Source organism: Chelonia mydas, chromosome 2, assembly GCF_015237465.2.
Source record: "Chelonia mydas isolate rCheMyd1 chromosome 2, rCheMyd1.pri.v2, whole genome shotgun sequence".
Taxonomy (NCBI): domain Eukaryota; kingdom Metazoa; phylum Chordata; order Testudines; family Cheloniidae; genus Chelonia; species Chelonia mydas.
The window spans coordinates 45,599,324-45,743,502 of record NC_057850.1 but is presented as its reverse complement, the minus strand read 5'-3'; the positions used below and the strand labels follow the sequence as shown (position 1 = coordinate 45,743,502).

The 144,179-nt window shown below is 42.0% G+C and overlaps 2 protein-coding genes and 2 long non-coding RNA genes across 10 annotated transcripts; 2 read left to right on the top strand and 2 right to left on the bottom strand.

Moving 5' to 3' along the window:
• Nucleotides 1-43,356: 43,356 nt before the first annotated feature.
• LOC114018554 lies at nt 43,357-52,059 on the bottom strand. The gene is made up of 3 exons (XR_006288447.1): nt 52,023-52,059; nt 51,605-51,661; nt 43,357-44,439 (listed from the first exon to the last, which is right to left on the bottom strand). It is a non-coding gene; the product is annotated as an uncharacterized LOC114018554 (long non-coding RNA).
• RIPK2 (receptor interacting serine/threonine kinase 2) lies at nt 51,933-95,896 on the top strand. 3 transcript variants are annotated; one of them, XM_043539385.1, is made up of 12 exons: nt 51,959-52,071; nt 52,964-53,083; nt 58,442-58,595; nt 69,060-69,215; nt 73,723-73,880; nt 81,479-81,528; nt 81,728-81,889; nt 86,779-86,864; nt 87,023-87,118; nt 87,843-87,948; nt 90,094-90,273; nt 91,384-95,896. In XM_043539385.1, the coding sequence occupies exons 3-12, from the start codon at nt 58,560-58,562 to the stop codon at nt 91,734-91,736; spliced, it is 1,383 nt and encodes a 460-aa protein (XP_043395320.1). In that variant the 5' UTR covers nt 51,959-52,071; nt 52,964-53,083; nt 58,442-58,559; the 3' UTR covers nt 91,737-95,896. The 3 variants fall into 3 exon arrangements, with proteins under 3 accessions (XP_037748260.1, XP_043395320.1, XP_007052976.3); XM_037892332.2 differs by lacking the exon at nt 52,964-53,083 and having other exon boundaries at nt 51,933-52,071; XM_007052914.4 differs by lacking the exon at nt 51,959-52,071 and having other exon boundaries at nt 52,669-53,083.
• Nucleotides 95,897-102,867: 6,971 nt separating this feature from the next.
• On the top strand, nt 102,868-143,231 carry LOC102929811 (Y+L amino acid transporter 2). Of its 5 annotated transcripts, none has more exons than XM_037892331.2 (12): nt 102,900-102,988; nt 103,668-103,747; nt 104,554-104,643; nt 109,360-109,867; nt 114,927-115,052; nt 120,795-120,939; nt 121,843-121,966; nt 122,787-122,890; nt 132,167-132,263; nt 137,884-138,033; nt 140,646-140,829; nt 142,017-143,231. In XM_037892331.2, exons 4-12 carry the CDS (start codon nt 109,363-109,365, stop codon nt 142,106-142,108), a joined length of 1,527 nt encoding a protein of 508 aa, XP_037748259.1. In that variant the 5' UTR covers nt 102,900-102,988; nt 103,668-103,747; nt 104,554-104,643; nt 109,360-109,362; the 3' UTR covers nt 142,109-143,231. The 5 variants fall into 5 exon arrangements, with proteins under 5 accessions (XP_043395318.1, XP_037748259.1, XP_043395316.1 ...); XM_043539382.1 differs by having other exon boundaries at nt 102,903-102,988; nt 103,644-103,747; XM_043539381.1 differs by lacking the exon at nt 104,554-104,643.
• On the bottom strand, nt 128,044-129,411 carry LOC119565569. The gene is made up of 3 exons (XR_005224280.2): nt 129,223-129,411; nt 128,819-128,906; nt 128,044-128,075 (listed from the first exon to the last, which is right to left on the bottom strand). It is a non-coding gene; the product is annotated as an uncharacterized LOC119565569 (long non-coding RNA).
• Nucleotides 143,232-144,179: the final 948 nt, after the last annotated feature.

Sequence of the window (144,179 nt, the reverse complement as noted above, 5' to 3'; positions counted from 1 at the left end):
TATTTTATTAGCCAAACAATTTTATTTCTATTGAAAGGCTTTAGTGTACTTTCTCTTGACTGCAGTGACATCTACTGCTGTTTGGGAGATTTTATGAAACTGCAATAAAAATAAATGTGCCAAAATGACACTAGAAATTCATGCATGCACTATAAGAATTCAATTAGCTTTTGGAATTTTGGTTTCCGATGGTAGAGGGTACCTCCAAAATAGCCAAAATTCAATGATATATTCTCCAAATGAGTGAAGACCTCTCTCTTCTGGGGAATTCCTGCTAATTATGACTCTCAAAGGAGCAAACTGAGGGAGGATTCAGTGGAATCAAGGCTGGAAAGAGGGTTGAACTTGGGATCTTCTCCTTCTACTGTCAACTGTGAGTAACAAAAGGAGAACACTAACATTAGAGACAGCTGATGGATGTGCTGGCAGTGTACAACACAAGGTTTTAGGCTTATGGAGCATTGAAACGAGACCTGGGTGTCACTTTTATAATGAAACCAGCCTGGGGGTAGTTAAACACCTGAAAGCCAGCCAAGAGCACAAAGCCTGAGTTTTTCTTTGATGTCTTCAGAGGGAGCTGACTATTTTTTTCCCCCTTTTTCAGCTCTGTTTGGCCCTCTCCCTATCTCCTGGGATTCTATTCCCAGCTCTTCTACTGACCAGTTTTGTGACCTTAGACAAGTTCACCTGTCAGAGTTTGTTTCCGCTTGTGTAAAATAGGGGAAATATTTACCTTCCTCAGTGAAGAGCTATGAGAGCTTCAAAAGCACAATGTAAGAGCTACGTATTATTATAAAATAACCCTACAGATCTTTCATTTTAAATTCTGATTCCATGATACATTGACATTATATTTACCTATAAACCTGTAGGTAAAAGTGTATTAAACAAACTGTGTACTGATAACATGCACATGTAAAATAACACAGAGCATCTCTTTGAACCAGTACAAATTTGAGAGTAGTGCTGTGAACTGGGGGCAAAATTGTTCCTATTTCATTGAAGGGTGATAGCAGATCTGTCATTCCTTAAGCATCAGGGTTTACTCATTTTCTATTCAATTAAACAGGGAATGGTTACAATTCTGTTAATGTTGTTCAGTCTATTTAATAACATGCACAATTAGAAAAGTTTAACAAAATGATGCCTTGGCTCAGGCCCCTACACAGACAATTCAAGGAAATAGTGTAGAAATACTCTCAAAATTAGTAAGTGAGCATGTTCGGGTATCAAAGGCTTGACAGGTCCTTCTGTGAGGAATGAGAAATTCATCAAGAACTATTGTCCAACAACAATCAAATGGTAATCTAAGTCAGAAAGCTGCATTGTATAATACATTTATTTTGCTCCCATGTGCCTTTCAGTTAAAATCAAGAAGATGTACACTAATAAGAATGTGAGCCATCTCCCTGGACTTTATAACAATCCACATTACACATGAATATACCCTGCAGCCATTTGCAGATGCACTGGGAGCAAATGAGTGATGAGTCGTGGGAAGAAGAAGAGACATCTTTCAAATACTGGAATTAAATACAAAGGGAAATGACAAATGCTGAAAGTATGAACGGCTGAACAAGCGACAGTCAAATAAGGCAAATACTGGAAATGGCAAATAATGAAAGACAAATATGTGGGGACCCAATAAAGTAAGAGAGGCATGGAGAATAAAAACAGATATAGAAATAATGGTACCGTTGATACTAAGAAACGTTGAAGGAATAAGACAAATAGTGGAACAAGTGAAACTCTGGGGAAAATACTTAACTAGGGTGTACTACAAAAGCCTGGAAAAAATGGGAGTAGGAAAATCTTAGTGATTAGAGCAGGAGACTCAAATTCACCATCCATGGGTTCTGTCTGCCTCTGCCAGTGATGTTTTTCTGTGACCTTGAATAAGTCATTACCTACCTGTGCATTGGTCTACCTATCTGTAAAATGAATATAGATCTACTTTTCTATCTTGTGGTTGTTTATCCCTAGTTCAGGTTTGTTTTGGAAATGTATTAATATATATAATAATGTATAATTTGAATTAATATTTGTTTTATGATTAGATAAATATTAAAATATTAAGGGCTGCATTGTGGCTGAAAGCTACAGTCCTCTGAAAGAGTTGTGCAGATATGCCAACACCAGTTCTAAGAGACATTGTGTGCCACATTACAGCTGATACTAGAATACTCTTTCTGTAATTGATTACTTGTGCAACTCCAGCAGCATACTAGGGGCTTGATCCTCCTGCACTAACTAGCGAAATACATGAACAGGAGAGAAAACCCAAAACATTTATAATTCTTTTTCTTTGTTTTCTTTTTCCATTAAAACAAGCCTTTCCGCTTTGGTGTCTGCATTATGTTTCCGGCCCCTACTCTGCAAACTACTCTGTACAGACATCCCCTAGCACCACCAAGAGCCTGTTTGAAGGGATGCCCAGGTGAAGCAGCTTGTAGGATGGGGACCTCAGGCCCTGATGCTGCAAGCACACATGTGAGTAACTTTATGTATGTACCTAAAGTTAAACACATGCACAAGTGTCTGCAGACTCAGGGGCCTTAGACAGAAAATTTAGAGCATAATCTTACGTACACTGAGGACCTTACACGCTGCTCTGGCAGCATGAAGGGGCCTTAAAGTGTCTGTAAGTATAACATATTCCCATTGTAATGCCCCTTCATGCTGCCAGAGCCATTTTAAAGGGCCTTAATGTAAATAAGAATCAGGCCCTTAGTAACTTAAGTAGTTTTTTATTTCTAAAATAGAAAATGCTTGTCAAGGACAAATTGTTTTGTTTCAAAGGGAAATTTTGTTTCTTGTCAGCATGGTTTCTCAATTGAAAATGTAGTTGGTTCTTGCCAGGGTTTGGGGTCCCCCCCCTGTTTTCTGTGTTTTTAAATTGGAAAAGGTCCAGCTTGACAACACAAGTAGGATTTTCTTTGTTTTTTTAAGGTAAAATATTTCAGTTCAACACTGACTTCTAATTCAAAAAAATTACAGTTTGGTTTATTCTAACCAGGGGTTTCACGCACTCGCTCTCTCTCTCTTTTTTTTTTAGGAGAAATATTGTCGATGAATACTATAGTAATAGTAATTAGCAATTATTTCTTGTTCAAAATATTAGATATCCTGGAATTCAGAGTATTTGCCTAAAATAAAATTTGTTTATGGACATCTAAAAAACAAAATATTGCTAATAAGCGCATATTACACCTTAGGATTGTTTAATAGGACATTGCAATATGGTAGGAAACATAGAAATTGAAGTTCTTTAAATTAGTTCAACCAAATATTTCTATGATTTAATGAATAATGAACTACTTTTAGGGGAGTACTAGAAACAATAGAATGAAAAATCATTAAAAGCCATAAAAAGTTGACTGTCTTTTTATAATGTATCCAAAATAAAAAGGATAGGTTCTTTGTCAATATTTTCTCCTTTTATAATGTCATTCACTATCTGTCCAAATATTCCAAATATGTCCTCCCCAAGTTCTTAATTACCAGACACTCAGACCATTCCCCTCTGCTTCTTCATCCCCGAAGGTATGAAGCCAGCCCCCCAATTATCGGCTCAGTTTGGCATAAACACATCACATAGTTTGCATGCCAGAGACTTGATTGGAATAAGAATAAATAAAAAGTGTATTTAATAGAAAAACCACAGATTCAAAGATGAAATGGTGAGGGAAAGCAAACATACAAGTTACGCAGAAAATAAACATATAGCCACAAACTCAGGCTTTACACTTTCACATTAGATAAAACCCCCTTTTCTTCTTAGGATTACCTATTGCCTTAAAACAGTTTCCTAGTGTACAATCTAACTATAGGAGGGATCCAGGATTCACAGACAGCATTCTACCCCAGACTGTCCCTCAAATTCTGAATGCTCTTTCTATTTTAAAAGGGTTTTCCATTTTTTAATTCAATCACTATAGATATTCAGAGACTCTCTCTACATTAGCACTTTTGTCAGTATAACTTATGTTGCATAGGGGTATGTAAAGAATTCCCCCCTGAGCGACATAAGTTACACCAACAGATGCGCCAGTGTGGACAGCTCTAGGTCATTGAGGATGTGGCTACACGGAAAATCTTACAGCAGCACAGCTGCACCGGTACATCTGTGCCACTGTAAGGTCTCTAGTGTAGACATGGCCTTAGTTGCCAAAGGCTGGAGAAACATAGATAGCTGGGTTTGTGATGACCAGAAGAACCGTATGGTGACTTGCCTGCCTGGTGCGAAAGTTGTGGATCTCTCAAGACATCTAGTTAGACTTATGTGTAGTGCTGGGGAGGAGACAGTAGTCATTGTACATGTAGGTACCAATGACATAGGGAAGGATAAGAGAGAGGTCCTGGAAGCCAAACTGAGGTAAGAAATGCTAGGTAAGAGATTGAAGTTCAGGACCTCCATGGTAGTATTCTCTGAAATGCTTCCAGTTCCACATGCAGGGCCAGTTAGACAGGCAGAACTGCAGGGTCTCAATGCTTGGATGAGACAAGGGTGTAGGGAGGTGGGGTTTAGATTTATTAGGAACTGGGGAAACTTTTGGGAAAGGGGGAGCCTATACAGGAAGGATGGGCTCCCCCTAAACCAAAATGGAACCAGTTTGCTGGCACTTAACATTAAAAAGGTTGTAGAACAGTTTTTAAACGAAGGGCTCGAGGAAAGCCGACAGGTGCGGAGGATCATGTGGTTCAGAGAGAGACATCCCTGAGGGATCTATTAATGGAAATTCTCTATGTCCTAGTAAGGAGGAGAGGATGGAAGATGATAAAATACAGGTCGGAACTTATGAAAAACAGTCAAATGACAAAGAGTCTCATTCAATTACATCATGTAATGGCAAACAGCTAAAAAGTGACAAGTTTTTAAAATGATATATACAAATGGTAGAGTCTAAATAATAAGATGGGTGCCTCAGTACCGGACAAACTGGTTGAAACCATAGTAAAGAACAAAATTGTCAGACACCTAGATGAACATAATTTGTTGGGGAAGAGTTAACATGGTTTTTATAAAGGGAAATCATGCCTCACCAATCTACTAGAATTCTTTGAGAGGGTCAACAAGCATGTGGACAAGGGGGATCCAGTGGATATAGCATACTTAGATTTTCAGAAAGCCTTTGACAAGGTCCATCACTAAAGGCTCTTAAGCATGGGATAAGAGGGAAGGTCTCATGGATCAGTAACTGGTTAAAAGAGAGGAAACAAAGGGTAGGAATAAATGGACAGTTTTCAGAATGGAGAGAGGTAAATAGTAGTGTCCCCAAGGGGTCTGTACTGGGACCAGCCCTATTCATCATATTCATAAATGACCTGGAAAAAGGGGTAAACAGTGAAATGGCAAAATTTGCAGATGATACAAAACTACACAAGATAGTTAAATCCCAGGCAGACTGTGAAGAGCTACAAAAGGATCTCACAAAACTGGATGACTGGGCAACAAAATGGCAGATGAAATTTAATGTTGATAAATGCAAAGTAATGCACATTGGAAATCATAATCCCAACTGTATATATAAAATGATGGGGTCTAAATTAGCTGTAACCACTCAAGAAAGAGATCTTGGAGTCATTGTGGATAGTTTTCTGAAAACATCCACTCAATGTGCAGCAGCTGTCAAAAAAACGAACAGAATGCTGGGAATCATTAAGAAAGGGATAGATAATAGGACGGAAAATATCATGTTGCCTCTATATAAATCCATGGTATGCCCACATCTTGAATACTGGGTGCGGATGTGGTGGCCCCATCTCAAAAAAGATATATTGGAATTGGAAAAGGTTCAGAAAAGGACAACAAAAATGATTGGGCGTATGGAATGGCTTCCATCTGAGGAGAGATTAATAAGACTCGGACTTTTCAGCTTGGAAAAGAGACAGCTAAGGGGAGATATGATTGAGGTCTATAAAATCATGATTGGTGTAGAGAAAGTAGATAAGGAAGTGTTGTTTACTCCTCATAACACAAGAACTAGGGGTCACCAAATAAAATTAATAGGCAGCAAGTTTAAAACAAACAAAAGGAAGTATTTCTTCACACAACTCAGTCTGTAGAACTCCTTGCCAGAGGAGAGGATCTTGTGAAAGCCACGACTATAACAGGGTTCAAAAAAGAACCGTAAGATAAGTTCATGGAGGATAGGTCCATCAATGGCTATTAGCCAGGATGGGCAGGGATGCAGGGCCGGCTCCAGGCACCAGCGTTCCAAGCAGGTGCTTGGGGTGGCAGTTAGAAAGGGGCAGCAGAGTTTCTGCAAAGGCGGCAATTCAGCGGTAGCCCCTCTGTCCCACCAGCCGCAGCAGCAATTCGGCGGCAGCTTCTCTGTTCTGCTGCCCGCCGCAGCATATCATCAGCAGCTTCTCCCTTTTGCCGTCCGTGACAGCAGTTTTTTTCACTGCTTGGGGGGGTGGCAAAAACTGTAGAGCCGGCCCTGCAGGGATGCAAAGCCATGCTCTGAAGTGTCCCTAGCCTCTGTGTGCCAGAAGCTGGGAATGGGCGACAGGGGGTGGATCACTTGATGATTACCTGTTCTGTTCATTCCCTCTGGGGCACCTGGCATTGGCCACTGTCAGAAGACCGAATACTGGGCTAGATGGACATTTGGTCTGACCCAGTATGGCCGTTTTTATGTTATGTTAAAGAATTTCTAACAACTCCCCCCCCCATCCTTGGAAGTGTTTCTTAGTTAATATATTTATTTAAAGAGAGTACCACAGACAGTCACTATTCCTAAGGGGCAGGGGAAAAGAATAAAGGATGTGTTAATGTGTGTTTGGATGACTGCAGTAGTATACTAAAGCAAACCTCAATCCACCATGTTATCCTAACACAACTTTCAGTCAACTTATGACACACGTGAGCAAGTAACGTGTCCAGCTGAAAAAGGTTTTGGGTGCATGTCACCTGTGCTGACCTTTGGCAAATGAAATGTTACATCTACAAATGAAAAATACACATTGGACAAAATAATTAAGAACAAACTAATGGATTTAAACTAAAGTGCAAAGACTTTGAAAAGGACACAAATAATTAAAGGAAACATGACCTACTCTTAAACTATGGCTACATGTCAGAGAAACGAATGAAAGAGCTGACTTAAACACAGAATACAAAACTAAGCCCACAGAATATAAATCAGAGGTGCAATAATAAAACTCTGTAATTAATTGTAGCATTTAAAAAGGCATGGAGAAGATCAGCAGGGTTAACGTTAAAACTGTGGTATGAAGTATTATACTAAGCCAAAACAAATTAAAATTTATAAAGGCTAGGAAAATTATATTTGTGATGGGATTCAAAATATTGTATATAAAATCTGAAAGAATATGCATAAAGTCAACCTTAGTCAATATTTTAGGTTAGTATAGAAGATGTTCGTATTTTAAATCAGTGTTGAAGACAGTGTAATCTAAGAAAGCAAGTTAAAACGAAAACAAAACCAGAACAGGCAGCATGAGGCATTTTTCCATTTTAATAAACCATAGATTTCTCAAGTGGCTATTAAAATCCCAATCCTGTGCTGAATCTGCTTGCTTGGAGCCCTGCAACTGTGGAGTCTTATTGAAGCCATTGGGGCTCCATGTGGGTGCAGAAGTCAGCACTAGCAGTCCTATTGCAAGACTGTGGCCTAAAGAAATAATTATCTGCTCTCTTGCCTGGTACCTGTTAATTCTGATGAGGGTTAGGCCCTTCAGTAATTCCACCTGAAATCCTTTCCTCGGACTTGTATGTGTGCATATATTGAAATGTCGATTAAGAACATACCATCTTCCATAAGGATTTTTGAGTTTATATATTGGTATTGCTTTATCTTCTAATAATAAATATATCGATCTATCTATCTATATTTAGAGTGTATTATGCTACCGTAGGTAATCTATTTTAACTCATATTTTAGTTGTTCTTTTTTTCAATTTTACAGTAGAATATTTTACCAAATGATAATGTAAAAATATTTTAATATAATTGTACATAAAACATCTTAATAGTTTTATTTTTATAAGTGATATATAAAGAGGTATATCTAATGTATGTATACAATAGTCCTATACAGCAGGAAGCATTTGGTATAAAGTTCATTAAAAATGTAAGGCCATCTATGAAGCATACACTGCTAGCATGTGGAGAAACCTATGCAGTTTCTACTCATCCTGTAAGTTTCCCTTTGAAATTTAACAGGGCTTACCTAAAATCCCATAAAATCCCAACTTAATCCCTGCAACCTCTCTGCTTCCATTTTTGCATGGATGTCACTGAACATCTGTTTAATAATTCTGGATGGGGCTTGACCAAATATGTGACTCTGTACTCCAGAGACTAACTCCACTACTTTTCATTATGCCAGGTTACTATGGACAATTTAGCTGAGTGATTTCTTTAGAAAGAATTTAACAGCAAAAAATGTAGCAGGTAGTAAAATGGAACCATTTCATAGTGCTGGGTGGAAGAGCTTTCCAAAGAAAGTCTATTCATGTCAATGCTATTAAATTTGCCATTAGCATATGGCTATATAGCAGTTAAAGGATGCAGAAAATCTGTAGTCTACCTGATCCTTATTAGTGCCACTTGGCCTATGTGATCAGCCCATACATTGTAATAAAGACTATTTCAAGGGTTGGGTTGCTTGCAGGGTAAACATACAATCCAGATAAACAAGCAGGTCCCTCCAGTTATCCATCCACGTAGAAAGGTGCCATTTGCACTCTGTGTTAAACTCAAGGCTGAGCTCACAAGGATGGAAACAATGCAAATAATAAAAAAAATTGAGGCACCAACAGAATGGGCGAGCGCCTTAGTCATTGTGGAGAAAAGTAAAAGCCAGGTACACATATATGCTTAGATTTGAAAGACCACGACAAGGCTATAAAAAGAGAACATGTCAAATTGCCAACTAGAGAAGAGATTATGACCAATTTGTAAATGCACAATAGTTCAGTAAACTGGATGTCTCTTCAGGATTTTGGAAGCTAAAATTAACTGAAGAAAGCTCAAAACTATGCACATTTAATACCCCATTTTTAAGATACAGATACTTATGCCTACCCTTCGGCATAGCTTCAGCACCAGCAGTGAACCACAAAACCATACTTATTGTCTATGAACATATTAACTATGTCGACACCTCAATGGATGATATCATCATCTGGGGCTCAACAAAAGAGGAGCATAATTGTAGACTTTAGGAAGTTTGGGATTCAATTAAAGCTGCAACTAAATCAGGAGGAACATGTTTTAGAGGTTATGAAACTGATTTTTGTTGGAGATATTGTTTCCAGTGAAGATGTAAAATGATAAGAATAAGGTTTCAGCCATTGAAATGATGCTCCATTCCCAGCCAAAGAAAGTTTGAAAGTTTTCCAATGGTTCCTGGAAATGTTAATTATCTTGGAAAATTCATGCCTAATCTATTTACAAAAGCACTAGCTTTGAGGAAACTCCTAGAAAATAGAAACAGGAGGAATCATGGGAAGGTTTGAAACAACTGATACAAGAGCCAGTGTTGAAATTCTATACATCAGACAGGCATATGAAAATTTCAGGTGATGCTTCACAATCTCATTTAGTTGCAGTGATTTTACGGAAACACAATGATTGTTAGCAACTAGTGGAGTATGCATCCAGCTCACTGACTGGTGCAGAAACCAGATATGCACCGATTGAGAAGGAGCTTTTAGGAATACTGTTTGCATGTGACTGATTCAATCAGCATATTTACGGTCAGAAAATGGATGTTGAAATGGACCACAAGCCCCTGAGAGCATTATCTGGCAAATTGCTAAATGACTGTATCTTAAGGATTCAAAGAATGATGATAAAGCCTCAAAAATAAGATTTGGTTGTGACCTACTTGCCTGGTAAATTCACATTTACTGAGTGAGGATGCACTTTCCCGAGTGGTGACTCCTAGTATGAAACCAGAAAAGACCTCAGAGATAGAGATGCAAGCATATGTAAATCTGATTGTAAAATCAGTTGCCCTCACTAACTAAAAACTTCAACAAATAAGATGGGAAACGGAGAATGATGAATCACTGGGGATCCTTAAAGAAGTGATAATTAAAAGGTGGCTGAAGAAATAAGCAGTTGCTATCCAAGTCTAAGAGACTATTGGAATTGCAGACATGAACTTACTGTGATAGATGGGGTTATTTTCAAGGGTAGCAAGGTTGTAATACCAATGAGCCTCTGGAAAGAAATGCTACAGAAGATCCACAAGGGTCATTTAGGAATTGAGAAGTGCAAACAACAAGCATGAGAGGTGATGTATTGACCACAGATCAATCATGACATTACTAATGTGGTAGGAAACTGCTTCTCGGCCTTGAAATACAAGCCATTCCAACAGTCAGCCACTGAGATCTCACCCAGGTCCACACAGGATTTATGAGAAGGTAGGAACTGACATTTACCTGGCAATCAAGGGTTTATTTAATAGTCACAGATTATTATTCTCTGCACCAGAAATGTGCACAGTTCACAGTACTAGTAGTAAGTCAGTGACAGCTGGCATTAAGGGAATATTTTCAAGACATGGAATTTGAGATCAAGTCTTTAGCAATAATGAGTCGCAATTTTCCAGCACAGATTAAGCAATTTGCCATAATCGGGATTTTTGTCACAAAATATCAAGTCCAAATTAACCCCAATCGAATGGACATGTGTAAAGGTCTATAAAGACACTAAAGAACTTTATGAAAAAAACTTTAAACAGTGGGGGTGTTCTGCATAAAGCTTCATTAGTTTATCAAAGTACAAACCTCTGGAAAATAGCTTTTCTCCAGCTAAGCTGTTAATGGGAAGAAGGATCAGATCTAATTTACTAAACACTGGTAGCTTGCTGAAATCTCATGACAATAGAGCCACACAGAAGATGAAAAACTTAGAAGTGGAAATATTATTTTAGCAAAAGGACCCACGATTTCCCATCTCTTCACCCAGGTGATAGAATGTGCCTGATGGATCACACTGCTAATACGTCAGCCAAAGGAATACACCTCTACCCCTATATAATGCGGTCCGATATAACGTGAATTCGGATATAACACGGTAAAGCAGTGTCCAGGGAGCAGGGCTACTTTACCTCGTTATATCTGAATTCGTGTTACCGCAAGCAGTTCCTCTGTGCCCCCCCTTTACTTGCTGTGGCCCCTCCGCTCCAGCTCACCTCCGCTCCGCCTCCTTCCACGAGCGAGCCTCAGCTCCGCTTCTCCTCCCTCCCAAGCTTGGCCACAGCAAGTAAAGGGGAGGGGGCGCAGAGGAACTGCTCCCCGCCCCAGCTCACCTCCGGTCCGCTTCCTCCCCTGAGCGCACCGCTGCCCCTCCACTTCCCCCCCCCACCTTCCTTCCAGGCTTCCCATGCCAAACAGCTGATTGGTGTGGCAAGCCCGGAAGGGCGGGAGGGAGGGAGGAAGAAGCGGAGTGGCGGTGGCGCACTCAGGGGAGGAGGTGGAGGCAGAGTGGAGGTGAGCTGGGGTGGGGAGCGGTTCCTCTCCCTACCCCGATATAACGCGCTTTCACCTATAAGACAGTAAGATTTTTTGGTTCCTGAGGACCACGTTAAATTGGGGTAGAGGTGTACCATTAAAGAACTGCTGTATCCAAGACATTGTGTAGCCCAGGCAGACCAAGAGGACACATTTTGGTGTAATTCAAGGGATCCCAGAGTAATCCCATAAATGTCAAAACATTGATAGTGAATGTGGACTCTGGCATTTATCAACCAACTGATCATTTATCATCAATAGGCAAAGGAGAAACTGGCAAGGAACAAGAGAGCAATTCAGACTCTAATGAAAGGCTGTGACTGAGAAGTTCATAAAGGGAGATCAAACAGCCTGATAAACTAATAGTGACTTGCTAATCTGCCTAGAGAAGGGGTACTTAGACGAAGTGAGTGATAAAGACTCACTCCAGAATGATGTTCTGGTAACCTCTCCTTCCTAGGTAGTTGACATGTTGGGTATATGGATTCTAGTTCATGGAAACTTACTAGTTGGGTTGCGAATTTAATATATATGTTATTAGATAGTTATTACATGATCTTTTTTTAGGAGAGAAGAAGTAGAGAAATGTTTGTGAAAGATTACAATGTAGAAAGGCTCCCTCATAAGAGATAGTCTTATGAAATTAGGAATTCTCAGATATGCCCTGGAAGCAGGGGAGTGGATAACAAAAGATAGCTGTGTACAGAAGTTTACCACGGATATGTTCTGTTTTTTAATAAAAATGTATTTCTTTCTCATTCAGGGGTTTGTTATTTAATAAACCTCAAGATCGTTAGAGGTACTAGTCAATATTTTCATTAATGATTTGGATAATGGAGTGGAGAGTATGCTTATAAAATTTGCATATGGCACCAAGCTGGGAGTGGTTGCAAGCACTATCAAAGACAGGATTAGTATTCAAAATGACCTTGAGCAATTGGAGAATTGACCTGAATTCAAAAAGATGAAATTCAATAAAGAGCAGTGCAAGGTACTTCACTTAGGGAAGAAAAATCAAACGCACAACTACAAAATAGGGAATAACTGGCTAGGCAGTAGTACTGCTGAAAAGAATCTGGTTGGATGACGAAGTGAATGAGTCAACAATGTGATGCAGTTGCAAAAAAGGCTAATGGCATTTTTGGGTGTATTAACAGGAGTGTCATCTGCAACATATGGGAAGTAATTGTCCCACTCTACTTGGCACAGGCGAGGCCTCAGGTGGAGTACTGTGTCCAATTCTGGGTGCCACACTTTAGGAAAGATGTGGACAAATTAGAGGAGAGCAACAAAAATGATAAAAAGTTGAGAGAACCTGGGCATGTTTAGTCTTGAGAAAAGAAGACTGAAAGGGGACCTGATAAGTCTTCAAATATGTTCATGGCTATTATAAAAAAGACAGTGGTAGATTGTTCTCCATGTCCACTGAAGGTAGGACAAGAAGTAAAGGGCTTAATCTGCAGCAAGGGACATTTAGGTTAGATATTAGGAAAAACTTTCTAACTGTGGGTAGCTAAGCTCTGGAATAGGCTTCCAAGGGAAGGTTGTGGAATCTCCATCACACCTACCTGGGTGGGGCTGGACACAGGAACTCAGAGCAGAGAGACTGTGTTCTTAATGACCTCCCTGCTGGCACTCAGGCAGCATGGAGGAGGGAATGCCTAACTCAAATGCAGAGGGGGTATTAGCTGACTGAGGTGACGGAAAGGACTAAATTGGGAAATGGAATATAGAGGAGAAGAAAGAAACTGGGACTAGGAGCCAGATGAGACTGGGGCTAGTTGGGCAAGGAGCCATGGACTGGGAATTCTGTGGGAAAAATATTATATGATGATGTAATTGGGGATGAATCATGGTTGCACAGTGAATGAGACTACTGTCTATAGGGCCCTTGCCTCATTTATTGCAGAACTTAAAAGGTGTGTACTATTTGCAGATCTTGTAGAGGCAGGACTAAGACTGCCCAAAACCAAACGCTGGGGCCCTCAACTAAAGGGGGAAGAACAACTAAGCCCAGGCTACAAGTGAGTGCATGGGACAATGAAGGAAAAAGCAGGGAGAGAAGTGAGGGGAAAAATTGAAAATTGGGGATCCAGAGGAAGACACTGAGCAGAGAACCATGAACAGTGCCCACTGCTCCTCAGCGGTGCCTATGGAATCAGTGGACACCATCCAGAAGAACTCTGCCTGGAGATGTGAGAAGACTAGGGACCAGAAATAGGCTCCACAGTTGCAGGGTACCCCACACCAGCCCAGCTTTCTCCTCCAGGAGTGATGGATGGCCATAGACAGGAGGTTGATGAAGAGATCAGAAGGTGTGGGGAAAAGTGCAGCCAGACCTCAGTAAGAGGTCCTAGAGGAGCCAGCAGAGAGGCTGCAAGCTGATGCACCCTACAGGGATTTGCCCCAGGGTCTCCCTCTCAGCGCAAAAGGGACAGGTGTTGGAAGAGTTCATGAACAACGGCAGGTACACACCTGTGCTCATGACTCCATGGAGGAGACACCAACTAACATCCCCGGCAGGCTGTGGAACAAGAGTTAAAAAACCTTTGGAGCTGGTATGCACTGATTTCTTGTCTTTAGAAGTGGGCAGGAGGAATGTTGGGAACATTTTAGGAGTGACTGACCATTTTACACAGTATGCACAGGCATATCCCACATGCGACTAGAAGGCCACCACTGTTGCTCAAGTGTTGGGGGAGAAATGTTTTTCAGTGTATGAATTCCCAGTTCTGACACACTCCAACCAGGAATGGTACTTTGAGAGTGACCTTCTGAAGGAGGTGCTGAGGATGGCAGAAACTAGAAAGTCCAGTACAATGCCTTATGAGCCACAAGGTGACCCTCAGCCAGAGCAGTTTAATCCAACTCTGTAGAATAAGATCAGGACTTTACATCCAGAACAGAAGGCAATCTGGAGCCAGCACGGTGTAGTTCTGATGCATGACTACAATGCCATGAAGAACGATGCTATGAGAGTCACCCCAGATCTCCTGATGTTTGAACAAGAACCTGGATTACCCCTAGACTTGTGCTTTGGTGTATCAGAGGGTCGAGATAGCTATGAGATGCATCAGCAATATATCTCCCAATTAAGAGAAAATCAGGGGGATGCTTATCACTTAGCTATGGCTGCAGCCCACAAGAACTCCGATAGTCATCATCTTCTTTCGTATGGCTTGGGTAGGTAGCAACAATTACAAATTTATATCTAGATTTGATAGCCAGCACATTGCCGCAGCGGTGAGCTGGTGAATGTCCTTCAGGCCTCCAGTGAAAGAATGAAAGGGATACTCAGATATGATGTGCTCCATCGTTTGTTCCTGGTGCCCACTGTCACATACAGTGCTTGCTTCATTTTCCATTTAAGAAGGGTTTGTCCACATCTCCCATGAGATGTCCTAATGCAGTTCAATCTGAACCAGTCTTTCTGACATAAAATCAAAACGTGGTGGTTCCTGGGCAGGGTCAATGATGATCTGTTTGTTTTGAGCAGTCAGAATGCTCCATGTGGCTCTCCATTGAGCCTCGGTATTGAAGTTGAGTGTAAGGGTCTTGACGCAGTTCCATAGAGGGTTGCGGGATTCTGATCTTGTCTTTGGTGGATTCTGCAGGTCATGCACTGGGATCCTCGTGTTTGAGAAAGTGAAATGTCTGGGCAGCTCTTCTGATCTGAGGAGGCTGAATGTGTGATAGGACTGGTAGCCACTCGAATAGAGTCAATTTGAGCATCCCTGACATTATGTATATGGCGTTATTGAGTATCAAGGAGTTTAGTGTGACTGCTGTGAGACCACACTGGTGCACAGTCTTCAGCCTCAGAATATAGGAAGGCAATTGCTGTGGTTCATAAGGTCCATGGATTAGAGCCCCATGATGTTCTGGCCAATTTCCTGATAAGCGCAACATGAGACATGACCTTATCGTGGGTGTTCTCGAGGTGTTTCCCAAATGTCAAACTCTGGTCCAGTGTAATATTTTGGATTAGCCTGATGGCTGATGCTCTCACCACAGAACTGTGCATCAAGTTTGGTATTAGCCATTTTATTGTTCAGATGAAAAGCAGTCACCATGGGTTTTTTTGGGTTAGGCCTAAGTTTCCAGAGTTGGAAATAGTCAGCCATTGTGCTAAGATCTCAAGTTAGGGTGCAGCTGATGGTATGGAGGCTTGTGTGCTGAAAAGCTAGGGCAACTCAGATAGTAACAAGCACTGGTATGATGCTAGAGTTCGTTCGCAGGAGCTCCAGCCCAGGGACAGAGTTCTGTTGTGAAATGTGGGTGTTGCTGCAAACACAAGATAACCAACAGATGGAAGGCAATAACTACCTGGTGGTGGAAGAGCTGGAAGATCTGCTGGGCTACAAGATTAAACATGAAATGGGGCCAGGGAAAAATAAAAACAATATATAGAAACCTCTTACTACCTGTGGGGGAATTAGTTGGCGCCCCTTATGAAATGGACTATGACATGGTACACCTAAGTGGCAAAAGGGTGCAGACTTGGGGCTAATCTACCCCCTACTCAGCAAATCTAAGAGTCAGTGTGAAGAGGAGGACACTCCCACAATGTATCTTAGAATGGAGGTCAGATTCTGGCCTCGATCAGTGGGACATAGTGAGAGCACCACTTCTTTGACCCTAAACCCCATGGTGGAAGCATCTAGGCCCATTGCTGGCACATCTACAAAACCAGCTTGGGACAATGAGTCTGTCCCACCAGCATTCCCAGGCCTCTTTGAAGAAGACAAACCTGTGATGACACACTTAGGTTGTTGGATAGTGGTGACATACAGGTGGAAGGTGTCCCTGGTGCCTGAGACACTCCAGTACTAGAACAAGAGATATGGCGGCCTATGAAAATAGCTGAGGGACCCTCAAGGAAAAACCCTCACCATCCCTAGCCTAAGAAGTTCCCCCTTCCCCTGCAATGCCCACTTTCAATCAGCATGACAGGGTTATAAGGCCAGTAAGCAGGTTAACTTATGATTTACCTGAGGTGTCAGTGAAGAACCAATACACTTAGATCACAGACTTGTGGCCAGAGTAGGCTTCCTCAGACCCTTTGGAGACAACTAGTGGACTTGGTATAACGTGGTGTGTGATTTGCCAGAACAACAAATTCTCAGCAGGGGGGAGGATGTAAGCAAGGTCTGAATGAGTTCTCCCCTGACACCTAGTGATGAGCTGGGGGAAAAGACTTCAGGCACAGACTGTGTTTGCATAGACTACTCTGCCTAGGTGCACAGCATTATAGAGCTGCTTTGCCAAAATGATCACTTTTGGCAGATGTTGAGTTACAAATCACTTTAGTGTTGAGTGCAGAGGTAATTAAAAGTTTTTATCCTTATTGTATGAGTAAAGGGCAGCAGAACTATACTTAGCCAGCCCTGCTTGAAAGGCTGACCCTAAACTGAACCTCACTCGCTAAGCAGGGAGGTAGGGATGCCAAATCCCAGTAAAAGAGAGAGTGGATATGAGAGTGCACAGGCGTTCCTACCTCGTTGTGGTTGCTCTGCCTAAAGAGTCTTAGGCTATGTCTACACTGCAGCGTATATCGGCATAACTTATGTCATTCAGGGATGTGAATAAACTATCCCCCTGAGTGACATAAGTTATACCGACATAAGCGCTGCTGCTCTGGCCGACATAGCTACCGCCGCTCACAGAGGTGGTTTTATTATGCCAAGAGAGCTCTTCCCATTGGCACAGAGTATCTTCACCAGATGTGCTGCAGCACCACAGCTGCAGTGCTGTATGTGTAGACAAGCCACTACACCAGGGGTGGGCAAACTTTTTGGCCAGAGGGCCACATCTGGGTGGGGAAATTGCATGCAGGACCATGAATGCAGGGCTGGGGCAGGAGGTTGGGGTGTGGGAGGGAGAGATGGGTGTGTGTGTGGGGGGGTGTGCCGAAGGGGCTCAGGGCAAGGGGTTGGGGTGGAGGAGAGGTGAAGGGTATATGAGGGGGCTCAGGGCAGGGGGTTGGGGTGCAGAAAGTGGTGTGGAGTGCGGCAGGGGGCTCAGGGAAGGGAGCTGGGGTGCAGAAAGGGTGCAGCGGCGGGCTGGGGTGCAGGAGGGATTTGGCAGGGGGTTGGGGGGCAGGGGGCGTTGGGGGTGCGGACTCCGGCCCAGCACCGCTTATCTGGAGCAGGTCCAGGATAGCAGCGGCGCACACCGGGGCCAGGGAAGGCTCCCTGCCTGCCTGCCATGGCTCCGCTCCACTCCTGGAAGTGGATGGCACCACATCCCTGTGGCCCCTGGGGGAGGGGGGCAGAGGGCTCCACACGCTGCCCTCCCGTTTGGGTACCTCCCCCAAATCTCCCATCTAGGAGACTAGGCCTTAGACCTGCTATAGGGACAGTGGTGAAATGAAAGACAATGTAAAGGCTGTATAGGTAGTGAGGTTCCCAGCTACCCGGTGAAATCATTAAGAATATTAGGAAAGGATATTAGGAAACAGTATTTCACTAGGAGGGTGGTGAAGCCCTGGAATGGGTTACCTACGGAGGCGGTGGAATCTCCTTCCTTGGAGGTTTTTAAGGCCCAGCTTGACAAAGCCTTGGCTGGGATGATTTAGTTGGGGTTGGTCCTGCTTTTGGACTAGATGAGCTCCTGAGGCCTCTTCCAACCCTAACCTTCTATGATTCTATGAACCGAAATCTCTAACAACCTGGCTGGAACCTCTCCACACGGCATTGCAGAAGTGGCAGTGAGAATCCAACAGCAGCAGTGGAGTAAAGCAGCGGCAGCAAGCAACCAGCAGTAACCGAGAAAAGCAGAGGAGGAATCAGCAAATATCCAGCTGCAGAGACCCACAGTAACCAAGGAGACATTGCTTCACACCTCCCCACATCCTGTTCTTTCTGTGATGGGAAGTGAACCCCTGTGAATGCACCTCTGAACTCTGGGTCTTCACTAACGAAGAGCAGCCAACTGTGAGTGAGGTGCAACAGAGGGAGACGGGAGTGATGTGTTAAAGGGAGATTCGTTTGCTGGATTTTCCCGCCACAAAGGGCACTGCCCAACACACTGTGGGGTCAGGTTAGCTTATGGTCACATGCTTTTGAATGCGGTTGTGGTGATCTCCCAAACTAATGCGTGGTTCCCTTTCTTTTTAATAAAAGTTCTTTTGCTATGCACAGACTCTGTGCTTGCCAGTAGGGAAGAATTGCCTCTTAAGGGCACCTAGGGGTGATGTTAAGTTTTCCCAGATTACTGGGTGAGGGCTTGAGCCAATTCTGTTTTGTATTATTCAGAGGAACCCCTAGATATTGAACCCAGATCTCGTTGCTGCCGGCTCCCTCTGGCAGAAGAGTGACACTCACAACATAATTTAAAATGGCAGTGCCCTCTACAGACGGGTAATTATAACAACAAAACCCTCTCACCTGTGTTACTATGTATTGCCTGGCATTGTCAAGACTGGTTTATGACACCCAAAATGTTAAGTGGATATTCATCATATTACTAATTCCTAGGCTGGCATTCAGGAAACACTGCTGTTTTGTTGACACACTATGTGCAGAAAAATTGGAAATTTTGTTTAAAAATTGGCCTCCAAACAGATATTCTGGTGCTCATCCAGTAGTAACATTGCATAATTTAAACAACTTTTACACACATATAAAACATCACAGTGCAGAAAAATGTAATGCCATAATAAATAATTTAGAAACAGTTCCTTGCATGAGCATTCTGTCAGTAATTTAGTTCTGTCTCTTCTGCCTGACAGATGTGGAATATTGTGTGCATGATACTAACAGCTAAAAGACATTGATACAAACAAAGCCCATTCAGCATTTTTACAGTGGTGAGATGCATTAATAATGTAGTTGTCACAAGGTAGTCTGATAACAGGAATATATGTTAATATGTATTGTCAGGCCCTCAGGCCATGGGAACAATGGCTTACATATATAGTGTGGTTCTATTCTGCAAAGCGAATATGTAAACTTGGTGCCTTCTTTCTCAACAGGGTTGAAATAGATTTCAACCTACATCTTGTGGATTCAGTCATATCTCCTTACTTTAGTGCTGAAAGTCAGTTTTTAACTGCATTTTGCTACTGCCAGCACTGCACAGCCAACACAGCTAAGGGAGAGCTGCCAAAGCGTTTTGCTAGCTGCCTGTAACACATGTTGGAAGTGCCATTTGGGGGATTTAAAGGTTTTGTTCTGTTAAGTTATAGTACATGCATATTATTTTGTACTGCATCGGTGAGCTCAATATTAACTGAAGTTTTCAAATAAAAAAATAATTTCAAGATTTTATTTTTTTTAAAAAAAAGAAGACAGGAAAGGGAAGTGTTACACCTGCAGAAATTAGACTGCAGAATCAGGGCTTAAACTTCCTTCCCTAAAAAGAAAAGGAGTACTTGTGGCATCTTAGAGACTAACCAATTTATTTGAGCATAAGCTTTCGTGAGCTACAGCTCACTTCATTGGATGCATACTGTGGAAAATACAGAAGATGTTTGTTTTTATACACACAAATCATGAAAAAAATGGGTGTTTATCACTACAAAAGGTTTTCTCTCCCCCCAGCCCACTCTCCTGCTGGTAATAGCTTATGTAAAGTGATCACTCTCCTTACAATGTGTATGATAATCAAGGTGGGCCACTTCCAGCACAAATCCAGGGTTTAACAAGAACGTCTGGGGGGGCGGGTAGGAAAACAAGGGGAAATAGGTTACCTTGCATAATGACTTAGCCACTCCCAGTCTCTATTCAAGCCTAAGTTAATTGTATCCAATTTGCAAATGAATTCCAATTCAGCAGTCTCTCGCTGGAGTCTGGATTTGAAGTTTTTCTGTTGTAATATCGCAACTTTCATGTCTGTAATCGCGTGACCAGAGAGATTGAAGTGTTCTCAGACTGGTTTATGAATGTTATAATTCTTGACATCTGATTTGTGTCCATTTATTCTTTTACATAGAGACTGTCCAGTTTGACCAATGTACCTGGCAGAGGGGCATTGCTGGCACATGATGGCATATATCACATTGGTAGATGTGCAGGTGAACGAGACTCTGATAGTGTGGCTGATGTTATTAGGCCCTGTGATGGTGTCCCCTGAATAGATATGTGGGCACAGTTGGCAACGGGCTTTGTTGCAAGGATAGGTTCCTGGGTTAGTGGTTCTGTTGTGTGGTATGTGGTTGCTGGTGAGTATTCGCTTCAGGTTGGGGGGCTGTCTGTAGGCAAGGACTGGCCTGTCTCCCAAGATTTGTGAGAGTGTTGGGTCATCCTTCAGGATAGGTTGTAGATCCTTAATAATGTGTTGGAGGGGTTTTAGTTGGGGGCTGAAGGTGACGGCTAGTGGCGTTCTGTTATTTTCTTTGTTAGGCCTGTCCTGTAGTAGGTGACTTCTGGGAACTCTTCTGGCTCTATCAATCTGTTTGTTCACTTCTGCAGGTGGGTATTGTAGTTGTAAGAATGCTTGATAGAGATCTTGTAGGTGTTTGTCTCTGTCTGAGGGGTTGGAGCAAATGCGGTTGTATAGCAGAGCTTGGCTGTAGACAATGGATCGTGTGGTGTGGTCAGGGTGAAAGCTGGAGGCCTAGCGGTCAGTAGGTTTCCGGTATAGGGTGGTGTTTATGTGACCATTGTTTATTAGTACTGTAGTGTCCAGGAAGTGGATCTCTTGTGCGGACTGGACCAGGCTGAGGTTGATGGTGGGATGGAAATTGTTGAAATCATGGTGGAATTCCTCAAGAGCTTCTTTTCCATGGGTCCCGATGAGGAAGATGTCATCAATATAGCGCAAGTAGAGTAGGGGCGTTAGGGGACGAGAGCTGAGGAAGCGTTGTTCTAAGTCAGCCATAAAAATGTTGGCATACTGTGGGGCCATGCAGGTACCCATAGCAGTGCCGCTGATTTGAAGGTATACATTGTCCCCAAATGTGAAATAGTTATGGGTAAGGACAAAGTCACAAAGTTCAGCCACCAGGTTAGCCGTGACATTATCGGGGATAGTGTTCTTGACGGCTCGTAGTCCATCTTTGTGTGGAATGTTGGTGTAGAGGGCTTCTACATCCATAGTGGCCAGGATGGTGTTATCAGGAAGATCACCGATGGATTGTAGTTTCCTCAGGAAGTCAGTGGTGTCTCGAAGGTAGCTGGGAGTGCTGGTAGCGTAGGGCCTGAGGAGGGAGTCTACATAGCCAGACAATCCTGTTGTCAGGGTGCCAATGCCTGAGATGATGGGGCGCCCAGGATTTCCAGGTTTATGGATCTTGGGTAGTAGATAGAATATCCCAGGTCAAGGTTCCAGGGGTATGACTGTGCGGATTTGATCTTGTGTTTTTTTCAGGGAGTTTCTTGAGCAAATGCTGTAGTTTCTTTTGGTAACTCTCAGTGGGATCAGAGGGTAATGGCTTGTAGAAAGTGGTGTTGGAGAGCTGCCGAGCAGCCTCTTGTTCATATTCCGACCTATTCATGATGACAACAGCACCTCCTTTGTCAGCCTTTTTGATTATGATGTCAGAGTTGTTTCTGAGGCTGTGGATGGCATTGTGTTCTGCACGGCTGAGGTTGTGGGGCAAGTGATGCTGCTTTTCCACAATTTCAGCCCGTGCACGTCGGCGGAAGCACTCTATGTAGAAGTCCAGTCTGCTGTCTCGACCTTCAGGAGGAGTCCACCTAGAATCCTTCTTTTTGTAGTGTTGGTAGGGAGGTCTCTGTGGATTAGTATGTTGTTCAGAGGTGTGTTGGAAATATTCCTTGAGTCGGAGACGTCAAAAATAGGATTCTAGGTCACCACAAAACTGTATCATGTTTGTGGGGGTGGAGGGGCAGAAGGAGAGGCCCCGAGATAGGACAGCTGCTTCTGCTGGGCTAAGAGTATAGTTGGATAGGTTAACAATATTGCTGGGTGGGTTGAGGGAACCATTGCTGTGGCCCCTTGTGGCATGTAGTAGTTTAGAAAGTTTAGTGTCCTTTTTCTTTTGTAGAGAAGCAAAGTGTGTGTTGTAAATGGCTTGTCTAGTTTTAGTAAAGTCCAGCCACGAGGAAGTTTGTGTGGAAGGTTGGTTTTTTTATGAGAGTATCCATTTTTGAGAGCTCATTCTTTATCTTTCCCTGTTTGCTGTAGAGGATGTTGATCAGGTGGTTCTGCAGTTTCTCTGAGAGCGTGTGGCACAAGCTGTCAGCATAGTCTGTGAATAGAGACTGGGAGTGGCTAAGTCATTATGCAAGGTAACCTATTTCCCCTTGTCTTCCTAACCCCCCCCCCACCCTCCCCCTCCTCAGACTTTCTTGTTAAACCCTGGATTTGTGCTGGAAATGGCCCACCTTGATTATCATACACATTGTAAGGAGAGTGATCACTTTAGATAAGCTATTACCAACAGGAGAGTGGGTTTGTTGGGGATGGGGAGGAGAAAACCTGGATTTGTGCTGGAAATGGCCCACCTTGATTATCATACACATTGTAAGGAGAGTGATCACTTTACATAAGCTATTACCAGCAGGAGAGTGGGGTGGGGGGAGAGAAAACCTTTTGTAGTGATAAACACCCATTTTTTCATGATTTGTGTGTATAAAAACAAACATCTTCTGTATTTTCCACAGCATGCATCCAATGAAGTGAGCTGTAGCTCACGAAAGCTTATGCTCAAATAAATTGGTTAGTCTCTAAAGGTGCCACAAGGACTCCTTTTCTTTTTGCGAATACAGACTAACATGGCTGTTACTCTGAAACCTGTCATTATGCAAGGCACTTCATTTAGCCGTATGGAGTGGAAATCTATCAACTGCATGAAAAAACTTGTACAGATACAGACAGACATCATCTTCCTTTCCAAATGCAAACAGATGGACATCGTACCAAAAGGACTGAAGGTAAAAAATCCATTACAATCTACATACCACACAGACTATGCTGACAGGTTTTTCTAAGTAATCTGGCCATTCCCCTGTATAAAAACTAGTCTGTTCTGTAGCTACCATTCATGCTCTTCTATGCCTTGCATGACATCAGAACAGCACCCTACCTCCTCATAGGTTGAAACTTACTAAGAAACATTTATTTGAAAATAAAACAAAAAAAGTATAATTTGCTGCTCTAAAATGTAGAAAAGAATCACTTTTATATAATAAATGTGTGTGAGAACTGTACTCCTATGGGTATCACATCCCTGACTTATGCTGGTATAACTGCGTTGCTCAGGGGTGTGCACCTAACTCCCAGTATAGACAGAACTATGTTGACAAGAGGGTTGGGGGGCGGGGAGAGGGTTTCTGGCTTTTCCCATCAACATAGGCAGCATCTTCACTAAGCACTACAGCATTTTAGAAAGGTTTTGAACTATCAAATTGCACATATAGCTAGCACATGATGTTGCTGTTCTCTTTATCTTCCGTTCCTCCTTTTGCTCCTATTCTTTGTCACTCTCACTTGTCTTAAATTAGATTGAGAGCACTTTAGGGAAGGGAGCATATCTTTCTCTGAGTTTTTTGTACTGTGTTGAGTACATTGGTCCGTAAGTCCAACTGGAGCCTTTGAATACTACAAATAATAAGTGTTTAGAAACATTTCAAAACTAGTAGCTGTAGAGAAAGATCAAAACAAACATGGAATCTGAAGTCCCATCACCCCAAGATTTCAGGGTGGAGGTTAGCTTCAAATGTCTGATCTGAATCCACCTCCTAAGGTTTTGGTCAAAATGCTAACTGTTTTCTGGATCTAGTTCAGAAAAGGTCCCAGGTTGCCAAAAAAAAGTCTCATGAGAATTTCTGATCTTATAAGATTTAAAGCATTCCAAGATGAATGATGACATCAGCATTCTTTCAAGATCAATCATTTGGAGTGAACATCTCATGACACCAGCTCACAGAATTTAAGTGTCACTGAATCAAAGCCATTGACCTTGAACCTGAACAATGGATTTAATTCTATTACAGATCTAACAGGTCCTAGGGAATTTTTTGTTGTGTTTTTTTAATTTGGAGGGATTTATACCTGCAGATTTTATCTGCTACTCCTTTCATGTTTTGCCTTTCTTTAACAGCACAAAGATTGCTATAGCATATCTTGTATCATGAGAATAGATTGCAGGTCTAAACTAATCCTGATTTGATATGGAAAACATCTAAGGTTTTAAGAACCTTGCTGGAATCTGACCATGCTTAAGTTTTTCACGTTTCATACGTCCCTAGATGTAATTTTTATTGCATAATCTTTCCTGTATGTCGAGTCTGATAAATGGAATATGCCTCATTTTAGTTAATAACCACAAGGTGGCATGCAATACGTATAGAAATACTTACCAGGAAGAACACAGTACAAATAGTCGATGGTACGTACTTCCTCTACAGTGACTGGAAGTTTAAAGAATTTTGTAATATTAAGTCTAAATACGTCAAGCTAAGTATCTTGGGAGTGTCAGCCTATTCCAGTCCTACTTTCTCAAATAAGACAAGGAATAAAATGGACTGTATACCTCTTAGCATGGTTTTATATTCTCACTCACTTAATCACCACAGTCAGATCAGAAGTTTTAAAAAAACTTTTAAAAGTTTTAAAATACACAGAGAAACTGTTTCAAACAGAAACCAAGCTTCTACAGCAGCTCTTTGTATGTAGTGGAAATCCCTGTGGCAAACTTAGAACTTTTAAAAGCTTCCTTTTAATAAAAAATGGTTCTTTGTGTATTCTAACCCAGCCACAGGGATTTGTTCTACTCAGATAGATGGAGTTCAGAACAGTCAATGGAAACCTCAGAAAATTTCTCCTGTATGGCCCACTGAACTACAACAATTTTAGCTGCCTTGCTCTGCATCATATATGCACCTGTGATGGGTGACCCTCCAATTTAGTTTAAACTACTAATCTCCATTGCAAACTTTTTAAATTAAACCTAAAGCATTCCCCTTTTTCATACAAATGTAGGTGATATGACAGGTGTGTACTGTTGTTGCCTAGCATCTGAGGCCTGAGTCCATTCATGCTGAAAACCACAACACATGGAGAAAGCGAGTTTGAATATTTCTGCATTTTTTCAGTTGAAGGTGGTTACAGGAAAGCTTAACTTAAAGCCGATCTCTATTCTTATGAAGTATTCAATGACCCTATTACAGGAGGTTCGGGGTGTTGGTGGCCTAGTGGTTAACACACACAACTTCCAGGCCTTTGCCTCTCTGTCAGGGTTGTAGAGGCTTTCGCTTTCTACTTGCATATAGGCCTTGGCCATCAAGGGGGTATTGTTGGGTACCTGGGCCTTCCCTCTCCATCAGGTCCCAGCCCAGGGACCTGTGGGAAGGAACACAGGCAGGGTCTTTCCTGCAGCAAATCTAAGTTTGTTTCTCTGGGCTACTTCCTACCTTTTCTGTTTGGGGCATGGTCCATATAGTCCAAACACTCAGTCACTCAACAACAACAAAGGGAGTCCAAAGGAGGTTCTCAGTGGGGGGATGGTGGCTAGAGAAGGTACTGCCCAAGAGTCTTACTCACCCTGTAATCCCCTCTCAGGCATTAGCCTCCTGTCTGACTTCCTGAAGAAGGCTTCCTCTTTGCTGCAACCTGTCCACCACCCTTTTCCTGGACTTCTGAGCCCCCGCTTTAATCAGCTCCTCCAGTCAGAGCATACTTGGCAGGCCCAGACAGGTGGAGCTATCTGGGCCTAGTATTGCCCCCTTACCGCCTGGGGCACCATGGGGTTTGTATACCCATCACAGACCTTACGACATCTCACCACTTAGTTGTGCGACAGGTATGGGATCATAGTAGAAAATGTGTGGCCAGTGGTTTTAAATCTCTGAATGCAGCATTCTTCAGATTTTCTGAATCTGGGACCAGTTGGGGTCCACTTGTCCAAAAAATATCTAACTTCATATAGATAGTGACCTAGACTTATGTTTATTTCCTGCAATACTATTCACCAAAAAATATTCCTATTTCTACTTGTTTTTTCTCAGGATCTTTTATTGAATGTACCCTAATCAAAACAGTTATACTGTAAATGCTGAAAACATCATCTACAGATGACAAGGCATTAATTATACTTGCATATGACAAGAAGAGATAACTATGCTTGTCTTTTGAAAACCAAAGAAACAATTAACATGGTTGCTTAATGTCGGTTGACTGAAAATTCCTTAACATTAAGGAGAAGTGCTAATTGCTAAAATTCTTAGATGTATTACATATTATTAAAGTCCAAAATGACCTACATCTAAATTAATGAGGATGAACTACAATAAAAAGATAAAATTGCTAATGAGATTGTGAAAGGCAGGGTTATCAAAATATATGTTAATGCATAGGGTTGACAGCAAACACCTGTATAGTTGTCATGTTTAAAAAAGTAACTTTTGACACACAAACCTTATTATATATAGCACAGCAACAGAGTAAATGATGTCCCACTATATAAGAAGGTTTCTATGGAGATGGCCCTGAGTCACAAAGTTTGGACCAGATCTGAACTTCCTTGAAGTTTGAAGGGGTACAAATCCAAAGTTCCAGTGTGAGACCCACAGTCTCATCAGGGGCTCAGTCCTGCAAGGTGCTAAGTACCCCCAACTCCCACAGAAGCAAACAGGCATTGAGGGTATTGAGTGCCTCACAGGATCAGTTCCGAGTAGTCTTACCCCTGCAGTTCATACTTGTTAATTTAGATGTAGGCCATATTGGAGTTTAACATCATGGCACATAGACCTATAGGTTTTGGTAACTAAACTCTAGTTTCTGATGACATTATAAATTATAAAATGAAGAATGAATAGTTTGTACATGTCTCTAGATTCCAGCTTCCAATGATAAAAATATAGCGAGAGTTTGGTCGTGCTTTATTTTTTAAATAATTAAGTGCCAATATAAAACATGGAAAGCAAATATGAATGCTTATTAACATTTTTGTCCCATACCTCACCTTTTGTCTTAATGTACTTGTTTTATTATCTAGACATTTTCCCACTAGACTTGTGATAATATGGCAAAAAATAATGTTTTACATCACATCCACAACAATTCTGCTCCACTGGGGTAACAAATTGAGAGAGAGAGATTGGACTGAAAAGATGTTTTAGCACATCCCTAACAGGAAATTTTCTGTCCAGGCTAATACTAGCTTAAATTAAAATCAAGTTATCAGCCTCCTCGGATGTGGTGTTATAAAAGCAATGGCATTTTAGAGATTTAAAATATACAGGGTCACATTACCCACCCCAGGTTGAACACTGTGGGGGGCGGGGGGGGGGGAGGCAGGAGACGACATTCCCCCAATGTCTTCCATTGAGGGAATGTAGAAATTGTCCCAAGCAGAAAAGGGGGTGGGGCCTGACCCCAAACCTAGCAGACCACTGGGCCATCTCTGGGTAGGCCATGTGTCCTCACAGGTTCCCTGGCAGCAGATTGAGGAAAAGGAGGTAACGCAGCATACATATGTGTTGTCTTTTCCAAGTCAGGCTTTCCAACACCTGCTCCCTAACCCCTCCACACCTTTTTCCATCCTATCCTGTCCAGTCCCTGCCCCCTACACTAGTTCAGTGGAGATGGCTCCATTGGGTCCTTGTTGTGGGGGGTTGGAAAAGAATTGGCACCACACAGGTGTATGACGCCTGTGTGCAAAACGAGGAGAGATCCGTGCACGGAGGACACCTCTGTGCACAGATCTAATGGGGGGCCAATCTGGTCCATAGATATCAAAATGATTAAAATGCAGGATGGCTTTGTTATGAACTATCACAACTGATAAGACACAATTATTGGAGTTTCAGAGAGCCACCAACTAGCCATGGTACCTTACCCTGATACTCTATTGTGATATTTGTATTATGATATATCATCAGAACTTAGCATCATCAAAGTGCAAAACAATGTAACCGAAAGTTAGGATGTAGTACTGAGAATATTATGTGACTCAGAGTCTGCTAAACACATTACCTTCTCCTTTTCTCCTCTCCTCCTCTCACTTCATCACTGCCGGATAGGAGCCTGGCAACTTTGGCCTGTTTATTCAGTGCTTTCTGTGGTGCTGTTGTGTTGCAATAGTTGAATACATATATATTCACTCATGTCTGCTAACAATGTTTCAAATGTAAAAAAACACTCACCAAAACATTATGAAGACTTCAGGTAATTCCTAAAAGATCTTAGGTCTTTAAAAACCATGTAGTGATTTGGGACAAGTATAGTCTTGCTCCTATGTACCTCATGCTAATTAAAAAAGAAGCTGTACCAAGGAGTACTTAGGCATACAGGCTAATGAGGCAGCCTCTTAGGGTTCCAATTTTCACCAAATTCCACTGTTGTAGCTGCCATTGTCCAAACAAACCAGATTTGTGTGTGTGTTTCCTCACGATACAACTGCTGAAGTAGACAGAACCAGGGTTTAAGCCAGGGGATGCATGGGGCAAGCATGGAGAGGTTACTCACCTTGTATAGTAACTTGAGATCTTCAAGATGTGTCCCTCTGTAGGTGCTCTACCTGAGCAGGATATGCACTCACCTGAGCAATCTTAATCAAAAATTTTTGTCAGCAGTGCACGTGGATCCGCACCTGCACCCTAGACACCCTCGTAACCTTCATATCAGGTATATAGACAGGGACGGACCCACCAGCACTCCAGTTCCTTCTCAACCTCGAAAGTCCCATGAAAGAGACTCTGAGGCAGAGGGAAGGAAGGTGAGTAATGGAGGACCCATAGGGATACACACCTTGAAGAACTCCAGTTACTGTCCTTCTTTGAGTAGCGTCCCTATGGGCACTCCATGTCAGGAGATGCCCAAGCAGTACCTCTATCATGGAGGAAGGTGTCAAGGAGGCGGATTCTGTACAGATTGTAGGATAGCATCTCCGAAGGCCACATCAGTCCTGGAAGCGGGCATGCCGGTAAAACATGTGCAGCAAAACCAGGTGCCTACCCTGCAGATGTTTGAGATGGGTACATTTTTGAGAAGGGTTACTGAGATAGATTGAGCCCTGGTGGAATAAGCAATAACTCTTGAAGGGGAAAGAACCCCTGCCCTGAGGCTTCAAAGTATGGCAGGACACAACCTGCAATCCATTTGGACAGTCTGTGGGTGGAGATTGGATTTGTTCACTTCATTTGTTCTGCAATAGAGAAGAAGAGTCTAAGGGAAACCCAAAAGGGCCTACACTCCTGTTGAGGTAAAAATCAAGAGCTCTTTTAATATCCAGTGCATGGAGGCTTGCTGTCAGGTTCTGTGTTCTAGACGGTCAGGCCTGGTGGTTGGATCAGTGGTCAAAGCCAGAGGTAGGGTTGGAGCGGGCCGAGGTGGGGGCAGTGCTGAAACCAGGCTATGTTTCAGAACCAGGGTTAGACTCCATGGACAAGCCAAATCAGGATTGAATTCAGAATCAGGTAGAAGACAGGTTGGCATAAGTCCAAGGGTGCGGGGGTCAAGAGTTGGGTGCAAAATTGGAGAGGGTCAGGAACAGGGCTGGAGCAGGAGCAGGATAGGGCAAAGATAAGGCTGAAGTGGGCTGGAACCAATCTTGGCCAAGGCTGGGGCAGGCACAGGAAATGGATCTAGGGCAGGCTGGAAGCCTAGGGAGTCAGACACTGTGAGGCAGAAGCAATATTTCTGGCCAAGCAGTGCTGTTGCTCAGACTAACTTGCAACTCTTGAAGGGTCAGTGAAAGACTTGTACCTCAGGGTAATCTGATGCAGGCCCTGCTCAGTGATAGGCTGCTGCAGCATGACCGAGGACTGAGTCACTCAGGCTCTGCTGGAGAGATGAGTCATGGCAGCTGAGTGAGCAGCCCTGGTCTAGCTGTGGGTTTGCCTCACACTTCTTCTCTAGAAAAGGGAGGCGTGGGGTAAAATACTGGTAGGTGACTCTCCTGATTAATGTGGAATTCAGAAGATACTTTAGGAAGGAGGAAAGGATGTGGATGTAGAGTCTCAGAATCTCAGACTTTAAGGCCAGAAGGGAACATCGTGATCATCTAGTCTGACTTCCTGCACATCACAGACCACAGAACCTTACCCACGCTCTCCTGTAACAGACCCATAACCTCTGGCTGAGTAACTGAAGACCTCAAATCATGATTTAAAGACTTCAGGTTACAGAGACTCCACCATTTACACTAGTTTAAACCTGCAAGTGACCCAGGGTGCACATTACAGAGGAAGGTGAAAAATCCCCCAAAACAGGTTATCTGCCAATCTGACCTGGAGGAAAACTCCTTTCTGAACCCAAATATGGTAGCCGGCTGAACCTTGAGTATGTCAGCAAGAACCACCAGCCAGACACCTGGGAAATAATTCTCTGTGGTAACTCTCAGCCCTCCCTATCTAGTTCCCCATCTACAGCCGTTGGGGATTTTTGCTACTAGCAGTCACAGATGGGCCACATGCCATGGTAGGCAGTCTCCTCATACCATCCTCTCCATAAACTTATCAAGCTCAGTCTTGAAACAAGTAAGGTTTTTTGCCCCCACTGCACCTCTTGGAAGGTTCTTCCAGAACTTCACTCTTCTGATGGTTAGAAATCTTCATCTAATTTCATGCCTAAACTTGTTGATGGCCAGTTTATATCCATTTGTTCCCATGTCAACATTGGCACTTAACTTAAATAACTGTCCCTCCCTGGTATTTATCCCTCTTATGTATTTACAGAGAGCAATCATATCTCCCCTGAGCCTTCTTCTGGTTAAGCTAAACAAGCCAAACTCTCTGAGTCTCCTCTCAAAAGGTAGGTTTTCTATTCCTCAGATCATCCTAGTAGCCCTTCTCAGCACCTGTTTCAGTTTGAATTCGTCTTTCTTAAACATGGGAGACCAGATCTGCATACAGTATTCCAGATGAGGTCTCACCAGTGCCTTGTATAATGGCAATAACAATTCCCTATTTTTACTGGAAATACCTCGCCTGATTCATCCGAGGATTGCATTAGCCTTTTTCATAGCCACATCACAGTGGCGGCTCATAGTCATCCTGAGATCAGTTGATACACCAAGGTCTTTCTCCTCCTCTGTTGCTTCCAACTGATACATCCCCAGCTTATACCAAATATTCTTTTTGATAATCCCTAAGTGAATGACCTTGCACTGTGCACTTGTAAGGTTCCTTCCCCGCTCTGAACTCTAGGGTACAGATGTGGGGACCCGCATGAAAGACCCCCTAAGCTTATTCTTACCAGCTTAGGTTAAAAACTTCCCCAAGGTACAAACTTTGCCTTGGCCTTGAACAGTATGCTGCCACCACCAACCGTTTTAAACAAAGAACAGGGAAAGAGACCACTTGGAGACGTCTTTCCGCAAAATATCCCCCCCAAGCCCTACACACCCCCTTTCCTGGAGAGGCTTGAGAATAATCCTCACTACTTTGTACAGGTGAACACAGACCCAAAGCCTTGGATCTTAAGAACAATGAAAAATCAATCAGGTTCTTAAAAGAAGAATTTTAATTACAGAAAAGGTAAAAGAATCGCCTTTGTAAAATCAGGATGAAAAATACTTTACAAGGTATTCAGATTCAAAACACAGAGGATCCCCCTCTGGGCAAAACCTTAAAGTTACAAAAAAAAACAGGAATAAACCTCCCTCTTAACACAGGGAAAATTCACATAAAACAAAAGATAAACTAATCCGCCTGGCCTGGCTTACCTATACTGGTTGCAATATTGGAGACTTGGATTAGGATGGGTTGGAGAAGATGGATTTCAGTCTGGCCTCTCTCAGTCCCAAGAGAGAACAAAAATATAAACAAAGAGCACAAACAAAAGCCTTTACCCCCCAAGATTTGAAAGTATCTTGTTCCCTTATTGGTCCTTTGGGTCAGGTGCCAGCCAGGTTAGCTGAGCTTCTTAACCTTTTACAGGTAACAGGATGTTGCCTCTGGCCAGGAGGGATTTTATAGCACTGTATACAGAAAGGTGGTTACCCTTCTCTTTATATTTATGATAGCACTATTAAATTTCATCCCATTTCTACTACTTCAGTTTTCAAGGTTTACCAGATCTTTTTCTATGATATTCCGGTCCTCCTCTGCATTGGTAATATATCCCAACTTTGTCGCATCTGCAGATTTTATAAGCACACTCCCACTTTTTGTGCCAAGGTCACCTTATCTTGGTAGAACATGGTGTATGGTGGGTCCGCCCTCAATGGTGCAAGCTCCCTTACTCTTCTGACTGAAGTAATGGCTACAAGGAATGATGTTTTGAGTGACAAATGAAGGAGGGAACAACATCCTATAAGTTTAAATGGGGGATTCCTCAGAGCACTGTGAACTAATGTGAGGTCCCATGGTGGGGTTCATTCCTTGATAGGAGGGAAGAGCTTGAATAAGCCTTTGGTAAATCTTGCAATAGTGTGGTGGGAAATGACTGACCCCCTCTGTGGAAGGGTGAAAATCTGTGATGGCAGCTAGTTGAACTTTGATGGAGCTCAGCAATAAGCCGAATTCAGCAGATAATTGAGGATGTGACCCAAAGAGGATTTGAGAGGAAACATAGCTTGATGGTTGCCCCAAGCTGGGAAGCATTTCCGCTTCTGCAGGTAAGTTTTCTTTCTTGTTGTCTTTCTGCTATTGAGTAGCCACCTTTGAACTTCTGGAGAACAGACCTGTTCTACACCACAGAGCCTTTGAGTAGCCATGCCTTGAAATGAAACACTGCGAGAGTGGGGTGGATGACCAATCCTGATACCTGGGTAAGTAGAGTCAGGGATCAGAGGAAGGTGGAAAGGAGGCTGCAGGGACGTGCAAATCAGCTCTGGGAACCATGCCTATTTTAGCCGCAATGGTGCTATGAGAATAGCTATTAGCTCATCTTGTCTCAAGTTGATTAGAAACTTGAGCAGAAGCAGCACTGGGGGATAAGCATATACCAGGACTTAAGGCCATGTAATGATTAGGGGATCTCCCAAGGAGCTGAGGCCATATTTTCCCCTTGAACAGAATCATCTGCACTTTGCACTGGATGGAGTTGTAAAGAGATCTACTTGTGCATGGCCCCAGGTAAGATGTATCTCTTACAACACTTTGTTGTTCAATTCTCACTCATGGTCAATGCTGAAATGTCTGCTGGGGGAATCCGCCATTGTGTTCTGTAGTCCCAGTAGATAAAACCACTGAGATCTATATGTGATATGATATGCACCAGTTCCACAGTTTCATGGCTTCAGCACATAAGGACCAGGATCTTGCTCCTCCTTGTGGATTGATCTAATACATTGTTGCTCTGTTGTCCAGAATTATTTTGATTGAGTGGTTCTGTTACCCGCACAAAATTCTCTGTTACTCACACACTCAGGGGCACCCACCTTTACCCAGTTCTTAGGGGTCAAGGCGTAACCCTCTTAATTTAGGCACCCCCACCCTTTCCCAGTTCCTAGGGCTGCAGGCGAAAAGCACCTAACTTTACCCCTCCGTGGGCTACGGGCTCTACTCCTCCGTGGGATCCAGGAAAATACCCTTTCCCTGTGGACTCAGGGCTTAATCTTTTGCAGGTTTACTGGGTCATTTCCCAGTGAAAGAGCCTTACACAGTAATATACTACATAACCACTACTTATTAACATCACCAACCACAGAATGCACATGCTACACATACAGTGCTCACCACTCTCAATAAGACAGATAAACTTTTCTTGATGGCCAGTCAGGATCAGGTCCATCTGGGGCACTCCAGGTTCTGCACGGTGTCATTGGCAGAGTGTTGAGGTCTGGCAGCTCTGATCTTTGGGGCTGTGTCCTGGAGTTGTTTCCCAAAGAACTTCCTTTTGGACCCCAGTTTATATAGTGAAATTTGAGTCCTTTTTAACTATACCTTAACCAATCATTATACTAAAATTTTACTAACCAATCCTACGCTAGTGTAACAAAATTCTTTAACCAATCCTACCCCACCACCTTAATTAATTTACACCTAGCAAAGTTAATTATGTAACAGACAGAAACAATTAAAGAACCAGAGACCACACAGATAAACAATTGGGAAATAGGGACCATAATGACAAAATAATGAAGAAATGAGGATTTCACATTATGATAAGTGATTTCTTGACAGACAGAATGCTATCAAACTAAGTTTTCTTTAACCATCTTAAGATCTGTTTCTTTATCTGGTGATAGTGGGTGCCATTAGGATGGGGTCTCCTTCTTAACAGCCTGATATTACATTGTTTTAACGTAATTTAGATGGAATGTGAGGATGTGACTTCCTGCTTCTCATAATGGCTACTGGTTGGTTGCTCTTTTAATCTGGCTGCAGACGAAGGCCTTATCCTTACAGTTCTTGATGTGTGATAGGAAGTGTGAACAAGTGTAGTTGGCTGTTCTGAGCTCCAATATGTTGATATAAAGATTGTCTCCTGAAGGGTCCATTTTCCCTGAGCTATGAAGTTTTGGAAGCATGCACTCCAACCTATTAGAAAGGCATCTGTAATCCTTGTGGGAAGAGGTTGTACAAATGGAACTCCCATGCACTTTGGGGGTCCTTCCACCAGTTCAGAAAGAATCGAGGCTGCTAAGAGGTACGGTTACCTGCTTGGATAGATTGCGTCTGTTAGGCGTGTAGAACTGTAGACTGTTCTCAACCATGTTTGAAGACTTCCAAGAGTGAAGTCTTGCTAGGGAAGTCACAAACATACAGGCTGCCATATGGCCGATATGCCATATGGTTGTAGGCAAGCCCTTGCAGTTGCTTGTGGACTCTGTTGGTTGTTGAAACAGCGCTTGACATTGTGGTGAACCTATCCCTGTGCTGTGGCAGAAGAGGAATACCAGAGTGGCACCAATGAAGTCTATACATTGTGTGCATTTTAGGGTAGACTTCTCCACATTGATGTGGAGACCCAGAGAATGAAACAAAGACAAGGCCTTGTTGGTTGCTGGCTGTGCTTCAGAAGTGAGCAGCCTTGCAGGAGCAACTCATCCAAGTAGGGAAAGATGATAATGCCAGTCTGGCAAAGATAAGCTGCTGCGGTTGACCAAACTTTGATAAAGACCCTTGGGGCAATGGAAATGGCTCTACTTGGCTTCTTGATGCACAACATGGTCTTCTTAGTTGGTACCATGGTTATGGTACCAAAAGGAATGGGAGCCTCAGCAGTACCCATATTAGGACATGAGGTCTCCTGAGACTCAGATCAAGGAGATGACTTTCCCTATTTCTTTTCTCATTCCAGCGAATGGGGTCTCTTCTTCTTGTAGGGGCTCGAGAGTACCCCAGAGCCTCCAGGTCGTTGCTTACCATGGAAGCAGAGGTGGTCAGCAGAACCAAAGGGCCTCAGAGTGCACTCCACAAGTAGGAGTTCAACTTATATTTTTAGATCTTCTTTTAAATCCTAAGTAGATCTTACATCTAGAAGGAGTATGGGTTTCTTCTAAGCAGCAGAGGCAGTGTGAATGTCTGTTGCTGAGAGGAAAGGACCTGTGGCAGGTCTGGCAGGGTTTGAAGCCCAGGGTCTTGGCCATAACCTGCACTCGATGCTGCCACCACCCAAGTGCAAAAGCCCTTTGAGAGCCCAGGAAGGCACACTTGGGAATTCCTTCCTGTGGGGTACCCTCAAGCCCTTTCACTCCCACCCCTCCAGGGAAGAGCTGAGAAAGGGGAAAAAAGGAAATTAGCTGTTGCCACCAGCTAATTAAACAACATGTGCACAACCCTTTTAAGACAAAAATCCAATTCTGTTCTTAAAAAAGGTCAATTTTATTAAAAAAAAGAAAAGAAAATACATCTGGGAACTCAGGCTATTGCTAGATTTTAAAAGAGCAACTACAAGGATTAAGCACCAAGAATAGCTTTCTTGAGGTCCAGCTTAAAGGTTACAAGCAAAACAAAAGCACCTGGGGTTAGCACAGCGGAATCCACAAGCCAAGAAGAAATAAAAGGGATAAACCTAATCACATCTTCCTAGACATTTCCTGATTTACTTATATATCTGGGGTTTTAAATGAGTAGTTTCTAGGTATGATACTGATGATATTTTTTTCATACCTGGCCCAAGCTTCTTACAGCATAGCTGCTGCCCTGTCTGCCTCTCCCTGGGAGAAGAACAGACAGATAGACAAAAGGGAGTCTTTTCTCAATTTTAAAAAGTTGTGGCCTTCCCACTGGCTTTTTTGGCAGGTGCCCACTCCCTTCCTTTTACCTATGCATAGCAATGAGACTTTTTAACCCTTTTCAGGTAGAACAATTAGAGAACAGCTATTAAGAGGGATTTTATAGCTACTGGCTGGCTGGGTGTCCATAAAAGGGAACTACCCCCCCTTCATTTATCATAGTGTACATTTAGGGTGGGGCATAATGATTTCCCAAATATTCTTCCTTCAATTTAACAGAAAAAAACAACTTTCATACTTTTAACAGAAAAAGAAGTCTTACCTCTAGAAAATTCAATATATGAAGCTAAACAGTCTTGCAAATCAAAATGCATCATTCAGATGTAGCTTGATAATATCCAGGTGAGTATGCCAATATGTACATTTCACCAAACCAGTTTGGCTACTTCATCTGATCTGAGGTTTGTACAAATCTGAAACACATGCGTAGGCTGTTCCCTGGGAATTCCCTACACCAGCACAAGTGGTATAAAAACTAGACGAAATATATGCACATACAAACTCTTGTCTTTCACTTGCTGTATAATCCCAACTGCACCCCATACAGGTAAGTAACTGAATAGCAAACAAAAAGCCACATGGTCCTCTTTGTAATAAAAAAAAAGTACAGCAAGGGCAAAGAGCCCCAAAATTATATTGCAGAGAACAGCTGCATCTGTATCATATGATACAGTCATGAGAACAAAATGTAGCAAACAATGGGTGTGACTAAAAACACCCACTGAAGAAATTTTAAAGAAAACCTTTTAGGCTATGTGTTGGAGAAGATACAGAGAACTGCTCTGGAACTGAGCATATAGTTCATAACATGACAAATAACTGGTTCAATTTCATATCTTTTTGTGTTCCCTTAACAGGCAGATTGTGAAATTCTTCAATTTCATTAACATTTTTCCCTATATGATAGTCTAGCAAAACAGTTCATTGCAAATATTTAAACCCTGAAGAAATTTATGCTGTGTTAATTAGCTATATAAAGTATGTTCTATGATTGGATTATTATCTAACAGACATGAATTTTGATTATAACTGAAAATACAAATTGAAATTTGCTTACCATGAATTTTTGAACACTTAAACTTAACATTCTCTTTCCATTGATATGTGTTAGTTAAGCTCAAAAGTTCATGGAGAGCAAACACAAAAGAATTGCAGTCATGGTCAAACTTAACATATTTTCAGATTTAATAGATAAGAGTCAGGTCAGTCTTCCATCTACCAGTAAAATTGGTGTTATAAGCATCAGCAGCTTAATACAGAAGAGGGCTGTGTTCTGAGTGCTTGACATACTTTGGTGTTGCCTCATATGCTCTTGTAAATAGTCTTATCTAGGTGAGCTAGATTAGCTGCATTTAAGATTAACATTTGTTTATTCTTATGTTAGTCATAAGTTGTAAATCGTGATAAAGATTACTTGAGTTTACATATTTAATATAAAGTTTATTTAGCAGTAAATTATTTTGACAAAATACAACCACCTTTACCACTTGATTTTAATCACTGAGTCATGAAGTTCCTGAGTGATATGCCAAAACTGTAGCAGTTTACTATACGGTCTGCCACAAAATTCTACACACAAGCTAAAAATTCTCAGTTATTGTACTGTCATACCAAAGTCCAGCACAAAAATGATTCCACTCAGAATACTTCCAAAACATCTGCAAACTCCACAAAAGAAGGTGTGGTTCAAAGAAATGTGGGAGGAGTCAGGACAAAGCCAAAGTACTGAGAGCCTGATTCTGCTCATTATTTTGATAATTATAGTTTAGTTTTAATTATTTATAATATCTTTGTAGATTCATAGATTTTAAGGTCAGAAGGGACCTTTATGATCATCTGCTTTGACCTCTTGCATAACGTAGGCCACAGAATTTCAGTAAGTGATTACTTCATCAAGCTCACACCTTCTGGTGAAACTAGAGCATATTTTATAGAAAAACATCCAATCTTGTGTGCTGTAAAATTAATAAAATCTTGTCTGTGACGTCCTTAAGTTTGCAGTTACTAAATTTTTGTGGAGAGGAGGAGCAAGGTTGTCAGTTCTGTGGGCTTATTAGTAAAGTATGGATCAGCAAAGTTTCTACCATGAATTATTAAAGGAAAGTGACAGCCTTGCTATCAGCAGAAATATGTATGTCAGAGTGCCAAAATGTAAGTGTCAGTAGATGCCTAAGCATACAGATGACACCAGTGGACTGAAAGCATGTGTGTAATCAGTCTCCGACTTCAGGGTACTCAGAAAAGGACATTACACATTTCCATATTGTGTGCCCTCTTTCTACCATATGAGTAGTTACTTAATTAAATGGGAAACCTAACAGGTCTTTGAAGTTCACATTGCTCATAGGGAAGGATGTCAGGAGTGACACTGACCTGAATTCTTACTTATGTGACTGCAGTAATGGGAAACTTCTGAAAACCTTACTTGTTATTATATTTATTAATGATCATGTAGAGAGAGATATAACGTGTGCACTCCATTTTGAATATTGACTTCATGACATACTGAGAATATAATAGCTGTCCTGCATGACCTCACAAGCTTAAGGCATGCGTAGGAACAGTGCTATATATTATTTATAATATGAACAACTGCCAGGTAACCAATCACAGAAGAGGCGGGTAGTCAGCATAGGTGAAAGTGCTTCTCAGAATAGTTCGTTTCTGTGATGGTTTGGGGAAACTGCCCAATTTATTAATTCTGGGTGGTGTTTATGAAGTTATGAAATAGTGTATATTTAATGCTTCTATGTGAATGCGGAATCCATGATTTGCAGACAAGACCTGTAGCATGTACCCATCAGACTAGGGACAACAGAGAGTGATTAAAATTGGCAACTGCGCTCTCCACCAAACAATGGGTATGCTAAGGAGGGTAACTGAGTTGGGAAACCAATGTGACCAAGTGTCTCTGCAGGGGGCTGTTAGAGTGAAGGGAGTAGAAAATTCTCACACAGGACATAGTCAGAAATAACAAAGCAGGTATTTAAAAAGGACTCATTGGAAAGGCTTTAGGAGAAACAGGAAGCTTTGGACAAGAGAGGGAAGAGATGACCTTGCTTTCATAGCTAGGGGGAGAGGGCTAGTTTAGCTGTGCGACTAACCAAGTTAAAAACCAGCTAACCTAGTTCAGAAGACAAGCCATGAGCTGCAGGAGATGGGTCCTGGATGCCCCTAGAGGACTCTGATCCCAGTCGAAAGAATGCTCTGAAGCGGTGAGAAAACTGAGGCAGATAAATGCATGTAAGGTTTTATTATTTTTGTCTAGAGCTGGGTATTTCTCAAGATCAATGCTGTTCTAGAATCCTGTGCAAAGTTTGTGTGTGTTATGTGTTACACTTACATCATGCCCCTGAAGAGGAAACTGTAAACCCAAAGGCTGTGTTTAAGCTACAGGAGAGTTTGAGGGGTCAGCACTAGTCTCAGAGGCTAGGCAGTTGGACCATATGGTTTAAGCTCTCAGGAGGTGATGCTAGACAGAGGATCTAAGCTCGCAGGAAGGGGTGCTAGACAGAGGATCTGCACATTTATTAGTATAAAGGGTTAATTTACTGGATGTGGTTTCTCTTCTCTACCGCAAAGTTTAATAGTCTGTGTTTTGCCAGAAGTTTTAGTTGGACATTTATAAAACTGGGCTGCTCTAACTTGTGCTTGAGGCCAGGCCCAGGATCAGAGAGTAGACATAAAGCCACTTTTGTCCTTGCTCAGTTTTTGCACTCAGCATAATTCAACATAATCCAAGGATTGGGGACCAAGTCTCATGCTGCTGGGCTAAGAGCATGTGCATGTTCCCTTACATCAGAAATAATCAGGCGACGGTCACATCCTACTGAAATGAGGGGTAGGGAAAGCTAAGCTTTTATTTTAAGTATTGAAATATTTCCAGAGGAAGTTTGTATGAGATCAAACATCTAACAAGTTGCTTGCTTGCAGCTTTAAGACCTTCTGCAACTTTAACTCTTCACTTTGATGTCTGAAAGCAGTTTCCTAAAATTAGGAAATTCCAGTTCCTTGAAACACAAATAAGTTTTAACTAAGAAAGCAAAATGTCTTATTAGCAATATCACATAGGCACCAAGTTACCCCAGGGATGGGAATTTGACTAGCTATCACCTCAAGCACTCACTAGCTTTTGTAATCCAAGCTGGTTACTTTGCACTTCTGATTAGAGCCATTGACTTGGGAAGTCTAATGCCTACTATCCACTCATAAGGTATTTATATTCCCGTACAGTGTGACCCAAGTTTGAAAACAAAGGTTGCACTGCTGCTGTTGAACAAAACGACAGAAGTATGGATTCTTGCATGCAAAGTTTTGGACAGGAATACCCAATTTTGCAGGTGTTCTTCAGCCTTTAAAATTCCAAAGAGCAGAATCATTTCCAGTCAGCTTAGTAAGAAAATCAGTTACTGATCACCACTAAATCTAGTATTTACTTTTTGCTGCAGGTGGTTTTGCACCTACTATAGCTCAATGATCCTTCTTACAGTAAAAACAATCAAAGAGAATTTAAGTAAATCTGGGGGCCTTAAAAGCTAAGTGTTTTTCAGGTGTGAGATGTTTGAGACAGATAATGAATGAGGAAAGAACACATGAATATCAAGGGAATTCTCAATTGAGGATCAAAACAAGGAGGATTTTAAAAAGCCCCAACATTAACAGATGTTGCGATGTGGCATACCAGTCTTTCAGATCTTGTTGCAATTACTATTAGGAAAGACAGACAACATAGTCATCATAAATGTTTGGATAGCAGTGATTTGTTTGATTGGAGGATTGTTACGAAATGCTGTAATATCCTCTATTAGCTATATGCAATTAAGATTACTGGTATATACAAAAATATACAGGTGTGTGTATAATTCAGGGTTTTTCCCCTTTTGTGCCTTAAATTATACAGATACATAATTGAAAAAAAATAACACAATGTATTATTTAATATGCCATAATCTTTCAATATAAGACCAGTATTTACCACTATTTATAAGTACAATATTTAAATACAAACTTAGCAACTTATCTTGTCCACTCCACTCAAATACATTTGTCAACACTTCCCCCCATCCACCCCTTATGCTTTGAGCCCTATCTTGTAATATGATATTTGAGGACACTCATCTCCTCACAAGATTAGGTCCTTGCTCAAAGTTTGTTTCTGCTCAACTTGCCCAAGACACTATTGCTTTCTCTGCACTTGCATTTTTCTTCTAATTTCCCATTGTTGCTCTGTCACCTGTGCAGCCAGTGATAGCAATGGTGGGAGCACCAGTGTAGACAGGCTGATGGCAGTTGCTGACATCATCAGACAGTCTAGACCTCTTTGAGCAGCATTATACAGGATGGTGGCTAACACATGGGACTGTCTACGCTGGTGCTCCCTCTATTTTTATCACAAGTAATGCAGTGCTAGAAAATTTTGAGGAACAATGCTCGGGTGGACAGAGCCTATGGGCCCAATTCTGTCCTGATATACACTGTGCAATTCTGCTGAATTTGAATGGGTTCCATGAGCATAACTGCAGTCAGAATTTAGCAGTGTGCCACATTCCTGCATAATGTGAAATCCTGGCTCCATTGATGCTAACAGCAAAACTCATTGATTTTGATGAGTCCAGGATTTCACCTATTATATTGAATGGTGACTCTCACAAAACTGACAATGTCCTTTAATATCACAGTCCACCCAGAAAATATCCTCAATCTTTGCTGCTTAGACTTTGCAAAAATAGATGTCAGCATTAATGGTGTCTTGAAACAAAATATTTTAAAAATTCGGTTTGTAGCATTCCGTAACTTCTTGGATGCAAAACTATCACTTTGTTTTCCAGCAGCAGTTAATGCCTCACATCTTAAATTTACAGTGATGTGAAACCCAAAGCCTTTCAAATTACTTGGTATGATGCCAAATAAAATACCAAAGAAGAATAGGATTTTCCACAATCAGCTGCAGATTCTTCTAAATTTTCCCTGTGTAACCAGACATTACTCATTCCTGCCTGGGGAATTCCCACTACATTACAAAACTTTTTTTTTCTCTTTTTAAAATACATTTAAATATGAATTGAACTGTTGGTTTCAGTTCATCAAATAAAATACATAGCTACTGCCACAGAACTTAAATCAAATGGAAAAACTGCTTTCCTTCCGTCTTATATTTTAACAAGCGGAAGTGCTATTTGGTTCAAGCCCCTGAGTTGTCATTCTTTAAAAAAAAAAAAAAAAACAACTGTAGTCAGCAGCAACTGGCTACTGCTTCCTATCACCCATTTGTTTTCCTTTTATTTATTGTTACCAAAGTGGGGCAAATTCTGCTCACACCCAACAGGCAGAAGTTGGGAAGGCTATCATTGACTTCAGTGGATTTTGGATCAGGCTCTAAGTGTAATTTATTGTACTTCTGGAGTAAAATCCTGGCTCCTTTGAAGTCAGTGGGAGTTTGACACCCAGAATAAAACTCTCATTGGCTTCAACTTGGCCAAGATTTCATCTCTGGTTAACAAAACAGGTATGCAGCGTGTTTTACACAGCCTTACAAACTGTGAAAATAATTTATAATATTAACAGACTTCAGACCATAGTGCTATTGTACAGTAAGTGCTAAGCCATTGTGAAGAATATTTTTCTGCTACTCTACTGTTTCTTTTTTGTTTGTTTTAAAATGTAATGCTCTTTTGCCACTTTTAATCTCTATCTTTTTGCAAGTTCACATTTTACATAACACAAAAATATCAATACAAAAAATACCAAGATATATAATATACTTTTTTGTATGGACTCCATAAATCTTCAAAAGTGATATTTATAATTTGTGGTGAACAGTTATAATGGGTGCCATTAAAACTGTACATTTACCACTTAGCGTGGTTAAATTTATCACAGTATTTGAAATAGTTCCCATTCTAAGTATAACAAGTATAACAAATACCAGCATAACAGTAAATACTGCAGTGTAGTAAAGGCACATTTTTAATAGTTCCCACTGTATATTTTCATTATTAAAATATTAATCTTTTACATATTATGAGCCAGGTGAAACCTTGTTATGGGTAGAGTTAACACTGATGCATAAACACGCCCTTCAATTAACATAACTGTAAGGATAATTGCCCATCTAGAAACAAAAGGAGTATGTGAATCTGCCTTGGCTGAGTATTGTTTGTGTGTGTGTGTGAGAGAGAAGGCAGAACACAGAGGACCAGACAGAAACGCAAACAGCCAGAGGGAGCAGCTGAAAGCATAGAGTCTGACCCTGAAAAAAATTTGAAGGAGAGGTTTTTGGGTCGGGGCGCAGGATGAAAACATGCAAATAAGAAGGATTGTATATGCAAAAACATGCACACCTCATGGCAGATTGCATCCTTCTGGGAAAACCAAAGTGTTCTTAAATGACAGATGAAAGTGAAGGCTGAAATTAGGGGAAGCTCAGAATTACTCTATTACTTCTACAGGTTACTATGTACAATATAGTATTGAAACACGGGAAGTGAACCCTCTGAAACTCAAGAACAGAGAGGTTGCAGGTGGCAAATGCAGAGAGTGAACAGAGATAGATCTAATATGGCATCTAAACAGAGAGCTGCAAATAACTGTCATGCATCACAATGTTGCAACAGTGTATAGTATAATTTTATTGCAATTTATCATCAAGTATAGATGCAATGTCAGTATCTGAAAATTTAGCATCCTCATCTTATCTTCCGACCTCCACTGGCTGCTGGAAGTAAAGGGATGGACAGAAGGTATAACCACACTCCTTATTCTCTCTTGGCCATAGGTTCCATTCATGAAAGAAGGCTAGGCATTTCCCTTATTCACATTGTCCATTTGCTTAGCACTCCACTTTTTGATTAACTTGCATGAAGTCTTGCAAACACCAGTTTACTTGCTTTGTTCAGGATGAAGTAAAGCTAGTGGGACACAGAATGTACTGAAAAATTACATGTACAGCTTTGAAGAGTTGCATTCATAAGAACCACAGGTCCAGCATAATTGATCTGGATATTTTAGTCTTACTCCAATGTCCCCATCTACTTCTAGATTCTCTCTCATGAAATATAGAGTAGTTAATTCTTTCTAGATCATTAGGTTAATATAGTATGACTGAAAAAAGCACCTAAGGGGTTTAGGAGCATGAGCATCAGTGAAAGTTGACTTGCTCAAACCAAATTCTGATTGGCAAGTTGAGCCTTTTTGAATTGGTTACATCTGTGTAAGTCCCAATGGTGCAGTGCTGGGGCATTACTAAAGAACAAAGAAACCCCTTTATCTGTTAAGTAAAGTAAGTTTTAACGCGGAAGAAAGATAGTACAGACTGAGGCCTTATCTACACTACAGAGTTTTGTCGACAAAACAGTGGATGCATATACACTACAATGTGACTTTGGGCATAAAAAATGCCCTGTTTTGGTGACAAAATAAAACCACCTCGATGAGAAACATAAGACTTTTTGCACAAAAGTTTTGTTGACAAAGTGCCAGTGTAGACTTTGTGCTTGATTTTATCACTTTAATTGGCCCCCAGAAGGCGTCCCACAATGCCCATCCTGACCTCTCTGGTCAGCAGTTTGAACTCTGCTGCCCTGCAGCCAGGTAAACAACCATCTGCCCCTCCCACTTTAAAGCCCCAGGAATTTTTGAAATTCCATTTCCTGTTTGCTTGGCATGGAGAGGTCTCATCACATCTTCCCAGGTGACCATGGCAGCCTCACCCGCCAAACACTCTCACTTGGACCACTGTGAAGCTGTTGGCTCTGCTCAGTATTTGGGGACAGGAGGCTGTGCAGTCCCAGCAGCACTTCAGCCATAGGAATTTCTATATCTACAGGCAGATTTCTCAAGATTTGTGCAAAAAGGGGTATGACTGGGACACAGTGCAGTACAGAGTGAAGATAAAGAAGCTGAGACTGGCGTACCAGAAAGTGAGGGAGGCAAACTGTGGCTCTGGTGCGGCACCGAAGACCTGCCACTTTTATAAGGAGCTGGATGCTATCCTCAGCAGTGACCCCACCTCCACCACTAAAAATCCCATGGATATTTCGGCGGGCCTGGAGGCGGCTGCAGAAAGAAGACCTAACCCAGAGGACAAAGTTGTTGATGAAGAGTTGGAGTTAGACAATGATTTGGAGCCCATGGTGGGATCACCCAGTGGGGAAGACAGCCAGGAACTGTTCAGCACTCCAGAAGAGACTAGCCAGTCTCAGCAGTTGCTCTCCAGCTAGCAAGAAGCAGGAGAGGAGACACCAGGAAAGTGGCTTTGCTTTGTGTATTGCAGTGGTGGGTTCGGGGTATAGAAATATACAAGGCTTGCTGTGTTTCTGTGTGTTGGACATTTCCCCTGTGCAGCTAATCAGCACAGCGGAACAGAGTGTTGATGCATGCCAAGAGCTGTAGAAAACTTTCTTGGAGGTACTTGGCAATCCTCTGCCAAAGGTTGCTGGGCAGAGCTGCTTTATTCCTTCTTCCATCATAGGAAACTTTCCCATGCCACTCAGCAATCACTTGTGCAGGGACCAAAGCAGCAAAGAGGCAAGCAACATACGGACCAGGGCGGAAGCCGCAAGCATGTAGTAGATGACCCTTGCTTCCCACAGCAGTGAGATATCTGCTACAATGACCCCCCACCTGTGGAAAAGTGTGGGAGATTTAGAATTTTGTCCATAGTTGGCTGCACCATGACCCTTCCAGAGTGCTATTCCCCAGGTAGAGCGCCCCCACCCCAGCCAACTCGCACCATGCTTGGGGTGTTCACCAAGATTTGTGCTTGCCAAAGGTCAGTGAGAAAGTGATTTATGTTACCAGAGCTATATTTTACTGAAATGTTTCAATGCTGTGAGTGAACTTAACAATCATGCTTCTGTGTATTGTTTGTTGTGTTTGTGCAGATGTGGCCTTCAGGGGCACCCCCTACACACTGGCAGAGGGTCTCCGCCAGATAGAAAGCACCCAAGATGGAGCAAAGACAACCTGTTCAGGAGGTACTGCAGTGCTCCAATGCAGAGAAAAGGGAACACAGAGAGTGGAGGGAAACTGAAAGGAAGGACAGAAAAGAAAATCAGGAGTTCATTAAGGATGCTACTGTGCAGATGATTAAAATCATGGAGAAAACGCAAATGCTGAAGTCCTTAATAATGTTGCAGATACATGCCTGCCCACCCTCCCCTGCAGCAGAATCAGAACTGTTTTCCGTGCCTGTCCCCAACCTCCACCCATACATTCCTTTCCACTTTTTGGAACTTCTCAGTTTCCCATTCACTCCACCCCTCGGACAACTTTCAAAATGATAGCTGGACCTACACACAGCTCTGAAGTCTGCCCTTCCCTGGTACCTCCTTTCCCACTAACCATGTTTGTGTGTGTTCTTTTTCTTTACTTATCGTGCAAAAACTTTGCTTTTAATCTTTATCTGTTTCCTACAAATTGAGATAGCAGGCACTATCAAGACACACACAGGCAGTTTAATCATTTGTTTACTGGAATTTAAGGCCTCAAAATATACAATTGCTTCCTAGGATAACTAGAAGTAATATAACACTACAGTACCAAGCGCAGGGATATACATTACTGGTTCTCATTTTCAAAAAGTGTTGCCTCAAAGCCTCTCTGATTCAAATCGCCCCCCTCTGTGCCCCTCTGATAACCCAGATATTTGGCTGCTCAAAATCAGCAGCCAGGCAGTCTGCCTCAGCATTCCACCCCTGCCTGAGCAAACCTTTCACCCTTAGCTTTACAAATATTATGCAATGTACAGCACACGGCTATGACTATGGGAATATTATCCTTATTGAGGTCTAGCCTGCCATAAAAGCATCGCCAGCGCACCTTTAATCTGCCAAAGGCACATTCCATAGTCATCCGACATCTACTCAGCCTGTTGTTGAACCGCTCCTTACTGGTATCAAGGTTCCCCTGTAAGGTTTCATGAGCCATGGCTATAAAGGAGTAAGCTGGGTCTCCCAGGATCACTATGGGCATTTCAACAATCCCCACTGTAATCTTCTGGACTGGAAAGAAAATCCCCACTTGCAGCTTTCTGTACAGGCTGGAGTTACTGAAGATGCATGCATCATGAATCCTCCAGGACCACCACACGTTGATGTCAGTGAAACATTCATGGTGATCCACTAGTGCCTGCAACACCATGAAGAAGTACCCCCTTCCTATTGATGTACTCTGTCACAAAGTGGTCTGATGCCAAAATTGGAATGTGTGTGCCATCTATCACCCTGCTGCAGTTATGGAAACCCATTTCTGCAAAGCTGTCCACTATTTCACGCACATTTCCCAGAGTCATGGTCTTTCATAGCAGGATGTAATTAATGGCCCTGCACACTTGCATTAACGCAGACCCAACAGCTGACTTCCCAAGTCCAAAGTGATTCATGACCGACTGGTAGTAGTCTGGAGTTGCCAACTTCCACATTGCGATCACCATGCGCTTCTCTACTGATAGGGCAGTTCTCATTTTGGTGTCCTTGCACTGCACTGCTGGGGTGAGCTCTGCACACAGTTCCTGAAAGGTGGCTTTCCACATCCGAAAGTTCTGTAGCCACTACTCTTCATCCCAGACCTGCATGACAATACAATCCCACCACTCAGTGCTTGTTTCCTGAGTCCAAAAGTGATGGTCCACCTTATGCAGCTGTTCCTTGAATACCAAAGGAAATCTAAAGTTCCTTCTATCCATATCATAGGAGGTCAGGCAACTGGGAGTCCTGTTCAGTTAGAAACTTTATAATTAACTGAACTGCCATCCATGATGTGTTAATGACAATAATCAGAGCATGGGAGAGCGGTGAGGGATCCATCCCTTCACACAGAGATGCCAGGGTGCCCAGCAAACAAGGGCAATTGAAAAATGCCACAAAAGAAAGCCGGAAGCCCATGGAATCCTGGGATAGAAAATAATGCCTCATGGGACTTTGAACCCAGTCCCAAGATGTGTCGCAATCTGCTCCACCTTCCTACAAGACCTAGCGGCAGTAGGTGTTGAGCTGGACTGTGGGATAGGTACCCACAGTACACTGCTCACACTGTGAATGTTAGTGCTCCAAATGTGAATGGGCTCTGCCAACAGAGGAAGCATAGTGTGAATATGAAATACCGATTTTTATTACAGCACTTTTTGAGTGTTGACATAACATTAGTCAACAAAACTCTGTAGTATAGACAAGACCGGAAGGAGGGAGGGAAGAGAGGTAGCTGAGGCTGTGGGACTGGAAAAGAAAGCAATAGTTTTTAAACTGATTCTCTCCCTCCAGAGTGACACACTGCCTTTTCAGTAGCAGTTTGTAGCTCTACAGCCCCTTTTAGCTCACTTTCTGTTTTAAAGACTATAGTAGGGATTATTAAATATTCCAAATTTACTTCCTTTAATAGAAAATGAAAGCATTTATTACAAACTGTAGCTGAAAGGGCAGCCAAGCTTCTTGGGGCACAGAAACACAACAAGGAGATACAAATAATCCAGTGGATCAACAGAGGAGCAGGGCGGTGGGAGGAGTTGAAAAATATTTAGCAGATATTAAAAACAGCACTTTTTGTCATCTATTTATTCGAAACCACTTTTCATAGGAGGACACTTAGAATCTCTCTCCTCTTCCTTTACCTCAACTTCCCAGCTTCTTGAAGTTTTAGGGATAGGGTTGCCAACTTTCTAACTGCAGAAAACCAAACACCCTTGCCCCTCCCTCTACTCCACCCCTTCCCCAAGGCCCTGTCTATTCTCCAAGGCCTGCCCTTGCTCACTCCATACCCCCGCCCCCCCGTCCCATCGCTTGCTCTCCCCCACCTTCACTCACTTTCACTGGGCTGGGTCACGGGATTCGGGCATGTGATGGAGTGAGAGCTCTGAGTTGGGGCCAGGGATGAAGGGTTTGGGGTGCAAGAGGGGCTGAAGGGTTCAGAGTGTGGGAGGGCACTGCAGGCTGGGGCAGGAGGTTGCGAGGGTGAGACCTCTGTCTGGGGGTGTCGGCGCTGGGTGGGGCCAAGAATGATGGACTTGGGGTGCAGGAGGGGGCTCCAGGCTGAGGAAGGGGGTTGGGGGTGCAGGCTCCTGGAGTTTGGGTGCAGAAGGGGTGCCAAGCTGGGACAGGGGGGTGGGGCACAGGCTCCAGGGAGCACTGACCTCAGGCGGCTCCCAGGAAGTGGCGAAATGTCCCTCCAGCTCCTAGGCAGAGAGGCAGCCAGGGGTCTCCACATGCTGCCCCCACCCACAGGCACCGTCCCCGTAGCTCCCATTGGCCGTGGTTCCCAGCTGGCATTCAGGGTGGGGGCAGCACACAGAGCCCCTGGCTCTGCCTAGGACCCAGACAGACATGCCAGCCACTTCCTGGGAGCTGTGCAGAGCCAGTCAGGGAGCCTGCCAGCCCCACTGCGCTGCCAACTGGACTTTTAACGGCCCGGTCAGCGCTGCTGACTGGAGCCTCCAGGGTCCCTTTTTGACTGGGTGTTCTGGTAAAAAACTGGATACCTGGCAACACTATGTAAGGATCTTTTTAAAATGAAATTGAAATATAATGGTCCTTTAATGGAAATAAAACCACAACAGGAGAAATGAAGTAAATAGTAGGCTACTGCCATATTCTCCAGATGGCGTTGCATATGGCCTTCAGTTTCAACATGTGACAGATAGGCCTATGATCATGACTTAATTGAGTGTCTGTCAATTTTGTTTGAAAAATTATATTTTAAACTTTAAACTTCTTCATCACAATAGAAGAACTATATCTGGTAAATATGCAAATACTGGTCCTGATCCTACAATGATGTACACACGAGTCAAGTTAAGCATCTGTATAAAGTGAATAAGGTAAATAAATTTTTGCAGAGTTGGGGCCACTGGGAGTTAACTAATTGCTACTTTTAAAATAGCAGTACAGAGAAAAATCCCTAAGAAACAAAAATCTAAATAATACAAGAGATGCCATATTGGCAAATATCATTTTAATCTGGTCCATCTACCCTGGTACTTTATGTCAGAGAGAAAAATGTAAGTGGAAGTGAGATTCAGAAAAAGCCAACAACCCACAGCTTTCAATTACTGGATTCATTTCTCACTATTACATAGTAGAAATGAAGATTCTATTCTGTTGATGTTCTTATACCACACCCATTACCATACCTGAGCAACTGAAGGGGGAAAAGGGAAGAACTTTTAGTATTAGGAAACTCAGCACAAGTTACTTAGGACTTGGCTACACTTGCAAGTTAAAGTGCATTACAGCAGACCCGGGCGCCCTAGCTCACTACCCATCCACACTGGCAAGGCACGTAGAGCGCTCTGACTCCATGGCTAGAGCGCTCCTGGTACTCCACCGCGGCTCGAAGATGAACACTTGGTGCGCCTTGGCTGAAACACCCAGGCGTCAGTGTGAACGGGGTGTTGCATTACTGCGCTCTGATCAGCCTCTGGAAACGTCCCATAATCCCCTTAAATCAAGTGGCCATTCTTGTCATTGTTTTGGAATCACTGTAAGAATGCAGATATGCCCTTTGAAACCTCCATTTCTGACAGCTGGCATGCTTATCTACTCCGAGACAAAGCAACCATTAGTGTGGAATGCTATGTGTGTGTGTGAGAGAAAGAGAGAGGCGGGGGGGGGGGGGAAGGGAGTCTCCTACTGTCTGAACTTACAAGACAGCATGCTGACATGCTCTCAGCCCCCCCCAAAACCCACTCTCTCTCCCCCCACATACACACAACACACTCCCTGTCACACTCCACCCCACCCCCACCTCCCATTTGAAAAGCAGGTTGCAGCCACTTGCATGCTGGGATAGCTATCACAATGCACTGTTTTCTGTGGCCCTTGCAAGAGCTGCTAATGTGGTCAAGCCAGTGAGCTTGCAGCTGGCAGTATGGACAGACTGCAGCGCCTTCCCTACTGCTCTCTATGAAGGCTGGTTTAACTCAAAGCACTCTACACCTGCAAGTGTAGCCATGCCCCTAATAAGGTTAGTGAGCTTGACGTTTGCAGCAGCTCAACATGCAGAAAGTAGCTGAAAGTTACAAGGAAGAGTTCACGCTCCTGGTTCCTGGGTCCACTGGCTCTTCCCAAACGCATCAGCACTTACCCGATTTTTCATGTTCTAAAGCCCACTTGTAAGGCAACAAGGGTAACAAAAAAAAATCTGTCAAGGAAAAACGGCAAATTATGAACTGTGTTTATAGAGAAAGAAATGCGAAGTCTTTAAAAGCTTTGTTTTAATGTTTCCTTCCAAGCAGCGCACTCCTCCCTTGCTTGGCATTTACACGTGATCAAAACTACTTACAAGACAGTAACACCCTTGCCACTGATACTCATGACAGTTACCAAAGTGTTGCTACTATAATGACGCACTCGAGCAGCAGGGCTCACCTCGTTTGTACTCCGAGAAAGGACGTGGGAAAGCAGAGACAGCACCCGTGAACACTCTGCGGACACTGCTCCACTCTTTCTCCCCCTCCCGCAAGCCCCCGCTCCCAGGCCCAGCCCGCCGGGGCTTCACGCACCGCTCTGCTTCGGACTTTCCTGATTACAAGCCGCGATTTCCCGGAAGAGGTGGGTGAGGTCTGACGCCTCCACGTCCGCCAGGAGCCGCTGAGATTGGAGGCTGCCTGTGCGTGCGGCTCCCTGGAGGAGGCGGCTAGGCTGGGCGCGGCGCTCGGGGCAGGAGTTGGGCTCTCCTTACTTTTGATCATTGAGGCTCGGGTGTGCGCGCCTGCCCCCCTCCCTCACCCCAGGCTGGTAGGAGGCTCCCCGAGGGGAGCGGGGCGGGAGGCCCGTCCGCCGCCGCGTGCGATGATGCTTCCGGGGGGCTCTTTTGGCTGCAAGAGCAAGCGCCCGGAGACGGGGAAGCGGGGGGACGAGTCCTAGCTTCTGGCGGCTAAGGCCGGAGCCGGGAAGGAGCTGAAACCGCAGCCGCGCTTTGTCGCTGGACTGGGGTTTAGCGGGCTGTGGGGAGATCCCGGCGGCTGGAGAGGGGGGTTAGGGGGCTGTGGGGGGTCCACGTGGCTGGAGGGGGAGTTAAGGGGCTGGGGGGAGGTCCACGTGGCTGGAGGGGAGGCGGGGGGAGGTCCACGTGGCTGGAGGGGGGGTTCAAGGGGCTGGGGGGAGGTCCCGGTGGCTGGAGGGGGGGGGGGGGTTAAGGAGCTGGGGGGGAGGTCCTGGCGGCTGGAGGGAAGCGGTCCCTAGACAGGGTTTTTAGGGGGACCCCTTGACGAGGCTGGTGACGCGGGGCTAGGGTGGGGGGGAGAGGCGAGGCCGGCCGGGGGGGCGCTCTGGACACGTCCCCCCGCCCTTCGCCGGTGCGTGGGGGCAGGGAGAGGCCGGAGCCAGCCAACGCGGAACCCGGCTTCCTGCGAGTCCCTCCGGCGGCCTGCCAGAGCGCCAGCATGAGCAGCGGCGGCTTGTCCAGCAGCATTAACTGCGCGCTGCCCACCATCCCCTCCAGCAAGCTGCCCGACCTGCGCTTCCTCAGCCGGGGCGCCTACGGCACCGTGTCCTCAGCGCGCCACGCCGACTGGAGGGTCCCGGTGGCCGTCAAGTGCCTGCAGGGGCCGCTGCTAGACAGGTAACTGGGGGGCGCGGGCCGGGCCGGCTCCAGGGGAGTTTTGCTCCTGACTCTTCAGCCCCCAGAACGGGGCCTTCCCCGCCCCCCACAGGGATCCCCTCCCCCCCAGTCTGGTCCAGGGAGCTCCGCCGGGGCTGCTAGTCCCCCTACACCTCTGGCCCTGAGCCTTCTCCCGGGCCCGGGGTACCAGCGGGTGCCGCTCGCAGACTCGCCCTGGCAGCTGATCCTATCTTAATCTTTCCGTGGCTTTGGCCCACTTCAAAGGTCTGGCTTGTTGCCCATGTACCTTGTGAAGGGTAATGGGAGCTAGTGGCTACTCTTCGAGGGCCCAGGTCTGTGAGGTGATGAGCGCTTTTTCGGCCCCAGTAAGGTCCAGAGCAAGGATCAGGGTGAGATGGAGGGTGTATAGTGCGAACAGATGATCCTGCCAGTGTGCCCAGTCTGACCTACAGAACCCCAGCTTCTTTCAGCCCTCCACTTTTTCTTAATAATTACCATGTATAGAGAAGTAGCACATGGAGGCCTACATCTTCCCCATTGTTCCAGGCACTGTCAAACACATAGTGACAAGCAAGGAAAGCCCTGCCCCAAATCGATTACAGTCTGGTTTAATCAGAAGTGAGTATGCTGGCTGTGTTGAATTTCTTGGTGGAGTTTGTGATTTGAGGTTTCAGAGTGATAGCTGTGTTAGTCTACATCAGCAAAAATAACAAGGAATCCTTGTGGCACCTTAGAGACTAACACGTTTATTTGGGCATAAGCTTTTGTGGGCTAACACCCACTTCATCAGATGCATGGAGTGAAAAATACAGTAAGAAGAACATATATTATAGCACATGAAAAGATGGGAGTTGGCTTACCAAGTGGGGGGTCAGTGCTAACAAGCCAATTCAATTAAGGTGGAAGTGGCCTGTTCTCAATAGTTGACAAGAAGGGGTGAATACCAAGGGAGGTAAAATTACTTTTGTAGTGCTAACGAGGCCAATGCAATCAAGGTGGCTCATTTCCAGCAGTTGACAAGAAGGTGTGAGTATCAGCAGTGGGAAAATTACTTTTTGTAGTGACCCATCCACTCCCAGTCTTTATTCAGGCCAAATTTGATGGTGTCCAGTTTGCAAATTAACTCCAGTTCTGCAGTTTCTCATTGGAGTCTGTTTTTGAAGTTTTTTTGTTGAAGAATTGCCACTTTTAAGTCTGTTATTGCGTGTCCAGGGAGATTGAAGTGTTCTCCTACCGGCTTTTGAACATTACAATTCTTGATGTCTCATTTGTGTCCATTTATTCTTTTGCGTAGAGACCGTTTGGCCAATGTACATGGCACAGGGGCATTGCTGGCACATGATGGCCTATATCACATTGGTAGATGTGCAGGTGAACGTGCTCCTGATGGTGTGGCTGATGTGGTTAGGTCCTATGATGGTGTCCCTTGAATAGATATGTGAACAGAGTTGGCAACGGGGTTTGTTGCAGGGATTGGTTCCTGGGTTAGTGTTTTTGTTATGTGGTGTGTGGTTGCTGGTGAGTATTTGCTTCAGGTTGGGGAGCTGTCTGTAAGCAAGGACTGGCCTGTCTCCCAAGGTCTCTGAGAGTGAGGGATCGTCCTTCAGGATAGATTGTAGATCCTTGATGATGCGCTGGAGAGGTTTTAGTTGGGGTCTGTAGGTGACGGCTAGTGGTGTTCTGTTACTTTCTTTGTTGGGCCTGTCGTGTAGTAGATGACTTCCGGGTACCCTTCCGGCTCTGTCAGTCTGTTTCTTCACTTCAGCAGGTGGGTATTGTAGTTTTAAGAACGCTCGATAGAGATCCTGTAGGTGTTTGTCTCTGTCTGAGGGATTGGAGCAAATGTGGTTGTATCTTAGAGCTTGGCTGTAGACAATGGATCATGCGATGTGGTCTGGATGAAAGCTGGAGGCATGTAGGTAAGTATAGCAGTTAGTAGGTTTCCAGTGTCGGATGGTGTTTATGTGACCATCGCTTATTTGCACTGTAGTGTCCAGGAAGTGGATCTCTTGTGTGGACTGGTCAACGCTGAGGTTGATGGTGGGGTGGAAATTGTTGAAATCCTGATGGAATTCCTCAAGGGCCTCCTTCTCATGGGTCCAGATGGTGAAGATGTCATCAATGTAGTGCAAGTAGAGTAGGGGCGCTAGGGGACGAGAGCTGAGGAAGTGTTGTTCTAAGTCCGCCATAAAAATGTTGGCATCCTGTGGGGCCATGCAAGTACCCAGAGCAGTGCCGCTGACTTGAAGGTATAAATTGTTCCCAAATCTGAAATAGTTGTGGGTGAGGACAAAGTTCAGCCACCAGGTTTGCTGTGACATTATTGGGGATACTGTTCCTGACAGCTTGTAGTCCATCTTTGTGTGGAATGTTGGTGTAAAGAGCTTCTACATCCATAGTGGTTAGGATTGTGTTTTCTGGAAGATCACCAATGATGACACAGTTACTTGCTAATAGGAGGTCATCAAATCCATTTTCATTTGTATATCAGCCTCCCCTGTGTTCCAGATGCATTCATTGGCTGACAGTATATCCTCGTGAACTTTTAAGATAGTGTTTTCACATACAATGAAGTTTGTGATTTTTAGCACTGGAAAACAAATTCCAAAGGGCGACAACCCCAAATATTTCAGGGTAGCTCTCTCAATCAGAAGTTGATCGGAGTAATGATCATTCTTTGACAACAGAACTTTGATCAAGATATGGCAAAAAAGCCAGTCGGCTTATTATTTTTTAAAATTGAATTGCCAAATTCAAAATATTGATCTTTGAGTTTTTCCTATTTCAGCTACTGAAGAGTAGTGGCTGCCGAGAGAAGGTGTTTACTGGTGTTAGTCTTGGCATCCGCAAGAGTAAATGTAAGGCTTTCAAAAAGATGAGAAATCCTTCTGCTGAAATTAGATAAAATTTAGCAAAGAAGGGAACTCCAAATGCTGCCAAGTAATATGGTAAATTTTAAAATATAAGGACAAGTTGTTTAGTGTCTTTTGCTTCTCATCAACCAGGTGTAAATATGCTTTATTGTTGCCTTGGAAAACTTACCGCCATGAAGCATCAGATTCTAAACCAATTTTGTGGCAGACTCTTATTCATGTCTTCATCCTTTCTACCTGACCACTACAATTCTCTTCTTTTTAATGTCTTCTTCAATTCCAGATCATCCAAAATGAGCTGTCTCATCCTGTCAACTTTCCTAGAAACAAGTACACATCACTTCCTCCCTCTAGAAATTTATACTGGTTTCCTGTTTACATCAGAGTGCAGTACAGCATGAATATTCCTTATGGAGTTAGGCTGGGTAAACCCCTACTCATATCGCTCTCAGATTTAGTCATTTATGGATTTTCCAGATTTTTCCCCATACTTCAAACTGCTTTTTAATTTTCATTTTCTGTAGTGTCTAGTAGCAAGATCCTGCCTTCTTGCAACATCAGGAACAACAACTCCTTCTCTATACCTATTTGACTTCAAGGTCTGATGGCTACACTTCTTTTCTAAAGACTCTATTTTGTCTCACAGGCCTATAGAGTCTAACCTTCTCTGTAATAAAATAAACTAATCTTAGTTTCCAAAACACTCCCTTCCCACCACCCCTGAACCTAATGGGCTCTTACCCTTTAGGGCTCTCAACCTTTCCAGACTACTGTACCCCTTTCAGGAGTCTGATTTGTCTTGCATACCCCCAAATTTCACCACACTTAAACTAGTTGCTTTCAAAATTAGACATAAAAATACAAAGTGTCCCATCACACTATTACTGAAAAATTGCTTACTTTCTCATTTTTACCATATAATTATAAAATAAATGAATTAGAATGTAAATATTTTACTTACATTTCAGCATATAGTATATAGAGGAGTATAAACAAGTCATTGTCTGTATGAAATTTTCATTTCTACTGACTTTGCTAGTACTTTTTATGTAGCCTGTTGTAAAACTAGGCAAATATCTAGATGAGTTCATGTATCCCCTGGAAGATCTCTGCGTATGCCCAGCAATACACTTAGCCCGGGTTGAGAACCATTGCTTTAGGGTTCCAAATCCTGCAGTCAGATATCATGGGAAGATCCTTGCGCTTGTGCAGAGCCCCATTGACCTAGAGTCTGGGTTTAGTTTCTTTTCATTGCTCTAGCTATGTAAACACTACCGTTTACGTTGGTATAAGTTACGTCTCAGTCAGTGATGCTACAGGTTTTTTAATATTTTAATACTTTTTTTAAAAGAGATCAGCCTCCAAAAATTGATTTGTTTTAAATATTATGGTATTGAAAACAACCTCCTCCCATATTTTGGGTTTTTTACCCTCTACCCCTTTTTTTAAAAAAAATGTAGGTCCACTCAGATAACATTATCAAGCTTTTCCCTGCAATCTTGAAGGCAAGAAACTTAGTTTTCTTAATATTGTTCCCTGGAATTAAAAACCAATATTAAACTGTAATGCCTTCTTCCAAACAGCACAGACAGTATATCTCCAGCCTAAAAACGTATCTTCACGTACAGCTGAAAAGCGTCTCCTGTGAGGGGTGTTGCTTTTGATGTCTTTCAGGGCCATAACCAGTCTTGAGTGATATTTTTTTATTTGATAAGCAAGATTGGAAAACTTTTCTTGATAACCAAAAATAGTTAATTTGAGCCATTTCTCTTTTCCCCTCTTTGTATAATTGTTTTCACTGGATGTATTTATCTTAACTTGTATTTTCCTAGGGTGCACTGGTGTCTGCTCAGTCAAAGACGCTAGAAACCTTTTGAATGCCATTAGCTCTGGCTCATGAGATGAATATGGAAATTCCCCACTTTACACTAAACAAGGAGTGGATATAATTGAAAATTCCCATTTGTAGTTATGGTGGTACCACAATATACCAAAAATACAAGGAGATACTAATTGTCACTAGAGTGATAAATTTGGAAATGTTAATGGCACCCACTGTATTACCCATGTTTCAAGTATTATAGTAATATGCCCAAGAGTGTAAATACCAGAAAAACAACCTGCCACAGCAAGGCCCAATTATTCTTGCTGAAAAATTGAATTCCTGTTGTGGCATATCTATCAATGCTACTGTGTAGTAAAACGTAACCTGTGTGGTATACATGTATTTGCATCTATATATAGTAAGTAATCTGTTGTGAAGCATTTTGTGATAATTGTATACAACAGTCCAGTAAAAAATAAATTGTAGTGCTGTCAATGTTTTCGTATAGTGAGATCTTAATTTTGTGAAGCTAATTCAGTGCACCTTTCATCTGTGTTTCTTTTCTTACCTTAAAAGTAAACATAATATATTTAAATGAACTAAATCATAATTGCAGGCTTCTTAGCACTGATTTAGTCATTTAATTTTTTTTTCTTGCAGTGAAAGAATCAATCTCTTAAAAGAAGCAGAGATTTTACACAAAGCCAGGTTCAGTTACATTCTACCAATTTTGGGAATTTGCAATGAGCCTGAGTTTCTGGGAATAGTGACTGAATACATGACAAATGGATCATTAAACCAACTTTTACATGGGGTAAGTATATAGTGTTTTTCTAAAGCCTTTTTTTTGTCACTTCTAGTTGTTGCCGTTAAATGGTCTGTTTTGCGTACATGAGGAAATCAAGTAGTAACCATTTTTTTAATGGAAAAAAGTATTGGGCCCTAGCCTGCAATTTACTCTGCTCAGGCAGACTGCTATATCTGTGAAGAGCCTCTTTGAAGTCATTGGGGCCTTGTCTGGGAGCAGCAGTCTACCCCCATTAAGACTGTTGCAGTATTTGGGGCTTTAGAGAAATTACAGGGAAATGTTTTTAACTCACCATTCAATCAGCTGTGATTTGCAAGTAATTAGAAACTCAATGAGAGCTCAAATAGTTGAACTCATTTCTGTACTGGTTTCAGAATCTTTGGCCTTTACTGTGCATGCATGCGTTTATTCATTACTCCCAGGGGAATCCTGCGCCACTGCGCATGTGCAGAATTCATGCCCTCCTCCCTCTCTCCTCCCTCCCCCCATCAGATTTTTTATCTCCGCAGAATATAGATTCTGCCGGAGAGGCTCTGCAGTTTATGCCTTTTGCCCACCAGGCACTGCTACAGCACCAGAAGAGAGAGCAATCGGCTGGCAGGTGAGGGCAGTTCTTTACCGTGACGTCAGGAGGCACGGGCGGGACAGAGCACGGCACACAGGGTTGCTGGGGGTCACAGACTGGGGTTCAGAAGGGCTAATGGGGCGGGGTAGGAAACAGACTGGGACGCAGGCTCAGGAGCTAGTATAGTGACAGCTTTGAGCCAGGGAATGAATGGGAGGGAGGCTGCAGGGCCACATGAGGATGAGGCATGGGCTTTGCATGGCCACATGGGGACAGGACGTAGGGGACGTACGGGGACGGACAGATGCGCCTGACTGATTGGGAGAGGCTAGGTGTCAGCCAGGGTCTTCATGGGGGAGGCTCCTAACAATCCCCTCCGCCCCCCCGGTAAAAAAACAACACTTCTACCACCACACCCAACAACCCTCCAGGTTCACTCCCAGGCTCTTTCCCACTCTCTCAGCTCCTCCATTACCCCTGACTTCTTTGTCAACCCTTTGCACTGCTTCAGAGGGATGTGGGAAATACGTTTCTGTAGTGTAGTTTAAATGAATTACTCAAAGTTCTGTTTTTATATGCCTAGTAAGGAATCTACTTGTCAAATAACATTTCCTAAATTTTGTTCTTGTTGTCTGTATTGTTACAGACATACTTCCTGAGAGGTATTTTGACATAAATTACCAAAATAATTGAAACCGGTGTAGTTATATTGTGTTGTTTTGACAAAATAAAATATCCAGAATTTTAAAATATTGTGCGCAGAGTTTAATTTTTCGGTGTGGAATTTAATTAATTTTTTGGCAGGAGTAATTCATTCATGTGAATAATTTGCATTCATTTTCTTTTTACTGTGAATAGTCTTTTAAAAGAAGATTATGACTCAAACTGATAAGTCAGAAATTGCAAAACTAAAACAGGCACGCAGTTGTGCTTTTTTAAAATGAAGGACTGAACTGTCATATTCAGTTTCTGAAACATACCCACAAAAGCTGAGAAATTCAATCATAACATTTTTAAAAGATAGTGTTTGTGTTTAGTTTTAGTGTACTCTAGCATCACTGGGAGGCAGTATTGTCTGGTGGACAGGGCATTCGATTGGGACTTAGAGGACCTTGATTCTCTTTTTGCAACTGCCAGTGGCCTGCTGGGTGACCTTGGACATGTCATTTTGTCTGTGTGTTCCTCTGCTTTCCCATTTGTAAAATGGGGATATTATGCTTGCCTTTACGAGGAGGACATCTCTTCTTGGGATATTATGTATTTTCTGTAGCCACAAGTAGAAGTTTTCTTTTTCCTCTTGGCTAGCTTGATTTGTTGGAGCACAAAACATTGAATAATGGACACTTTCTGGAACTTTGGTGTAAATAGTACTGTTATCATCCTTTCCAGAACTTGTGCCCATTCTGTCAGGCTTTTGGTTGCCTTCTTTTGGTAATATAAAACCTTTGCCATCTCTATGTATGTCACTGGCATTTGGTAGCTCAGAGTGTAGTAAGATGTGTTCAATTGACAAAAGATATTTGTCCTAATGTTGCCTAACTCATTTCCCTTAGACCTAGTATATCTAGTTTATATCTGTCAAGTTCTGTTATTTGGATCACTTTTCTAGGCTTATATAGTGTCCACATACAGGAGGGGTAGCACTCCCTAGACACATTTCCCCTCCTCCTCCAGGTCCCACTGTCCTTCGTTTACTCTCTCTACTTCCCCCAGTGGATGCACTTAGGGGAGTTTTCTGGGAGTAATTGCTCCCTGGCAGAGGGCTGGTTCTTCTTTCTCCCTGCCCCTTGTTACAGGAGGGTCTGGCTGAAACAGTGGTCAGCCTCTCAGACTGTCCCTGGATAGGTCTTTACAGGCTCAGTTTCTGAAAGTTTATTGCGCCTACACAGGGTTTACATCCCCCACCCTTCTTTCTGGAGTGAGTTACTTGGCTGTCAGCTGGGGCTGCTCTGGAAGCAGTGTGTTCTGTGGCTGTCTGTTCCTCACCCGGCCTGCCTCAGTTATTCATAGCCTCTTCCTGGTCACCGCCCCTTCCTATGGTATGCTTCCCCAAATAAGCCCCTTCTCCTCTAGGAGGAACAGGGGTACCTCATTAGTGCTGCACAGGCCCAGAGTAGCTTGTTAGCCTCCTTGCAGCTGGTGGAAGGGCATGTCCCTTCACACCGCATATTCTGCATACCAATTTAGGAGACAGCAAATTCATCAGCAGAGTAGCTTCCTTGTGTGTTTGGCCATTTCACATCATCATCTCTCATAAGTCTATTTGAATGGAGTTGAATTGGATTGAGTTTTTGAACTGCGGGGTAGTGCAGATTTCCCTAACAACTTTGTTTCTTACAGTAGTGGCTTACTAGCTGGTGCGCCGGTGGACTGCCTTAAGTCTGGCTCGTACCCTTTGACCTAGACATGGATGCTAAAATAGGGAGCAATAACACTGTCAGGGAAGCTATTATAGGGAAACAAGGCATCAATGGAAAGAAAGTGGTAAAATGTTTGCTGATTTTTGTGGAACAAATGGCCTGATCATTGGAGGAAATATCTTCCTTCACCGTAGTATTCCTAAGATAACTTGGAGGTCACCAGGTCACAGAACAGGAAAACAAATGTATCACATTACAGTGTGGCTCAAATGAAGAAGAACATTTGAAGATGTACATAGAAGGAATGGGGCAGATATGGGGACAGACCATGCATTAATGGTAGATATTTTGAGAATAAAAATAAAGATGACTGAACAACAGAGATGCCTACATTATAACATCACCAACCTAACACAGATGACAATGCAATCAGAGTTTAGAATTGCATTAACAGGTGCTTGAAGATGATGGAACAGTAGAAGGCAAATGGAAATGGGTAAAGGAAGCTATCACTAAAACTTCTGAAGAAATGCTGGGATTCAGGAAGAAACACCACAGCGAATGGTTATCTGAGGATATATGACAGGAAATAAAAGATACCAAATTAAATAAACTAAATCAAGCAAGACCAAGAAAACAGACAAATACACACTCTCTCTCTCTCTCGGAGGAATATACCATAAAGAGTACAGGGGCCAAAATGAGTGCTACGAAAGACAAATAAGAACTTATAGATAAAGTGGCAATTGATGCACAGACCACTGCAGCACAAAATGATATGAAGACAGTATACCAACCGACCAATTCAAGACAGCAAGGGCAACATAATGATAAAGACATCAAAACAATTAAATGTATAGAGGCAGTATTTTATTCAACTACTGAATGGCAAGCCAGTGGACATTCCCCCCGGAAATAGAGGAAGGAGAAGATCTGGACATCAAACTAGAACCTGTCACTAGTGTAGAAGTAGAGAGGGCAGTCAATCAGTTAAAAATGGAAAGGCATCAGGTCCAGGTAACATTCCAACAGAGGTTCTTAAGGCAGACTTGAGGAAAACAGTAGACATTTTGATAGGCCCTTTACAAAATATATGGAAAGAAGAAAAGTTACCAAATCAGTGGAAAAGGAGTCATGTAGTGAAGCTGCCAAAGAAAGAAGACTTCAGTCAGTGTAAAAACTGGAGGGGCATAGAACAGATGTCTCTTGCAGGTGAGGTGTTTACAAGTATTATTCTAGGCAAAATCAAGAAATCCGTGCATAAGAACAGCCATACTGGGTTAGACCAATGGTTCATCTAGCTTAGTATCCTGTTTTCCAACAGTGGCCAATGCCAGATGCTTAAGAGGGAGTGAACAGAACAGGCAATAATTCATCCCCTGTCATCCACTCCCTCCTTCTGGCAATCAGAGGCTAATAATACCCAGAGCATGGGATTGCATTGTTGGCCATCTTGGCTAATAGCCATTGATGGACCCATACTCCATGAATTTATCTAGTTCTTTTTGAACTTCATTATAGTTTTAGACTTCACAACGTCCCCTGGCAAGGAGTTCCACAGGTTGATTCTGTGTTGTGTGAAGTACTTCCTTGTTTGTTTTAAACCTCCTGCTTATCAATTTCATTGGGTGACCGCTGGTTTTTGTGTTATGTGAAGGGATAAATAACATTTCGTTATTCACTTTCTCCACAGTCACGATTTCATAGACCTTGATCATATCCCCCCTCAATCGTCTCTTTTCTGAGATGAAAAGTCCCAGTCTTTTTAATCTCTCTTCATATGGAAACTGTTCCATACCCCTCATCATTTTTGTTGCCTTTCTCTGTACTTTTCCAATTCTAATATATCTTTTTGAGATGGGGTGACCAGAACTACAGGCAGTATTCAAGGTCTGGATGTATCATGGATTTAAATAGTGGCATTATGATTTTGTGTTTTATTATCTGTCCCTTTCGCAATGGTCCCTAACATTCTGTTAGTTTTTTGTTTTGTTTTTTTTGACTGAGGCTGCCATTAAGCAGATGTTTTCAGCGAACTATCCATGATGGCTCCAAGATCTCTTTCTTGAGTGTAACAGCTAATTTAGACACCACCGTTTTGTATGTGTTCTTAGGGTTGTTTTCCAGTGTTCATTATTTTGCATTTATCAATGCTGAATTTCATCTGCCATTTTGTCACCCAGTTCTGTGAGGTCCCTTTATAACTCTTCACAGTCTGCTTTGGACTTGAGTAATTTTGTATGATCTGCAAAATTTGCCACCTCCCCATTTTACCACCTTTTCCAGATCATTTATGAATATGTTGAGCAGTGCTGGATCCTTAGAGAACACTTCTATTTACCTCTCTCCATTCTGACATCTGTCCATTTATTCCTACCCTTTGTTTTCTATCTTTTAACCAGTTACTGATCCATAAGAGGACCTTCCCTCTTATCCCATGACTGCTTACTTTGCTTAAGAGCCTTTGGTTAGGGGCCTTGTCAAAGGCTTTCTGAAAATCTAAATGCACTATATCCACTAGATCCCTCTTGTCTCCATGCTTGTTGACCCCCTCAAAGAGTTCTAGTTGATTGGTAAGGCATGACTTCCCTTTACAAAAGCCATGTTGACTCTCCTCAACAAAGTGTATTTATGTATGTCTCTGATAATTCAGTTATTTACTATAGTTTCACCCAATTTGTGAGATACTGAATTTAGACTTACTGGCTTGTAATTGCCAGAATAGCCTCTGGAGCCTTTTTTTAAAATTGGTGTAACGTTACTATCCTCCTGTCATCTGCTACAGAAACTGATTTAAATGATAGGTTACATCCCACAGTTAGTAGTTCTGCAATTTCATATTTCAGTTCCTTCAAAACTCTTGGGTGAATACTATCTCATTCTGGCAACTTACTATTTTATAGAGCTATCCATTAATCACAGTTAACTCAAGCAATTAATTCAAAACAAATTAACTCACTGAAAAATATTAATCGCACTAGTAAACCATAATAGAATTCCAGCTGGTTTTTTATAAATATTTTTCTACATTTTCAAATATATTGATTTCAGTTACAACACAGAATACAAAGTGTACAGTGATCATTTTATATTTTTAATTATAAATATTTGCACTGTAAAAGAAACAAATTGTTTTTTTGAATTCACCTCATACAAGTACTGTAGTGCAATCTCTATCGTGAATGTGCAATTTACAAATGTAGAATTGTTACATAACTGCACTCAAAAACTCTTAAAATTTTAGAGTTTACAAGTCCTCTCAATCCTGCTTCTTGTTCAGTCAATCACTAAGACAAACAAGTTTGTTGTATATTTATGGGAGATAATGCTGCCTGCTTCTTATTTACAATGTCACCTGAAAGTGAGAACAGGTATTCACATGGCACTTTTGTAGCCGGTATTGAAAGGTATTTACGTGTCAGATATGCTAAACATTTGTATGCCCTTTCATGCTTTGACCACCATTCCAGAGGACATGCTTCCATGCTGATGACTCTCATTAAAAAAAAATAATGCATTAATTAAATTTGTGACTGAACTCTTTGGGAGAGAATTGTATGTCTCCTGCTCCATGATTTTACCTGCATTCTGCCATATATTTCATGTTATGCCAGTCTCGGGTGGTGACCCAACGTATGTTGTTCAATTTAAGAACGCTTTCATTGCAGATCTGACAAAACGCAAAGATGGTGTCAATATGAGATTTCTAAAGATAGCTATAGCACTCAACCCAAAGTTTAAGAATCTGAAGTGCCTTCCAAAAATCTGAGAGAGACGAAGTGCAGGACATGCTGTCAGAAGTCTTAAAAGAGCAACACTTCGATTTGGAAACTACAAAACCAGAACTACCAAAAAAGAAAAATCAACCTTCAGTTGGTGGCATTTGATTCAGATGATGAAAATGAACGTGCATTGGTCCGCACTGCTTTGGATCGTTATCAGGCAGAACCTGTCAGCAGCATGGTAACGTCCTCTGGAATGGTAGTTGAAGCAGGAAGGGGCATAGGACTGTTTAGCAAATCTGGCATGTAAATACCTTGCAATGCTGGCTACAATAATACACTTTGTATTCTGTGTTGTAATTTAAATCGATATATTTGAAAATGTAGAAAACATCCACAAATATTTAAATAAATGATGTTCTATTATTTAACAGTGTGATTAAAACTGCGATTAATCACAATTTTGTTTTAATCTTGGTTAATTGAGATTTTTTTAAATCTATCAATCCGTTTCAAAACCTCCTCTATTGACATCTGGGACAGTTCTGCAGATTTGTCACCTAAAAGCTCACATCCTCTGTAGATTCAAGATATAGGCACGGTTCAGACAGGATAAATCAGTTACATATCAAATAATAATCTTATGTATCAACATAGAACTGTTGATTGTACGACAGTCACCACTTTATATGAATTTTTTAGATTTCCAAAAATCTTTTGGTATAATGGATAGAACTATTTTATGGACATGATTACACCACTATAGAATCCTTCCAAAATTTGTGAGGATCATTCAGAGCTTCTATGAATATATGACGTGTCAAGTAGTACGTAATAGTGAACTGACTAAACCATTCAAAGTCACTCTGGGCATCAGGCGAGGATTTCTTATGTCACCCAGGATCTTTTTACAGATAGTGGATTGGGTAGTGAGAGGGAGCACAGAACAACGAAAGGACATACAATGAATTTTCAAACAGAAGTTAGACCAACTTGACTTTGTGGATGACATCAACATGCTATCACTTACCCATAGAGACATGAAAGCCAAAACAAATGATCTCCAGGCTTATGCACAATTAATAAGGTTGAAAATCAACACTAAGAAAACTTCAACCATAAGAATCAACACACAACACCAATAACATTTTCTGGGCCTGACACAAAAGAGGTCCGATATTTCACATATCTTGACAGCATTGTAAGTACAACATGCGACGGACTGACAATATCCTGCACAATCCTTATGGAATTAGGATAAGGTTTAACTTAATTCTGTAAACTTTATTGAATTAGGTTTAATACTTTGGGGGTCCATTGTATTAAAATTGCAGTTGTCCTGGGTCCTGGGGCCGGTTTTGTTCAATATCTTCATAAATGATCTGGAGGATGGTGTGGATTGCACTCTCAGCAAATTTGCAGATGATACTAAACTGGGAGGAGTGGTAGATACGCTGGAGGGCAGGGATAGGATACAGAGGGACCTAGACAAATTGGAGGATTGGGCCAAAAGAAACCTGATGCGGTTCAACAAGGATAAGTGCAGGGTCCTGCACTTAGGACGGAAGAACCCAATGCACAGATATGAGTCAGCAGTGTGCCCTTGTTGCCAAGAAGGCCAATGGCATTTTGGGATGTGTAAGTAGGGGCATAGCGAGCAGATCGAGGGACATGATCGTTCCCCTCTATTCGACATTGGTGAGGCCTCATCTGGAGTACTGTGTCCAGTTTTGGGCCCCACACTACAAGAAGGACGTGGATAAATTGGAGAGAGTCCAGCGAAGGGCAACAAAAATGATTAGGGGTCTGGAACACATGACTTATGAGGAGAGGCTGAGGGAACTGGGATTGTTTAGTCTGCGGAAGAGAAGAATGAGGGGGGATTTGATAGCTGCTTTCAACTACCTGAGAGGTGGTTCCAGAGAGGATGGTTCTAGACTATTCTCAGTGGTAGAAGAGGACAGGACAAGGAGTAATGGTCTCAAGTTGCAGTGGGGGAGGTTTAGGTTGGATATTAGGAAAAACTTTTTCACTAAGAGGGTGGTGAAACACTGGAATGCGTTACCTAGGGAGGTGGTAGAATCTCCTTCCTTGGAAGTTTTTAAGGTCAGGCTTGACAAAGCCTTGGCTGGGATGATTTGATTGGGGATTGGTCCTGCTTTGAGCAGGGGGTTGGACTAGATGACCTCCTGAGGTCCCTTCCAACCCTGATATTCTATGATTCTATGATTATGGAATTGTAGATCACTCCTCTAGGAGGATGGGGATACTATTGTAATTCCTCAGGTTATGAGCCCCTTTGAAGTCGCCCCTTAGTGAGATCTGCATATATTAGTTCAAAATGGATTCTCCATGGACTAACAGACAAAGAAAAGACTTTTGGATGACTATCCTGGTCCAGGTCCTTCTTGCTGGCCCAGCGGATGGAGAGGATCTCTGGTCCATAGAGGCCCCAATCCTTTAAGGAAGGATTGGATGGACTTCGCCTACTGAGGTCCCATAAGACTGTGTGCTTGTTCTGAGCTGAAGCTATGATGAACTTGAAACAAAAGGGAAACCCCTTTGGGGGATTGGTGAATGCAAGAACCCATGTTAGGGTGATCTCTGGTAATTGTGTTAGCGTGCATGTAGTTGTATTATTCACATATTCTCTGTAATGTTTTTTTACCTTAAGAATAAAATATCCTTGCTTAAAAAGAACTGTGTGGTAAATTACAACCACGGGCAGTCACTCTGCTGGGAATAACACAGCAAAGGCAGGGAACTTCTCAGCCTGGAAATACCCAAGTGAGAAGGGAGTGAGATATAGGTCTCCATCCAAGAAAGGCAGTGGCTGGGGAGCTGCAAGCCTGACAGTGGGTACCCTGGCTGGACCACTGAGAGGGAACAGGGAAATGCCCTGATCTGTGACACAACAAAGTAGCGCAGATTAAAACATTAAAACCAGAGTACCAAAAGCCAGACATGCCTTTGTAACTCTAAAGCCAATCTGGAGAAACAGAAATCTTGCTTCCAAACTAAAAACTTTGAATATTTAACACTGTTCTAAAGTTGGTCTTACTATATTGTGCTGAAACTTGGAGATTCAAGACTTCACTATCTAAACTCCAAGTTTTAATAAACAGCTGACAGAATAATCCTCAGTATCCGATGGCTGGGGGAAAAAGAGTCACAAATAAAGAATTCTGGAGAAGGATAAAACAGAAGCCACTAGGACAAGAAATTCTGGAACGAAAATGGAGATAGCTAGTATATAGAGTTAGAAAACTAACTAACGTAAGACAGGAATTGGATTGGAACCCCTAGGGAAAGAGGCAGGCAATAAGGTAGACAAACGATAACACTGAACTACATAATATAAGCAGAATTGAAAACTAAGACTGCAGGAGGAGACCAGCAAAGGTGAAAGGCAGTGGTGAAGACCCTGTGTTCTGCAATGGAATAGAGAGGGTTAAGAACATACTTGCCCACTTTTGTAAAGCACTCTGAGTCTGTTGATAATATCTAAATCTTATCTAGAACTTTATCATCACAAGGTCATAAAGTATGTGTATTAGTAACAGCTTATATAATCATGAATTGATAGAGTATAATTGCTAAAGAACAGGAGCATAGTACTGAGTGATTAAACAGTTCATAATGTTAAAACAAATACATAAATTAACACCAATCACAATGATTTGTCACTTTTTAAATTTGTGAATACGAGATGTAAAAAAACCTCTTCTCAAACTATGTCTCCTCTAACTCATAGATTTTTGTTAGAATATTTAAATGGATGATGATATTGTGATTTTTCTGGTTTGGTTTTCTTCTTTGGTAGAAAAATGTGTATCCTGACATTGCGTGGTCACTGCGATTCCGGGTTTTGTATGAAATTGCTTTGGGAGTGAATTATCTGCACAACATGAGTCCTCCATTGCTGCACCATGATTTGAAGACCCAAAATATTTTACTGGATAGCGAGTTTCATGTTAAGGTAAGGTCCTGGTTATTTTAGTCCCTATATTCCTCTTCAGCGAGCACATGTAAGCAGGGGAATGGTTTCACCATTGTGGGGAACTTTCCTGGCTTATACACTATCCTGGTGAACTGGGCTAGCGAAAGGATCTGAGTCTTCACTCCCACTTTCTTTACCCGGAGGCCTGCCTGACCTCAAGGGCTCCCCTCCACTCTCCTATCTGGCAGAGTCCTCGTAACCCCAACAAGGCTGGGCCCGGGATTCCTGGGGGGCTCGACCCCCAACCTTGTTGTGGTCACTTAGGACAGGAGCTGGGTGTCCCCACTCCGGGGTGCTCTCTCTGCACTGGATGCTTCCCTAACCCACAGATCATTACATACAGTTCAAAGCAAATACAATGTATTAAACAGCAATCAATTTAAAAAAAATAAGGAAAAAATGGGAAAGGTTAAAGGAAAACACATCACCCCACTCTGTGGGATGGGGACATCACAACCAGCATCTCTGGAATGTAAGGGAAGTTCAGTCTGTTCCTCACAAGTCCCAGGCCTCCTTGTGAGGCCTGGCTGTGCTACAGGAATGCTGCGGGTCGGACACTTGCTCTGGCGGTGGCCACAGCCCTCAGGCTTTAGGTGGCAGGACCCTTCTTCCCAGCGTTGCCCCCGGCCCATCAGGGTTACGATCCCCCTCCAAGTCTGTCCTGTAAGGCGTCTTGGCTGGGGGCGTCTCCCTGCGCTGGGCCCGCTTGCCCAGGGTCCCGCTCTCTCTCTGCAACTGCTCGCTGTATCTGGCTCCAGACTGCTCCAGCTCCACTCTGTCTGACCCAGGCAATTCCAGCTCACACGAAGGACGGGATCCCCTGGCTTCCTGACTCCCTGATTAGCCTGCCCGCCCTGTTGATCAGGCAGACCTGGAGCATTGGCCTCTCCCCATTGTTCCTGGGGACTGTCAGTCTCAGTCTCCTGATTTCCCATCGACCCTTCCCCTTACCTTTAGTACTGGGAGCTAGCCAACCAAAACACTCCCACTGAGTTCTAAGAAGGGGACAACAGTCCCCTTACACATAACAGAACTGAAGTGTGTTTAATATTTCAGACAAGGAGTGGGGATTGGAAGGGACAAACTTATACTTCTGTTCTGCAGTTGTGTCTTTGCAGGCAGAGCCCCATCTTCTTCAGTGAGGTTCCACACAGAAACAGGGATTGACTTGCACCAATCCAATTGCAGATTCCTGGCCTTTAGCAGCATATTGGCTTTTCATAATGTTGGCCTATGCAGTATGCCATACAGATGAAATAAATCAAAGTTAGTAGATAAGAAATTCAACTGAGATGAACCTGTGGATATCTGAAGGCATTATACCTAGGGAAGAAAACCAAATTCTCAGCAAAATTAACATAAAAGTAGTTGTGATTTCACAGGTTTAGTTACAGAGAAGGGGGGTTAGAGATACTATGATAAGATAGTGTTAAGATAAGCATAATGTTAGTTCATGGTAACAAAATAGAGAGGGATTAGAGAAGTAATTAGGCAGTGCAAGAAATAAAAGCAGTGGCTAATATTCAGAAGTGGCAACACTTTCTTATGAAAGTCCTTGAGGATAACCCTTAATGTGGTCCTTTCAGAGTAGAAACTCCTTCTAAAAACTACTCAAGTTCTGAAGTCAGAGGAGCTCAGGTAGGCCCTGGTGGGTTTCCCATTCCCAACAACAGCGTAATATATGATGTACTGTCTTGCATCCAAATTGTCATTCTTCACTCAGCAATGCTTAATGTAGCCTTAGAACATCTCTTCAGATATGCACACTCTGGGTTTGGATAGTATGGGAAGGCAAGAAACCTACCTGGCAGATACTTCCTGAAGGAGAATTGATGAGGTAATGATCAAAGCCTTGGTTGCCTGTTAGGCTATATATTCACCTTAAAATAGAACAAAACACACGTGAAATTGTTTCTCAGCCATCTTAACTTTAATGGTTTATTATGGACTTTTAATTCAGAGGCAAAGAGGAGGAAGTATTGGTGATGAAGAATCCATTTGTTAAGAAAACTGTTAGTCACTTTTAGAATTTGAATAGAAATAAAAACAGTTTGATAAAGTTTTGTTTCCTTTCATCAACAGTTTTAAAATTTCAAATGGAGGTTATGGAATATTTAGTATTACAGTAGTTGAGGGAGATGCTTTGCATTAAATTTGGATGGTTAATGCTTTAAGATTAATTTTTTTACAGATGCTTTACGTGGGGGTTAATTGCTCATTGCTTATTAACTAGCTCTCTAATTATTTGAGCTGCCTTTAGGTGGAGTGAAATTAAGATTTTGATAACTGGCAAAAAATGGAAAGAGCAATATTAGGTACATCTGCTATGTATTATAAAAAAGGAAGCATTGAATATATGTAAAATATGCAGTCATACAGTGTGTCTGATTGCATCAGAAATCTGCTAAATGAGTGAGATTTCTAACGGGTTGAATTACAATGAGACCAAACACACACAAGTGCAGTATGCAGATTGGTTTTAAAAGCAGTCCCTCCTCCCCCAATGACCTCAAAAGCTAGTCAGGAGAAAGCACTTGCAGACAGGCTACGTACTCCATGACACAATGAAATCAAGTGCATTACAAGCACCTTAATTTATTCTGTTCTCATGAAATATTCTTCCTTCACTTCCACCTGTCCTACATAAATACACACAACTATGGCCCAGTCAGTGACATAACACCAGTCCATAATTATTTTTGACTTTTGTTTTCATGTATTCTCCAGGAAGCTCATATCCATAGATCTTACTTGTTGCAATGTTGTCCAGGCAGCCTTGCTCAGAACCCTTTTTCCCTCTCATGTGTGTACCAGGAAAGTGGGGAGTTTGTAGTTCGCTTCATCTCCTTGGATTCCCACCCACTGGCCACTGTGAGGAATTCTAGGCATCCCAACTGGCCAGCCTACATTTCTGGTTCCCTCTCCCCCATTCTGGAAGCTGGATTCCAGCTTTTGCTCCCTGATCCCCTGCTGCCTGGTTCCATAGAACAGTGTGGGATGCTGTGACAGGTTGCTATACTCACTGCTGGATGATGCCACCTCTTAGCGGTTCTGGGGATTACCTCGGTCACGGAAACGCCCATTCTAGTGGTTAAACCCCATCAGTTTCTCCTCTACAGCTGTTCTTGCTCTCAGGAGCCACAGCTGTCCTCTCTGTGATTCGGCCTCTGACCAGGTCGCTCAGCATTCCCCCCTTCTGGGGTATAGTCCTTCAAAGTCTCTGTTACTCCCATAGTGACCAAGGCAGTCTTCCATTTCAGTACCCTGCCAGTGCCACTTTCCCAGTGTCAGGTAGAAGAACATGGGCCTACTCTCTACTCCGGGTTCCAGCCCAGGGACCCTACAACATGCAGCCAAGGTCTGTTCAGTCCCCAACCTTGCTGCTTAGTCCCTGGGCTGCTTCCACTCTCTGGGGTTTGTCAGTCTCTCTAATCCCTCTCCCTCCTCCCAGGGAGCAATAGTGGGCTACTTGTCCCACTTGTCGATAGCCCCCCAACACATCTCCCTTCTCCCACGGAGTGACTGTAGACTCCCTCCCTGCAGTCCTTCCTGCTATCAGCTCCCTGGCTTTAGAACCCCTTCCTGTTCCCACACAGGTTCACTTTCCTCTCAGACTAAAAGGTTATTTGGCCCATCTGGCTTCCATTAACCCCTTCAGGGAAAGTGTGGAGGGTAGAAACCCCATCACAGGTGCATGCATTGCAAACCAATTAACTCTTAGCTTGTAGGGAAGGACAGAGAGCAGGAAGCAATTTCAGACACGTCCCAGCCAGACATGGAAACAGCAAACAAAATATTGGATGCCTGTCTGCAGCAAAATGACAAATTTTGCAGCCAAAATTATGAATTCTGTGACATCTTGGAAAAACACTAGATTCCATAGCTGGGGAATTGTAAGGTCCAAGGAGCTCTGATTGAGATGATATGAACTGCATCAGTCTCTGAGTTGTTGTTGTTTTTGGATAGTGCTACATCGTTTTACACTTAATTAATGTTTTCAAGATTTTTGTTCCCAACCATAAGGGCTAGAAACATAAGTGTTTGGTCTTTGGAAATGAAAGCTAATATTCTGAAATGCAGTTTTTTTAGCAAGGGTGAATTCCACAGCCAAATCTCAGACTACGTGGGGGTGTTGCCCACAGGGAGCAATGGGAGGGAACATCTTTTTATTCTATTTATTTTGTACACCACCTATCACAGTGGGGTCCTGGTCCATAACTAGGGCCATTAAGTGCTACGTTAATTCAAATAATAAATAATAATAATAACGTGCGTGACAACATGAACCCTGATTTGGGAACATTTTCTGAATCAAGGTTGATGTTTTTTGTAGCTAGCAGAACACCATAGCTGCTTTCATTTCAAGTGGGATGGAGGGTTTTAAACAAACTCTTCATTCCTTCTATTTTTGACAATTTGCACTAACATCAGTGCATAGATGGGACCTGTTGTTCTCTCAGAATGACAGATTTTTGTTCTTTACCAGATTGCGGATTTTGGTTTATCGAAATGGCGCATGGTGTCCACATCACAATCACGAGGTGACAAATCTCTGCCAGAGGGAGGGACTATTATCTACATGCCACCTGAAGACTATAATCCCAATCAGAAAACCCGTGCAAGTATAAAGCATGATATATACAGGTACTGCCTGTTATCCTACAGTGAGCACTGCAAACTGAAAAGTAAAAATTGTCAAAGGAACTCGATTATAATGAATCAGAACACGTTATTTTGGGGCACTAAATGGATAAAGTAAAATTTTTGAAAACCTCTTTCCCTAGCAAACATTAGGACAAATATAATGCCCTAGAAATTAGGGTAAAACCAGGATAACTAGACAAAGGGGATTGGTTGGAGTTAACCCAATGTTGTTTAATTTTCTGAACATCCCACAAATCAGGCTTGCAGGGAATAGAATTACCCTGCTGAAAACAGGATGGATGGGGGGAGAGAGAGAATAGGTAGCAAAACAAAGTGCAAGCATCCAGATGAACAAACTGTACACACCTACTTGAGAGATCTCTGTGGCTAATGTCCAGAGATTAATGTAATTTGCAAGACAAACATGGAGTGAGAGAAGAAGCATTAACTTAGAAAAGGTTAGGAGAAAAGACAGGCAAAAACAGAGTACACATCCAATAGAAATTAATATAGGAGTATACATCAAATAGGGACAGGCAAAAACAGAGTATACATCATATAGAAATCCAGGGAGAGCTACTCCAGTAAGCTCTTGAATGGCACATATAGAGTAATAGTACCTATAAAAGAAACAACAGAAGTTGCTGTCTACGTGTAAGAGATACAGTAACTCCTCGCTTAACATTGTAGTTATGTTCCTGAAAAGTGTGACTTTAAGCAAAATGATATTAAGCGAATCCAATTTCCCTATAAGAATTAATGTAAATGGGGGGGTTAGGTTCCAGGAAAAAAGTTTTCACCAGACAAAAGATTATATATATATGTATGTATATACACAATATAAGTTTTAAATAAACAATTTAATATTGTACACAGCAATGATGATTGTGCAGCTTGGTTGAGGTGGTGAAGTAAGAGGTGGGATATTTCCCAGGGAATGCCTTACTGCGAAATGATGAACTAGCACTCAGCTGAGCCCTCAAGGGTTAACACGTTGTTAATGTAGCCTCACACTCTACAAGGCAGCACAAATGGAGGGAGGGGAGACAGCGTGGCAGACACACACACCCTGTGTGTGAGAGAGATGTGCACTGCCCCTTTAAGTATGCTGACCGACTCAAGTACATTGCCTCTTTAAGTAGATCAGCAAGTTGAGACAGAAGGTGCTGCCAGCAAGCTCTCTCCTTCCTGAGCCCTGTTGTGTCTTCGTCGTTCATCCCCCCCGCCCCCCTCCCCCCTCCCCCGCTCTATGGAGATGGGGTAAGTAGGGAGGCAGGGGGGAGGGGGACACCTTGACATTAGCCCCCCTCCTCCCCCCACCCCTGCACAGCAAGCAGGAGCGTCCCAGGAGCAGCTCCAAGGCAGAGGGCAGGAGCAGCACATGGCAATGTGGGGGGAGGGACAGCTGAACTGCCGACAACTGATAGCCTGCTGGGCGGCTGCTGCACAGGGAACTTACATGAGCGGGGAGCTGATGGGGGGGCTGCCGGTCCGCTCTGGTTCCAAGCTCCCACCAGCTAGCTCCAATGGGCTGCTTTTTCTGCAAGCAGTGGACAAAGCAGGCGGTTGCCAAACAATGTTATAAGGGAGCATTGTACAACTTTAAACGAGCGTGTTCTTTAATTGATCAGCAATGTAACAATATTAACCAGGACAACTTTAAGTGAGGAGTTACTGTACGGAACAAGCTAGCAGAGAAGGGTACCACCTTAAAGCCTGCCTAAACAATCAAGGAGGGGATTGAGTTGAGGAAGTGGATGGATAACAGTTGACAGATGGCCTATTACAGTCAAGCGTAGTTTTTAAGAATATCTATTAAGGCTGCATTTTTGCTACTTGAGTCATGGATTCCATGATTTTCATATATTTTAAAAATATCTAGGAGTTCTGACACTTTAGACTCTTACATGTAGGTGTCAGAGTAGCAGCCATGTTAGTCTGTATCCGCAAAAAGAACAGGAGTACTTGTGTCACCTTAGAGACTAACAAATTTATTTGAGCATAAGCTTTTGTGGGCTACAGCCCACTTCATCGGATGCATAGAATGGAATGTAGAAGAAGAAGATTGAGATAGATAGATATAGATATATATAAACACACATACAGAGAAGGTGGAAGTTGCCATACAAACTGTAAGAGACTAATTAATTAAGATGAGCTATTATCAGCAGGAGAAAAAAACTTCTATAGTGATAATCAAGATGGCCCATTTGGACAGTAGACAAAAAGGTGTGAGGATACTTAACTTAGGGAAATAGATTCAATATGTGTAATGACCCAGCCACTCCGTCTCTTTTCAAACCCAAGTTAATGGTATCTAGTTTGCATATTAATTCAAGCTCAGCAGTTTCTTGCTGGAGTCTGTTTTGGGGGCTTTTCTGTTGCAAAATTGCCACTCTTAAATCTTTTACTGAGTGGCCAGAGAGGTTGAAGTGTTCTCCTACCAGTTTTTGAATGTTACAATTCTTGCTGTCAGATTTGTGTGTATTTATTCTTTTGCATAGAGACAGTTTGGCCAATGTACATGGCAGAGGGGCATTGCTGGCACATGGTGGCATATATCACATTGGTAGATGTGCAGGTGAACGAGCCCCTGATGGCGTGGCTAATGTGATGAGGTCCTTTGATGGTGTCATTTGAATAAATATGTGGGCAGAGTTGGCATTAGGCTTTGTTTCAAAGGTAGGTTCCTGGGTTAGTGTTTTTGTTCTGTGGTGTGTGGTTGCTGGAGACTACTTGCTTCAGGTTGGGGAGCTGTCTGTAAGCAAGGACTGGTCTGTCTCCCAAGATCTCTGAGAGAGTGAGGGATCATTTTTCAGGATAGGTTGTAGATCTTTGATGATGCGCTGGAGAGGTTTTAGTTGGGGGCTGAAGGTGACAGCTAGTGGCATTCTGTTATTTTCTTCGTTGGGCCTGTCGTGTAGTAGGTGACTTCTGGGTACTCTTCTGGCTCTGTCGATCTGTTTTTTCACTTCAACGGTGGTGTCAAGGTTCCTTCCCCACTCTGAACTCTAGGGTACAGATGTGGGGATCTGCATGAAAACCCCCTAAGCTTATTTTTACCAGCTTAGGTTAAAATTTCCCCAAGGAACAAACTATTTTCCTTTTTTCCTTGGACTTTATTGCTGCCACGACCAAGCGTCTAACAGATCTATAACCGGGAAAGAGCCCGCTTGGAAACGTCTTTCCCCAAAAAATCCTCCCCAAACCCTACACCCCCTTTCCTGGAGAAGGCTAGATAAAAATCCTCACCAATTTGCATAGGTGAACACAGACCCAAACCCTTGGATCTTAAGAACAATGAAAAAGCAATCAGGTTCTTAAAAGAAGAATTTTAATTGAAGAAAAAAAGTAAAAGAATCACCTCTGTAAAATCAGGATGGTAAATACCTTACAGGGTAATCAGATTCAAAACATAGAGAATCCCTCTAGGCAAAACCTTAAGTTACAAAAAGACACAAAAACAGGAATCTACATTCCATTCAGCACAGCTTATTTTTTTAGCCATTTAAACAAAACAGAATTTAACGCATATCTAGCTAGATTACTTACTAAGTTTTAAGATTCCATTTCTGTTCTGTCCCCAGCAAAAGCATCACACAGACAGAGAGAACCTTTGTTTCTCGCCCCCTCCCCCCCCCCCCCCCAGCTTTGAAAGTATCTTGTCTCCTCATTGGTCATTTTGGTCCGGTGCCAGCGAGGTTATCCTAGCTTCTTAACCCTTTACAAGTGAAAGGGTTTTTCCTCTGGCCAGGAGGGATTTTAAAGGTGTTTACCCTTCCCTTTATAATTATGACAGGTGGGTATTGTAGTTTTAAGAATGCTTGATAGAGATCTTGTAGGTGTTTGTCTCTGTCTGAGGAATTGGAGCAAATGCAGTTGTATCTTAGAGCTTGGCTATAGACAATGGATCATGCAGTGTGTCCTGGATGGAAGCTGGAGGCATGTAGGTAAGTATAGTGGTCAGTAGGTTTCCGGTATAGGGTGGTGGTTATGTAACCATCGCTTATTAGCACAGTAGTGTCCAGGAAATGGACCGCTTGTGTGGATTGGTCCAGGCTGAGGTTGATGGGGGATGGAAATGCTATGGGTACCCGCATGGCCTCACAGTATGCCAACATTTTTATGGCTGACTTAGAACAACGCTTCCTTAGCTATCGTCCCCTAACGCCCCTACTCGTGCTACATTTATGACATCATCATCATCTGGACCCATGGAAAAGAAGCCCTTGAGGAATTCAACCATGATTTCAACAATTTCCATCCCACCATCAGCCTGTCCTTGCAACAAAGCCCGATGTCTCTATGCAAAAGAATAAATGGACACAAATCTGACATCAGGAATCATAACATTCAAAAACCGGTAGGAGAACACTTCAACCTCTCTGGCCACTCAGTAAAAGACATAAGGGTGGCAATTTTGCAACAGAAAAGCTTCCAAAACAGACTCCAGCGAGAAACTGCGGAGCTTGAATTAATATGCAAACTAGATACCATTACCTTGGGTTTGAATAGAGACTGGGAGTGGCTGGGTCATTACACACATTGAATCTGTTTCCCCATGTTAAGTATCCTCACACCTTCTTGTCAACTGTCTGAATGGGCCATCTTGATTATCACTACAAAAGTTTTTTTCTCCTGCTGATAATAGCTCATCTTAATTAATTAGCCTCTTGCAGTTTGTATGGAAACTTCCAACTTCCACCTTCCCTGTGTGTATATATGTGTGTGTGTGTGTGTATATATATATATATACACACACACACACACACACACACATCTTCTTACTATATGTTCCATTCTATGCATCCGATGAAGCGGGCTGAAGCCCACAAAAGCTTATGCGCTAATAAATTTGTTAGTCTCTAAGGTGCCACAAGTACTCCTGTTCTTATTACATATAGGTGTATGGATGCAGTGGTAAGAGATGAACCAGTTTCAGAGACTTAGATGCCAAGCCGAAGCCTGGTCTTCCAGGAAGAGAGAAAGCACTAACTTTCATAATTAGCTCTTCCCCTTGAGGTGCAGAGGAAGCACCTGGCATTCCTAGCAAGAGGTCAGGGAGAGAGAATGTCCCTGTGACTCTCACCTTTTGAGAGGTGTGGCTGGGTGGGGCAAGAGAGAAAAATCAGGAGCTCCTCCATTGGAGGAACAGGAGAGGGAGTGAATATTGCAGCAGGCCCCATCTATGCCTATGGTTTTTAGAAGGATGTGGCAGTATTGGTTAGGAGTGGGGAAGAGCCGAAAGAAGTTGGTTAGGAGAGATAGAAGAGAGAGAGAGAGAAAGAAAGAGTAAGTTTAGAGGGAAACTGGACTGAAAAAGAGGTTTGGAATGAGGGAACAAGGAAAGAGGGAGAGATTGTCCAGAAAGAAAGGAAGAAAAAATTGAGAACATAGGTGGAAAGAAGGGAGAGAACCCAAAGCAAAGGAGGAGAGAAGAAGACAGATGAAGGGAGAAAAAAGACAGGAGAAGAGAACATCCATTGAAAAAGAGAGACAAGGTGGAGGAAGTAATATCTTTTATTGGACCAACTTCTGCTGGTGAGAGAGACAAGTTTTCCAACTACACAGAGCTCTTCTTTGGGTCTGAGAAAGGTCCTCTGAGCATCACAGCTAAATATGTGGTGCAACAGATTGTTTAGCATAGGTAGGTAGTAGTTAAACAATCTGTTCCACTTCGTATTTAGCTATGATGCTCAGAGTACCTTTTCCAGACATGAAGAAGAGCTCTGTGTAGCTCGAAAGCTTGTCTCTCTCACCAACAGAAGTTGGTCCAATAAAAGATATTACCTCACCCACCTTATCTTTCTAATATCCTGGGCCCAACACAGCTACAACACTGCATACTAAAGAAGAGAACAGAAGCAAATCAAGCTATACAATGGAAGGAAAGAGAAAGGTGTGGTGAGGGAAAGAAGAACATGAGCCAAAGGAAAACAAATAGGAAGTTGCAGACTACAATGTCACAGAAGAGATGATAATGTTTAATTATATCATATCTCAGATTGAATGGGAGAGTGATGTTGGGGGTTTCCCAGGCTCTGGCAGAGTTCATTCACCTCTGTGAATACTCTTAGGCCTTCCTGTCAGGGATGAGCCTTTGTGACTTCTGTACCAGTTTGACTCAGTTACTCTTGTTGAAAAGCAGAATTTTTGCCTTTAAAATCCACTGCTTTGTACCAAATGTCCGGGACAGTGAACTCTCTCTTAAGTCACTACTTAGGGGACCAACAACAAAGGGTTGCTGCATATAAGTAGTGTTCTGCTCCACCTTTATTAAAACTGTAGTTATGAGCCTATTCCTGCTCCCATTGAGAGTAGTGGGAAAAGACCCATTGATTTATATATTAACACGATTAGGTTTAGTAAATTTGGAGTTATTTCCACGTGGTCTCCTGAAGATTCTTCTCTGCAGAGTGAATATGGCATGTATGACACCTAACCCAACCAATCTCTGTTTATATTCAGAGTCCCAACAGCCATACTTTATGGACAAAAATATTTATTGAATTACTTTTCGCTCCTGTTAGCACTGCATCGGTAACACAGCTCTGGAGAGGGAGCTAGATTCTATTTTGACTTACCCATAATTAGTAGAATTATTAACTGAGTTCCAATTGCAGGACCACATTTTTTCCCTTGTTTCCGCTTCACAGTCTGTTTAAAGGCTTTGCACAGATGTAACTAAGGATAGATGGTGGCCTGCTGAACTCATATTACTTTAGGCATGTCTATGCTACAAAATTAAGTCAACTTATGTTAGGTCAGCCTACAGCCACTGTGGTAGTTAAATCTGCACTTCCTGTCCACACTATGCTCCTTCTGTTGGTGTGCATCCTCGCCAGCAGCGCATGCACCAACTTAAGTGGAGCATTGTGGGGCAATGAAAGCCAGATCCCCGGTCCCGCCGCCCCGAGGCCTGACCCCCCGAGCTGTGAGCCCCACCACCCTGGGGCAGCAGGACTCTGACAGTCAGCCCTGGGTCAGCGGGGATCCAGCCACCAAAGACAGCAACAAGCGATGTAAGCAACTCGGTGTCTACATGGACACTGCGTCGACCTAACTACATCAGCCTAATCACTATGCCCCTCCTGGAGGTGGAGTTACTAGGTTGGCCTAGTGCGTGAGTTAAATCAGCGGGAGGAACATTGTAGTGTAGACGCTTCTTTAGTTAGGTTGACGTAAGCTGCCTTACGTGGACCTACTCGGAGGTGTAGAGCGGGCCTGTGAAAGAAAGCCCTCTTAACACTGAGAGCCCAGGATGAGAAGGGCTAGCAGTTAGAAAAAAAACTCTCGACTTATAAATGGATTTTTTTTTATGTGAGATCAGTGAGGTCCTTAACATAGAACCCCAGTTCTTTGGTTTTTCAAAGGCACATATGGCCACAATAAATAAAGTCAGCTCTAGCACGTTGTTCTTTACTCAATACTATCCCTGTTGTTGGTTTTCATAACATGTATGAAGGGGCACATCATTATAGTCAGCCGTTTAAGTTGGTGTTGTGCAATGTTTATTTTAATGTTTTGTATGATGCTGAGTGCATTGTCAGCATAAATCATAAAGTGTTCTAAAGTAATGCACATTTTTACTTTAATAGCTATGCCATTATTATGTGGGAAGTGATGTCAAGAAAACAGCCCTTTGAAGGTGAGAATGTGTTCTTTAGTTTTCTTTTATAGCCTTATTTACATTTAGCTAAAGCCTATGTACAGTAATCTGAAAACAATTATTTTGGCATAATTACAACATCCCTAATTATTGTCTGTAATTTTAATGTATCCTCCTATAGTAAATGATAACTATAGTACACATATTTATAATAAATGCTTGATATCTATTTTGACAGAAGTTATAAACCCCTTGCAGATTATGTATAGTGTGTCACAAGGACAGCGACCAGACACTAGTGAAGAAACTTTATCAATAGACATACCCCACCGAGTGCTGATAGTAACATTAATGGCAAGTGGATGGGCACAAAATCCAGATGAAAGACCTTCTTTTTCAAGTGAGTTTACTTGCTTTGTATAGATTAAGTGGAAAACCATACCCCCAAAAATACCTGTATGTTAATACAATATTGAGATTGCTTAGTTGCAATCACAAAAAGGAAATGTAAACAGCTGTATCCAAAACAGCTTTAACTCAGCCTTGTCAAATATCCTATATAATTTACAGTTTACATTTAACAGCATATACAGTAACATTAAGCTACTCATGCGAGAAGTCACAGTAATAAAAAATGGAACATGTACAATGCTGCCAGGTTTATATAGTAGTTGGAATCTTCAATTTTGTATTTTCTGTCTTTTTGTGATTAATTGTGCAACCTTAATGCACTTAATTTACTGTTTGTTTTTGAAGGGGTGAGAGTTTTAAAGAGGAAAATAATTAGAGGAAAACAGATAAAATAAAGCTAGTGGAACTTGTAAGCAATCAGAGGTGTTTTGTTTGCTGAACTAACAGTGAGCCCTGGATTATAAATTCCTCTTGAAACAAAACTGAACCAGCCTTTTACAAACAAACTTTTAACCTTTCATAAACAAATGTGTGTCTTCCTGGAACACACCCATGTTCGGGGGAAGCCATGTGAAAACACTGCCCCACCTTCCAGAATGAGGGGCTGCTGTTGCAAAAACCTGTTCAGCCCACTTCACATCTAGCTCATCAGCTCCATTGCACAGTAGTTCTGCTGCCAGTGGGATTTCATGGCTGTGGAATTGGCAGCTGGTTCTGCCCCTAAGTGCACCCATAGAATTAAAAATGTCTATTATGCAGGCTCAGTACACAACTCCCAAAGTCTTAGTTTTTGTTAAATGTAAACCAGTTTGTTACAGTTCATGCAAGACACTAGTGCCAACTTTCAGACCACCAGCATATTGCTACAGCAATGTTCAAAAAGTTGTGGCTAGATTTATTATATTTCTGAAACACTGGAAACAATGCTTTCTGGGTTCCCCCCCTCCTCCCTCACTCATTTTGCTTATACATTTCCCTCCAAATCACCATTAGGTAGAGAGCTGAGACTAAGTGCAAATGAGCCTAAAAGGTGAATATTGTGTGGAGAAATATAGGAAACTATAATGTAAAAACATGTTGTAGTCTTTACTAGATCAGTCCCTACCACCAATTGCAGTGATAATTGGAAACTAATTGTATATTTAAGTCTTAAAGTGGCATTTGACAGACGTTAAATGTTTATCAAACTGACTAGATGACTCACTCTGGTTATAAATATCTTCTATGCTTCTCCCTTTAATGCTGTCAGGTTTTACTATGAAATCCTATCTTAATGCTTTTAGCTCTTTTACAGTGAGTCCTATAACCTGGAACACTGCATTCAGAAGGCAAACATGACATTAAACATCTATCTATCTATCTATCTATCTATCTATCTATACTAGAGAGGGACAAAGCGAGGAGGAGTTTGGTTTTGATTTGGCAAATCCTTGTTTATCGGGCTTCTATCTTACAGAAAAAAAAAGGTCAGGAGGATGGGGGGAGTTATACCTGGGTCCCATTTTATCCATTACCATCTCAGTTCAACATAGAGTTCTTCCCCCACACACCTTTTTTAGTTTTAGCCCATTCCTAACATTGATTACAGCCAGGTTGTGTAATTACATGTGTACTTGTATCACCTGACTGTCCATCTTGTGAATGTGAAAGCTGAGAGCACACTTTTAACTCCCATCTTTGGAAAATCTGATCCTAAATGTCCAAGGGAGATGCCAGATTATCTTGTAAAAGCTTAAGGGTAGCAATCTTTAATTGTTCAAAATTTAAAAGCCTTGATGCTTTTCTTCTCCCCTCCCAATTGGTGTTGCAGAATGAAGACGGTAAGATTGTGCTGGGGTAGAAAATTCTGTGTTTTAAAGGCTCTGTGACAGTTTACATGCCTAGACTTGCAGTTTTCCTTTAAAAAAAAAAAAAAAAAAAGTGCTTTCTTTTTTAAAACTTCCCCAATATGAAACACTAAGCCTTTATCTCTCAAACTGAGGGTTGCAGCAAATTTAACATTTCAATTTCTAGGGTGGTTGGGTTGCGCAGTTGCTTCATTTCTCTAAAAGTGTTACTGGTTCTGTTCTTTTGAGCTGGAAAGTGTTTTGAAAGTTCCTTTCCAAAGAGCTCAGAAAGCAGACTGTTTTGACAATTTCAGTTCCTTCAGTGAAGCTGGCAGGAGAGAAAAATGAGGCATACTTATATCTTTAATCTGAACATACACATGCAGCATACTAGTGGATGGTTTAATGGGTAACTCGGTCTAGTATTTAGGATTTACAACCCTTTGTTTGGATTATAAACAAGTCTTTGAATGGCCTTTTAATATTGGTGGATGTTTTGAAATTAAATGTCCGTTTTAGACAGAGTCCAGTTTGGGGCCTATGAACTTTTACCTTGTCTCTTGTTTTAACCCAAAACAAGGAATACGTCATATCACAGCTTTTTATAAAAGCAGAGAAATGTTTCTGTGCTTTTATACTACTTGGGTATTCTTATTTTGTAATGAATTGCATCAGCTAAAATGTAGTTTGTAGTGTTAGCACAATGTTAGAACTGTAAGGATTGTTTAATTAATGTTATAATTATATTTATCTAGGTTACATAATCAAAGTAGTATGTATCTTATGTGCCTTCATAACAATAAGTAACCTCACTTTGTTTTGTAATAAAAGGAAGAAAACAGGTGGTTTTATTTAAGGGGAAAGCTTTTTCTGCTGTCTTATGGTAAAAGCAGAATTTTCTGCCCAGTTTACTTTTACTTCCCTTCATTTTGGATTGATCCTTGTAAGGGTTGAAATGTCTACTTTTTTGCTTCCTCTTTATATTTCTGTCATACTCATTGATAGTAAATTTGGAGAATTAGTGATGCCTAGATAATTGGCTACCTTTTCTCTGACTGAATCCTCACCATTTTTAGAGTATCTTGCTCGGTTTCTGGAAAGTGCTTTTCAGTTTGAAAGAGAAAATTGAGAAGCAATTTTGCTCATAATCTGTCGGTAATATGTGGGGATGTATTTTTTGTTCACTCAATATGTTTTCCTCTCAGTGCATCCTTGTAATGCTCACTATTGTTCATAGGAATTGTGTGTGCATCAAATATCATATCTCTTTGTTTCTACAAATTTCTGCCTTAAAACACAGTGTGCATGATCAGAAATAGCTTCTTATCTTCCTTATTTTAACTTTTAAATGGTTCTATGGATCATTTTGCAAGTTTTCTGTAAAATATTTTTCTCTATTGATCTGTAATTGTTTTGAAATATTGATAATTATATGCTGTCAAATGGACTCTGAGTTTTGACATGTTATATCATGAATACCTGCCCTGAAGGGATACAGTAGTTTAAACTCAAAATTTGACCCACCTTGAAGGTTTTGATAAGGAATATCTCCAAATTCTAAATATCTTTGTTGTTCTAGATTAGAGAGTTCACCACACTATTGCAAAGGAGGTGAAGGGTTGTTTTGTTTTAAACCAGCTACTGTTTACATTATGTTGGCCTTATACCAGAGAGGCACTTCATGATGTTTTACTCCCTCTGGCGACTGTTCAGAAGCAGTCAACTACAGAATTCTTGAGAATGCCATTGCTCAAAGAAGGAAATATTTTTTTTAAAAAATGTAAATTTGGTCTCCATTAGAAAAGCCAGGGGGAAAGTAAAAGACATAATAATTAGAGGGGAAAATTGGTTGTAAGCTTTCAACAAGTATCACAGAAAAAATAGAGACTAAATTAGAAAAGACAAAGAGCTAGATTATCAGTGTAAATCAGCACGGCAATGTCAGTTAGGTTTTGCTTAGTCATGCCAGTTGAGGATCTGGTTCCAAGTATTTAATAGTTCCCTTTTAACAAAATTATGCAGTATATTGTAAGATGGTTGTAGAAGTTGTGGGTTTCTCAGGCCCTTCTGTTTGCTTTTTGAGCTCAACTTAAATTAGACATTTCTACAAGTAACAGTCATCCAGAAATTTTAAAAATCAGTTACGTAAGCCTTACATCAACACACACATGCTGGGATGGAGTAGTTGAACTTCCTGCCATCTAATTATTAAAATGACACAAAATCACTAGATAAATAGGTGGCATTAATCTCCTAGGGATGTCAATCTACCACTTTTTCATGAACATGAGAAAAATAGCGGATGGATATGTTGGATGTGGTGGGACATTACATTCACTATGTTACATTCCTTTCTGGTCTGGCTTCAGAGCCACGAATCTCTGCATAGGGGAAAGAAAAGGTAACGGCGGGGAAAGAATCAGCATTTTGTTGTGGGTGATATGTCAACCCTAAAACTTTCACCCTTTAGAATCTGATCATTGTTTCTTCCTTCTTGCACCTCACCCACTCTCTATATTATTGTTCATAGGGTCTCCCTTCATAGGATCTCCTAACTTCATTTTGGATACTGCTGATTTCATTCTAGACTTCTCAATGGTGGTCTAAGGATAGAGTTGTTTCTCCAGTGGAGTGGGGAGGCAGCATTCTTCTCAAAGGCCAGTGCTGCTTCATGGCCCAGCTAGTAAATTATGCCCTGGGATGAACGCTCCACACTACAACTATGTCTTGTTTTTAAGGGTGTGATCTCCACATCCCAGGGATCCCAAGACTCTCAGTTTCTCTCCGAGTCAGGTCTCCCTTGATAGAGCATTCAGTGTTGGTGCTGCCAATCCTCTAGGCCACACTGAAATTGTTTTTAATAGATTAACTGTTTTGTTTTTTTTTTAATGATTGCAAAAAGTGTTTCTTTAGCAGCCTAAATTCTCTAATTACTGTGTGTTGGTAGAAGCAGTATTTTCATAATTGCAAGATAAGTAGCTCAAACAACTTAAAATTTGTAATTACTGTTATTAAAAGTTAATGTTGAACTGAGTATTCTTTTCTTATTTAGAATGCTTAATAGATCTTGAACCGGTGCTGAGAACATTTGATGAGATATCTATGCTTGAAGCAGTAATGCTCTTGAAGAGAGATAAGGTAAGTAGCTTTTATTACAATATGAATGTAACATGAAAATACACTGAAATGGCAACTTGTGCTTGTCACAGTGTAACTAACCTAAGAATTAAGTCCCTACTGTCCTGGCCTGGTAGATTTATAATGCACAACTAATAAGAATACCAATGTTTTTTCAGTCACGATATGAGTCACAGTGTATTCGCATCAGTCACAAGACATCCGATGTGGAGCTGACATCTGTAAATATACCTCTGAATCTTAGTCCACAGGAGGTAAATCTTTTTCTTTTTAATTTTGAATTCAAGTTCTTTCCCAAATGTGTTGGGATAACTAAAACATTTTGAAATAGTTTTTAGTTCAGGATGGGGAAAACTTTTCTCCCGCTCCTCTTCTGCAGTTGCACAGCCATGAATGCAATAGAACTAGCAGTGGGGCACACAGCAGCAGGGAAGTCTGTTTCTATCTTCTGCACATCAGAGTGCAGTGCTTTTCAGCATTTGCATAACAGTATGGATGGAGTTAGTTGTGGGTGGCCCACATGAGCTGGATGACATGACCATATTATCTACTGAATACAGGGAGCACACACATACCTGTACAGAGAGTGTAGCAGACCACAGATGCTGCAACAGACTGTTGTTTGCCACACAATGGGTGCTTTCGGGGTTGGAAGAGAGGATTTCATCCCCCACTCCCACTGATGTTGCTCATGGAAAGTACTGTGGATTTTTTTTTTTTTTTTAATTATTGTGTCCCTTAGTGCTGCTGCTTTTCATTCTTTCTACTAATAATTAAAATAGCACATAAAATCTTGGTCAGATGGTGGAAGAACATTTTCATTTGGTTTTTAACTTTTTAATGTCTTACTGTATTTTAATTGTGAAGTAACTTGAGCATCTTAGTGACAAGGAAAAGACAACAAAAGGAAAGAACTTTAGAAATTACTAAACCATTCCAAAAATGTACATCTTCACTATATAACTGAATTCATTTCAGGAAACGTGTGCTCCCTTCCTACAAAGTGATGCACTCCCACTCCGGAGCATGTCACCTGAATTATCAAGACTCAAGTCTATACCAAAGTATAATATCCTCTCAACAGGTATGTAACTTTGCTGCACAGCATTGATTCACGATACTTAGTTATTATTGAACTGCATCTTTATTCTCTATTTGTGACACTACATTTGTACAGGAGTACTCACCCTAAGCTGAGATTCCCTAATTGCTAATTGCCCTCTATATGGCCGGATCATGGGCAAGGGTGAGGAATAGCTGCTAGGTCACTGGCCATACTGAGCCACGACAGTCCATTTATGAATACTTTCAGAGTAGAAACAAAAGAGATGGAGAAGGATTGTTTAGAGTGATACAAAGTAGTTTAACTAGAAGTATGTGGTGAAACTGACATGGGAAAATTAGGCTGAGTATGAAGGATGGGTATGAATGTGACTGGATAAGACACTGGTGAGTCTCAAAACCTCTTGACATTGACTATGTACTACCATGTATAGAATCTCCCACTGTGGGGAATGTTCATTGGTGATGGTATCTGGAGTCTTCTGTCAGACTTCAAGCTTCCATCTATAGGACGGAAGCTCTGCTGTTTACATTGGCCAATGATATTCATCTAGCCATGAAGATTAAATGCCAGTAATGATTCTTTTGGCTCTGTTCTCTGTCACACAGCTGACTGTGTTCTCTATGGGGTGTGTATGAAATCTTCCAAGTGGCTCTGATCCTTTCTTTGTGAAAAGTCACAGAAGATAGTTTTGAACAATTATTATTTATTCTGATAGTACCCAGAGGCACTGGTCTGGATCAGAGTCCGATTGTGTTAGGTACCAGGCAAACATAGAAGTAGGAACAGTGTCAGGCCTGAAAATCTGACAATCTACGAAGACAAGAAACATGGTGGGGAGACAATCAAATATACTTTGTAAACACATCAAAATAAAAATTGACTTCCACCAGCTGCCCTTAAATGTTAGCTGATCTATTTTAGGAAGCACAGCAGAAAGATGTTGTTAGTCCTTGGCTGCCATGAGCAAGTAATTCTGCCAGTGTGGTTTTTGTTTTTTTAAGTGTTGCACATAAAACATGCAGCTATTTTACTGCTTTCCCCTGATTGAATAATCAATACAGACTGTGTTTTAACCTTTTGTATATGATCAATTTCAACCCTCAGGTTTTCATGCACTGGCACAATGTTGCAAATATTTGGGTTTTGTTCTGTTTGTACAGTGCCTAGCAAAAGGGGACCCTGGTCCATAACTAGAGTTCCTAGGCACTGTGGTAATACAAATAATAAAATACAAACACTGCAGGCAATGTTTGTGTTAAGACTGTTTCTTTTGAAATTGCACTTTTGTTAAAAAATGGAAACATATCTGTTGTTTTGGATTTTGTCAAAATGTGTCTGGGTACAAACTTGGCCAAAAGGGTCTTTTAAGTGACATACAGTTTTAGGCTTACACTGTTAATGTGTCCATATAAATTCTATGATTTTATTGTCTATCAGGCCCTGTATCAAGGTAAACCTATTACCATACTGCTGCATCTCTTTCACAATGTCATTTGTTCTTCTACTCAGTCAGTTCTGCAGTTGAATGAATTGTCCATGAATTAAGTTAGACATAGTTAGTATTCAAACCTCTATTGCCACATAAGAAGATTTCATTTGAAATTTTTATTAAAGCTATAGGGAATCCTCACAAGAGATAGCTAATAGAACAGATAAGAAAGCAGCATTTTCCATTGGACTTCCAATAAATTAGTCTTCGAGATGCTTCCGTTCTACTTGAGTCTCTTTTAGGAAGGTTTAGCCCCTTCACATTTGTTGTGCTAAAATAAATAAAAGGCACTAAAATAAATCTGATAAGAAGAAATAATTGACAACATGAAAGTTGGAAGTCAGAGCTCTGGTTGGTCCTGCCACTTTGGAATTTTCTTTTGCTTAAGACTTTTTAAAGTTGGAACAGACCAAACCTGGTTTTCTCAACCGTGTTTTGCCAAAAAAAAAAATGAAATAAAAAAAAATCCTCCAAAGCTGACAGAAAATAAGAAAAAAATGTAAAAGTGCTGTGAACCTCACCTTCATGAGAAATCTGCATGTTGTTTGTACAGAACAGACATGAAAGGCATGCAACTAACAACTTTTTTGTAAAGGTGCTGTAAATAATTTCTAACATGTTTTTGTTTCTTTCCTGAACCCGAAAGTAATGTGATTCTTTATCTTTTATTTAAGGTAAAGACAACAATTCTGAAGGACCATGCTCTCTTGTTAGCATGGATGAAAATATCTCTCCAACCCAGAGTGCTAAATTGTATGTGCCCTACCACAGCTACCCTTCCTCATTTGCTGCAGATCATTCAAATGTATCAAATCCTATGACACACATGCTGCAGTCATCAGCACTTACTTCAGGTACAACACAAACTGATGGAGTTTTAAGTCCCACTAACATCACAGGGAAACAATGAATGGTCAGTGAGATGCCTGCTGTTAGGTTTATTCACAATCTTGATATATGTGCAACTACCAATTTGTGTGTGTGTGTGTCTGAAGGGAAGACTAGGCCTATTATTATTTACTAAGCACTAACAAAGCAATACAAAACACCAATATGCAGGCAATAGTGCTCTGAAGAATTTACAGTTTAGGGTAAGGAATATTGCACATACAGTGTGACTGTGGTGTGTATGATGGTTCTGCTTCAGTGTGGTATTCGTTAAAGGGGTATTACGATGCAGAATGGTACAATTACAAACACTTACCAGGGATGGTCAAGGTATAGCTAATCCTGTCTTTCTCCTACAGACATAGGGTAGGAGAAAGGAAGTGTTGTATTTCTATTCTGCAAATGAGGAATTGAGGCACTGAGAAATTGTCTTGCCCAAGATTACACAGGAAGTCTGTGGCAGAGCTTGGGTTTGAACGCTGGTCTTGAATCCCAGTCGAGTGCCTTAACCAAATATCATTCTTCTATCTGTAGTGTGGTAGTTTTGATCCTAATATAGCCATGTTACTTGTAAGCAAAGCCAACTTTGAGTATAAGAAACATAAGAAGGGGATAATAGGGCAAGCCAGAAAAGGTGAGAGGAATGACATTGTTTTAATAGGGAAAAAAAGCATCATCACAGCTTGTGATCCATGTCTGCAGCTGTTTCCGGAGAAGGTGGGTTTGTATGGGACGGAAGCGTTGATGGTGGGGGATGGTTGAAAGGATTGAGTTTGTTTCAGAATAATGGTGGCATTTTAGGGAGAGCAGCTGTATTTGTAACTTTTATTTCCCCTAAGAAATAAAGACCCAGCATTAGAATAACTAAAGAGAAATATTTTAAATAATAGTTAGTACAATGAACAGAGTTTTAATCTGGATTAATGTAGCAACATTTTGGCAGAGTGTTACGAGGCTGTCATTTTAACTACAGGTATGGTTTTGGACCATTCTTTCTCAACTCACTCTTCATTTTATAGCACTATAAATTCACTTTAACTATGATACTAGATTTCTGAATCTTTCTTCAATTTTAGGTTTTGCTGTGGAATCCATACAACAGGATATAGCTCACCAGTGGATCCAAATTAGGAGAGAGGACATTGTCAGCCAGATGACTGAAGCATGTCTGAACCAGTCTCTGGATGCCCTCCTATCAAGGGATTTAATCATGAAAGAAGACTATGAACTTATCAGCACCAAACCTACAAGGACATCAAAAGTCCGACAACTGCTCGATACTACTGACAGCCAAGGAGAGGAGTTTGCTAAAGTTATAATACAAAAGTTGAAAGACAATAAACAGATGGGCCTTCAGCCTTATCCAGATATGTCATCTGCTTCTAAGACTGCATCTTTAAATTTATCATATCAATATAAAGCCATGTAAATGTTTCCTTACAAGTAGGTTCCTTTTTCTGAAAGGTTACTTTATATCTTTATTGCTTTGGTCTTTATTGCACTTATATAAGGCTGGTAAGCGAAAGAATTAGATGTAATTAAGGTTACATTGTAAGGTTAAAACTAGTCATTTTGAAGAGCAACTGGAAAGTCAAATACTTCATTAGAGTGTATTTAAGTATTTTGTTTATACATAAAAAGAGAAAATGTTCCCTATTTTCTATTTTAAATAATCATAATTATTCCATTTATAAATATCCTTTAAGTTGTAACTGTCTTAAAATGATGGGGATGCTGCTTACTCACTGTCATGGTAGGATTGATATAAAAGGAAAAAACCCTACAACAAAACCTGTAGAGTTGTGCCAATGTTTATTTCTGTTGTAAGCTATTTTCACATTACTCTTCTGGGTAGATTTGTTCCTTCCTAAAGAACATTAAGACTGCCATATGCCTGTATTTAGATTTTAATTTTGCCTCTCCACTCAAGTAGCTAGTAGTGGTAAATGTAATGATACAAGAACTGCACCTGCTCCCATTTCAGTCAAAGGGAGTGTGATGGGATCCACAGACCAGCATGTGATCTGGTGCAACATTGCTGTCTAACTCATCTCTTACCTCCACAAGCTTGATACACAGTCACATCTGAAATGTAAAATGTTGCATTTGATCCATCAAGCTTCTAATTCCAGTTCATTTTTAACGTCTACAGAACCTGCAGTAAGCACTGATTTTATGTGGTGTATAAAGATCAAGTATAGGCTGCCCAGGTGGGTTAGCAGTAACACACAAAACACACATGACCTCCTTTGACACGCAAGCACTGAGAGTGCTACAGAGCTAATGTACTTACTTCCTGGAGGAAAAGTGTGGTGTGCTGATCTGTAGCAATCCCCTTTGGACAGAGTAAATATCAGCACTGAAAACAGTGGTGTTCAGCACTTCTGTAGCTGAGAGGGCAGCTCCAGGCAGGCCAATGGGGCCGTGCGGGTGGCGGGGGGGATTCTGTGCCTGCTTGAGGCTTTCAGTTTGGCGGGCAATGCCCCTTCTTACCCCCATTTCCCCTCAAACAACACCCTTGGTGTTCTGCCTTTCTTGTCTGAGGGAAGGCCATTGTTGAGGGAGAAGTGTGGCCAGTCTGACAGGAGGAATCTGATTTTTGTTTTAATTCTCTTTAGCACATTTCATACAGTGAACAGTTATAAATCCAATTTATAGCTTTTTAATTTTCTTGGATGCAGCATATACACACCATCTGCATTTTACAGCAGTAAGAAGTTGAGTTCAGTTATGCTGTGCACTGAATGCCATTGGCACTAATAAGAATTTTGCAATTGAAAATCCCACATCCCCATCCACGAGGGTTACAAGTAGCATGACTAGTTTACTGCCCTTGTCATAAAAGCCAAATCAATGAAGAATCCAAATTATTGATATTTGAAAATCTTGGAGGATGAGCCAGGGACTGATCCATTTCAAACTACTTCAAGGTTTAAATTGCACATCACTGCTTGCCTATGTGTTTAAACATTGCAGTGATATTTTAGTATCTGTCTTAACTTGTTTTGTGAACTCGGTCACTAGAATGCATAATTTACTGTAAGCTTTTGCAGACTTTACTAGGTAAATTCACAGTTTTGCAGTAAATTGGAATTTTGCATTTCAACCCTGTTTCTGTGCAGATATTTAAACTTGTTACCAATGTAAAAGTTCTAACTGGAGCACAGACAGCACATCACGGGACAATGCCAAGCTCCCATATGCATGCCTTTTATAGAATAGATTTGAAGATGACCTGGTGGAATATGGCCATAGTGAGCTGTGCCAGTCTTGCCTAGTGATGCCAGACTTACATAATGTCCATGCAATGTCCTTTTTTAAATGCAAGACAGTTGTACCAATAAATAATTGCAAATCCTCTTTTTTTAGGTTCATCCTATACCAGGGGTAGGCAACCTATGGCATGCATGCCAAAGGCGGCACGTGAGCGGATTTTCAGTGGCACTCACGTTGCCCGGGTCCTGGCCACCGGTCTGGGGGGCTCTGCATTTTAATTTAATTTTAAATGAAGCTTCTTAAACATTTTAAAAACCTTATATACTTTACATACAATAATAGTTTAGTTATATATTACAGACTTATAGAAAGAGACCTTCTAAAAACTTTAAAATGTATTACTGGCACACGAAACCTTAAATTAGAGTGAATAAATGAAGACTCGGCACACCACTTCTGAAAGACTGCCGACCCCTGTCCTATACTATAAAATTGTGATAGGGACCCAGCAGCACTTCAGACACAGAGATGAGCAGTGCCAAATATCTAGAAAAATCAGTAATTGACTGTACCAGACATATTGCTTTCAAATTCGAGAGCAAGGTTGAGGACAGTGCTAAATGATAATGAGTAAATTCGAAGTGGACTGGAACAGTAAAGTGAGAAAAGAAATATTGTAACCCTAGGTGTCACCTGCATGCCTGGATATTGCTTCCATTTTTCCATCCCCGGCTCCTTCCCATTCATTCGTTAACGGTTTTACCTCTGGGTCTCAGTCTTGTCCTCTGAAATGATGCAGGATGTCTTGATTTTTATAAAATAAATTTCATGAATGGGCATTGCTAAATACATGGTAAAAACAGTATCTGCTTATGGGATTGGGTTCTCTTGTGGCACATTAATACAGAAGTACCTTAATGTACCTTTTACAATACTATATAAGTATTCACTGTGAAAATATGGATGACATGTTCATGTTTGGGGGAGAGGGAGAGAATTTAATTTATAACTACCCATTTATGGCAGATTCTACTTGTGTGGGTCTGTGGATCTACATTCATCTTGTTCATGGGTTTTGCTGAAAGGGAATAAATGGGGAAGAGTCTTAAAAACCCTGCTGGGCACATTTCCTGACAAAGGAACTAGTCCTGGCCCCTGTGACAGACAAGAACTTCACCCTAGAGCATTTCTAGAACCAAAGTAAACTAGTGTGTCACTTGCAAACTTTGTAACTTTTTCCCCCTTTTAATTCTTAACTATATATTTTAATGCATAAAAGGAAATGAATTGCACAGAGTAGCTAGGAGTCTATGATCTTAGTATATCAGACTACTGATTACATGTGACACATGGACAGGAGGAGGATGCAGGTACAGCTCTTGTCCTGCTGTGAAGTTATACTGGGGCAGCCTGAGTGTACCAGACTGGGAATTAGGTACTCATTTATTGCTGCTGACTTGTTCTTTCAAATGTCAGCTTCTTTTCATGTGAAGGCTGGTAACTAATGAGTCATCAAAAGTAACCAATACAAAATTTCCAGCTCTTGACTGAAAATTGAATATGCAAAGAGTTTTGGGGCATGTTGTCAGCTGTGCAGTGATGAAATAACTGCTAATCCAGTTAACCATCCAAATAGGAATCCAAATAACCATCTTCCTGATGCTCCCAAAATCCCAGGCCTGGCCCTGTGCAAATGGGATTCTGTTGTCTAGAATATAAAGGTCCTAAAAAATAATTAAACACCAAGACCAGCTCTTCAGGTGAGCACTTGTCAGCCTCAAGGACAACAAAGAGGACAGAGGGCTCTGAGGAAAGCTCCTAGGAGTTTGGAAAGCATCCAGAACAAGGGTGGTACTGCCATAAACTCTGCAAATGATCATTTTAATTGAGGTTTGTAAAATAGATTTTTCTCATAAACCAAAGCCGGAGCTGTGATGGAATTAGAGCTGCTCTGTAAAAAAAAAAATTATGAATACGGTATGTTGACCTGGTTATTGGTATGTTTATTGTATGAGTATATTGATTTGGTTTAATAGGGGCCTATAAGGAAAAACAAGCAGGAAAGGGAAAAGCCACTTCTCCACAGACACTTGAGGATTGTTAAGAGACAATGTCAGGATAGGAAAAAGCGTAGGGAGAGAACTGTCAAGTTTAAAAAGAAACCCCTCTCAAGGTTAGGGCAGTTGTTTGGAGGAATAAGTCTGAGATACAGGCACTCATTGTGGGGGGTCTGAAGAAGTCTGGCCTGTCTAGGGTATCATTAAGGAATGGTAAGTCTTTGGGTAAGATAGATGTGTAAACTCTGGTGTGGAAGTCCTTTTTTCTCTAAATGTTTTTTTCCTACTGTGAAAATAAACAATACTTTGGTTTGAAGAAGGCTGTTTTGTCACTGGATACCACTGGTCACAGACTCCCAAAGGGAAGAATTGCAGTGCTGAACTCAGTTGGACCCACTAGGTAAGCATGATTATTGCCCAGGGGCTGTGCAGAGAGTGGCAGGATTGTGAACTCCACTCCAGGAGAGGTAAAGGCCCAAGACATGACACATGAGGGGGTGTCCTCAGAGAGGCACAGGAGCTCTCAGTTGGCATCACCTATTGCTCAGCATCTTGAAAATAAGAGACCATTAAGGCTATGCCACACTTACGCTGGGGGGTAAAGTACAGGTACTACATGCTGCAGTGAAAAGCAGGCTGCATGCACACTTGTCACTACGGGGTGTAGCTACATGTGGCAGTGAAAGACTCCAGCAGCTCCATGGTGCCGGAGTCTTTCCTCGCTACCTCACCTCCTGCTAGGGCCTTTACCTGCAGCAGAGAAAGGCTTGGTTAGTGGGGAGACAGCCTGATGCTGCGCTGCTAAAAATAGTACTGTTTACCTGGGAGCTACTGCTTGGCCTGTAGAGAGCCATAGCCTGGGCAGTCAGACTTGTAGGGCACTCTGTTCTACTCTACTCACTTAAGCTGTGCTTCACTGTCTACCCTGCTGTTTATACCCATGCTAGCTGGGTGAGCAGTGCCTGTACTCTATACACTGCCACCAGGGTAGACATATTTTAAGATGCTGTTGCAATGCTTCCTCGGGTATCCAGGGCTTTGAGGCACTCATTACCACCTGCCCTCAGAGGAAGCCATGTCTGTGCCTACCAGGGGTTGGCTCCCCAACACCACTGGCCACAGGCAGCACAAGCACTCCCATCTAGGCCTATACGGGTCCCGCCCTCTCTACAAGTTAGTCATATTGGGATCCAGGAAGTGGGCAGGCTTTGCCCCCCGACTGCTAAAGGATCCCCCCCCCAGCCTTAGGGGAGGTCCACGGGACCTGGAAAGCCAAATAATTACGGGGGACAACTAATGAACAGCAGGGACAGGAGTGCAGTCAAAGGGTCAAACGAAGGGAACCGGACAGGGACACTGAGCAGAGAACCCCAGACAGCGCCCACTGCTCCTCAAAGGCGTCAAGGGAGTCAGTGGACGCCGCCCAGAGGAACCCTGCCTGGAGGCGTGAACGGACGGAGGATCGGAAATAGGCCCCACAGTCACAGGAGACTCCATTGGCCAATCTCCTCACCCTGGTTTTATAGATGGCCACTTTAGCCAGGGCCAGGAGGAGGTTGACCAGGAGGTCCTGCGACTTAGTGGGGCCACGGACAGGGAGTGCATAGATAAAGAGGTGAGGGGAAAAGTGCAACCAAAATCTTAACAAAATATTCGTGAGGAGCCGAAGTAGGGGCTGCAGCCTGGCGCACTCCAGGTAGATGTGCGCCAGGGTTTCCCTCACGCCGCAGAAGGGGCAAGTGTCCGGGATTGGGGTGAACAGCGCCAAGTACACGCCCGTGCTCACGGCCCCGTGAACGAGCCGCCAACTGATATCCCCGGCAGGCCTCGGAGCCGAGGTGGAATATAGGCCAGCCCACCGGGGCTCCTCACCCTCTAGAGGTGGCAGGAGGTCCCGCCACTTTGTGTCAGGGCGGGACGCGAGGGTGAGGACGTGAAGGGTGTGGAGCACGAGCGTATATAGATGTTTCCTTGGCGCGGTCTGAAAACGGACCGGCTGCAGCTCGTGTAGCCGGCTCACGGTGAAGGGGCGGGGGGTCTATAAGTTAGCAATAGGCACGCTCCAACGCCCAAGTCCTCCAATCATCTCCCTGAAGGCCACTGTATTTGCAGATTCACTGCTGCCAAAGAAGCTGTACTTCCCAGCTTACCAGTTACACCTGTGACGGGGCAAGGCCAGATGTCTATAGAAAAGTAGTGGGAGATAGATATATTAGCTCCAGGCTAAACAAATCCCTGGTACCAGGATAAGTGAAATGGCAGATGCTCCAGGTCAATTAAGACACCTGGGGCCAATTAAGAACTTTCCAGAAGGCAGGGAGAATGCTAGGTTGATTGGGACACCTGAAGCCAACCAGGGGCTGGCTGAAACTAGTTAAAAGCCTCCCAGTCGGTCAGGTGAGGGTGCATGTGAGGAGCTGTGGGAGGAAGTTGTGGTGTTGGAGAGACTGAGTAGTACACACCATATCAGGCACAACAAAGGAGGCCCTGAGGTAAGGGTGAAGTGGAGCTTGAGGAAGTGAGGTCTGCTGTGGGGGAAGTAGCCCAGTGAATTGTACATGTTATGTTTTTAAAAGGTCAGCTACTATAGCTGATACTATTAGGGTCCCTGGGCTGGAGCCCGGAGTAGAGGGTAGGTCTGGGTTCCCACCCCTTTGTTCCCTGATAAATCACTGAGACTGGGAGACAACAGAGACTGTGCAAGGAAGGATAACTTCTCCTCACCTCCCTTGCTGACTTATAATGAAAATGGCTCAGTAGACTGTGACCCTTGTCTCTAGAGAGAGAAGGCTTACGTAGAGGGTCACAGTGAGCCTCTGAAGTTAGTGAAATCTGCCAGGGAAATGCGGGACCCACAGAGGCAAGGACAGAGCTTTGTCACACACCTCAGATCACTGCTCCACTTAACACACAGCACTTAGATATGTTTATAGTGAAACAAGTGAAAGTTTCCTTGAAGTACAGATATTCAAGTGATGGCAAGTAAAAATATTGTAAACAAATAATTACATATAAAATCATAAGATGCATTCTAGAACCTAGACTTATTTAACCTGATGCTTTCATATTTTAGTAGAGCAATGCTCACCCAAAGTCCCTCCAATGTTTGACAGCCAGGCAGTGACCCTCCATTCATAAGACATAGATTCATAGATACTAAGGTCAGAAGGGACCATTATGATCATCTAGTCTGACCTGCACAACACAAGCCACAGAATTTCACCCACCACTCCTGCGAAAAACCTCTCACCTATGTCTGAGCTATTGAAGTCCTCAAATTGTGGTTTAAAGACTTCAAGGAGCAGAGAATCCTCCAGCAAGTGACCCGTGCCCCATGCTACAGAGGAAGGCGAAAAACCTCCAGGGCCTCTTCCAATCTGCCCTGGAGGAAAATTCCTTCCCTACCCCAAATTTGGCGATCAGCTAAACCCTGAGCATATGGGCAAGATTCACCGCCCAGATACCCAGGAAAGAATTTTCTGTAGTAACTCCAATCCCATCCCATCACAGGCCATTGGGCCTATTTACCATGAATATTTAAAGATCAATTAATTACCAAAATTATGTTATCCCATCATATCATCTTCTCCATAAACTTATCGAGTTTAATCTTAAAGCCAGATAGGTCTTTTGCCCCCACTGCTTCCCTTGGAAGGCCTCCTCAGTGAAGGAGCTGGAGGAGGGGGGGACGTGAGCCCCCAGATATACCCCAAAAATCCATTGTCTTTAAACAGGAGCCCAGATATACCCCAACGATCCATCATCTTTACTCTAAAGGCAGGATCCCCTCCTGCTGTTCATTTCTTCCTGTAAATTTCCTCTTTTGAAGATTTCACGAACACTTTATTAGTATTTGGCTCACTGTGCAAACAGGCATCTGCTGAGTCAGACAATGCCCGATGCCCCCATGACCAGACAGAGCAATAAACTTCTATTACCTCCTGCTTGAAAGGAACCTGTCCAAGATACGTCACCTTCTGGTTACTTGCCTTAAGGATATAATTTTCAGTATAAACATGTAACTTCTTAAATATTATATGTACATGTATTTTTGCAGTAATTATGATGGGATATTGGCTCTAGGTTGTGACCTCATCCTTTAGTGAATTATTATGCATACATCCAGTCCAAGGAATTCCTGTAAAATGCTATGCACCTCTGTGCTCTCTGCCAGTTGGCACAAAGAGGTTCGTGAGTCACAGCTGTCTTGAAAATGTAACATTTTAAAAAATATTGCTCGTGTATTTTTGAGCCTGTGTAACAAAGCCAGCACAGTATAATGTAAGATAGGTGAGGGGTTACCTTTTTGTTATATATTTTGAAAATACCTGGGAGAATAAGTTGATAGCAGGTTTTTAGCTTGGACATTCAATGTCTTATATTTCTCCTGGCTCTTAAATTAAAAATCCTGAATAACCTGGAAGAGGTACTAGGATTTTATTCCCCCTCCTCTTCTTCCTTGGAATGTGCCCTCGTAATGTTCTAGCACGAAATAGTACCAGATAACATTCGGTGACTTTCCTGAATGAAGATCTGAAATCTCTGGTAACTAACTGCTCTGGAGCCAAACCCTGATATCCTCACTAAAACAAAACTTCTATTGACATCTGTGGGTGCTTGCTATGAGATATTGTTGATTCAGTGGGGCTGGGATCAAAAGAACAACTTATTCCTGCACTTTTCATTCAGACCACTACCACTAACGTCCTGGGGAGATAGGCCTTGTCTGCTCAATTGGGGCTAATCCTGAATGCAGTTGGCACAGCTGCAGTGGTGCTGACCCCAAAGGTAAACAAGGACATCTTGATAAATGCAATCCCTGGCTTGCTGTTGTCTACACTTTAGACGTCAGCACTGGTGCAACTACATCACTTGCACCAAAGCTCTGATTCAACATATGGACAAGGCCATAGACACACAAGGAGAGCAATGTGACCTGAGAACTCTTGGCTCCAGAAGCAGAGTATAAAAAGAGCCCTTCTGAGTAGTACAAGGAGGAGAATAGAAAATGTGGAGGCAGTGGGGAATAGTTTTTAATTCAGTCAGGTATTATTCTCTCCCTCATCCCTCCAAAATCAAATACATATTTGTGTAGCTATAACGCACAGAAGAATAGCAAAGTGCATTCTTCTGGCATGGGAGAAACGTGTTCTATAACTATCAGTTTATCCATCAAATTCTGCAGACCTATAAATGAATGAGGAAAACATATACATTATTAAGGAACTCTACATACTGATTTACAATCTCCTTTCTAACCCCCACACTCCTTATGTCTGTGGGGGGGTGGAGAAATACAGAAAATGAGTATGAGCTAAACAAAATGTAAAATAAATCCTCTCCCCCTTTTTTCAAATGAATTATAAATGGATTCTTGTTCCCTGGCAAATTGTGAACAATTGCTTAAGATTTTGAGATCGTGCAGCATCGCAGACCCCTATGATATTAGTATGATCATCAGCTGTGTGTCTGACTGAACTTGCTGGATTATTGCTGGTTGCAAATACAAGGGAAATAGTCTTGTCTTACATTCCTTATTGTTTGATTTTATTTTCTCTCCATGTTGACCTAAGCACTTTTCCTTGTAGATATTTGTGAAATTTTGACTACTGTTTGAGCTGGAATGTTCTAACAGTAATATAAAAGACATTTTTACTGAGTCAAAATGGAAGGCAGAATTTGGCTCATGGTATGGATATTTGGCTCATGGTATGGTATGAGCAATTAATATTTTCCAGCTAAATATGCAAAAAGTACCTACACAGGAATAAGAATCTGATAATAGAGGGCTCTTTAACCTAGCAGACAGAGGCATAACAAGATCCAGGGGCTGCAAGCTAAAGTTAGACAAATTCAAAGTGGAAATTAGGTGCAATTTAAAAAAAATAATAGGAATAGTTAATTGTTCTTTAAATCAAGAACAGGGGGCCTGTTTCTCAGTTACACTTAGGCCCATTTACACTTGTACTATGGAGTGCAGCAGCATGGAAAGGCCTTTAAGTGACCATAAGGGTCTGTCTGGAGTCCAGGCTCTGGGGTTCTCCCGCATTGCAGGGGTTCTCCCCCTTTGGGCTCCAGCCTGAGCCCAAAGGGCTACACTGCAATTTTACAGCCCCACAGCCCGAGCCAGCTGACATGGGCCAGTTGCAGGTGTTTAACTGCAGTATAGACATACCGTAAATATAACAAGAGTTTTGCCTGATTGAGGCATGCAAGGCAGGGCCTATTGTACTTTCAAACAGAGTAACATGCCTTCAGAACAATTTTGTTGCCAAGAAGCCTCTTGATATATTATAATTTACCTAATCACAGATTTGTGTAACTCTAAAGAGATGCAGCCAGCTAACGTTGTACAATCCAAGTATTAAACATACATATCCCTAACTAAATTTAGAAAACTTAGTGCATAAATACCTGCTGTCCATGGGCAAAAATAGCTTGAGGAGTGTTTAACCAAAATGCCTTGCATAGTCTTGTTTCCTTTAATACTGCTTTTAAAAAAGCACAGCCATTACTACATTACATTAAGTATTGACTTTCTCAGACCTGTATCGTCCTTTTCTTTTTAAGAAACCTGCCCCAATATGTAATAAAAAATTTTTACAAGATGGTATTTGAAAAGCAACAAATAGCACTACCAGATTTGTTCTAGATGCTTCTTGTTTTGCAATTCATTTTTAACCCTTTTCTGGTGTTGTAACTTACTGTACAGTGAAAAGAAAAGGAGGACTTGTGGCACCTTAGAGACTAACAAATTTATTTGAGCATAAGCTTTCGTGAGCTACAGCTCACTTCATCAGTGAAAAATACAGTGGGGAGATTTATATACACAGAGAACATGAAACAATGGGTGTTACCATACACACTGTAATGAGAGTGATCAGGTAAGGTGAGCTATTACCAGCTGGAAGGCGGGGGGGGGACCTTTCGTAATGATAATCAAGGTGGGCCAATTACTGTACAGTGACATTTTAATACTATGTTGCAACTTGCTTTCCTTGGGTCTGGGATCAGTGGAGGAATGGGAAAACATCCATATTAATTAAACATATTTTTATCTTTTTGACTAGTTGCTTTCCTATTAAGTCCCATTGTCAGATGTCTTGACACAGTCCAGTGGCCAAAGACTCTTGACCTGCTTGATCAGCTCTTTCGACACACCCTTTGATTTCTGAGCGTAAACTCTTTTACTCACACTGGCCTCTCATTTCACCAGCACATCATGGAAAACAAGGATGCTAAATTAGTGTTCTTGCATTCATTAACTTATTTTTCTGCTCTCCAGAGATTTCCTGGTTTGGCCTCTTTGGCTTGATATTGTACCTTGCTCCATCCTGGCCTTTGTTTTCCAAGAGCACTTTATAAAGAGGGTACTGTATAATTTCAGAAGTCAAATTCAAGCACCTTGGTAAGTCCTCCTTTGCTTTACTTATTTTTAAATCTTAGTTGAAACAAAAGCACATACAATTGAAATAAGATTTACACAGATTGCCAGCATGCTTTTCAAATAATGAATAACTGTTATAAACTGTTAGGTGGACTACAGAGATACTTTTCTGCGTCAGAAGAGTAACAGGATAGCTAAATATAAATAAATGTACTTGGAGTAAAGTGAGATCTGTTGTTTTCATTTAACCAGCTGTCTTGTGCTAGTTAGCAAAGTGGCTCATGTTGTGATCATTGCAGTGATGGAGAGATTACATTAGTTTTGAAAATGTTTACTTGTCACCTGGGACACTATCTTTGAGTTCAATAGTGACTGTGGATAAGTGCATTAAAATAAGTAAACAAACTTCCATTGGTCTAGACAAACATGCCTTTCTAAGATATTGTAATAGGGCTTCTGACTTTTGCACTGTCTCTTCCAGTTCACTTGGGTTGTTTGGAGACACCCGATTTCACAGAAGCCTCAGATCCTCTTTTTTGGTAGCTGCTGCTGGTTTTAATATTCCTACTAAAAATAGCAGCTGACAGCAAAGCTAAATAGAACCTCTGGGAGACAGAGAGAGAGAGAGAGAGAGAGGGTTATGCATATTCATATTCATATCACTTACCATTCCTAGTGAACCAGCTGCTTGTTTATCTAGACACAGAAGGAAGTTAAAGGGTCACTGTTCAGCTGCTTAAGTTACGGCAGCCTTTCTCCTAAAGGAAGCAGTGTCAACTGGTAAGCTTCTACTTTCTCTTTTTAATACCACTCTTAAATTTGGAGTACAGTAGCTTCTTCTTTTATTTCATCAGTAATGACGTGCTTTATGGTGGTAATGATAAAGCGTGGGACTGAGTGTGTCTGTAATATAGGAACCCACAAACATTTTGAGCACAGTAACCAAGCAGACCAACACTAGGTATTATTTTGCTGCATATTTTTAAAAACCTAAAAGTAAGAACAACAACCTGTGGGACTGGTAAGTTCCTGTTGAATAATTATGTATTCCTTTCATAGAAGATAAAGTTTTGCTTCACAGCAAAGTGTTTTCGTTGCTGTTGCTTCTTCACAATGCATAATCTTGTTTTGTTCGCCTGGCCCGTTCTTGCACTGGAATGTGTTCAGTGGCATGATCATGCCATAAGTGCTGTATTTAGAATCTGCTGTAGCTCATGCTCAGTGTCAGTCTTCTGAAGCTTGAGCCACACAGCAGGATTTCCTAAGGTACAATGGTGACCTTCGGCTCATCTGTTCTTTGCACGTCCAACCAAGCATATTCATCTAAATGTGTGTGCCTTAAAGATGTGTTGCTATTTTTTTCAGTCATTACCTCTACTGTAAATATGTTGTTACTGTTTGTTTGCTTTAAGAACAGAATGTGATGGATGATAGTCCTTAAAACAGCTTTTTAAACTTGCATTTGTTCCTGATAATCACAGGGGAAATGTGAAAATAGATTTCATTTTTAAATGGCATTTGTCTTCATTGACACCACTCCCTTTATGTGTGAAACTGGAAAGCCCTTGTTTACCTTGATTCTACAGCCTAGTTCATGGGCGCTGGATTCAGTGATGATGACATAGCAGAAGTCTCTGATCTGGGACTCCATGATGGTGGGCAGCTGATCGTCCCACGTAAGAGATTGTTCCCCCAAATGGCCTAAAATACAAGAATAAGACTGATGCATGTTCGATGCATTTCATCTGTATTTCATCTTTATTAAGGTCTGACCTTCCAAGGTGCTTGTGCTCTCAATTTCCACTAAAGTCAATAGGAGCTGGGGGTTCTCAACACCTCATAGGAAGTACTCAGCATCTTAATCTTTATTTAGTATTGTCTGCATAAAAGGCTGGGGATTTCGAAGGTGCCTAAGGAGTTAAGTAAGTAACTCCCATTGAACCAAACTGTCAAGGCCCTTTGAAAATTCCAGGCTGAATGATTAGCTCTTAGCTGAAAAGTTCACACCTTTTAAACCCCTGGCCGAGCATTGCTTACCACTTGGCACTTGTTGAATATGTCTCCATGATGCAAGTTATAATTTATTGTTATATAGGGTAAATCTACACAACAAAGAGAGGCGTGACTGCATCACATGTAGACATACCTTTGGATTGAGCTAGCTCAGACAACAATGGGTATGTCTACCCTGGAGTTGGAGGTGTAATTTCCAGATCCAGTACACCCAGCTGTACTAGTTGTGATCAAGCTAATACATTAAAAAAAAATGTGAGGACTGCTCCAAGTGTATATCTAGGGTTTCAGGTGGGATTGTACTCAGGCTAGTCCATTCCACCACCCATGCAGCTGCGGCTACATAGCTATTTTTAGATTGCTAGCTCAATCAAAGCTAGCATGGGTATTTCTCCTGGAGATGGAATTCCACCTCCTGGATTGCACTGTAGAGAGAGTCAGTAGGATGATAACCCTAGCGTTGGGGTGTCCAGCATTTAGAGATGAGGGGGAATCATTCACACCTGGTCAAAGATGAAAACTGGCCCACCCCAAACTGAAATGTCCTGGAACAACTTAGGCCAGGCACAGCAAGAAAGGTAAAGACAGTGAGGGAATGCGTATTTAGCCCTTGATACACCTAATATAAAATATTACATCCATAAAAGCTACGGTAAAAGAACATTAAGTTTGCAAAGTCAAGCATTCAAATGTTAGGAGATGCCAGAATTAAGGTTGCCTGTGCAACCTCAGTTTGATGCTCTTGTGCATATACATTATGAGGCCTTTTTTTAAACAACTAACAAAATCATCCAAAGCTCAGGACTTGGTGGTGATGGGGGATTTCAACTGCCCAGACATCTGTTGGGAAAATAACACAACAGGGCACAGATTATCCAACAAGTTCTTGGAATATATTGGAGACAATTTTTTGTTTCAGAAGGTGGAGAAGACTACTAGGGGGGCTGTTCTAGATTTGACAAATAGGGAAGAACTGATTGAGAATTTGAAAGTGGAAGGCAACTTGGGTGAAAGTGATCATGAAGTGGTAGAGTTCACGATTCTAAGGAGGGAGAACAGCACAGTAAAACAATGGATTTCAAGAAGGCAGACTTCAGCAAACTCAGGGAGTTGGTAGATAAAATCCCATGGGAAGCAAGTCTAAGGGGAAAAACAATTGAAGACAGTTGGCAGTTTTTCAAAGAGACATTATTAAAGGCACAAGAGTAAACTATCCCACTGTGTAGGAAAGATAGGAAGTATGGCAAGAGACGACCCTGGCTTAACCAGGAGATCTTCAGTGATCTAAAACTCAAAAAAAGAGTCCTACAAAAAGTAGAAACTCAGTCAAATTACAAAGGATGAATATAAACAAATATGTAGGGACAAAATTAGAAAAGTCAAGGCACAAAATGAAATCAAACTAGCTAGGGACATAAAAGGAAACAAGAAAACATTCTACAAATACATTAGAAGCAAGAGGAAGACCAAGGACAGAGTAGGCCCATTACTCAATGATGGAGCAGGGGGCGAAACAATAACAGAAAATGTGGAAATGGCAGAGGTGCTTAATGACTTCTTTGCTTCGGTTTTCACCAAGAAGGTTGGTGACGAGTGGATTTCTAACATAGTGAATGCCAGTGAAAATCTGATAAGATCAGAGTCTAAAATAGGGAAAGAACAAATCAAAAATTACTTAGACAAGTTAGACATCTTCAAATCACCACGGCCTGATAAAATGCATGCTAGACTACTCAAGGAGCTGACTGATGAGATATCTGAGCCATTAGCGATTATCTTTGAAAACTCATGGAAGATGGGAGACCTTCCAGAAGACTGGAAAAGGGCAAATATAGTGCCCAACTATAAAAAGGGAAATAAGGACAGCCCAGGAAATTACAGACCAGTCAGCTTAACTTCTATACCCGGAAAGATAATGGAGCAAATAATTAAGCAATCAATTTGCAAACACCAAGAAGATAATAAGGTGAAAAATAACAGTCAGCATGGATTTGTCAAGAACAAATCATGTCAAACCAAACTGATAGCTTTTTTTGACAGGGTAACAAGCCTTGTGGATGGGGGGAAGCAGTAGATATGGTATATCTTGACTTTAGTAAGGCTTTTGATACTGTCTCGCATAACCTTCTCATAAACAAACTACAGGTTTCAGAGTAGCAGCCGTGTTAGTCTGTATCTGCAAAAAGAACAGGAGTACTTGTGGCACCTTAGAGATGAACAAATTTATTAGAGAATAAGCTTTCGTGGGCTACAGCCCACTTCATCGGATGCACAGAATGGAACATATAGTAAGAAGATCTATCTATCTATATCTATATCTATATACGTACAAATAAGTTGGAAGTAGCCATACAAATTGTGAGAAGCTAATTAGTTAAGATGAGCTATTATCAGCAGGAGAAAAAAACTTTTGTAGTGATAATCAAGATGGCCCATTTAGACAGTTGACAAGAAGGTGTGAGGATAACATGGGGAAATAGATTCAATACGTGTAATGACCCAGCCACTCCCAGTCTCTATTCAAACCCAAGTTAATGGTATCTAGTTTGCATATTAATTCAAGCTCAGCAGTTTCTCGTTGGAGTCTGTTTTTGAAGCTTTTCTGTTGCAAAATTGCCACCCTTATGTCTTTTACTGAGTGGCCAGAGAGGTTGAAGTGTTCTCCTACCGGTTTTTGAATGTTATGATTCCTGATGTCAGATTTGTGTCCATTTATTCTTTTGCATAGAGACTGTCCGGTTTGGCCAATGTACATGGCAGAGGATAATTGCTGGCACATGATGGCATATACCACACTGGTAGATCTGCAGGTGAACGAGCCCCTGATGGCGTAGCTAATGTTATTGCTGGTGTCACTTAAATAAATATGTGGACAGAGTTGGCATTGGGCTTTGTTGCAAGGATAGATTCCTGGGTTAGTGTTTTTGTTGTGTGATGTGTGGTTGTTGGAGAGTATTTGCTTCAGGTTGGGGACTGTCTGTAAGCAAGGACTGGCCTGTCTCCCAAGATCTGGGAGAGTGAGGGATCATTTTTCAGCATAGGTTGTAAATCTTTGATGATGCTCTGGAGAGGTTTTAGTTGGGGGCTGAAGGTGATGGCTAGTGGCGTTCTGTTATTTTCTTTGTTGGGCCTGTCCTGTAATAGGTGACTTCTGGATACTCTTCTGGCTCTCTCAGTCTGTTTTTTCAGTTCAGCAGGTGGGTATTGTAGTTTTAAGAATGCTTGATAGAGATCTTGTAGGTGTTTGTCTCTGTCTGAGGGATTGGAGCAAAAGTGGTTGTATCGTAGAGCTTGGCTGTAGACGATGGATCGTGTGGTGTGATCAGGGTGAAAGCTGGAGGCATGTAGGTAGGAATAGCGGTCAGTAGGTTTCCTGTATAGGGTGGTGTTTATGTGACCATCGCTTATTAGCACAGTAGTGTCCAGGAAATGGACTACTTGTGTGGATTGGTCCAGGCTGAGGTTGATGGTGAGATGCAAATTGTTGAAATCATGGTGGAGTTCCGCAAGGGCTTCTTTTCCATGGGGCTCATTCACCTGCACATCTATCAATGTGATATATGCCATCATGTGCCAGCAATGATCCTCTGCCATGTACATTGGCCAAACCAGACAGTCTCTATGCAAAAGAATAAATGGACACAAATCTGACATCAGGAATCATAACATTCAAAAACCGGCAGGAGAACACTTCAACCTCTCTGGCCACTCAGTAAAAGATTTAAGGGTGGCAATTTTATTTTAACACAGGCCAAACAATTGTTTGTTTTTTGTTTTCCTAATTTCATTCTCAGAAACAATTGTACTTTTTAGCTGAAACTTTCCAGAAATCAGAATGAGTCAGGCACCCGACATGGAAAATTTTAGCCCAAATGGTTGAAGTTTGACAAAATTATAAGCAACTGAAGATAGGATCTTATAGCAGAAAGTGTTTAGGCATCTTCAGTATAGGCAAAGCAACCCTCTCCACCTATATTTGTCAACTTACAAGTCAATAGACATTGACAGTCTTGAGCAGCATAACATGTATATATGTAATTAAATCTTGGTGGGAGCACTTTCAAAAAGGCCAGATGCTCTGCATTTTCTGATAGCAATCAAAAGCTCTGGTCATTTTATCAGATGTGCAAAACTAGTAAATATTTTATTGAAGTGGCACTGTGTTGCTGATGGAAGAGAGACAGAATCTGAAATTTCACAGTGTTGTAATTGTTGGAGTACTACCAATAAGGTAGATTTTGTTTTTTAATCGAAATTAGCCGACCAATAAGGCCCTATCAATCAGTACTGATCATGATGGTGGAGTCTGTTAATCACACAGTTAATCCCATATGTGATAGGCATTAAAAAACTGTCTCTTTCTCATTACACATTTTCAGGTAATGTCAGGCTCCTGCATCATATGCTGTAATAAAAAAAACTCATCCAAGAATGGAGTACATGAAACGGACACAGCGGCTGAAAATGTGCAAGAAAAAATGAAGATGAAACAACAAATTACTTTGCTTAATGGCGTTTCTTTAATAGTAGGGAACATGATTGGTTCTGGGATATTTGTGTCACCCAAAGGTGTTTTGATGTATAGTGCCTCCTATGGACTCTCACTATTCATTTGGGCCCTTGGTGGGATCTTTTCGTTGTTTGGAGCTTTGTGTTATGCTGAACTGGGAACATCCATTGTTAAATCAGGAGCTAGCTATGCCTATATACTGGAAGCTTTTGGTGGATTCACAGCCTTTATCAGACTGTGGTCTTCCTTGCTAATTATTGAACCAACAACTCAGGCTGTAATAGCAATTACATTTGCTAATTATATTGTTCAACCAATTTTTCCATCCTGTGAGCCGCCATATGAAGCAGTCAGGTTAATTGCAGCTGGTTGCATCTGTAAGTAAAGTTGTGATTGGTAGAAATGAATTAATTTAATGCATGTACTCATAAAAGCCTTGTCAGATTACCCTCCCCCTTAATTTTCTGTGAAAATAACAATTTTTTACCTACGAAAAATTCATAAGAATGTATTCTCTCTCTTCCAGATTGAATTTTTGTGGGATGAGGGAGTGGTAGTGGGAGTTGGAGGGTGGGGAGGGAGGGTTTCCAACATTTTGACTGAGAGACACTATGATTGGTGATAGAAAATAAAACATTTTGCTATGGATCAAGAGCCTAACCCAAAGCCTGCATTGAAGTCCAATGGAAAATTCCCTTTGGCTTCAATGGGCTTTTAAATGTTCACATATCCTCAGATAAATCAGTAACTGCTTGTGAGTGAAAACTGGTGAAACACTGACATTCCTTCCTTAACCCCTATCAACCAACCAAAGAAATAATAAAATCTTAAAAAAAGAAAAAATCAAAACCAAAAGCTCTACCTCAAGCAGAGTTTTGACCCCCAAAAGGTAGAAGTGCCGGACACTCCATGAAGTCCACTAGGGCCTTTGCTGTTGCTATGGATTTTACGTGGAAGCCTGGAAGGTAAATGTAAGTACATAGGGCTGGAAGGGACAAGCATTGAGTCCTGTCCTCTGCTATCCAGGTGCTCAGATACTACAGTGGTGGATGGTGGTATAAAACCTAATGACTCACATACATAGAACTGTGTATAATCTATGTGCTGTTCTTGGTATATGCAACAGCATGATTAATTGTCCATGAGGCAAGACATAGCATTCCCTAAAAGACACCTGACACAGCTAGTGTATCCTGAGTAGTGAGTATAACAGAGTAGTGTATACTGTGAATTCTGAGAAAATGTCTCCTCTGTAATTAATCCTGTTTATACTTCTAACACCCCCCACTGAGGCAGACAGAGTTAACTTCTGAAAAACAGAGACCATGATTTAAACTGCCGTCCTCATCATTCTGCAGTATTCTAAACATCTAATGTATTAAAAAGTAGATCAATTCTAATATATTTTAGTAGCTTAACTGTGATTTAGATCATCTCCCTACTTGCATATACATGGAATCTATTTCTCTCTCCCCAGCTGACCTGGTATTGTTCCATAAACTACTAAACTTCGGAGGGAATGGCGTTTAATTACAGCAGTTTCTTTAAGCATTCATTTTGGAGTCTGTCTGAGTGATTTTTGCTGTGTTCCTCATGTGGATCAGTTGCTTTGTTTTGTAACACCATTAGTTACAATGTGCTGCTATCTCGCACTCTGCATGGGTTTTAAATAAAATATAAGAACCTGAAAGTGAAAGGATACATCAACAATCCAAAATCAAATATTTTTCAGTGGTAAAATAATTTCAAGTGGGGGGGGGGGGAGGGGGACTCTTTAGTCACTTGAGCTAACTCAAAAAGCTACAATTTTTCACCTAGAGCAGCCTCCTTTTTCCTTTTTGGGCAATTACGTTCAGAGGAATCTACAGCTCTGCCTCTCAGTGATAGAGGGTATTAAAAGAATGAGAAGGCTCTAATTGCTTTCTCTGCTGAAACAAAGGGAGATGGTAAAGGAATAAAATGTATTTTCTAGATCTTTCCCAAAACAGTTGTATTAGAGTAGGTGGCTTTCACAGTATTTAATCTGTCCATATGCAAATATAGGACCCTGGAATTTAAATTATGTCCCAGATACTAAGGCCCTGTTGCAACGCCCATTGAAGCCAATGGGAGTTCATCCATTCCCTTCATCCAACATTGGATCAGTCCGAAATGAGGAATTCATTTTTTAAAATAGCAAAACTTTGGGGGTTCAGTTCCTTACTCTGAAAATTTCCATACCCTGATCAAGTAGAGTTCCTGATTACACTCATTTACAGACATAAAAAGGGAGAACATAATGTGTGAAAGCGTTATATTTGGATCTAAAATATGGGACAGTTGAGAGGGATGTTTGGTTTGGCAGTTGAAATATATAATTTGACGCTTGGCATTGTCATGGTCTTAGCTACAAACTCTGGCAAAGCAAATGTTCTCTTCTAGGAATAAGGAATACTGTAAGTTACCAGTGCCTAGATGGTGATTTTAGATTATAGAGAATGGAATCTTATTTTAATGTGCACACCACATTTGTTAATAGAGTGGGCTTTATAGAAATCACTCAGATAGCAGATACATTTCAAATGAGACCCTACTCAGATATTAAAAAGGTGTTTGTTTTAGAACAATTACTGTAAAATCTAATATTTTTTAGACCAAGAGCCTGTTACCACTGCATTACTCCAGTTGTGTGCTAATGTGTAACACCACTGATTTCATTGGTATCACAGTGGTATATAAAAGAGAAATGCCATGGTGTATCAAGCCTCAAAGGGCACAGTAGTCCCACTGAAATCAACGGGACTACTCACAGTAATAAAGGTAAGCATGTGTGTAAATGTTTGCAGGATTGGAGTCTTATATATTGGATACTATTTTCACCATTGTAAAGAATAATTTTTAAGTTGCAATATAATTTAAAAAAGAAAAGGAGTACTTGTGGCACCTTAGAGACTAACCAATTTATTTGAGCATAAGCTTTTGTGAGCTACAGCTCACTTCATTGGATGTAGTGAGCTGTAGCTCACGAAAGCTTATGCTCAAATAAATTGGTTAGTCTCTAAGGTGCCACAAGTACTCCTTTTCTTTTTGCGAATACAGACTAACACGGCTGTTACTCTGAAATATAATTTAAATGGCTGTAATAGCTTTTTCCCCATTTAAAACTAAAGAAAAGTGAGGTGTGGATGAAAGGGTAAAACCCTGGAGCAAAGCCGAAATGAGAGAGATTTTCTGTGAGCAAATTGTGTCAAAAAAGGCCTACTAAAGGCTACAGAAAAAGGAGTCCTTGTCCCTAGCCAGTGCTCCAGGGCACTTTACACCTCATAGCCAGCCGCTGTTGAGTTGAGGAAAGAGTCAGTTAGCCCTGCTGCTTTGCTGATTTATGCAGTGTGCCTACGTCCCCTACTGGTCTCCATTTTGCAGCACTGAGTTGTACAGTGCGACCTCCTCTATTTCTGTGCGTTCTCTTGGGGGTAGGATATGTTGGCAGAGTCCCCCCTCCACTGCCTGAGCTTCTAGTGCTGTTGACATGTGGCAGCTGACGGACTAGTCTATCACCTCATTAGGTTTTAACTTCTCTGACTAAACTGGCTATTTTCATCAGCACAAGGGTATCAAGGCTAAGTGGAGATCCAGTTTAGCAATAAAGTGACTTTACACTGTGTCAGGGACAGGAACAGACCAGGAAACAAAGTGTGACCCAAGGAGTCACACACTGTTCCTTGTTCTGAGAAGGAAGTAGATTACTAAGTTTCTAATAGGACTTGGCAGCTAATAGCTTCTAAATGATCTTTGGATATTGCTACAGCAGGTTACTCCTTCCTGAGATCCAGTCTGAAGTTCTAAGGACCAAATGCTTTGCTGACTTGCACCTTCAGACACTCCTCACACAGTCCATGTGGTTGCACAAGTCAGTGTAGAATCTGACCCCAAAGGAGAAGCATTTCCATGTTGTAGTTCCTTTTTTCCTTCCCTCTGTAAATGTAAGGTGAGCATTAGGAAAAGCATCCTAACAGTGCGATCTGTTATATTATGAAAATCTCTCTCAAAGGAAATGAGGGCAGTCCCATTGTTCATCTAATTTTAAATGTCTCAAGCAAAGAATTGGAGAACATACTGCAGTGGAAAATTCTGCATTGACAAGCACTGACTGGATGAGTTAAATGGATGACCTAATAGGTAACTGCACATCCACCCACCCACCTCACAAATATTGTGTCTCTAATCTCTGCCTCCTTCCTAGATCATTGTCCCAGATGGTAGGTTGGCCATAGTGCTGAGGTCAAGCTGGAGGGTCGGAGGAAAGATTGTCAGGGCTGAATAAGGCAGGACAAGGGGACGTTTCCCAAAAAGGAGTGTGCACATTCGCTCTCCATCTGAAATTCCTAGGCACTGGCGAGTAGAGCTGACAGGAGGACAGTTCCATTTCCTGGCAACATTTGAGATTTCAAATTTTGTTTTTGTTCTGCATTGGAATGAAAACAAAACCTTCTGAATGTTTTCACAAAAACCACTGGAGTACACGTGTAGGCTGGTGGTTAAGGCCCTGTTCTGGGAGACCAAACTCACTGTTTAGAGTTTTTCATCCCAGATCACTCCAAACAGGTAGAGTAAAGACTTAAACCCCCCTCTTTCCGCTTCAAGGCTAATACCCTAGCCAACAGGCTACAGAGTCTCTCTCTTTGCCCAGCCTCAACCTGGACCAGGAATGTTTTGGCTTTGACAAAACAGCATATTTTGAGGTGAAAATGTTCCAACCAGCCCTACTGGCTAGCAACAAAGAAATACAAAGTGAGGGCCCAAAAGAAGAAAATTGGACTTGTGATTAAGGAAGGGACTCAGGGAATGTGGATTCAAATCCCAACTCTGCTACAAGCTTTCCTGTATGACCATGGAACAGCAACATAGTTTCAGTTCTCCTTGTGCAAAATGTAGTTTCCTTTCTTGCATTCTTTGTCCATTTAGACAGCAAAGTCTCTGAGGCAGGGACTGTCTCAGAGCCTATCACAATGGAGCCTTAATCTCCATTGTGGACTCTAGGCACTACTGTAATCCAAATAAATAATATTAAGAATCCTGTCTGCCTTATGTGAGTAGCCCCACTGAAATCAATGAGATGACTCAAATATAATAAACACTGGTTGGTCCTAAAATCAAAACCCAGTGCTTTCCACTGATTTCAATGCAGAATGTCTTCCTTCCTCTCCTAATTTCTCTTTCTTCCAGCCTATTACCAGGAAATGGCAGCCTCCATGCAGTAAGTTTTACTTCATTTTAAAATATAAAAAATAAAAACTGACAAAAATTAACGATAGAGTCAATTTCTATTGCTTTCAGTAAAAGTCTAGATAATTCTGAAGTGTTGACAGAGTTTTTCTGTACTGGTAACTTTCATTTTCTTGAAAGATGTATTATTTAAGAAAGCACCTATCTCATTTGTATTCATTTTCTCAATAGGCACCTTAACATTTATTAACTGTGTCAATGTGAAGTGGGGAACCAGAGTACAAGATCTGTTCACATATGCAAAAGTTATGGCCCTTATCATGATCATCTCGGTGGGTCTTTACAAAATTAGTAAAGGTAAGAATATAGTTCATTTTACAGACTTTTTTTTAAAAAACTGAACAGTATCTGAGAGTCAAAATACAGAAGTATCAGAATCCACAGCACTTTAATATAAAATGTTATGCACTGGGAAATAGCTGTTAACCTCCTGAAAAAGAGGCGACAGCTATATTGCTCTGTAGGACGCTTTAAGCTCCATCTACACTGCAATAAAAGACCCTCGGCACACCTGGACACTGGTCTGCAGGGCTATAAAATTTCAGTGTAGACATTTGGGCCACCCAAATGTAAACCCGGGGTTCAAACTCAAGTTCAAGGCTAGCCCCCTTCCTTCTACACACAAATCACACTAACCCAGGGCTTGGACCCAGTGTCTCAATAGTTCGCAATATGGGGCCAAATATTTTCATGAGAACAGGACATGTTTTCAGTGCCCGCAAATCTGAACCCTAGTCTTCATACAACCTTGAAACCACACCTTAGCCTAAACTGCCTTGGTCTACCCTTGTCCATTTTTAGCGGTAGAGGATGAATAGGGATTACAACATGGTTATACTCTAATAAATTATTCTGCTTTCTAGAGCATATTTGTTGGCTGACAATGGTTCCAGATCAAATTTTTCTCAGGTTCCACCAAATAGATTTTTTTAAATAAATGCCAGCCCTGCAAACTTAACCCGGGATATGAAGCACAAACTGCATGCTCTCTGGCTTATGCATCATCAGCAGAATTGCTAACTAAATTCTGACAGGTTTCAGAGTAACAGCCGTGTTAGTCTGTATTCGCAAAAAGAAAAGGAGTACTTGTGGCACCTTAGAGACTAACCAATTTATTTGAGCATAAGCTTTCATGAGCTACAGCTCACTTCATCGGATGCATACTGTGGAAAATACAGAAGACGTTTTTATACACACAAAGCATGAAAAAATACCTCCCCCCACCCCACTCTCCTGCTGGTAATAGCTTATCTAAAGTGATCACTCTCCTTACAATGTGTAGGATAATCAAGTTGGGCCATTTCCAGTACAAATCCAGGTTTTCTCCCCCGCCCCCCCAAGCCTACTCTCTTGCTAGCGAGTGGGTTTGTGGGGGGGGGGAACCTGGATTTGTACTGGAAATGGCCCAACTTGATTATCCTACACATTGTAAGGAGAGTGATCACTTTCGATAAGCTATTGCCAGCAGGAGAGCGGGGCGGGGGGAGGTATTTTTTCATGCTTTGTGTGTATAAAAAGATCTTCTACACTTTCCACAGTATGTATCCGATGAAGTGAGCTGTAGCTCACGAAAGCTTATGCTCAAATAAATTGGTTAGTCTCTAAGGTGCCGCAAGTACTCCTTTTCTTTTAACTAAATGCTGTTTGCAGAATCTTTACTGCTAGTGATGATGTGTGAATCAGAAAGAGGACTGCTCAAATTTCAGATCCCAGGTTCATTTTGCAGACTTGCTCTCACACAGATAAAACTCTGCAATGCTAACAAATGTAAAAAAAAATAGTAAAAATTAGTTTTGTCAGAAAAGTAAGCAGCCATAAATTTGTCAATATTAGGGCTGTCAACTGATTAAAAAAATTAATTGTGATTAATTGCACAATTAAAAAACTTAATCGCAATTAATTGTGTGATTAATCCACTGTTAAACAATAATAGAATACCATTTATTTAAATATTTTGGGGTGTTTTCTACATTTTCAAATATATTGTTTTCAATTACAACGCAGAATACAAAGTGTACAGTTCTCACTTTATATTTATTTTTGATTACAAGTATTTGCCCTGTAAAAAAAAAAAACAAATGTATTTTTAAATTCACCTAATACAAGTACTGTAGTTCAATTGATTTATCATGAAAGTTTAACTTACAAATATAGAATTATGTAAAAAAAACTGCATTCAAAAATAAAACAATGTAAAATTTTAGAGCCTGCAAGTCCACTCAGTCCTACTTCTTGTTCAGCCAAATTGCTCAGACAAACAAGTTTGTTTACATTTGTGGGAGTTAATGCTGCCCTCTTCTTGTTTACAATGACACCTGAAAGTGAGAACAGGCATTCTCATGGCACTGCTGTAGCCGGTGTCGCAAGATATTTACATGCCAGATGTGCTAAAGATTCATATGTCCCTTCATGCTGATGATGGGTTCTGCTCAATAACAATTCAAAGCAGTGCAGACCAACACGTGTTCACTTTCATTATCTGAGTCAGATGCCACCAGCAGAAGGTTGATTTTCTTTTTTTGATGGTTTGGGTTCAGTAGTTTCCGCATTGGAAAGTTGTTCTTTTAAGACTTCTGAAAGCATGCTCCACACCTCATCCCACTCAGATTTTGGAAGGCACTTCAGGTTCTTAATCCTTGGATTGAGTGCTGTAGCTATCTTTAGAAATCTTACACTGGTACCTTCTTTGCGTTTTGTCAAATCTGCTGTGAAAATGTTCTTAAAACGAACAACATGTGCTGGGTCATCATCCGAGACTGCTATAACATGAAATATATGGCAGAATGCACGTAAAATAGCAGGGGACATACAGTTATCCCCCAAGGAGTTCAGTCATAAATTTAATTACCTCATTATTTTTTAGCATTATTTTTTTAACAAACGTCATCAGCATGGAAGCATGTCCTCTGGAATGGTGGCCAAAGCATGAAGGGGCATATGAATGTTTAGCATATCTGGCACTTAAATATCTTGCAGTGCCAGCTACAAAAGTGCTATATGAATATCTGTTCTCATTTTCAGGTGACACTGTAAATAAGAAGCGGGCACCATTATCTCCTGTAAATGTAAACACACTTGTTTGTCTTAGCAATTGGCTGAACAAGAAGTAGGACTACGTGGACTTGTAGGCTTTGAAGTTTTACATTGTTTTGTTTTTGAGTGCAGTTATTTAACAAAAATCTACATTTGTAAATTGCACTTTCATGAGAAAGAGATTGCACTATATTTCTTGTATGAGGTGAATTGAAAAATCCTATTTCTTTTGTTTATCATGTTTGCAGTGCAAATATTTGTAATAAAAATAATATACACTTTGATTTCAATTACAACACAGAATACAATATATATGAAAATGTAGAAAAACATCCAAAATATTTAACAAATTTCAAGTGGTATGCTACTGTTTGACAGTGCAATTCAAACTGTGATTAATTGTGATTAATTTTTTTAATCATAATTAACCTTTTTGAGTTAATTGCATGAGTTAACTGTGATTAATCGACAGCCCTAGTCAATATGTACAAGGAGCAATCCTGTGGGATATGTAGGGACCGTTTTATGTGGTCACTTTTTTGACCATAATGTAGTTAGGACTGAGGAGTTTCAGTTTAATAGAAGAGAAAATGTTATTGGAGAGAGGCCTATAGTAAAGACAGGATTTACGATGATATTTTATTGTCTGTATTCTGGGAGAACCAGGGTCCAACCAGGATTATAAACTCCATTGTGCTCGCCACTGCATTACCACATAATAAAAGACAGCCTCACTCTTGAAGAGCTAGCACTCTAAAAGACAAGACAGACTAATCAAAATAGATAGGCAATAAATAAGTAATTCATTGTTCCTGTTCATAAATAAGCTACACTGGCATAAACACTTTTATACTGATATTACTGTGCCCATACTCAGGGAGCTATACTATTTATACCAGTATAGGAAAAATAGTATAGCTTTTGTGTGTAAACAGGCCTTAGTAGGTCAGATCATGTGAGTTGTCTGTGACCTGTCAGCTCTGATCAGAAGCAAACTGCTGAACATAGCGATAAGGACAAGGAGTGAGAATGGGGGAGGAGAACATTGCTGATTGTCATTCTCTATTATATTTTCTAATCTGGCTAGGAAAACAGAGATGGAGGGGTGGCAAATGTTATTGTTGTGAATGAAGAATGCTAAGAGCTTTCAGTGGGAGTCAAGTCATCTGATAAGCCCTAGTCTATGCTATGAACTTATGTCTGTATAACTATGGTCGCTCAAGGGTATGGAAAATCCACACACCTGACAGATGCATTATACCGACCAAACTCCCAGTGTAGACAGCGCTATGTCAATGGAAGGGCGTATCCTGTCGACGTAGCTACTGCCTCTCAGGGAGGTGGAGTACCTACACCAACAGGAGACACTCCTATAGGAGTAGGTAGCATCTTCACTAATCACTGCAACTGCTGCAGTGCTGTAAGTGTAGACAAGCCCTAAACTAGTAGGGGATAAGCGCAATCTAATCTGTATTATATTTAAATAGATTCAGGGTATTAAAATGGGGAAGCAATAGGAAGTTGGGGAGAAGGATGAAGGAAACTCAGAGGAACTTTTAATCGGGTTAGGGTGACCAGATGTCCCGATTTTATAGGGACCGTCCCGATTTTTGGGTCTTTTTCTTATATAGGCTCCTATTACCCTCCACTCCCTGTCCCGATTTTTCTCATTTACTGTCTGGTCACCCTAGATCGGGTCAACACTCTTTCACTCAGCAGTTATTTTACTGAGAACAGTTATGTTTTTCCCTAGCTTCAGTATTCCTGATATAGTCAAATGTGTTTATTTTTTGGACATTATGAATGCTTGTGATTTTGAAACCATGCTGTTTTTAGAAGGTAAGTTTCTCAGCCCTGTCACTCTGTTTTAATACCACTAAAGTCAGAGGTGTCTCTCTTTGTCAGCACAGACCCCCATCTGCAGTCCCTCTCCATGGAGTGTAGATGGATCCTATGATTTAATTCCACCTATCCCAATTCTAACAGTAACTGGGTATGAGATTTTGTTACAAAGGTGAAACACTAGTAGCTGCAAACTTTACGCTGTAGTGCTTTAGCTTACTGCTTGTGTGTAACCCATGAATTCCCCATATTTAACTACCTTCTTAGTGTCCAGGGTGACTTTATAAAGTCCTCCCTTTGTTCATAACTGAGTGAAGTGTCTGAATGCTCATCTCACTCATAATACATAATTCCATTTCTATTTATAAGTGATTTTTCAATTTCCTTCTGCATATCTGGTCATTTTAAAAGTCTTTCCTCCACTTCCACTTTCCCTGCATATTTGAGGTAAGCATTTTTATTCAAACCAGTTTCTTTAGCATGCTAATAAAAACCTGGACCCCAGGAGTTCTTCCCCTGCTGGATACTTAAAGAAATCTACACAGATACCTGTAGATAATTAGAATTACATCATATCAGATTTCACATTAATAAATTAATTACAGAAATTAACTTATAAAAATTACAATATTATGCTTTTATATAGCAATTTTATCCATAGAATTCAAAGTGCTTTAAAAAAGAAAGTAACTATAATTAACCCCATTTTATAAATAGGGAAGTTGCCATGACGTGAGTCGCACAGCAAGTCAGAGAAGGAGCCAGGAATAGAACTCTAGCCTCCTGATTCCCATCTAATCCACTGGTCACACTCTCGTGGGCTTTTAACAGAGGGTGTGGATGGTCCCACTGAAGTCAATGGTAGTCCCTTATTAATCAAGTCAGAACTAGTCCCATAATAGTCAGACAACAAATATGGAAAAACATTACTTACATATGTAGTTCCATATCACAATTTGTGAATGTTCTGATGTCTCTAACTGACTAAGCTTTTTTATATCTCCAATGCTATGAAAATATCTATATATTTTAAAAAGGTTTTATTATGGTCTGAGAACAGTAGCTTTTGTTTTATTTTGTTTAGCTGAAGTGTATATACTTAAATTAGATAAGACCGAAAAACATTTAAACATAACTTATAACTGCATTACAATATTTACATAGGAGAAACAGAAAATCTTAAAACTCCATTTGAAGGTTCAACAACTGATATAGGATGTATAGCACTTGCTCTGTATTCAGCCCTCTTTTCCTACTCTGGATGGGATACCCTGAATTATGTCACTGAGGAGATGAGGAATCCTGAAAGGTTTGTGCATACTCTCAAATCCTCCAAAGTGTTACAAAGATTATGAAAACATGACCATGTGACAAGATAGATTGTTCAATAACCCAATGGATAAGTTCAGTTTGTTGTGGGGGGGCGGGGTTGTCCTAATTTTGAAATTAATCAAACTACTATCCATAAAAAAATTCTTAGCTTTTGAAAAGACCTACTAAGCACCTTACCCCTATGTGATTTCCCTTTTTCTCTTCAGATTATTATATCAAAAAGTCAATAGCTCCATATGTGACATTATTTTCTTTACTTTTTAGGATGGGATTTTCAAAGGCACCTAAGGAATTAGGGCACCCAACTTCCACTGAAAATGAATAGGATCTGGGTGCCTAACTTCCATAGGCTCTTTCAAATTCCCACTTTTTTTTTTTTTTTTTTTTTTGGTCAGCCAGTGCTGTATTTTACCTTCGAGGAAATGAGCCAAAATCAAGGGTAATAATAAACTGGGGCAAAAGTGAGAGACAAGGGAGTTATACTAGTGTTCTGGAAACATGTTCATTTCCAAGGCCTGGTCTACACCTAACGGTTAAAAGGTTCAAATTCTTAGGGGTAATATTCGATACTAAATTACTTTGGAAAGTGTAGACGTAGCCTCAATCAGCATGGAGAAGCACATACATTGACAGGGGCCAAATTTAAGTGAAGGCACTTCCGCAGCTAGGTTGGCAGCTTATATCGACCTAAGTCTGTAATGTAGAGCAGGCCTGAACAAGTTTCCCACACCTGCAGAAAAGTTCTGTGTAAGCACGAAAGCTTGTCCCCCTCACCAACAGAAGCTGGGCCAATAAAAGATATTACCCCACCCACTTGTATTTGGGAGGAGCATTTCTCATTTCAATATGATGCAATACCATTTTCTCTCTCTCTTTGTAGGAATCTACCCCTCTCAATTGCAATTTCAATGCCTATTGTGACCATTATTTACTTGCTGACTAACATAGCATACTATGTAGTGTTGGACATGCAAGCTCTCCTAACAAGCGACGCAGTGGCAGTGGTAAGTTGTGTGAAGTTTATTAAGGCAAATGTTTACAATAGATATAATTCTGTGGAAGATTCTCATGTCATCCCCTTTACAGCAGATTTCTTACCCTACCAATTAAAGTATTTCCTCTGTGTGTGTGTTTAATAGCAATAACTACTTGTTCCTGTGTAATACCACCAGTACACTGTGATGACTCAGGCATAATGCATATCTCTGTGAACTGATGCTTATTAAACCATTTAATAATCTCTGTAAATACTGATCCTAACAATGACCTAGATGTAGCGGTTTTTTTTTAAATAAACCCAGAGAATAAGAAGTAGAAAGTCTGGATTGCTTTAGGGTCCAATTTTGCTGTAGTTCTACTTCATGGTGTTCAGTATTGTCATTGCACACTCTACACTGACAAAAATAGTTTTGAGACAAGTTTTTGCTGAACCCTGCTCAAACTTTTATTAGCATTTCACCCCCCCAAAATACAAACAAATATAGTCAGCATATTATACAATATGGAAAGTCTATAGTTATTAACACACAATTCAACCATAGATTTATATATCCTAATCTGCATGACAACCACTATTTCAAACCCAATTTACAGAAATTAACAAAAATCCAGTTTTGATTTAATGCAAATGTAGGACTTATCTTAGGATTGATCAGCCTTTCAAAATTCCAATCACCCGCTCAGCAGGAGTAATTTTCATTATCATCATGGTAAAGAATGGGCTAAGAGCCTCTGTGCTTGGACTGATAAATTTTCCTGACAGTTTTGCAGACTGTCATTGCATATTTAATGTAATTAGCCTCATGCTCTTTCTTTCTATTGCAGACATTTGGTAATGAAACCCTTAGTTATGCTAAGTGGATAATTCCTATTGCAGTGGCCATGTCCTGTTATGGTGGCTTAAACTCGTCAACTATTGCAGCTTCCAGGTATGAAACATCAAACATGTCAAAAGCAGCCGGTACTCCAAGGGCAATCAATAGCACTTCGTAGTAAGTGGCATCATTTAATAATACAATGCAGTGGGACTTGCTGAAGTTAAGAATCTGTGACTATCTCCCTTTCAGGTGTTTAGTATTGTAGGATAAATAATACATTCTATAATGTTAAGAATGCCATCTAAAGGTAGCAGTAGAATGTTAACAGGAGTGACTGTTGAGTTTCTTTGGTCTAACTTGACCGGCAGACTTGCTACAAGAAGATGTGGCTGGTCTAGGAAGTGAGGGTCTAAGAGGCCCATGCATGGTTGACACGGGTTGCATTCCTGGTGCACAAAGAATGTTCCCTATTAGTGCCACCTGGGGAATGAACCATCCCAAAAGAAATGAGGAATGATAGGGAGAAGGCCTTGTAAAATTGTAGATCTGTGTATACTGCCCCTCCTAGTTAGTGACACAGCAGATTCACTACCCCTTCCTGGTGGGGTGCTTTGGGAGGCATTGTATGAGGTACACTTGTGTCTTGGCACAATGTTTCCAGAACAGCTCAGCACGGCCTCCTTTGCCAAGCAGTAATTAGCTGCCATAGTGTGGCCCTATGATTGTAGGCCGCTCAGGGCATGCACCTCGCTTCTTTTATTTGTAGGTAAAACCCAGTGCAAAACTCTGTGGCTCACAAAGCTTGTAGGGTAAAATCTGAGTAAATAAAACAAAGGGTATGTCTACACTACGAAATTAGGTCGAATTTATAGAAGTTGTTTTTTTAGAAATTGGTTTTATATATTTGAGTGTGTGTGTCCCCACAGAAAATGCTCTAAGTGCATTAAGTGCATTAACTCGGCGGAGTGCTTCCACAGTACCGAGGCTAGAGTCGACTTCCGGAGTGTTGCACTGTGGGTAGCTATCCCACAGTTCCCGCAGTCTCCGCTGCCCATTGGAATTCTGGGTTGAGATCCCAATGCCTGATGGGGCTAAAACATTGTCGCGGGTGGTTCTGGGTACATATCGTCAGGCCCCCGTTCCCTCCCTCCCTTCGTGAAAGCAAGGGCAGACAATCGTTTCGCCCCTTTTTTCCTGAGTTACCTGTGCAGACGCCATACCACGGCAAGCATGGAGCCTGCTCAGGTAACCGTCACCGTATGTCTCCTGGGTGCTGGCAGACGTGGTACTGCATTGCTACACAGCAGCAGCAACCCATTGCCTTGTGGCAGCAGACTGTGCAATAGGACTGGTAGCCGTCATCGTCATGTCCGAGGTGCTCCTGGCCACGTCGGCCAGGAGCGCCTCGGCAGACATGGGCGCTGGGACTAAATTTGGAGTGACTTGACCAGGTCATTCTCTTTAGTCCTGCAGTCAGTCCTATTGAACCGTCTTAAGTGAGCAGGCAGGCGATACGGATTGCTAGCAGTCCTACTGTACCATCTTCTGCCGGGCAGGCAAGAGATGAGGATGGCTACCAGTCCTATTGTACCGTCTTCTGCCGAGCAGCCATGAGATGTGGATGGCTTGCAGTCCTTCTGCACCGTCTGCTGCCAGCCAAAGATGTAAAAGATAGATGGAGTGGATCAAAACAAGAAATAGACTAGATTTGTTTTGTACTCATTTGCTTCCCCCCCTCCCCCGTCTAGGGGACTCATTCCTCTAGGTCACACTGCAGTCACTCACAGAGAAGGTGCAGCAAGGTAAATCTAGTCATGTATCAATCAGAGGCCAGACCAACCTGCTTGTTCCAATAAGAACAATTACTTAGGTGCACCATTTCTTATTGGAACCCTCCGTGAAGTCCTGCCTGAAATACTCATTGATGTAAAGCCACCCCCTTTGTTGATTTTAGCTCCCTGTAAGCCATGTCGTCAGTCGCCCCTCCCTCCGTCAGAGCAACGGCAGACAATCGTTCCGCGCCTTTTTTCTGTGCGGACGCCATACCAAGGCAAGCATGGAGGCCGCTCAGTTCACTTTGGCAATTAGGAGCACATTAAACACCACACGCATTATTCAGCAGTATATGCAGCACCAGAACCTGGCAGAGCGATACCGGGCGAGGAGGCGACGTCAGCATGGTCATGTGAGTGATCAGGACATGGACACAGATTTCTCTGAAAGCATGGGCCCTGCCAGTGCATGCATCATGGTGCTAATGGGGCAGGTTCATGTGGTGGAACGCTGATTCTGGGCTCGGGAAACAAGCACAGACTGGTGGGACCGCATAGCGTTGCAGGTCTGGGATGATTCCCAATGGCTGCGAAACTTTCACATGCGTAAGGGCACTTTCATGGAACTCTGTGACTTGCTTTCCCCTGCCCTGAAGCGCATGAATACCAAGATGAGAGCAGCCCTCACGGTTGAGAAGCGAGTGGCGATAGCCCTGTGGAAGCTTGCAACGCCAGACATCTACCGGTCAGTTGGGAATCAATTTGGAGTGGGCAAATCTACTGTGGGGGCTGCTGTGATGCAAGTAGCCCATGCAATCAAAGATCTGCTGATATCAAGGGTAGTGACCCTGGGAAATGTGCAGGTCATAGTGGATGGCTTTGCTGCAATGGGATTCCCTAACTGTGGTGGGGCCATAGACGGAACCCATATCCCTGTCTTGGCACCGGAGCACCAAGCCGGCGAGTACATAAACCGCAAGGGGTACTTTTCAATAGTGCTGCAAGCTCTGGTGGATCACAAGGGACGTTTCACCAACATCAACGTGGGATGGCCGGGAAAGGTACATGACGCTCGCATCTTCAGGAACTCTGGTCTGTTTCAAAAGCTGCAGGAAGGGACTTTATTCCCAGACCAGAAAATAACTGTTGGGGATGTTGAAATGCCTATAGTTATCCTTGGGGACCCAGCCTACCCCTTAATGCCATGGCTCATGAAGCCGTACACAGGCAGCCTGGACAGTAGTCAGGAGCTGTTCAACTACAGGTTGAGCAAGTGCAGAATGGTGGTAGAATGTGCATTTGGACGTTTAAAGGCGCGCTGGCGCAGTTTACTGACTCGCTTAGACCTCAGCGAAACCAATATTCCCACTGTTATTACTGCTTGCTGTGTATTCCACAATATCTGTGAGAATAAGGGGGAGACGTTTATGGCGGGGTGGGAGGTTGAGGCAAATCGCCTGGCTGCTGGTTACGCGCAGCCAGACACCAGGGCGGTTAGAAGAGCACAGGAGGGTGCGGTACGCATCAGAGAAGCTTTGAAAACCAGTTTCATGACTGGCCAGGCTACGGTGTGAAAGTTCTGTTTGTTTCTCCTTGATGAAACCCCCTGCCCCTTGGTTCACTCTTCTTCCCTGTAAGCTAACCACCCTCCCCTCCTCTCTTCGATCACTGCTTGCAGAGGCAATAAAGTCACTGTTGCTTCACATTCATGCATTCTTTATTCATTCATCACACAAATAGGGGGATGATTACCAAGGTAGCCCAGGAAGGGTGGTGGAGGAGGGAAAGAAAATGCCACACAGCACTTTAAAAGTTTACAACTTTAAAATTTATTGAATGCCAGCCTTCTGATTTTTGGGCAATCCTCTGTGGTGGAGTGGCTGGTTGGCCGCGTTCCCCACCGCGTTCTTGGGCGTCTGGGTGTGGAGGCTATGGAACTTGGGGAGGAGGGCGGTTGGTTACACAGGGGCTGTAGTGGCAGTCTGTGCTCCAGCTGCCTTTGCTGCAGCTCAACCATACACTGGAGCATACTGGTTTGATCCTCCAGCAGCCTCAGCATTGAATCCTGCCTCCTCTCATCATGCTGCCGCCACATTTGAGCTTCAGCCCTCTCTTCAGCCTGCCACTTACTCTCTTCAGCCCACCACCTCTCCTCCCGGTCATTTTGTGCTTTCCTGCACTCTGACGTTATTTGCCTCCATGCATTCGTCTGTGCTCTGTGAGTGTGGGAGGACAGCATGAGCTCAGAGAACATTTCATCATGAGTGCATTTTTTTTTCTTTCTAATCTTCACTAGCCTCTGGGAAGGAGAAGATCCTGTGATCATTGAAACACATGCAGCTGGTGGAGAAAAAAAAAGGGACAGCGGTATTTAAAAAGACACATTTTATAAAACACTGGCTACACCCTTTCAGGGTAAACCTTGCTGTTAACATTACATACATAGCACATGTGCTTTCGTTACCAGGTCGCATTTTGCCTCCCCCCACTGCGTGGCTACCCCCTCAACCCTCCCCGTGGCTAACAGTGGGGAACATTTCTGTTCAGCCACTGGCAAACAACCCAGCAGGAACGGGCACCTCTGAGTGTCCCCTGAAGAAAAGCACCCTATTTCAACCAGGTGACCATGAATGATATCTCACTCTCCTGAGGATAACACAGAGAGATAAAGAACGGATGTTGTTTGAACGCCAGCAAACATACGCTGCAATGCTTTGTTGTACAATGATTCCCGAGTACGTGTTACTGGCCTGGAGTGGTAAAGTGTCCTACCATGGAGGACGCAATAAGGCTGCCCTCCCCAGAAACCTTTTGCAAAGGCTTTGGGAGTACATCCAGGAGAGCCGCGAATGCCAGGGCAAATTAATCCTTTCACATGCTTGCTTTTAAACCATGTATAGTATTTTAAAAGGTACACTCACCGGAGGTCCCTTCTCTGCCTGCCGGGTCCAGGAGGCAGCCTTGGGTGGGTTCGGGGGGTACTGACTCCAGCTCCAGGGTGAGAAACAGTTCCTGGCTGTCGGGAAAACCGGTTTCTCTGCTTGCTTGCTGTAAGCTATCTACAACCTCATCGTCATGATCATCTTCTTCGTCCCCAAAAGCTGCTTCCGTGTTGCCTCCATCTCCATTGAAGGAGTCAAACAACACGGCTGGGTTAGTGGTGGCTGAACCCCCTAAAATGGCATGCAGCTCATCATAGAAGCGGCACGTTGGGGCTCTGACCCGGAGCGGCCCTTCTCCTCTCTGGTTTTCTGGTAGGCTTGCCTCAGCTCCTTAAGTTTCACGCGGCACTGCTTCAGGTCCCTGTTATGGCCTCTGTCCTTCATGGCCTGGGAGATTTTGACAAAGGTTTTGGCATTTCGAAAACTGGAATGGAGTTCTGATAGCACGGATTCCTCTCCCCATACAGCGATCAGATCCCGTACCTCCCGTTCAGTCCATGCTGGAGCTCTTTTGCGATTCTGGGACTCCATCATGGTCACCTCTGCTGATGAGCTCTGCATGGTCACCTGCAGCTTGCCACACTGGCCAAACAGGAAATGAGATTCAAAAGTTCGCGGTTCTTTTCCTGTCTACCTGGCCAGTGCATCTGAGTTGAGAGTGCTGTCCAGAGTGGTCACAATGGAGCACTCTGGGATAGCTTCCGGAGGCCAATACCGTCAAATTGTGTCCACAGTACCCCAAATTCGACCCGGCAAGGCCGATTTAAGCGCTAATCCACGTGTCAGGGGTGGAGTAAGGAAATCGATTTTAAGAGCCCTTTAAGTCGAAATAAAGGGCTTCATCATGTGGATGGGTGCAGGTTTACATCGATTTAACGCTGCTAAATTCGACCTAAAGTCCTAGTGTAGACCAGGGCAAAGAGATCTCTGAGCACACCTCCAGTTTCCAATGAGAAATAGCACAACTGGATAGAGGTGTTATTTTAGAGTCAATTAATAGTCCAATTTTATTTGCATTACACTAAAGAATATTTGTATTCTTCCTTTTTCATCTGTCAAAGAATATTGTTATACTGTGATATTTGAAACTGATCCAATAATAGTTCCTGTTGATAACTCATAAATAATAAACAGAATTGAAACTGCTTTAAACAGAAAAACAAGGCCCACCAAAGGGGAAAAAAAATTCCTTTCAGTCAAGCCAGAATTGAACTTTCATAGATATAAACCATCAATCTCACCATAAATTTGACACAGATCCTATTCAACAGAATTGAAAATCTGCTAATGTTGCCACGTGCATGAATACATTAGAAGTACCAAACCTGAAGGAATGCCACAATCCGAGGATAAAAGGGCATCATTTAGCACCATCTTTCTCCAATAATATCATGTAGTTCCATGGTTATCTTTCTGTAATGCCAAAGCAAAATAATTCAGAATATGCAAGTGCAGTGTGGAGTTATTATTCGTTTGTGGGGAGCAGCACTGCTCTTGGCCTAACAAATGTGGTGAATTTGCTGTATATAGCTGCAAGTTAATCTGAATCTAAATAAAGCTTTTAATATTTTGGGTTAATAAATATTTATTTCAGTGCTAATAGTTCATGCTTTATAGCTAAGTATTTAGCATAATTTCATGTTGTCTGTGGACAGGTATATACTTGAGACACTGGAAGAAAACCAAAACACTTAAAACCAAGATGCAGCTATAATCCTGTAGGTCTCACCTTCTGTGTCTACAGCTATAAGTATGAAAGAACCAAATTCAGGAGAAAAGTCCAGCACATTCCAGTACTGTTTGTTTGAGGCTTACATTATCTCTCCCACTGCTATCCACAGTGCATTATTTAATTAAATTCCGGTAGTTAGTTAAAAGAAAAGGAGTACTTGTGGCACCGTAGAGACTAACAAATTTATCTGAGCATAAGCTTTCGTGAGCTACAGCTCACTTCATCGGATGCATTCAGTGGAAAATACAGTGGGGAGATTTATATACATAAAGAACATGAAACAATGGGTGTTACCATACACACTGTAACCAGAGTGATCGCTTAAGGTGAGCTATTACCAGCAGGAGAGCTGCTGGAAATGGCCCACCTTTCGTAGTGATAACCAAGGTGGGCCATTTCCAGCAGTTGACAAGAACGTCTGAGGAACAGGAGGGGGGTGGGGGTTGGGGGGGGGGATAAACATGGGGAAATAATTTTACTTTGTGTAATGACCCATCCACTCCCAGTCTCTATTCAAGCCTAAGTTAATTGTATCCAGTTTGCAGATTAATTCCAATTCAGCAGTCTCGTTGGAGTCTGTGGCTGACTTAGAACAACGCTTCCTCAGCTCTCATCCCCTAATGCCCCTGCTCTACTTGCGCTACATTGATGACATCTTCATCATCTGGACCCATGGAAAAGAAGCCCTTGAGGAATTCCACCATAATTTCAACAATTTCCATCCCAACATCAACCTCAGCCTGGACCAGTCCACACAAGAGATCCACTTCCTGGACACTACGGTGCTAATAAGCGATGGTCACATAAACAACACCCTATACCGGAAACCTACTGACCGCTATTCCTACCTACATGCCTCCAGCTTTCATCCAGACCACACCACGCGATCCATTGTCTACAGCCAAGCTCTACGATACAACCGCATTTGCTCCAACCCCTCAGACAGAGACAAACACCTACAAGATCTCTATCAAGCATTCTTACAACTACAGTACCCACCTGCTGAAGTAAAGAAACAGATTGACAGAGCCAGAAGACTACCCAGAAGTTACCTACTACGGGACAAAGCCCTGGCTGGGATGATTTAGTCAGGGATCGGTCCTGCTTTGAGCAGGGGGTTGGACTAGATGACCTCCTGAGGTCCCTTCCAACCCTGATATTCTGTGATTCTATGATTCTATGACAGGCCCAACAAAGAAAATAACAGAACGCCACTAGCCATCACCTTCAGCCCCCAACTAAAACCTCTCCAATGCATCATCAAGGACCTACAACCTATCCTGAAGGACGACCCATCACTCTCACAGATCTTGGGAGACAGGCCAGTCCTTGCTTACAGACAGCCCCTCAACCTGAAGCAAATACTCACCAGCAACCACACACCACACGACAGAACCACTAACCCAGGAACATATCCTGGCAACAAAGCCCATTGCCAACTGTGTCCACATATCTATTCAGGGGACACCATCATAGGGCCTAATCACATCAGCCACACTATCAGAGGCTCGTTCACCTGCACATCTACCAATGTGATATATGCCAACATGTGCCAGCAATGCCCCTCTGCCGTGTACATTGGTCAAACTGGACAGTCTCTACGTAAAAGAATAAATGGACACAAATCAGACTTCAAGAATTATAACATTCAAAAACCAGTTGGAGAACACTTCAATCTCTCTGGTCACTCGATTACAGACCTAAAAGTGGCAATACTTCAACAAAAAAACTTCAAAAACAGATTCCAACAAGAGACTGCTGAATTGGAATTAATTTGCAAACTGGATACAATTAACGTAGGCTTGAATAGAGACTGGGAATGGATGGGTCATTACACAAAGTAAAACTATTTCCCCATGTTTATCCCCCCGCTACCGCCACCCCCCACTGTTCCTCAGACGTTCTTGTCAACTGCTGGAAATGGCCCACCTTGATTATCACTACAAAAGGTTCCCCCCCGCCCCCTCCTGCTGGTAATAGCTCACCTTAAGTGATCACTCTGGTTACAGTGTGTATGGTAACATCCATTGTTTCATGTTCTCTATGTATATAAATCTCCCCACTGTATTTTCCACTGAATGCATCCGATGAAGTGAGCTGTAGCTCACGAAAGCTTATGCTCAAATAAATTTGTTAGTCTCTGAGGTGCCACAAGTACTCCTTTTCTTTTTGCGAATACAGACTAACACGGCTGCTACTCCGAAACCAGTAGATAGTTAGTTAAACGTTGTGCTAGTGACTAGAGGCAAACAAGGTCAAAGTCCCTTTGTGCTAGTGCTGTGCAAACATATAGTAAATGATTATTCCAGTCCCAAAGAGCTTACAATCTAAAAGACTGCATGGAGCTTCTCCAGCTATGCAAAGGTGCAGATATAGCTCCCCTCCCCTAAAAAGAAAGCATGCTCAGCACAGAGGATTGGACTGGACTATATACTTTTTTGCTGTCAAATTGCCCCTCTCTAATCATTGTGGTGGTTTTTGATAGTCCTGGTAGGGACTTTTGACATTTTAGGAGCAATAGCATTCAGTATATTTCAGGCTACAGGAAGTTCTTTCAATGAAATGTGCAATGTTTCTACAATAAACGTATGCTTGCAGTGAAATACGATTGTCAGTAGTACAGATTTTATTATAGGAACTCTCAAAGGAAGGGCTACTTAAAATGGGGCAAGTGCAGTCTTCTGATTACCTAGCAGGCTGATCTACATTTGTCACATTAAGTCAAATCATTTCTTAATGATGGAGGCGTTTTTGTGCCCTGGCATGTACATTAGCGCTATTATTCAGTGAAAGGCAAAGGTGGACAAAAGAATGGTACTTACAACAGAAAAGCATTTTTCTCCATAAATGTTTACAACAACAAAAAATAAGATAATTGGTTCTGCCTTTGTGGAAAAGCTTGGCTTGGCTAATTAGACTTTTTTCTCTCCTTTTGTGTTAGGCTTTTTTATGTTGGAGCCAGAGAAGGACACCTTCCTGACAGTTTGAGTTTGATTCATATAAAGTGTTTCACACCAATCCCTGCTCTTTTCTTTAATGTAAGTAATAGTACTTCCCCACTTCTTGCCTCACTATTTTAGGAATCTGCAAAATGGTAAAGTATTAAGAATCCCCTTTATACTCAATTTCTCCAGGCCTGTCTGCACTGGGGAAGTTTCCCCAAAATGGCTAGTTGAACTAAATTGTTTTTTAAAACAGTTGGAACCACACGGCCTGATTCTCATTTACACTAAGGCCACCCGGGGCAAAGTGATCTTAGTGTGAATGAGAATTAGGCCCGGAGGGCAGGGTTAATCAGCCCAAACTAGTTATAAAATCATCTGTAGGGGTTTATCTGAATCAGTTTTAAAAATAGTTTGAATTTTTGTTGCAATATCCCCAGTTTATACAAGATTTAACATTAATGAGTCTGTGTATTCTGATCGAGGTTAGAAAAAAGAGAAGGTTTAAAATGCATAACGACATAGAGAGCAGTTGTTCTAGAGCTGCACCACAGAGCTTACAGCTGCGCAACTGCAGCACTGCTAATGCAGAGGCTCTATGGCGGCAGGAGGGAGATCTCCCCTTGACTTAATTACTCCGGGCCCTGCAAACGGCGGTAGCTATGTTGGCGAGTGAAACTCTCCCGCCGACATTGCGCTGTCCACACCGGCGCTTAGCTCGGTGTAACTTGCACCACTCAGGGAGGTGGCTGATTCACACTCTTGACAAAACTAATATGGACGTAAGCTGTAGTACGTACATAGCCTAAGTCTTTGTGTGGATTTGCATATTCACAAAGCCACAGACCTGAAATTCTCAGGTGAATACCGCACGCTAAAAAGAGAATTAGTTTAGTTAGCTTTGGGTAAGAAGAAGATTGACTCACAATGAAATGCTACCAGCTTCCCAATGAAGAATGTTTTATGTAGTCATGGGCTAAAGTATATAAGAATTTTAAAACAATATATACACACATTTGTCACAGCACTTAAAATACTTGGATCAAAGTATTTAAAATTGGGTTCCTAAAGCTAGACTTTTACATCCATATTTACTTTGTTCTTCTCTAATTGCACAAAGGAATCTTCTTTGTGATGGGCACTTGTAGGTATTTTTAAAATATTATTTAGAAATTAAAATGAGACGTTATGGAGCAAGATTGACATTTCCTTGTAAATGAGATTGTGGGACACAGGGACAAGGAGCTGTAAGATACAAAATTAGAACAAATGATTGCAAGTATTAATCCAGAAATCGAATAGATTAAAGTGAAGGGGCAAAATCCAATATAAAGCATTTATTGTTGCTTATTAAAGTATTCATTTCACTTGGTGAAATTCTATAGCCTGTCTTATGCAGATGATCAAAGTGCCTTTTTGCCTTAATGTAGGAATCTAGAAATGAGGCATTTGAGTCTGAATATTCCCAATAGTGGGAATTACACTTGTAGCAGTGGGAAGGGTTTGTTCTCTTAACATGTGAACATAATTCCCATTTATCAGAATAGAAGTTTTCTGTGTTTATTGAGGGAAGAACGCACTCCTTCAGTTGAGCTCTTTAATAAATCAGTGGTTAAAAGATTCAGAGATTTTAGGCTCAATCACATCTGGACTCAGTTCTGCAGTCTTTTGGGCTAAATACCATAACTCTCATTGAAGTCCAATTGTTTGTAGAAAGCTCAAAAAGAGGAGCATTCTAGTACAAGGAAGAGAATCTTTGCTTAATTGTTCTCAGTGCACAGGAATACAATGTACTATACAGTGTTTGTTCGAAGGCAGATATTTAAAAGTTAAAATTGTTGTATTGTGTTGTCCGGTGGACTTGAGCCCAAGAATGTGAGCTAGGAGTTCCTCAGTTCTAATTATGGCTCTGATATTGACTCCTCTTCTAGCTTTGGGCAAATCAGTTGAACATCTCCGCCTCAGTTTCCTCATCCGTAAAGGAGGAAAACAATACATATTTGCCTACCTTACCAGAGAGATGTGAAGACTGACTAATATTTGTAAAGTGCTTTGAATTCAAAATAATTATATAAATATTGGTGGTGTTATTATTGTTACTATTAAACTTAACTCATGTCGTAACTCCCATTGACTTCAGTGGGGCAAGATCAAGCCCTAGATAAGTAAAGTACATTAGATAAAATGAGTAAAGTTTGCAAATTTGACAAATCTAGCAGTCCAAAGGAAAAAAGAAAGAAAGAATGAGTGATGACATTGAACTCTGTGTTCAGTAGCCACCCAGAGGACTGACTAAGTTTTTTCATAAAGGTTGCCTTACAGTTCACTTGAACAATTCCGTGACAAAGCTCCTGGGGTAACTTCAAGCCCAGGCTATTCCTCAGAGAAGCATTCATGAAGGGGAGCAAGGGGCGTGACAGAAAGATACTGTAGGAAGTTGTAGTTTTGCTCATGTGAGTACAGGCCTGCCTGGGTAGCCTATTTTAATATGCTCTTAAAATATACCCAGGGCCAGTAGCACTGACTGTTACTGAGGTTGCCTAACGCTCCCGATTATGACGCTTTGTTTAGTATTGCTTATAACTTTGCCAAAATATAACCACTTGGGCTGAAATTTTACATGCCAGATGTCTGCCTCAGGCATCAATATTTTGGAAAATTTCCACCAAAACAGTCCAGCAACCTCTGAGAATGAGGCTAGGGAATGATAATGTTTTGCCCAATTTAAAAAATCATGGTGATTTTAAAAAAAATTTATTTTGAACAGCTCTAGTGCCCACGTGCTTTGAAGTAATTATCTGAAATTCGGAGGAGGAGTGAGTGGCCTTTGTGTCAGGGATGTGCCTTTTGCTGACCTTGTGAAAATCTGCCCAAATTTGGCCAAGAGATAAGCCTTTTCAGAGTCTCCATTAACACATGCTTAGGAGAGACTTCTTCAGTTTTTAGCAGCTAAAATCTCTGAAAATTCAGTACTCACTGTGCATGCTCCATCCCTTCAGAGCTCCTACTGTTGATCAAATTGACTGTCCCCATCGAGCAATTGCCCATGCTTCCACCAGCCCAGAGCAACAGGGATGAAGCAGAACTTTCCTGTTAGTGGCTGCTCCCAGCTGTTCTGGGCTGGGCACTAGAATAGAGAGCAGGGAGCGTCTCTCTCCTGTGCTCGAAGGGTACATCTACACAGGGATAAAAGACCCATGCCATGGCTGTGGCTGTCCTGGGTCAGCTGACTTGGGCTTGTAGGACTCAGACTGTGGGGCTAAAAAAAAAAAATTGCTGTGTAGACGATCAGGGTCAGTCTGAAGCCCAAGCTCCCGTACCTCCACTCTTGCAGCCCAAGGCCAAGTGTCTTTTATTCCTGTGTAGACATAGCCTCAATGACACCCCCGCCCCCTCAAACTGCTGGCACCCAGGCAGAATGGAAGTGGAAGCCTCTGGACTCAAATGCAGAGAGGACAAGAGGTGGGCCTGGGAGCAGGTTGTTGTTTGTTGGGTCCTTGCCTAATTTAGAAGTTGGAAGGGGAGTCATGAATGAGCCAGGGAATTTCAGGAAGAGAAAGGATGTCCTCATCATTAAGGCAGCTGAATGTCACCCTGGAGAACTGGATTCTGGGGGGAGGGAATAGATTGGATAAGGAGTCTCATGAGACTGGGGCTGGAGGGCAGAAGGGGGAGAGGAAAGAGGGAAGAGAAAATAGGATTAGCTGGGCCAGGAGACTTGGACTGTGAACCAGTGGGGTGGAGAGGCTGGGAATGATTGGGAGCCAAGGAGAGACTGGGACGAGAAACCTGAGGAGTGGAGACTGGGACTGGATAGGCAAAGAGAAGGATCCAGAGACAAGGACTGGAACAGGTAAAGATTGGAGGGGCTGGGAAAACAGGAGTCAAGCTTGGCAGTGTGGGGGAAGGCAGGCAGAAGGCTCTGTGACCACTAGAGCACACTCCCTTCCATCACCTAGAATGGAACTCAAGATTCCTGAGTCTCACCATTCCTCTGCTCTCAGCATATCTGTAAAATCCACTGGCAAAGTGGATGTCTCATCCATAGGGGCCAACTTTTCCCGACTCCGGTGGAAGCTCGCGCCTCCCCTAGCCCCGCCCCAACTCCGCCCCTGCCCTGCCCCCGAAGTCCCCGCCCCAACTCCACCCCCTCCCTGCCCCATTGGAATCCTTCCCCAAATCCCCGCCCCAGCCCTGCCTCTTCCCCAAGCACGCCTCATTCCCTCTCCTCCCCCGTCCCTCCCAGCACTTGCTGCCACAAAACAGCTGTTTTGCGGTGGGAAGAGGTGGGAGCTAAGGGAAGAAGCGGCGCGCTCAGAGGAGGAGGTGGAGGTGAGCTGGGGTGGGGCGGGGAGCTGCCGGTGCGTGCAGAGCACCCACCGATTTTTCCCCAGGGGTGCTTCAGCCCCGGAGCACCCACGGAGTCGGCACCTATGATCTCATCCCCCTCTAGTGCTGGTCTACAGAGAAAATGACAAACTACTATTGCTACCAGTTACTCTGCTAGTTGAAGGGGCAGAGGTCTGTGAAGTGGGTCCAAAGGTTCCAATGTGGCTGATGAACCATGTGGGTGTCAGTATGATGCCACATGATGGAATTTTTTTTCAGTTTGCTTCTTTTAAAAATGAGGAAATTACACATAAAGTACATCAAAAAACATTATTAAGGTTGCATAGTCAAGTATTCAAAAGCTAGGCCAAGCCAGAAAAACTGGCTGTGCCCCTTTGTATGCATTATGAAACAGTCATTAATTGCATGATCACAAACTATTTTTAACTACTGGACCCTACCTAATTCAGTGCCCACAATGGATCTGCTCTGGGGATAGATCAGGGCTGTGTTCTGAATGAGGTTGTTGTTTGTTGGGTCCTTGCCTAATTTAGAAGTTGGAAGGGGAGTCATGAATGAGCCAGGGAATTTCAGGAAGAGAAAGGATGGCCTCATCGTTAAGGCAGCTGAATGTCACCCTGGAGAACTGGATTCTGTCCCTGCCTCTCTCAGATATTCCACTGTGATGCTAGGCAAGTCCCTAGACCATACTTTTCACAGGTGGTCACTAATTATCTGTTCTTCTTTTTCTGGGTTCCTGACTTGAGACCCTGGATCTGATTTGCAGGAGTGTTGAGCACTCACTGATGTAACTGAAGTCAATGAGGGCCATGCTTTATATAGAGCACTGTATAATGTTCAGAACTCTGACAACACGGGTTCTAGGTGTCTCAAGTTAGACGCCACATAGGTGGAAATTTTTGACCCGTCGTCCCTCTATGCCTCAGTTTCCCATATGTAAAATGGGGATATGACCCCCTCACCTCACGTTGGTGTTGTGATGATAAACTAATGTTTGTGAAGCACTCAGATACTATGCTGATGAGCACCATAGACAAGCCCATGAGGAAATCAATGTTTCTGTCTTCAGAGCAGGATTTGACTGGTGTGAGGTAAATAAGGTATGGGGCCACACTTTGAGCAGTGAGGAGAAAACGAAATACAGAACAGCTGCTCATTCCCTGAGCACCGTCCACCAGTGCACTTATAGATTTCTTAGCGGTTCTGAGAACACAGCTCCCAGTGATTTCAGTTGGAACTTAAGAGCTCAGCACCACTAAAAATCAGGCCTTTGATATATAGTAATTAATATATAGTATGTTTTTGTTTCATAAGAAAACTATTTTGTTACTTAAAAAGGCTTCCCCCCCCCCTTTTATGTCTGTAGGGTTTCATGACTTTGCTCTACCTCCTTGTGGAAGATGTCTTTCTCCTCATTAATTACTACAGCTTCAACTACTGGCTGTATGTTGGGCTGTCTATTGCAGGATTAATATACCTGAGACATACTCAGCCTGATAGGCCACGGCCTATTAAAGTAAGTACATTACAGAAGGAAATAAAACATAATATACAGTCAATGCATCTGTTTGTATATACATTACAGTATATATCCTTAGTACTAAGGATGTGTCAGCACTTCCCTTATATGCTACTCTTTTAGCCACAAAAGTCCTTTTAACATACATTGTCACGAGTTAAGGAGCAAATTGTATTCCAGCTTTCAGAAGGATATCTATTATGGCATTTTTGCTATATACAGTATAAAAATTGACATTTATTGATTTTGTGACTCATTTTTGCTTCTTTCAGAGTAGCAACCGTGTTAGTCTGTATTCGCAAAAAGAAAAGGAGGACTTGTGGCACCTTAGAGACTAACCAATTTATTTGAGCATAAGCTTTCGTGAGCTACAGCTCACTTCATCAGATAAAACCCTCTTTGTTTTTAAAATGAAATTGTCTAGGCTCCTTAATCCATCGTGTGTAAGCTGGATGGGCCCTTATTTTTGTTTAATAATTTTTTCTCATAGTGGATCTCTACATTGCCATAGTTACAGCCAGGGTGCCTAGGACTCTGACACAGTTTGGTATTCAGGTTGGGAAATACCTCTCATAGTTTGGGAAATTCTGAGCTGCCAGACAATAGTTCCACCTCTCCTTCTTTTGTAGGACTAGTACTTTACTTCCTCTTCCCTTCATCCATATATATTTTGCCATCCAAGACGCATATGGTAGTGGGGGAGTGAGGTATATTAATGCTACTTGGGTCCTCCAGGAAATGGTATCCTGTACCCTCTTCAAGTACAGAGGAGTGTTACCCAGTAACATTCAGTCAGACAAGTGAATATAGAATACAAATTAATACCCCTTCACGAGCTTTTCCAAAGACCTTTTTATTTTTGACTCTGTCTTGTCACAGTCTCCTGCACCATCCTTACCAGCATCAGTTTTTGTCTCTGTGTTATTAAAGAGTGCAATGTTTTGATTCCTATCCAGCATCTACCACAAAAATAGAACTCCTGTGTACAATCAGCATTGAAGTACATTCTCTAAAGCTAGTCGACTTTCTAATTCTCCAAAGCTAGTCAATTTTTTTTTAATGTCAAGTTTGAAAATTTCATTCAAATTTTGAATGTAAAAAAACACAACAAAAAACCGCACATCACAACAAGCAACAGGGGAAACTTTTGCTCAAATTTTTCCTGTTTTTTGACCAGCCAGCTCTGCTTTCTGTTGGATATCAGACCGACAAAACACAAGCTGCTCATGGGTCTGCTGCAGCCCACAACTTTTAAAGTTGTAAAAATGAACTATTGGATTCCACAGCTTTACCATATGCAGCCCTGCTTGACAACAAATAGCCTTGATAAAACTTATTGTCTTCACACTTAATTTACAAACTCTCCAGCTAATAGGCAAAAGAGAGGAGAGAGAGTGAAATCCTGGCCTTATTCAAATCAATGGGAATTTTGCCATAGACTTCAGTACATCCAAGAGTGCATGCAGAGAGTTTATCTAAGCTGACTGTGGGTGCCAATTTATCAATGTCTGTTACTCTTTGCCTGCTTAGCTGACCTCATATTTTTGCATGGAATTTTGTGCACTCACAGTGTATTGTTTTCCTCAATTTACATTTTACTTACATAAAAATAATATTTATACAAAACCTCTTTCTCTGTCTTATACATTACAGCTAGCTCTTAAAATGTCATGACGTTGTGAAAGGCTGTTCTTGAGAACAGTGGTGAGGTATCAGTGTGGTTCTACTTTGAGAAACGAATCTGTAAAAAAGTTTATTATGGGCTTCCCTATTTGTTTTCCAGTTATTTCCATATCAGATTTGCTGATTTTACAAGCAAAATGATGTGTTTCTAACTGTCAACTCTGCAAACTCAGCTAGACTCTTGAAAGTCAAGCTGGGTTTATTCAAGTTCTGACATACAGATGATAAAAATTCTGCACTGAAAGCTTAGAGAAAAAATGCCTACATGGTAGTGCTCAGCTTCAGTGCTCTGCTCTTACTGCATTTGTGGATCTCTCATAAATGTCAATTGGAGCTGAGTTTGTGCCATCCTGGAAACAGGATGGACAGATACAGACGCACACATGTATTTACACCTGGGAGGCAGAAGTGATCCCCCAATTCTCCTCCAGACTGTTCAAGTCATTTATAATGTCCTTCCCCCCACTTCGTAGTATATGAAGGGTCCTCAAGTTAAACCAAAAAAGAGGCAAAAGAAAGGTCCTTCCAAGTGAAGGGAAAGGTGGCCTGTCTCTCAGCCCATCTTTCTAGATTCAGCTCTTTGGGCCTGGCCTATTAATAGGTCTATTGTCTTTTATTAGGATCTAACTCCAGCCCCTCCTCTTGGGGCATCTTGCTTCACAGCTGGTCGGTACAGCTTTAGGGGCAGTGTCTCCCTCTTGGCTGATGTGTCTCTTTTGTCAGTAGTCTATGAGGTGAAGCAACCCACCTCTTCTTCACCACTCCTTCCTATAACAGCTTTCCCTTTTTTAGCTTCCCTCCCTCTTCCAGGCCGAGCAAGCCTTACAGGCAAGCCCCATTAGCATTTCAGTGTGTATGGCCTCACATTTTTCAACAGTATGTTTGATTGCTTCTTTTAATTCACATTGATCTTTTTGTATCTGCAGCTCAGCCTCTTCTTTCCTGTAGTATACTGTTTATGTTCCATCTTCCTGGTCATGGTTCCTCTCTACAGCAATACAATCCATGCTCTCATTGGAATTGGCATAGCCCTCTCTGGAATTCCTGCATATTATTTGGGAGTCTATTTACCATCTGAAAAGAAACCTAAATGTCTTCAGTGGCTCTCTGGTAAGCAATGTAGGTTTACATTAGTATGTGAATATGTACATCTCTGCGTGCAGGCACCTGTAAATATAAATTGTGAGAACCTTGTCAGAAAACATAAAAAAAAACTTAGCTATTTTTTATGGATTTTTGTAAAATTTGTTCCCTTGGAGATTTTTAATATATATCACATAACATGTCTAGGAAGTTTTGCTGAATTTATGTTTTAGTGGAAAAAATAACCTGAACCATGCAACTTTACAGAATTTTCCTTCATGTAGATACAATAAAAATATTAAAATACATTAATTATAAGTCATTATGAAGGAATAATTTACGTTGGCTCAGTCAAAAGTCCTCCTAGTGTTGAAGACAGAAGAAGAGCTCTGTGTAAGCTCAAAAGCTTGTGTCTCTCACCAACAGAAGTTGGTCCAGATATTACCTCACCCACCTTGTCTCTCTAAAGACTAAACTCATTCATTTTTGGTCTCCTGGAAGGCTGAAAGTACCACATCACTGTATTGTTTCACTGACTGACCAATTAGTATAGTGTCTGAGTTAGAGAAGTCCACCTTTTTTGGTACCCAGTTAAAATGTGAATTCTGCTATAATGATGGATATTTGAGATTGGTAAGGGGCTAACATTTGCATTGGGGAAAAAATTGGTGGTCCTGTAGGGCTGTACATATACTTATTTCTGGGTGCTCTCTTCCAGGAACAATTGAAAAAGTGGTTGTGTGTGTGTGTGTGTAGGATGGGACAGATGCCATAACTTGTATAAATAAGCTGATGTGAGGTTTTGAGGTTGTAAACATCAGCAGAAAGTTTCCTAAATTATTAAATCATTAATTTAGTGGACTCAGGTTCAGAAACTAATGGCTGCAGAGGATTATGCATATCTCTGCTACTGACTCACAGATTAGTCTTGAAAGGCTCAATCCTGAGCTCCTTGTTCAGTTTGATCCCAGCTCTTACAAATTTCCATTAAATTCAGTGAAGAGCTGATTAAAAAGTAAGAATTTCAAAGCTGGGCTTTGATGTCTCTGTGAATGATTTACCCATTGGAAACATGGATTTAATCCCCTTCACAGAGGGGTTGCAAAGCTTAACTAATGTTTGTAAAGTGCTTTGAGATCCTTGGACACAGTTTATAAAAGATCAAAGTTCTATTGTAACTTTGTCTCATTTATGTGTTTTTTTTTATTTTGCAGCCACAACAACAAAATATGTTCAGATGTTGTTCTACTGTTGTCTGACAGACTTGGACACTCAAGTGGATCAGACAGAAGCTAAAACCAGATAGGGTTGTCTGGACATTTCCATACTAGAAGCATTTTTAGAGTCTGAAATTCTTTGTGTAGGGTTGGTTACACAAAAGCACCAACAATTACACTGTGCATCGGTTTGATGTTAATTATTTCTGTGCTTATTTTATTAGCCCCTTCACTGCCAAGGGTATTTACCAATCCCTGTTCAACAGGATTTTTTTCTAACTTTGTTTATTAATGCTGATGATTAGCTGATGATTGTGAAGTGCTTTGAAAATATAAAGCACTGTATGAATAAGCACTTCATGTTACATAAGTGTTAGTTTTTGTAAACCTTTTGGAATAAATCTATCCAGTGCAAAGCAGAAGCTTGAGATATAAAAAGACAAATGAAAGAATATAATGCAAATCAGACACTTACTAGATTTACATTTCTAAAGCTGAGGTGGGAGAATAATAGAATCATAGAATATCAGGGTTGGAAGGGACCTCAGGAGGTCATCTAGTCCAACCCCCTGCTCAAAGCAGGTACAATCCCCAATATTGTTTTTGTTTTTTTGCTCCAGATCCCTAAATGGCCCCCTCAAGGATTGAACTCACAACCCTGGGTGTAGCAGGCCAATGCTCAGAAAGTCACAATATAAATTTAAGAATTGTATTGCAGTTAGAAAATTTGTTTCTCAGCAAAAAAGTTAAAGTAGGCAGGCAAGCATTTTCAAAGTATAAATGCATCTCTAGAACAAAAAAAAAAATCTAATCCATGTTCCCCTAAGTAGACCCCGGAAGACACATTTAATTTGGTTACAAGAAGAACACAAGGGAAGTGGACTATCTGAAAAATAAAAGCTCTGTGCTATACCTTGTGTGAGGACATGCAACAATTATCATCTTTTTGCAGTAGAAGCATTTAGGTGACAAATTAGTTCATAGTTGTCAAAGGTATGCTAGATCTCTTGCAGATCAACTTGCTGTGGAATAGGATAAAAAGACTGCAAGTTCCACTTCAGTATATGCACATTCAGGGGTAAGCGCATCACCTTTCTATGATGACATCTTCATCATCTGGACCCATGGAAAAGAAGCCCTTGAGGAATTCCACCATGATTTCAACAATTTCCATCCCACCATCAACCTCAGCCTGGTCCAGTCCACACAAGAGATCCACTTCCTGGACACTACAGTGCTAATAAACGATGGTCACATCAACACCACCCTATACCGGAAACCTACTGACCGCTATTCCTACCTACATGCCTCCAGCTTTCACCCTGACCACACCACACGATCCATCGTCTACAGCCAAGCTCTGCGATACAACCGCATTTGCTCCAACCCCTCAGACAGAGACAAACACCTACAAGATCTCTATCAAGCATTCTTACAACTACAATACCCACCTGCGGAAGTGAAGAAACAGATTGATAGAGCCAGAAGAGTTCCCAGAAGTCACCTACTACAGGACAGGCCTAACAAAGAAAATAACAGAACGCCACTAGCCGTCACCTTCAGCCCCCAACTAAAACCCCTCCAACGCATTATTAAGGATCTACAACCTATCCTGAAGGATGACCCAACACTCTCACAAATCTTGGGAGAAAGGCCAGTCCTTGCCTACAGACAGCCCCCCAACCTGAAGCGAATACTCACCAACAACCACATACCACACAACAGAACCACTAACCCAGGAACCTATCCTTGCAACAAAGCCCGTTGCCAACTGTGCCCACATATCTATTCAGAGGACACCATCACAGGGCCTAACAACATCAGCCACACTATCAGAGGCTCGTTCACCTGCACATCCACCAATGTGATATATGCCATCATGTGCCAGCAATGCCCCTCTGCCATGTACATTGGTCAAACTGGACAGTCTCTACGTAAAAGAATAAATGGACACAAATCAGATGTCAAGAATTATAACATTCATAAACCAGTCGGAGAACACTTCAATCTCTCTGGTCACGCAATCACAGACTTGAGGGTCGCTATCTTAAAGCAAAAAAACTTCAAATCCAGACTCCAGCGAGAAACTGCTGAATTGGAATTCATTTGCAAATTGGATACTATTAATTTGGGCTTGAATAGAGACTGGGAGTGGCTAAG

Coding starts and splice junctions, on each gene's coding strand:
- RIPK2 (XM_007052914.4), top strand. CDS start 52,905: ATGAGCAGCGGCGGCTTGTCCAGCAGCATTAACTGCGCGCTGCCCACC. Junction 87,949..90,093: donor GTATAATATCCTCTCAACAG/GTATGTAACTTT, acceptor CTTTTATTTAAG/GTAAAGACAACAATTCTGAA. Junction 90,274..91,383: donor GTCATCAGCACTTACTTCAG/GTACAACACAAA, acceptor CTTCAATTTTAG/GTTTTGCTGTGGAATCCATA.
- LOC102929811 (XM_043539383.1), top strand. CDS start 109,363: ATGTCAGGCTCCTGCATCATATGCTGTAATAAAAAAAACTCATCCAAG. Junction 120,940..121,842: donor GAGATGAGGAATCCTGAAAG/GTTTGTGCATAC, acceptor CTCTCTTTGTAG/GAATCTACCCCTCTCAATTG. Junction 140,830..142,016: donor ATGTCTTCAGTGGCTCTCTG/GTAAGCAATGTA, acceptor TTTATTTTGCAG/CCACAACAACAAAATATGTT.